At 43.0% G+C, this 112500-nt stretch overlaps 2 protein-coding genes across 10 annotated transcripts in view; one reads left to right on the forward strand and one right to left on the reverse strand.

The window, feature by feature from the left end:
• The first annotated feature begins 11368 nt into the window (after nucleotides 1-11368).
• On the forward strand, nucleotides 11369-95484 carry LOC139376008 (thymocyte selection-associated high mobility group box protein TOX-like). 2 transcript variants are annotated; one of them, XM_071118040.1, is made up of 10 exons: nucleotides 11369-11847; nucleotides 51303-51368; nucleotides 60658-60765; nucleotides 68986-69231; nucleotides 72484-72735; nucleotides 77879-78106; nucleotides 81201-81281; nucleotides 81425-81853; nucleotides 93249-93391; nucleotides 93866-95484. In XM_071118040.1, exons 1-10 carry the CDS (start codon nucleotides 11746-11748, stop codon nucleotides 93900-93902), a joined length of 1692 nt encoding a protein of 563 aa, XP_070974141.1. In that variant the 5' UTR covers nucleotides 11369-11745; the 3' UTR covers nucleotides 93903-95484. The 2 variants fall into 2 exon arrangements, with proteins under 2 accessions (XP_070974141.1, XP_070974142.1); XM_071118041.1 differs by lacking the exons at nucleotides 11369-11847; nucleotides 51303-51368; nucleotides 60658-60765 and adding an exon at nucleotides 65816-65861 and having other exon boundaries at nucleotides 93866-93982.
• A 4779-nt stretch (nucleotides 95485-100263) lies between these two features.
• The window catches only part of LOC139376009 (5'-3' exoribonuclease 1), a 46406-nt gene continuing 34169 nt past the window's right edge, over nucleotides 100264-112500 (reverse strand). The window contains exons 31-41 of one of the 8 annotated variants that reach the window (XM_071118048.1): nucleotides 112231-112320; nucleotides 111950-112039; nucleotides 111702-111809; nucleotides 103591-103671; nucleotides 103395-103496; nucleotides 103135-103249; nucleotides 102711-102877; nucleotides 102456-102569; nucleotides 102201-102306; nucleotides 101908-102068; nucleotides 100264-101802 (exon numbers count right to left, since the gene is read on the reverse strand). In XM_071118048.1, the coding sequence (XP_070974149.1) occupies nucleotides 101479-101802; nucleotides 101908-102068; nucleotides 102201-102306; nucleotides 102456-102569; nucleotides 102711-102877; nucleotides 103135-103249; nucleotides 103395-103496; nucleotides 103591-103671; nucleotides 111702-111809; nucleotides 111950-112039; nucleotides 112231-112320 (1458 nt within the window). In that variant the 3' untranslated portion in view covers nucleotides 100264-101478. Of the gene's footprint in view, nucleotides 101803-101907; nucleotides 102069-102200; nucleotides 102307-102446; nucleotides 102570-102710; nucleotides 102878-103134; nucleotides 103250-103394; nucleotides 103497-103590; nucleotides 103672-111701; nucleotides 111810-111949; nucleotides 112040-112230; nucleotides 112324-112500 lie in introns of all 8 variants that reach the window. The other 7 variants (XM_071118050.1, XM_071118049.1, XM_071118047.1 and 4 more) reach the window with 7 other exon arrangements.

Genomic DNA, 112500 nt, shown 5'->3' on the forward strand with positions numbered 1-112500 from the left:
AACACAGAGTTGCAATTTTCCCATAATGGATGGACCAGGAAACAAACAGGGTCAACAGCCAAGAGGAGGAAGAAGAGGAGCAAGGATGCGTGGTGGAAGGCAAAGCAGAGGAAGAGGCAGAAGAGGACATAGGTGCATATCTGATGACATAAGGGCCACTATTGTAGACCATGTTGTCAATCATGGCCTTACAATGGCTGAGGCGGGTCGAAGGGTGCAGCCGAATATTGGGAGATCAACCGTGTCCTCAATAGTTAAAACGTTTAGAAGAGAGAACAGGTATGTCCACCAATGTACAGTGCACTGTTACTGTATATAAGCAGTATACTGTATACTTCCTTCAATGCTTCATATTACAGTAGTCCACTTGTATTTCACAGCATACAGAAATATACTCTATACAGATACATACTGCACCTTACATGCACCCACCCACCTGCATGTTTTACAGTAAAATGTGTGTTCGCATAGTTTTTGTCTATGTGAAAGTGTGCGATGCATCACTGCATTTTTCCCCACATAGGACTGCAAGATTACCTCAAACCGGTGGCAGAGGACGCCTTTTCACACCTCAACAGGAGGAGGCTATTTGCACCATGGTCCGTGCAAACAATGCCATGAGTCTCAGGGAAATACAAAGGACCATTATAGAAGACAACAATGTCTTTGAAAACATCCATACGGTTAGCATCTCAACCATCAACAGGGTGCTGTATAGAAACCAGATGAGTATCAAACAGCTGTACCGTGTACCATTCCAAAGGAATGAGGACAGAGTTAAGGAGCTACGGTACCAGTATGTACAGGTAAAACATATATCTATGTAACTACTTTACAGCAACATTTTATAGTGATACATAGTACAGTAAGCATAGACTGCACACATTTCCATTGCTGTGGAAGGAACATGCAATATATGTACATTTTATGTCACTCTTCCTTACCAAAACAAATTCAACTGTGTGTTCTGGGATATAGCGTACAATGGAGTTGGAATCAAGTGAACCCTCTCACAACTTTGTATATGTGGATGAGGCTGGCTTCAACCTGACCAAATGCAGAAGGCGGGGTCGGAATATCATTGGTCACAGAGCTACTGTGGATTTGCCAGGCCAACGGGGAAGAAATATCACCATGTGTGCTGCTATTTCGGAGCATGGTGTCCTAACCCATATCCCCCTTATAGGGCCATACAACACCCAGCATCTACTCAACTTTTTAGAGGGCTCTCATCCCTGATGATGAGAGGGGTCTGTTTAGAGAGGATTTGCCAAAGTATGTGGTCATTTGTGATAATGTGAGTTTCCATCGATCAAACATCATAAGGCAATGGTTTGTGACCCACCCGAGGATGCTCATAGAATTCCTCACACCTCACCATTCCTTAACCCAATTGAGGAGTTATTTTCAGCATGGAGGTGGAAGGTGTACGATCGTCAGCCACACACACAGATGACCCTGCTGGCTGCAATTGATGCAGCATGTGAGGACATCACAGTAGACGCCTGCAGAGGATGGATAAGGCATTCCAAAAGATTCTTCCACGTTGCATTGGAAGGGAAAATATCCGGTGTGATGTGGATGAGAATATGTGGGCCGACAGACAGTAACGTCTGGATGTGTAGAGACAGCACAACAGTGCTGCGGGCAAAGTTGTGCCTTAGGGGTGGTTTCCTGTGTTTCTTTCTAATTTAGTTTTTTTCCCTTTGTGCCCCTTGGGCTGTCCAGTCTCTTTCAATCAATAACCCACATACAGTAATATGTAAATATTACTGTTGAAATTGATATATGCCATAGAAGTGCAGCCTCGTGCATTTTCAATACAGTAACTGTCATCCAATCTGTAGCCTAAGTTTACATCAGGTAATACTGTCAAAGTACACAGTTACATTGACAACATGCCTAAACATTTTGACGACCTTGTTCGTGAACAATGACTCATTCTGATGACACTGACATGATCATTGGCATGAATATTTACTTTTGAGAGATGTACTAAGGATTTTTAGTGACTGACTAGCTTTAGAAACATTTCTATTGTATATTGCAGTTTGTACAAATTGTTCTGAGAAATGCACTTATTATTTTGCACATGTTAGGGATGATGTGAAAAATGCACCAAAGCGACTGAGAAAAACTGTAACAAGATAGTGGACCCTAAAGTCAAATAAAGTGTAAGCAATGCTTTTCAGTGTACCAGCCTTGATCAGGGTGCTGAACAGGGGAGCGAGACTTCCCACCCAAAAATGTGATGAAGCCAAAGCGTTTTGGAGGCTTGCTTTGTCATATTGTATTGAGATTAACAGTCATTGAATGAAAAGGTGCTGACAAGACATGAATCGGACAGCTGCTTTGAGCTGGCATTCCACATTGCCTCCACCACAGCAGCCGCATCTAAATGCAGAGGGCATTCACACTATACAGTACAGTGCCTCCACCACAGCAGCCACATCTAAATGCACAGAGGGCATTCACACTATACAGTACAGTGCCTCCACCACAGCAGCCACATCCGAATGCACAGAGGGCATTCACACTATACAGTACAGTGCCTTCGGAATGTATTCAGACGCCTTGACTTTATCCACATTTTGATAGGTTAAGGCCTTATTCTAAAATGGATTAAATAGTTTGGAGCAGGTTTTCATGAAGAACTCTCTGTACTTTGCTCCGTTCATCTTTGCCTCGATCCTGACTAGTCTCCCAGTCCCTGCCGCTGAAAATCACCCCCACAGCATGATGCTGCCACCACTGTGCTTCACCGTAGGGACTGTGCCAGGTTTCCTCCAGACGTGATGCTTGGCATTCCAGCCAAAGAGTTTGGTTTCATCAGACCAGAGAATGTTTTTTCTCATGGTCTGAGAGCCTTTGGGTGCCTTTCGGCAAACTCCAACCAGGCTGTCATGTGCCTTTTACTGGAGATTGGCTTCGGTCTGGCCACTCTACCATAAAGGCCTGATTGGTGGAGTGCTGCAGAGATGGTTGTCCTTTTGGAAGGTTCTCCACAGAACTCTAGAGCTCTGTCAGAGTGACCATCGGGTTCTTGGTCACCTCCCTGACCAAGGCCCCTCTCCCCCGATTGCTAAGTTTGGCCGGGTAGCCAACTCTAGGAAGAGTCTTGGTGGTTCCAAACTTCTTCCATTTAAGAATGATGGAGGCCACTATGTTCTTGGGGACCTTCAATGCAGCAGAAATGTTTTGGTACCCTTCCCCAGATCTGTGCCTCGACACAATCCTGTCTCGGAGCTCTACAGACAATTCCTTCGACCTCATGGCTTGGTGTTTGCTCTTACATGCACTGTCAACTGTGGGACCTTATATAGACAGGTGTGTGCCTTTCCAAATCATGTCCAATCAATTGAATTTACCACAGGTGGACTCTAATCAAGTTGTAGAAACATCTCAAGGATGATCAATGGAAACAGGATGCATTTGAGCTCAATTTCGAGTCTCATAGCAAAGGGTTTGAATTCTTATGTAAATAAGGCATTTCTGTCTTTTTATTTAAAAAAAAATATCAATTAACATAAAATATGCTTTGTCATTATGGGGTGTTGTGTGTAGATTGATGAGGATTTTTTACTTTTAGAATAAAGCTATAATGTGTTGAAATGTGAATAGTAAAAGTCAATACTTGGAAGTGAATACTTTCCGAGGGCACTGTATATACATGTGTTACCACAGATACAGGAGCCTGACATCTGATTCCAGTCATATTTATGTCCTTTTTATCACTATGATGTCACTAAAATTCAACTCCTGTTTTTTGTATCACTTTAGTGCATTTTTCACAGATATGTGGTACATTTTCACAGATATGTGGTACATTTTCACAGGTATGTGGTACATTTTCACAGATATGTGGTACATTTGCACAGGTATGTGGTACATTTTCACAGGTATGTGGCACATTTTCACAGGTATGTGGTACATTTTCACAGGTATGTGGTACATTTTCACAGGTATGTGGTACATTTTCACAGGTATGTGGTACATTTTCACAACTCTTAGTACAAAACTCAAAAGAGATAATAAAAAAAAGCAGTTGTTTCCAAACTCGATACACGTTTTCATTTAACTAAGTACAACACACAAAATCATACAGTCCCTCAATTTTAATCTGTGTTTCATCTAGAAATACATGTTCCACATTGCAATACATATTCATATAAAGTAATTGCCTTTCACAATGCAATACTCACATTACTTTAGATATTATTCTCTTTCTTTTGTTAAAATACATTTGACTATTGCTTAATCTGACTGCTGTTAATTGATGATCATGTAAACGTTTGGTAAACCTATAGATAGATGTAACATGTCAACTGGTTTGTCTACTACAGGTTTTGACCTATGTAATGATGTCTGTGAAGCAGAAACATAAAAAGGGTGATACTGTATGTAGTCGATGCACTACTATGATGACGATTGAATATTGACAAGATGAGAGATGTACTGTATGTAACAAATCAAATTGGGTGCGTACACAGATTAGCAGATGTTACCATGACTCAAGTAAAAGTGAAAATCACACAGTAAAATACTACTTGAGTAAAAGTCTAAAAATGTTTGGTTTTAAATATACTTAAGTATCAAAAGTTAATGGAAAGGCTCAAATGTACTCAACAGTAAAAGTAAAAGTTCCTTATATTAAGCAAACCAGACGGCACAATTGTCTTTTTTTAAATGTTATTGACACATAGCGAATGGCACACTCCAACACTCAGACAGTAATTTACAAACAAAGAATTTGTGTTTAGTGAGTCCGCCAGATCAGAGGCAGTAGGGATGACCAGGGATGTTCTCTTGATATGTGTGAATTGGACCATTTTACGGTCAAAATGTAACAAGTACTTTTGGGTGTCAGGAAAAATGTTTGGAGTAAAAAGTACATTATTTTCTTTAGGAATGTAGTGAAGTAAAAGTTGGCAAAAATATAAAATATAAATAGCAAAGTAAAGTACAGATACCCCCAAAAAACTACTTAAGTAGTACTTTAAAGTATTTTTACTGAAGTACTTTACACTACTGGATGTTACAGCAGGTGCAACGAAATGCTTGTGTTTCTAGCAGTGCAGTAATACAATATCAAATCAAATCAAATCAAATGTATTTGTCACATACAAATGGTTAGCAGATGTTAATGCGAGTGTAGCGAAATGCTTGTGCTTCTAGTTCCGACAATGCAGTAATAACCAATATCAATACAATACCAATACGCAAATAATCCATAAAGTCCAAAACAAGAAAAATGCATCCCCTATACAGTAAACATGTATCCAAAATGAAGTTGCTGGGGTCTTATTGATGGCAGGAGGGTATTACAATACTATAATATCGTAATAGATGCCATTACGCAGCAGACACTTTTATGTGACGACAGTCCACACCTCTTGGTATGTGTCCCCAGTGGGAATCAAAGCAACACCTCTGGTATTGCTAGTGCCATGCTCTTATGAACCGAGCCAAGTACAGGACTACTACAATACATAAGTACAATACAATACTGTAAAATACAATACACTATTACAATAAAGGTGAAAGATGTATTATTCCCATCCCCGTGAGCGTACCATCCTCCTTCAAGCCATGCAATGATTTAAATTCAGACCTATGCCAGGTTTGGATTCGCCATGCCAACAGCCTTTCTCCCCAGGTGCATGAACAATGGGAATATTTACTGTGATTTTGATGAGAACCGATAGCCAAATGCTCAAGACAGGCTTGATGCAAACTAGTGCCTGCTAAACATGATGTTTCATTAAAAAAAATTGTAGTACCGCGTAGCTCAGTTGATAGAGCATGGCACTTGCAACACCGGGGTAGTGGGTTTGATTCCCACAGAGGACCAGTATGAAAAATGTATACCCTCACTACTGAAAGTTGCTCTGGATAACAGCGTTTGCTAAAATATAAGATTATTACATTGTGAAAGATGTCTTCAATGATCACACATGGCATACTGTAGATATCATGGACATTTTATGTTCAGTCAATTTTTATTTTATTTATTTATTTTACCTTTATTTAACCAGGTAGGCAAGTTGAGAACAAGTTCTCATTTACAATTGCGACCTGGCCAAGATAAAGCAAAGCAGTTCGACAGATACAACGACACAGAGTTACACATGGAGTAAAACAAACATACAGTCAATAATACAGTATAAACAAGTCTATATACAATGTGAGCAAATGAGGTGAGAAGGGAGGTAAAGGCAAAAAAGGCCATGATGGCAAGGTAAATACAATATAGCAAGTAAAATACTGGAATGGTAGTTTTGCAATGGAAGAATGTGCAAAGTAGAAATAAAAATAATGGGGTGCAAAGGAGCAAAATAAATAAATTAATTAAATACAGTTGGGAAAGAGGTAGTTGTTTGGGCTAAATTATAGGTGGGCTATGTACAGGTGCAGTAATCTGTGAGCTGCTCTGACAGTTGGTGCTTAAAGCTAGTAAGGGAGATAAGTGTTTCCAGTTTCAGATATTTTTGTAGTTCGTTCCAGTCATTGGCAGCAGAGAACTGTAAAGAGAGGCGGCCAAAGAAAGAATTGGTTTTGGGGGTGACTAGAGAGATATACCTGCTGGAGCGTGTGCTACAGGTGGGAGATGCTATGGTGACCAGCGAGCTGAGATAAGGGGGGACTTTACCTAGCAGGGTCTTGTAGATGACATGGAGCCAGTGGGTTTGGCGACGAGTATGAAGCGAGGGCCAGCCAACGAGAGCGTACAGGTCGCAATGGTGGGTAGTATATGGGGCTTTGGTGACAAAACGGATTGCACTGTGATAGACTGCATCCAATTTGTTGAGTAGGGTATTGGAGGCTATTTTGTAAATGACATCGCCAAAGTCGAGGATTGGTAGGATGGTCAGTTTTACAAGGGTATGTTTGGCAGCATGAGTGAAGGATGCTTTGTTGCGAAATAGGAAGCCAATTCTAGATTTAACTTTGGATTGGAGATGTTTGATATGGGTCTGGAAGGAGAGTTTACAGTCTAACCAGACACCTAAGTATTTGTAGTTGTCCACGTATTCTAAGTCAGAGCCGTCCAGAGTAGTGATGTTGGACAGGCGGGTAGGTGCAGGTAGCGATCGGTTGAAGAGCATGCATTTAGTTTTACTTGTATTTAAGAGCAATTGGAGGCCACGGAAGGAGAGTTGTATGGCATTGAAGCTTGCCTGGAGGGTTGTTAACACAGTGTCCAAAGAAGGGCCGGAAGTATACAGAATGGTGTCGTCTGCGTAGAGGTGGATCAGAGACTCACCAGCAGCAAGAGCGACCTCATTGATGTATACAGAGAAGAGAGTCGGTCCAAGAATTGAACCCTGTGGCACCCCCATAGAGACTGCCAGAGGTCCGGACAACAGACCCTCCGATTTGACACACTGAACTCTATCAGAGAAGTAGTTGGTGAACCAGGCGAGGCAATCATTTGAGAAACCAAGGCTGTTGAGTCTGCCGATGAGGATGTGGTGATTGACAGAGTCGAAAGCCTTGGCCAGATTAATGAATACGGCTGCACAGTAATGTTTCTTATCGATGGCGGTTAAGATATCGTTTAGGACCTTGAGCGTGGCTGAGGTGCACCCATGACCAGCTCTGAAACCAGATTGCATAGCAGAGAAGGTATGGTGAGATTTGAAATGGTCGGTAATCTGTTTGTTGACTTGGCTTTCGAAGACATTAGAAAGGCATGGTAGGATAGATATAGGTCTGTAGCAGTTTGGGTCAAGAGTGTCCCCCCCTTTGAAGAGGGGGATGACCGCAGCTGCTTTCCAATCTTTGGGAATCTCAGACGACACGAAAGAGAGGTTGAACAGGCTAGTAATAGGGGTGGCAACAATTTTGGCAGATAATTTTAGAAAGAAAGGGTCCAGATTGTCTAGCCCGGCTGATTTGTAGGGGTCCAGATTTTGCAGCTCTTTCAGAACATCAGCTGAATGGATTTGGGAGAAGGAGAAATGGGGAAGGCTTGGGCGAGTTGCTGTTGGGGGTGCAGTGCTGTTGACAGGGGTAGGAGTAGCCAGGTGTAAAGCATGGCCAGCCGTAGAAAAATGCTTATTGAAATTCTCAATTATGGTGGATTTATCAGTGGTGACAGTGTTTCCTATCTTCAGTGCAGTGGGCAGCTGGGAGGAGGTGTTCTTATTCTCCATGGACTTTACAGTGTCCCAGAACTTTTTTGAGTTAGTGTTGCAAGAAGCAAATTTCTGCTTGAAAAAGCTAGCCTTGGCTTTTCTAACTGCCTGTGTATAATGGTTTCTAGCTTCCCTGAACAGCTGCATATCACGGGGGCTGTTCGATGCTAATGCAGAACGCCATAGGATGTTTTTGTGTTGGTTAAGGGCAGTCAGGTCTGGGGATAACCAAGGGCTATATCTGTTAATGTCCTAATGTGAAAACAGTGCAATGTACTGTAATTTACAGTACTGTAGCATACTACATTCAAAGGCCAATGTTGAAACACGTATTTAAACAATTTTGTGATTGGATTAACTGGTTGTTAAAATAACTACATTCAGGAAGATATTACAATATGTTGTGTTTTGGGGATTAAACCAATGTTCTCATCATATTTCACAGTAAACTCATGTTTTGGATCAATGGTTATGTGGTGAAAGATGTCTACTAACAAAATGAATGCACAGTGAAAGGTCTTGAATGTAAAACTGGCTGTGTTACAAGTGGTACCAGTTTGGAGTTTTGTAAAATTCACCACCAAAGTGATGATTTAAAAAAAAAAGTATGTCAGTCCTGTGTTGTGTAGTAATGCTGTTGGAAATGTTAGAAGATCCTATCTGACAGTCATTGACCAATATCATAATCTTTATCTATCTACTCATATGTCACTCAGTGGTCCCTCTGCCTCGACCACTACCTAAGTGTTTTATGTAGTATGAATTTGTATCTTCAGATGAGTATAATGACCTAAATGACCTAAATGGGTCAATTACACAGTACAATATATAAACCAATGCATTATGGGTAAGATCTAAGAGGAAGTCTACACTAAGGAGTTAAGCTGGTGCTTACTGTACAAAGGTCATTTGGACCTCTCTGCCTCTTTATACAATCTTTACAATGAGCAGAAGACAGATCTATCTTATTACTTTTCTCTCTCTCTCACACACAATTCAATTTCTCTTTCTCACACAATTTCTCTCTCTCTGTCTCTCTCTCTCTCTTGCTCTGTCTCTCTCTCTCTCTCTCTGTCTCTCTCTCTCTCTCTCTCTCTCTGTCTCTCTCTCTCTCTCTCTCTCTCTGTCTCTCTCTCTCTCTCTCTCTCTCTCTCTCTCTCTGTCTCTCTCTCTCTCTCTCTCTGTCTCTCTCTCTCTCTCTCTCTCTCTCTCTCTCTCTCTCTCTCTCTCTCTCTCTCTCTCTCTCTCTCTCTCTCTCTCTCTCTCTCTCTCTCTCTCTCTGTCTCTCTCTCTCTCTCTCTCTCTCTCTCTCTCTCTCTCTCTCTCTCTCTCTGTCTCTCTCTCTCTCTCTCTCTCTCTCTGTCTCTCTCTCTCTCTCTCTCTGTCTCTCTCTCTCTTGCTCTGTCTCTCTCTCTCTCTCTCTCTGTCTCTCTCTGTCTCTCTCTCTCTCTCTCTCTCTCTCTCTCTCTCTCTCTCTCTCTGTCTCTCTCTCTCTCTTGCTCTGTCTCTCTCTCTCTCTCTCTCTCTCTGTCTCTCTCTCTCTCTCTCTGTCTCTCTCTGTCTCTCTCTCTCTCTCTCTCTCTCTCTGTCTCTCTCTCTCTCTCTCTCTCTCTGTCTCTCTCTCTGTCTCTCTCTGTCTCTCTCTGTCTCTCTCTCTCTTGCTCTGTCTCTCTCTCTCTCTGTCTCTCTCTGTCTCTCTCTCTCTCTCTCTCTGTCTCTCTCTCTCTCTGTCTCTCTCTCTCTCTCTCTCTGTCTCTCTCTCTGTCTCTCTCTCTCTTGCTCTGTCTCTCTCTCTCTCTCTCTCTCTCTGTCTCTCTCCCTCTCTCTCTCTGTCTCTCTCTCTCTCTCTCTCTGTCTCTCTCTCTCTTGCTCTGTCTCTCTCTCTCTCTCTCTCTCTCTGTCTCTCTCTCTCTTGCTCTGTCTCTCGCTCTTTTTCTGTTTCTTTAAAGCCTGTATATACACTGAGTATACCAAACATCAGGAACACCTTCCTAATACTGAGTTACACCCCCTTTGCCCTTAGAACAGCCTCAATTCGTCGGGGCATGGACTCTACAAGGTGTCAAAAACGTTCCACAGGGATGCTGGCCCATGTTGACTCTAACGCTTCCCACAGTTGTTTCAAGTTGGCTGGATGTCCTTTGTCAACCTGACTCAAGAATTAGTGATTAGTGATTAGTGATTTGGGACATCAGTGACTTTGCTACAAGTCATTTTAGCTCTGTAAGTCATGCAAGTCAGCTACAGTAGGTTTTGTATGAGTGAGAAAGATAACAGGCCTATTCATGTTTTTTGTGCAAGTTTTTTTTAACAAAAAAAGACAAAAAATAAACAATATTGGAGCCTCCCGAGTGGCGCAGCCGTCTACGGCACTGCATCGCAGTGTTTGAGGCATCACTACAGACCTGGGTTTGATCCCAGGCTGTGTCGCAGCCAACCGCGACTGGGAAACTCATGAGGCGGCTCACAATTGGCCCAGCGTCATCTGGGTTAGGGGAGAGTTTGGACTGCCGGGATGTCCTTGTCCCATCGTGCACTTGCGACTCCTTGTGGCGGGCTGGGCGCATGCACGCTGACTTCGGTCGCCAGTTGTATGGTGTTTCCTCCGACTCATTGGTGTGGCTGGCTTCCGGGTTAAGCGAGAAGTGTGTCAAGAAGCAGTGCGGCCTGGCAGGGTTGTGCTTCAGAGGTCGCATGGCTCTCGACCTTCGCCTCTCCCGAGTCAGTACCGGAGATGAAGTGATGGGACACGACTGTAACAACCAATTGGATATCACGAAAAAGGGGTGAAAAGTAAACAAGATCACATTTTTTAATGTAACTGAAGGTTTTTCTGTAAACACCATGTTCAGCTGACTGCACTTTTAAGACGCTCCCTTGGCAGCAGCCACATACTATTCTCCCCTTGAAACCAACTGAAAGTCACTTTTTGAAAACAGAATAGGAAAAAAGGCACAAAAAAAGTTGTACCTGTCTCTCTATCGTCATCTGTTTTTAGATATGTCACCCACATCATGATAGGACCTTCCATCGAAGAGGTATTGAGGAGCAAACCAATAGCCTATCCAAACTGAAAACAAATTTACTGCGGCATGCAACCGACGCAGGCGCTGCATTCCCCATTGCGCCCCCTAGGTGGAGCACGTCGTCATAGCCGCACTCTTGCCCCTGCCCCGTCTGTAAAGTCCTTTGTATGAATCACAAGTGAACAGGCAATCCTACCATGCCCCATTCGCTTGCAGATGACGGTAGCCGCTGGATAGAAACAACTACTGTCGCTGCAAATGCATCTGTCAGAAAGAGAAAGACGCGCAATAACTTCTTCAACAATAGAGTGATAGCTTACATATTTTGAAAGTTACAACATTTTAACTGCGTTTACCCGTTTACCAAGTCCGTCGTTCATAGTGCGTTGATAATATAAGTTTTTCTTTCTCCTGAAAAACCGCGAACGCATGTGAGAGCATAATAGTTTGCCATTTTTAGATTCAAACCCTACACTTTTTCCGACTTCGTCCATCAGTCTTTAGAGAGCCTTCAACTTTTGAGGAATCGAAAGTAGAAGCCTGAGTGGAAAAGCTTGTGTGGAGATTGATGTTTTACTGAAATGGACGTGAGAGTATATCCACCTCCACCACAGTCTTTATCAGCAACAGATTCTTCCCGATTGGGACCCTTGCAGTATCCTGATTCCCCGTACTGCAATAAGGTGAGTCGCATCTGGACAAGGTTATAGAAACCTAGGTTATTGGTTTCATTGTTCACAATGTTATGGAGATGCGTAAAAACGCTGTTCAGAAAGTGAACACTGTTTATAGCCGTTACGCATTGCCCTGAAATAAAACTACTTTCTGTCCATTCATTTGAAAGCAGTGATAACAGTAACAAATACTCGTGCACAACATGTATAGTTATTTAATGTCATATGTTATATAAAAAAAAATATTTATTGTTTTATCCTTTGTCAGTACGTATAAACTGGTGATGAACGCAGCGCATCACTGTCAGTGAAGTTGCTTTCAAAGTGCTCAACTTAGTTTTTATCTCAGTTGATGACAACATGGGCTGTTGTTTCTATGTGATTGCATCACTTACAGGGTTTAGGATATTTTAACCATTACAAAAATGCCTTATGTTCAATGCAATCCTATACCTCTGGTTATATGAAGTAGCTGTGCCTCTATTACGCACTGTAACTGAACCCTTGTCTTGTTTATACACATCATCTCACTATAATAAAACCTTTGTTATTTACAGTCTGCTTTCAAACACACAGTTTAAATTGACTTTCACATTAAGATTGTCTGAAGAAGTCCTGCATAATAATACTATTATCTGTGTGTGTGTGTGTGTGTGTGTGTGTGTGTGTGTGTGTGTGTGTATATGTCTGTGTGTGTGTATATGTGTGTGTGCGTGTGCGCGTGTGTGTGCGTGTGTGTGTGTGCGCGCGCGTGTATGTGTGTGTGTGTGTATGTGTGTGTGTGTGTGTGTGAGGGAGAGAGAGAGAGCGAAAGAGAGAGACCGTATGGGGGTAGGGATGTTGAAGGGAGGGAGGGTTAGAGCAGAGTGGGGGTTGTACTATTTCTCCTATGCCTTTTGATTCACTGCTCTGTCTTTTTTATAGAAGATCTCATAAGTATCTGCAATGAAAATGTAAGAGAGGGAGATAAAGAGAGAAAGAGAGATGGAGGAAGTCCTATAGATATAATCCGAAATATTGAATTGTACTGGTGGAGAAAGTCCATGTAGTGTAAACACTATCCAAGATTTTCCATTTTAGCATTCAGAGTAATGAAATGGGGGGTAGGGAGGTTCATAGAGGTAGAGAGAGAGAGAGAGAGAGAGAGAGGGGGGGAGGGAGGGAGGGAGAGAGAGGGAGAGAGAGAGAGGAAAGTGAGAGAATCAGAGGGAATGAGAGAGAGGGTGTGGTAGAGAGAGGGAGAGAGTGAGGGTGTAGAGCAAGAGAAATACAGACAGAGGGAATGAAAGAGAGTGAGATATAAATCTGTGTGGTAGAGAGAGAGAGAGAGAGAGGGGGGGGGGGGGGGGTTAAAGAGAGATGTGATTGTGAGAGGGGAGTGAGGTATGTCCAGTGCAAACAGACAGAGATGGCCTGTGTGCTGCTGTTTGAGGTATCTGTATGTGTGAATACCCAGAGATAGAGGCAGTCCTATACTGACTGCACTGTTATCTGCAACAATTAATCTAATACTTCAAAATATTCAAATATTTCTGTCCGGGGATCACTGTTGTGACTGCTGCTATGTCTAAGCAGAGGTTTTATTCACCTCTAGTTTAATTCAGAATCGTGGTTTGATTCAGGCCCATTTCTCTTGACAGTAGATTGGCTGTTTGATTAGCTATTCTGTCCGACTCCCTTGTCTAAAATATTATTCATGAACATCAGTTAACGATCACTTGCCATTTAGTTGATGCAAAGTAATTGAGGAAAGAGAGAGTGGTCCATAATTTGATGTCTTGTTATGATTATGATACTGTAATGTAATAACATCATCAAATCGTAGTTGCTATGGGAGATGGGGTTGTTTGCTCTTATTTTCTAGAATTGCAGAAAGACTGAATGACACTTCAGAGCTTTTATTGATGACTGGGTAACTTTTGTTTTTGTGACAGTTTTCATTGATTCCGAGATGGTTGAAGAAATATGGCTTCGTAACACTCTACAACATGCCCTGGGTGCAGCCATTTTGCTTCCTGGTTCTCATCTAAGATGATAAATCTGATATGTCAGTTCTGCATTCTTGTCATGGACTTTACTCAGTTGTACTGACACTGTGGTGTCTTTGTCTGTCTGTGTGTTTGTGTCCATGTGTGTGTCATCGTTCTGTATGAGTGTGAGTGTTTTTATCATTGCTCTGTGTGTGTGCATGTGTGTCATCTCTCTACGTGTGTGTCTGTGCTGTTTGTCTTAGCCTGAGGCATTTTAAATTAAGTCCAAATTACTGAGCTCTTTGGTGGTCCTGGAACTCTGAGGGGCTCTGGGAAGTCGACCCCGACATTAATACTCTGTCCTTTGTGTTTACTAACCAAGCACACACAGCGCCACAGACCTGGGTTCAAATACTGTTTGATATCTTTGAGCGTTTACTCTAGCTTTCTAGGAGTGCCAGAAGAGCAGTGTTTACAGTTTTGGGACTATTCTATTGGTCCATTAAGCCAGGCAAGTTCAGTCGAGCAGCAGATAAAGTATTTGACATGATTTCAAATTGTATTTGAACCCAGGTCTGCACAGCACAGGCCTAGAACAGGCAGGGAGCACAAAAGCACAGCAGTTAGGCTCATTGTCAGCCTCATCCACAGAGAGCTGGCTCACGTTTTGAATATTATCTGCATCTATATTTACATTTCTGGTCCATTTATGGCATTGACATTTCTCATCCTACCTACAGAGAGAATGTTGAGCTCCTAGTAGCTGTCAAGCATAGTAATCTTTGTAAGGCAACTTACTGATGTAGGACAATAGTTCCAGACCTCCTTGTTTAACTTGCTATGAAAAAGTATTTCTACTTCTTTTGGTTTTTTTTGCATATTTTTGACAATGATCCAAAACACACAATCAAATCTACATGAAAATGGTTAAAAAGCAACACATTTAAAGTTTTAGATTGGCCTAGTCAAAGTCCAGACCTAATCCCAATTGAGATGTTGTGGCAGGACTTGAAACGAACAGTTCATGCTTGAAAACCCACAAATGTTGCTGAGTTAAAGCAGTTCTGCATGGAGGAGTGGTCCAAAATTCCTCCACAGCGACGTGAGAGACTGATCAACAACTACAGGAAGCATTTGGTTGCAGTCATTGCAGCTGAAGGTGCCACAACAACCAGTTATTGAGTGTAAGAGGGCAATTACTTTTTCACACGGGGGAACTGGTTGTTGCATAACTTTGTTAATTAAATAAATAAAATAAGTATATATATTTTTGTTATTTGTAAACTCAGGTATGTAATATTAGGTTTTGGTTGAAGATCTTCAGTAACAAAAATATCAGGAAGAGGATATTTTCTTTCACGGCAATGTACATCGCTGTGGCAGCAGTAGTCTCTGATTCAATTCAGTTATACTACAGTAACATTCCAGGGTTTGTCCTGACTCAAAAAATGGCTTAGGTGGTGCCTCAGTTTCCTATGCAGGAGAAACCTTACATTCCATTTACACTTACCTGGAGGCAATGCCTAAGTTGTGTGTACTGCACTGTTCTAAATGTGTTGAGAGGAAGATGAATGTAAACCCGACTACATACCTAGATATCAATCTGGTTTGTTCTTTTCACTACTTCAAAGCAATGCTGTAAATCTGCCAATCACAGAATCCAGATCCCAACTAAGATATATTTACTGTACAACATGGACACATTCACAAGATAACCCTGTCGTCTTTTGTGAACAGTAAATTGCTGTATGAATGTTACTTTGTGATTCATAAGCATGTTATAAAGCTTCAGAAGCCTATTATAAACATTTTTTAAGGCTTCATAAGCTGTGACATTACACTGAGGGATATCTACCTGGTTATGGCTAGAGTCAACAGCTTCTGTCAACAACAAACTCAAGTGTGTGGATCAACAGACTATAGACTGATTCTAATCCACACATTGTGGAAATGTGCCTTTGTCTTTAGGCAATGACATTGACAGAGATTAGAAACATCAACAACATTTCATACGTCAGAATGCTTGACTACTGACTCCAACTGTAGATGTAGACCAGTTAGTCTGCTTTATGTTGGAAGGGATTGAATGATCTTCACCAACCCGTAAACTAAAAACTCTGCCCAGGGATGCACAGTGGTTTTAAAGGAGGCATTGTAGGCACACATGTAAAGTAAGACAGCAGTTGTCTTTGAGGGAATCCTCCTCAGTCCCAGGGCCAGATTCATGAAGCATATCAGGGTAGAAGTGCTGATCTAGGATCAGTGTTGCATTTTAGATCATAATGAATGAGATTATATGGACTGGGGGAACCTGATCCTAGATCAGCACTCTTACTTTGAGACGCCTCATGAACACGGGTCATGGAGTAGCCTATCCCTCTCGGTTGATACATTCTCCTTCCAGAGAGACATCAGGGACTGTGACATACTCTGTTTCACGGTATCATGGCTCTCTCCGGATATACTGTCCCTGTCCATACAGCAAGCTGGGTTCTCAGTACATCGCGCAAACAGGAATAAAGAACTCTCCGGGAAGAAGAAAGGCGGGGTTATGTTTCATGATTAACTACTCATGGTGTGAGATAACGTACAGAAACTCAAGTCCTTTTGTTCACCCAACCTAGAATATCTCACAATCAAATGTCGACTGTATTACCTCCCAAGATAATTATCTTCGGTTATAGTCACAGCCGTGTTTATTCCTCCTCAAGCCGATAACCTCAAGGAGCTACACTGAACTTTGTGCAAACTGGAAACCACATATCCTGAGGCCGCGTTTATTATAGCTGGGGATTTTAACAAAGCAAATTTGAGGAAAACGCCACCGAAGTTCTATCAACACATTGACTATAGTACTCACACTGCTAAAACACTTGATCACTGCTACTCCCCCTTCCGGGATGCCTACAAGGCTCTCCACAGCCCTCCCTCAGGGCAAATCAGTTCACAACTCCATTTTGCTCCTCCCTTCCTGTAGGTAGAAACTCTAACAGGAAGTACTCGTGCTAAGGTCTATGCAACACTGGTCTGACCAATCGGAATCCATGCTTCAAGATTGTTTTGATGTATACACGGACACGGTGACTGAGTTCATCAGGAAATGCATAAGCAATGTTGTTCCACTGTGACTATTAAAACCTACCCAAACCAGAAACCTTGGCTAGACGGCAGCATTCGCTGCGAACCCCCGTATTTAACCATGGCAAGGTGACTGGGAATATGATCGAATACAAACAGTGTAGTTATCAAACAGGCATAACGTCAGTACAGAGACAAAGTGGAGTTGCAATTCAACGGCTCAGACACGAGACGTATGTGGCAGGGTCTACAGACTATCACGGATTACAAAGGGGAAACCAGCAACGTCGAGGACACAACGATCTTGCTCCAGGACAAGCTAAACACCTTCTTTGCCCGCTCCCAAGGACTGTGGGCCCCCTTTCTCCGTGACTGACGTGTGTAAGACATTTAAGCGTGTTAACCCTCACAAGGCTGCCAGCCCAGACGGGATCCCTAGCCGTGTCCTCAGAGCATGTGCAGACCAGCTGGCTGGAGTGTTTACGGACATATTAAATCTTCCCTATCCCAGTCTGCTGTCCCCACTTGCTTCACGATGTCCACCATTGTTCCTGTAACGAAGAAAGCAAAGGTAACTGACCTCAATGACTATGGCCCCGTAGCACTCACTTCTGTCATCATGAAGTGCTTTGAGAGGCTAGTTAAGGATCATATCACCTCCACCTTACCTGACTCCCTCGACCCACTTCAGTTTGCATACCACCCCAACAGATCCACAGACGATGCAATCGCCATCACACTGCACACTGCTCTATCCTATTTGAACAAAGATGAATACCTATGTATGAATGCTGTTCATTGACTATAGCTCAGCCTTCAAAATAGTACCCTCCAAGCTCATCATTAAGCTTGGGGCCCTGGGTCTAAACCCCGGCCTGTGCATCTGGGTCCTGGACCCTTCCTGACGGGCTGCCCCCCAGGTGGTGAAGGTAGGAAACAACACCTCCACTTCACTGATCCACAAGGATGCGTGCTCAGCCCCCTCCTGTACTGCCTGTTCACCCATGACTGTGTGGCCACCCACGCCTCCAACTCAATCACCACGTTTGCAGATGACACAACAGTAGTAGACAGCCTACAGGGAGGAGGTGATGGCCCAGCCAGAGTGGTACCAGGAAAATAACCTCTCCCTCAACATCAACAAAACAAAGGAGCTGATCGTGGACTTCAGTTAACAGCAGAGGGAGCACGCCCCTATCCATATCGACAGGACTGCAGTGGAGAAGGTGGAATTCTTCAAGTTCCTCGGCGATCACATCACTGACAATCTTAAATGGTCCACCCACACAGACAATGTGGTGAAGAAAGCGCAACAGCTACTCTTCAACCTCAGGAGGCTTAATAAATGTGGCTTGGCCCCTAAGACTCTCCAAAAATTTTACAGACGCACAATTGAGAGCATGCTGTCAGGCTGTATCACCACCTGGTACGGCAACCTCACCACTGCAACCGCAGAGGGTGGTGCGGCCTGCCCAATGCATTACCGGGGGCACACTGCCTGCCCTCCAGGACACCTACAGCACCCGATGTCACAGGAAGGCCAAAAAGATCATCAACGACATCAACTACCTGAGCCACGGCCTGTTCACCCCGCTACCATTCAGAAGGCGAGGTCAGTACAGGTGTATCAAAGCTGGGACCGAGAGATTGAAAAACAGCTTCTATCTCAAGGTCATCAGGCTGTTATATAGCCATCACTAGCCGGCTACCACCCGGTTACTCAAACCTGCACCTTGGAGGCTTCTGCCCTGTATACATAGACATTGAATCACTGGCCAATTTAATAATGGAACACTCGTCACTTTAATAATGGTCACATACTGCTTTACTCATCTCAGATGCAAAGTTGAAGTCGGAAGTTTACGTACACTTAGGTTGGAGTCATTAAAACTAGTTTTTCAACCACTCCACACATTTCTTGCTAACAAACTATAATTTTAGCAAGTTGGTTAGGACATCTATTTTGTGCATGACACAAGTCATTTTTCCAACAATTGTTTACAGACAGATTATTTCACTTATAATTCACTGTATCACAATTCCGGTGGGTCAGAAGTTTACATACACTAAGTTGACTGTGCCTTTAAACAGCTTGGAAAAATCCAGAAAATTATGTCATGGCTTTAGAAGCTTCTGATAGGCTAATTTACATAATTTGAGTCAATTGGAGGTGTACCTGTGGATGTATTTCAAGGCCTACCTTCAAACTCAGTGCCTCCTTGCTTGACATCATGGGATAATCCAAAGAAATCAGCCAAGACCTCAGAAAATTTTTTATTATAGACCTCCACAAGTCTGGTTCATCTTTGGGAGCAATTTCCAAATGCCTGAAGGTACTACATTAATCTGTACAAACAATAGTACGCAAGTATAAACACCATGGGACCACGCAGCTGTCATACCGCTCAGGAAGGACACACGTTCTGTCTCCTAGAGATGAACGTACTTTGGTGTGAAAAGTGCAAGTCAATCCCAGAACAACAGCAAAGGACCTTGTGAAGATGCTGGAGGAAACAGGTACAAAAGTATCTATATCCACAGTAAAACGAGTCCTACATCGACATAACCTGAAAGGCCGCTCAGCAAGGAAGAAGCCACTGCTCCAAAACCGCCATAAAAAAGCCAGACTACGGTTTGCAACTGCACATGGGGACAAAGATTGTACTTTTTTGGGAATTGACCTCTGGTCTGATGAAACAAAAATAGAACTGTTTTGGCCATAATGACCATCGTTATGTTTGGAGGAAAAGGGAAGCACGGGGGTGGCAGCATCATGTTGTGGAGGTGCTTTGCTGCAGCAGGGACAGGTGCACTTCCCAAAATAGATGGCATCATGAGGATGGAAAATCATGTGGATATATTGAAGCAACATCCCAAGACATCAGTCAGGAATTTAAAGCTTGGTCGCAAATGGTCTTCCAAATGGACAATGACCCCAAGCATACTTCCAAAGTTGTGGCAAAATGGCTTAAGGACAACAAAGTCCAGGTATTGGAGTGGCCATCACAAAGCCTTTACCTCAATCCTAACTGAAAAAACTGAACTGAAAAAGCGTGTGCGAGCAAGGAGGCCTACAAACCTAACTCAGTTACACCAGCTCTGTCAGGAGGAATGGGCCAAAATTCACCCAACTTATTGTGGGAAGCTTGTGGAAGGCTACCCAAAACGTTTGACCCAAGTAAAACAATTTAAAGGCAATGCTACCAAATACTAATTGAGTGTATGTAAACTTTTGACCCACTGGGAATGTGATGAAAGAAATAAAAGCTGAAATAAATCATTCTCTCTACTATTATTCTGACATTTCACATTCTTAAAATAAAGTGGTGATCCTAACTGACCTAAGATGGGGAATTTTTACTAGGATTAAACGTCAGGAATTGAAAAACTGAGTTTAAATGTATTTGGCTGAGGTGTATGTAAAGTTCTGACTTTAACTGTACAGTATATACTGTATTCTATTCTACTGTGTTTTAATCAATGCCACTCTGACATTGCTCGTCCTCATATTGATACATTTCTTAATTCCATTATTTTACTTTAGATTTGTGTGTTGTTAGATACTACTACACTGTTGGAGCTAGGAACAAAATACATTTGTATACACCCACAATAACATCTGCTAAATATATGTATGTGACCAATTTGATTTGATTTGATATGTGCAGGGTTTATGCAAGTAACATGTGTTGTATGTTAAAGTCTTTAGTCACACCCTCTAAATCAAACCTGGGTTGTATAGCTCCACATACGTAATCAACATGCATGTTGTGTTGGTTGCTAAGCACTGTAAGTGTAAGTGCAATGCTCTCACTTAACCTACACTGGGTGCTATGCATACTATTCACACTTAAGAAATGGTACAGAATCCACACATGACAAGTAGCCCACTATGGCTGCTCCTTCTGCTTAGATGCTTTTCCTGTCTACTAACATCATGAGTAATGCTTGGTATCAGGTCAACTCTGACACATAATTACTTCACGTTACTTTCCTGAATGTAGTATGCTTCGAAGGTGTTTATTTATGTATTACCATTCAATCCATAGGATATACTAGAATAGAATATAAAATGAGCCTGGTTACACAAGTCTTGTGCCTGGTTATATAGTATTATATTAACTTCTTCTCTCTCGCAATTCAATTTCAATTTAAGGGCTTTATTGGCATTGGAAACATATGTTTACATTTCCAAAGCAAGTGAAATAGATAATAACCAAAAGTCAAATAAACAATCAGAAATGAACAGTAAACATTACACTCACAAGTTTAAAAATATTAGAGACATTTCTCTCTCTATCTCTCTCTCTCTGTCTCATTGTGTATTTGTCTGTCTGTCTGTCTGTCTGTCTGTCTGTCGGTCTCTCTCTCTCTCTTTCACTCTTTCTCAACAAGCTACCACAGAGCAGAGCACGAGGCTCACTATGCTGAGGGCTTCCTAAAAAGCCGGGCCTAATTGCATCTGAATTCGTGCTTGCTGGTAACAATAGCAGGGACGCTGTGTGTCCCTGTGCTGCGGCCAGTGGTCCACGGTTCACTGGGCGCTGTCGAAAGGCATGGGCCCTCTGATTGACAGTTTCAGCCCAACAGCAATGAAGGATTTAATTGCGCATCGTGTGCCTATCGACAGATAGAGAAACTCAGAGGGCTAGCTAGCTATGATGGTACTGTGGTGCTACTGTAAACACACACACACACACACACACACACACACACACACACACACACACACACACACACACACACACACACACACACACACACACACACACACATACACACACACACACACAGGTTGCTATCAGAAGTTGATCTGATTCTGATTAGTAATTAAGATTAAAAAGGACATGATTCATATCAGAGGTTATTGGGTTGTTGATCCATGTCCGTTGGTGGCTTGACGTATTGCTGAGTTTTTCCACTAAGCATTACAATAGGAAGACAGCCTGTTTCTGATTGTTGTTTGACTCATGGAACAACATGACATAGAATGGAACTGAGCTGAATCATCACCTGATGATATCATGCCAGGTTAGATGCGGATTTGGGATGTTATGAATTTCTCATGTTTTGAAGCTAGAATCCCTAGTTGCTACATCCATTTTTGATTCTTGAAGAATATAATTAATCAAATCAAATCAATTATTATTATTATTAATTAATGAATGCAACATCAGTGGTTACATTTCTCCAGGCTCATTTTTCAGATTTTTACTAAAAGAGAGGCGGTGTGACTGCTGTAGCACTCAATTCTGTAATCATGAAGTGGTTGGGAGGCTAGTTAAGGATCATATCACCTCCACCTTACCTGACACCCTAGACCCACTTCAATTTGCCTAACGCCCAATAGATCTACAGACGATACTATCGCAATCGCAGTGCACACTTCCCTATCGCATCTGGACAAGAGGAATACCTACGTCAGAATGCAGTTCATTGACTATTGTTCAGCCTTCATTGGCCCATTCCTGTAACTGAGTCAGGTTTGTAGGCCTCCTTGCTTGCACATGCTTTTTCAGTTCTGCCCACAAATGTTCTATGGGATTGAGGTCAAGCTTTTGTGATGGCCACTCCAATACCTGGACTTTGTTGTCCTTAAGGCATTTTGCCCCTACTTTGGAAGTATGCTTGGGGTCATTGTCCATTTGGAAGACCCATTTGCGACCAAGCTTTAACTTCCTGACTGATGTCTTGAGATGCTGCTTCAATATATCTACATAATTATCCATCCTCATGATGCCACCTATTTTGTGAAGTGCACCAGTCCCTCCTGCAGCAAAGCACCCCTACAACATGATGCTGCCACCCCCGTGCTTCACGGTTGGGATGGTGTTCTTGTGCTTGCCAGCCTCCCCCTTTTTCCTCCAAACATAACGATGGTCATTATGGCCAAAACAATTATATTTTTGTTTCATCAGACCAGAGCATAAAAAGTACAATCTTTTGGAGCAGTGGCTTCTTCCTTGCTGAGCAGCCTTTCAGGTTATGTCGATATAGGACTCGTTTTACTGTGGATATAGATACTTTTGTACCTGTTTCCTCCAGCATCTTCACAAGGTATATTGCTGTTGTTCTGGGATTGATTTGCACTTTTCGCACCAAAGTACGTTCATCTCTAGGAGACAGAACGCGTGTCCTTCCTGAGCGCTATGACGACTGAGTGGTCCCATGGTGTTTATACTTGCGCACTATTGTTTGTACAGATGAACGTGGTGCCTTCAGGCATTTGGAAGTTGCTCCCAAGGATGAACCAGACTTGTGGATGTCAGCAATTTTTTTCTGAGGTCTTGGCTGATTTCTTTTGATTTTCCCATGATGTCAAGCAAAGAGGCACTGAGTTTGAAGATAGGCCTTGAAATACATCCACAGGTACACAAATTGACTCAAATGATGTCAATTAGCAGCTTCTAAAGTCATGACATAATTTTCTGGAATTTTCCAAGCTGTTTAAAAGCACAGTGAATTTAGTGTATGTAAACTTCTGACACACTGGAATTGTGATTTATAAGTGAAATATTCTGTCTATAAACAATAGTTGGAAAGATTCCTTGTGTCATGCATTAAAGTAGATGTCCTAACCAACTTGCCAAAACTATTGTTTTTTTAATAAGAAGTTTGTGGAGTGGTTGAAAAACGAGTTTTAATGACTCCAACCTAGGTGTATGTAAACTTCCGACTTCAGCTGTATATACTGTATTCTATTCTACTGTATTTTTTGTCAATGCCATTTTGATTTGATTTGCTTTGTTATTGTTTCAATTAAGTATTCTAGCTTTAGGTACTACAAATGAAACTGGAACTGACTTTTTGAATGGTCAAAGGAATTTCCTTTTGGCTGAGGTAACTGTGGAATAGTTTTTTTTACTGTGTCTGTGAACTTGAGCACGTTAGCAGTGATCGAGTTAGATCGTTCTGTCAACGAGTGTCAGAACATTTGGAAAATGACAGCAATGATTCTAATATGGTTTTCTCAACCATTCAGGTGTCAGATCTTAATTTGATCCAGTCTCCTACAGCAGGAAAATAAACCTGCAGCAATGGAAAATGTGAATTATTATGTAAATTACAATTATGGACATTTTTCTAGTGGTTGATACATTTTTAGGAAGGGCAAATTAAGTTTGGAAATTACAAACTTTTGAAGACTTTTTAAACCTACAAATAGAATATAAGTTCTCCAGCAACAGGGTGATCAGATTCAGATCTTATGACGCTAACACAAAGACAACTTCCAACTTCTGTAAGATGTGATACAAAACACACTGCCTCAATCCTATATAATTAGCTACTTCTCCCTGGCATTGTGGTGGATGTAGTGTTACATAGACAAAGCCAAAGGATCAGCTAATTAAGTCGCTGAACATAATGATCATAAAATCTGGACGTCTGTTGGTTCCAGTTTGGCGCCGTTATCCGTGTTTCACCCTGTCCGTATCGCACACTTACAATCTCTGGCACTGAATGGCGATTGGGATCCGTCCGACTAAGGCGGACGCACCCGCACACGCGCGGGAACGCACACGCACGATCATGCACGCACACACACACACACACACAGAGCGATGACACACACTCACACACACACTTCCCTGGCTTGAGTGTGCCCAAAGAAATGAAAGTGTGATTAGGCTCCTGGTTTGAGAATACAATCCAAACAGATGGGGCGTGAATAACGGATCCAGAATAGCCTAATTGTTTGGTTTAATCTCCAAGCAAAACATATTGCCATCATTTTCACATGAAGATAATTCTTCCCTCTGTTTATTTAGTGTTTGGATTAAGTGACTTTTGTGGTGGCTGGAGTTTTTGGAGAGAATTTAAGAATAGCTTTATTATAGTATTAACATGATTGACTACTGTGGTTATGTCAGGCATACAGTGCCTAGCGAAAGTATTCGGCCCCCTTGAACTTTGCGACCTTTTGCCACATTTCAGGCTTCAAACATAAAGATATAAAACTGTATTTTTTTGTGAAGAATCAACAACAAGTGGGACACAATCATGAAGTGGAACGACATTTATTGGATATTTCAAACTTTTTTAACAAATCAAAAACTGAAAAATTGGGCGTGCAAAATTATTCAGCCCCTTTACTTTCAGTGCAGCAAACTCTCTCCAGAAGTTCAGTGAGGATCTCTGAATGATCCAATGTTGACCTAAATGACTAATGATGATAAATACAATCCCTCTGTGGGTCATCAAGTCTCCGTATAAATGCACCTGCACTGTGATAGTCTCAGAGGTCCGTTAAAAGCGCAGAGAGCATCATGAAGAACAAGGAACACACCAGGCAGGTCCGAGATACTGTTGTGAAGAAGTTTAAAGCCGGATTTGGATACAAAAATATTTCCCAAGCTTTAAACATCCCAAGGAGCACTGTGCAAGCGATAATATTGAAATGGAAGGAGTATCAGACCACTGCAAATCTACCAAGACCTGGCCGTCCCTCTAAACTTTCAGCTCATACAAGGAGAAGACTGATCAGAGATGCAGCCAAGAGGCCCATGATCACTCTGGATGAACTGCAGAGATCTACAGCTGAGGTGGGAGACTCTGTCCATAGGACAACAATCAGTCGTATATTGCACAAATCTGGCCTTTATGGAAGAGTGGCAAGAAGAAAGCCATTTCTTAAAGATATCCATAAAAAGTGTCGTTTAAAGTTTGCCACAAGCCACCTGGGAGACACACCAAACATGTGGAAGAAGGTGCTCTGGTCAGATGAAACCAAAATTGAACTTTTTGGCAACAATGCAAAACGTTATGTTTGGCGTAAAAGCAACACAGCTGAACACACCATCCCCACTGTCAAACATGGTGGTGGCAGCATCATGGTTTGGGCCTGCTTTTCTTCAGCAGGGACAGGGAAGATGGTTAAAATTGATGGGAAGATGGATGGAGCCAAACACAGGACCATTCTGGAAGAAAACCTGATGGAGTCTGCAAAAGACCTGAGACTGGGACGGAGATTTGTCTTCCAACAAGACAATGATCCAAAACATAAAGCAAAATCTACATTGGAATGGTTCAAAAATAAACATATCCAGGTGTTAGAATGGCCAAGTCAAAGTCCAGACCTGAATCCAATCGAGAATCTGTGGAAAGAACTGAAAACTGCTGTTCACAAATTCTCTCCATCCAACCTCACTGAGCTCGAGCTGTTTTGCAAGGAGGAATGGGAAAAAAATGTCAGTCTCTCGATGTGCAAAACTGATAGAGACATACCCCAAGCGACTTACAGCTGTAATCGCAGCAAAAGGTGGCGCTACAAAGTATTAAGGGGGCTGAATAATTTTGCACGCCCAATTTTTCAGTTTTTGATTTGTTAAAAAAGTTTGAAATATCCAATAAATGTCGTTCCACTTCATGATTGTGTCCTACTTGTTGTTGATTCTTCACAAAAAAATACAGTTTTATATATTTATGTTTGAAGCCTGAAATGTGGCAAAAGGTCGCAAAGTTCAAGGGGGCCGAATACTTTCTCAAGGCACTGTATGTGTATAGGTGGCAGGGAAGTCAGGCGCAGGAGAGTCAAACGGAGTGTAAAATGGAGTCTTTTAATAATGTCATAAAAACATGCTCCATAACACTAAACAGGAAAAGAACATAAACAAATATGGGTACGAAGACCCGTCGCGCACCTATACAACAAAAACACTACACTGACAATAAACAATCTCTGACAAAGACATGAGGGGAAACAGAGGGTTAAATACACAACAGGTAATGAATGGGATTGAAAACAGGTGTGTGGGAAGACAAGACAAAACCAATGGAAAATGAAAAATGGATCAATGATGGCTAGAAGACCGGTGACGTCGAACGCCGAGCACCGCCCGAACAAGGAGATGCAACGACTTCGGCAGAAGTCGTGACAGGTTAACATGATTGACTACTGTGGTTAACATGATTGACTACTGTGGTTAACATGATTGACTACTGTGGTTAACATGGTTGACTACTGTGGTTAACATGATTGACTACTGTGGTTAACATGATTGACTACTGTGGTTAACATGGTTAACTACTGTGGTTAACATGGTTGACTACTGTGGTTAACATGATTGACTACTGTGGTTAACATGATTGACTACTGTGGTTAACATGGTTGACTACTGTGGTTAACATGATTGACTACTGTGGTTAACATGATTGACTACTGTGGTTAACATGATTGACTACTGTGGTTAACATGATTGACTACTGTGGTTAACATGGTTGACTACTGTGGTTAACATGGTTGACTACTGTGGTTAACATGATTGACTACTGTGGTTAACATGATTGACTACTGTGGTTAACATGATTGACTACTGTGGTTAACATGGTTGACTACTGTGGTTAACATGATTGACTACTGTGGTTAACATGGTTGACTACTGTGGTTAACATGATTGACTACTGTGGTTAACATGATTGACTACTGTGGTTAACATGGTTGACTACTGTGGTTAACATGGTTGACTACTGTGGTTAACATGATTGACTACTGTGGTTAACATGATTGACTACTGTGGTTAACATGGTTGACTACTGTGGTTAACATGGTTGACTACTGTGGTTAACATGATTGACTACTGTGGTTAACATGATTGACTACTGTGGTTAACATGATTGACTACTGTGGTTAACATGATTGACTACTGTGGTTAACATGATTGACTACTGTGGTTAACATGATTGACTACTGTGGTTAACATGGTTGACTACTGTGGTTAACATGATTGACTACTGTGGTTAACATGATTGACTACTGTGGTTAACATGGTTGACTACTGTGGTTAACATGGTTGACTACTGTGGTTAACATGATTGACTACTGTGGTTAACATGATTGACTACTGTGGTTAACATGGTTGACTACTGTGGTTAACATGATTGACTACTGTGGTTAACATGATTGACTACTGTGGTTAACATGATTGACTACTGTGGTTAACATGGTTGACTACATTAATATGTGTTGTGTGTTTAGACTGTCTTTACCATAACCGTGATTTATATATTGCATTTCTTCTTAGATATTGTCTTAGCTGGTGTTTCTGTCAAATGACTACCTTGGTATGTGTTCTTTGTGGGCGTGTGTGTGTGTGTCTGCTGTGTGTGTATATATGTTGTCTGCGTTTGTGTGTGTGTGCGTGCGTGCACCTGCCAATCGTTATCATACTATAGTACTATCTACTACTCTCATACTGCATATTATGCTCTCTGTCATATAGTCCTATAGCAACAACACCCAGTTACAGTACATCTTCAGGCTGTGCTCTGTCCATGACAGACTGACCAGGTAAATCCAGGTGAAAGCCCTTATTGATGTCACTTGTTAAATACACTTCAGTCAGTGTAGATGAAGGGAGACAGGTTAAAGAAGGATTTTTAAGCCTTGAGACAATTAAGACATGGATTGTGTATGTGTGCCATTCAGAGGGTGAATGGGCAAGACAAAATATTTAAGTGCCTTTGAACGGGGTATTGTAGTAGGTGCCAGGCTCACCCGTTTGTGTCAAGAACTGCAACGCTGCTGGGTTTTTCACGCTGAACAGTTTCCCGTGTGTATCAAGAACGGTCCACCACACAAAGGACATCCAGCCAACTTGACACATCTGTGGGAAGCATTGGAGTCAACATGGATCTCCCAACATGGGCCAGTCCATGCCCCGACTAGTTGAGGCTGGGGGGGGATTGCAACTCAATATTAGGAAGGTGTTCCTAATGTTTTGTACACTCAGTGTATTGGCTACTGTTACAGAGTATACTGCAGAGCAGAGACGTTCTCTTTTTACTCCATTGTTTGTAAACAAACACTTTAAAGCCTCAAAACATGGCTAAAACTATACATTTGATCTCATGGATGGTCAGTACTTGCGTCTATGTCTATGAATTTGAGAGAGGTTATATTTCCACCTGTGCCAACCCTCAGTCATTGACCAAATTCAGTGGCGGGGTGACCGCTTTGTTCTTGTTTGAACTCCAGATCTTTATTGAAAGATCGATCCATACTTACACATTATATAGGTCAGAAGATGAGTTGGGCCTCTATCCATATATCTGTTTCCCTATCATCCTTCATTCTGAACAGTTATCCATATATCTGTTTCCCTATCATCCTTCATTCTGAACAGTTATCCATATATCTGTTTCCCTATCCTCCTTCATTCTGAACAGTTATCCTTATATCTGTTTCCCTATCATCCTTCATTCTGAACAGTTATTAATATATCTGTTTCCCTATCCTCCTTCATTCTGAACAGTTATCCTTATATCTGTTTCCCTATCCTCCTTCATTCTGAACAGTTATCCTTATATCTGTTTCCCTATCATCCTTCATTCTGAACAGTTATCCTTATATCTGTTTCCCTATCATCCTTCATTCTGAACAGTTATCCTTATATCTGTTTCCCTATCCTCCTTCATTCTGAACAGTTATCCTTATATCTGTTTCCCTATCCACCTTCATTCTGAACACTTGTAATTCTCTGAAGTGTGCTGTCGTTCTGTGTTTTTAGTCTACTATATACAGTATGTGGCCTTTGAACAGCTGTATTTGAACTTAACATCGAGCCAGAATAGCAGTCGTTGAGAGAGTAATTGCATGTTTGACTTTGAGGGAAACTGCAGTAATTCAGAGCTCATGGTGGAGTTCACTGCTCCGAAGCGTCAGGCACCCATGCACTTTCATTTCAAAAGCCAGAGGATCAGTCAATAGGTTTTTTCTTGATATATTGGTAGATATTTATGAATTTACTACAGTACTGTGGCACCACCGTATAACTGGTTGTTTCCGTATTATATACAATAGTTACCTGATAACAACGTATGGTAGTCCTTTTACTGGGGTGCCATGTTGTTCTCTATGCATTATGTAAACGGAACCATCGATATCAAATAACAGCCATAATCAGATAAGCAATGATTTATATGCTGTGACTATGCAATATAGAAAAGGATAGGATTTGATAATAATGTGTGCTATAATAATAATATAATATATAATAATGTTCTATATTATCATGAAAAGAACTGGAAAGGAGAGGAAAACAGGAGGAAACAGAGAGAGAGGACTAACATATAGGGCATTTCACTAGGAAACCAGCTGAGAGTCATATCCCATTTAGTTTTGCATTAGTCAGAGGCTCTCAGTGGTTTAGTATGGAGGGCGAGAGCCGGGCCTGAAAAAGGCTCCCTAACCAGGCTGCTTTAAAAAGGAACCTTGTGGCTTAACCTACACAAGATAATCTTCCACAGGAAAGATACTTATCCATGCATAAGTATAGGGCTCTTGCTCGCTGTTTATGAAATAGCTTTTACTTTTTATATGGGACTGCTTTTAGGATTTTTGGACATTTTAAATGTAGCTAAATGTTGAGGGAAAATTATATTTTGAGGTTTAAATAGAATCACATTTTCTGGTGAAATTTTCCCTGCCTGACCTGAAATGACATGTACCCAGCCATGTCTGTGGCCTGCCCATATCTACTCTTTAGGTTCTAACGAGTGCCTGGAGTTTTTCCTGAAGAGACATCTATCTACACTGACTATTCCAGACATTAGGAACACCTTCCTAATATTGAGTTGCACCCCCATTTGCCCTCAGAACATCCTCAGTTTGTCGGGGCATGGACTCTACGAGGTGTCGAAAGCATTCCACAGGGATGTTGGCCCATGTTGACTCCAATGCTTCCCACAGTTGTGTCAAGTTGGCTGGATGTCTTTTGGGTGGTGGACCATTCTTGATACACACGGGAAACTGTTGAACGTGAAAAACCCAGCAGTGTGTCACCTACTACTATAGCAGTGTATAGCAGTGTGGCACCTACTACTATACCCCATTCAAAGGGACTTTTGTCTTGCCCATTCAACCCCTCAATGGCACACATTCACAATCCATGTCTCAAGGCTTTAAAATCCTTCTTTAACCCGTCTCCTCCCCTTCATCTACACTGACTGAAGTGGATTTAACAGGTGACATCAATAAGGGATCATAGTTTTCACCTGGATTCACCTGGTCAGTCTATGTCATGGAAAGAGCAGGTGTTCTTAATGTTTTGTTTACTCAGTGTATATGGCTGTGGTCAGGGAAAACTCCTGGCCCTATGGTCTCTGGGCTATCTGATGATAACATCTGCCTTTCATCCTTATAACACTGTCCATAACAACAACGCCTGTACCCTGCTCATGTCTGTTCTGTCCCACACTGACACACATCGGTCTGAAGCTGCAGTTCGGCACTGACCTAGTATCAGCTCACCTTCCCCAAATCCTTAAATCAGTGTCTCGGAACAAGAGGGGCTATTTCTCCCTACTCCCACAAAAAAAAACCATTTTTTTAAAGGAACTCAATCCAGCTTTAAACATACTCTTAAAAGTTGTAGTAGTAGAATGCACAAGGTGCAATTTCAACATTGGGTAGTGCATCATCCGTTCCTATTGTCATGTTAGTCATTGTACCTTAGAGAGCTATTTATAACTTGTCAGAAATGTCCAGATCAACTAGACCATGTCAGCTAACATTTTTTAACGTAGGTTTTTTAGCCCCTTAGATTTGTTGTAATTTTTTTGTCACTCAAATATCACATGAATACACATTAGACATGGCACAATCTATAGAATTATTTTCTGCTAAATCTGCTAAATTCTCCCCACCAACAAGAGGGGTGTGAACAGTACTTGTGTCCATAGAAATAGACGTTGTGAGTGTGCAAAGGACGGGGGGGGGGGGGGGGTGTTCCCTAATGCTGGGAGGGGGTGAAAAACTTTTGGAACCCCTGCAGTAGTCTACTGTACAGTAGCCATGGTAACGGGGACTATGGCTGTAGTGGGTAATGGGTTCTGTCCTGTACTCTGTTCTGTATAAACAGCAGGCGCCATGGAGGCAGGGTGACATGACAGATATATTACCTCTTTGTGTAAACCAGCAACAGCTGCACTATTGTAATTAAACACAGGTTAAGAAGAGAGAACCCCGTACAAACAAAGGAGTCTGGTTACTATACTGTAGTGGCAGATCCTGAGGTGTAGGGAGAGATTAGGTCTATTGAAGCTCACGAGTGAATTGACAGGATGTAGTTTCCCAAATAAGACACTGAGCTAAAGTCAGTTTTGCATTATTCAGTTCCTCCAGCATTCCATGATACCACATATTTTTTCTAAATCAACAATTCTCTGCATATTGCACGGGAACTTGCAAATTGTATCAATCACCGCACTATTTCTGCATAAAACTGTCAAATAATAGCAATATTACCATATAAAACTGACCCATCACAGCAGTACAAAAAGAGGGCTCGCTATTTCAACCAATCACCGCACATTTACTGCATAATATGGTTCAATCAAGCCACACGTTAGCAAACCTTTTACCTCGTCAGTGCATTTTTTCAACAAATTGAACAAAATCATCGCAAATTGCCATGCAAAATGTCAGAATTTCCGGGGCAAAATGCTTGATTTGCAAATATTACAAAAAATCTCTGAGAAATCCTGGAGTGACTGATTAGTGCCCCTAATGGTTAAGATTAGGCATGAGTAATATAAAGCTGATTCTAGATCTGTGGCTATGGTGTTCTCTATGCTTTTTCCCTTTTCCTAGTTCTCTTTGTTTAAAGGGATTGGGATCTAAAAAAGACTCAGAATTAGACTAAGTAGTTTGACTGCTATACATCAAAGCAGGGGCGCAACTTTGGTTTTAGAAGTGTGAGGGACAGCTTACCCGACTGCTCGGAGGCATTCGCATGGTCCTAAAGCACACCGTTGCCTCATTTTGTATCACATTCCAATGATGAAACTGGGGGGGGACAAAAATGCCATTTCAGAATTTGTGGGGGGACATGTCCCTCCTGTCCCCAGTGAAAGTTGCGCCCCTGCATTGTCTAGTTATCTTGCTGTAGCCCAGCTCTGTGATTGTAGCCTTGGCTATCCCAGATGCATATGACTCTCTCTGGGTTGTTTTCCTCACAGTCTCACACCCCTACTGAGTCGTATCACATCTGTGTGCGTTCCTGTTTATATTACACCTATCTATATGTTAATCTACATCTACATGTTAATCTATATGTAAATGTAAGCATGAAACACTAGGTGTGATGCAATTCGTATAGCGATAGGGACTAAAGGCACCCGCATACTAGGTTCGGTTTTCTCCCAGCAAATGTCTATGCCTCGCATACTCCCTTAAAAGTTCTTTGCTTGAAAAATTAGAAAGAAGTGACAATATTAACGTTTGTCCCTCTTGAGACACCATAGCAACAACATAGCCAGTGTTCCTCAGAATAGATAGAATGAATCTAAGATTAATGAAGAAATCTGTAATTAATTAACTAAGATGTTTGGTGCAGTATTTCTCAAGTAAAAAAAATTGCATGAAAACTAGTCATCGCTTATTGAATGATAACATGTCTAGCTTCATTGAAGAATCCTGTCCATAGCTCCCAATCCTACCAGGAGTAGTACTGTTGACCAATCACAGACGAAGAGGCATAGACTTCAGCTATCTAACTTTGACTTGCCTCAAACAAAGAAAATTGTGTGTGCGAACAGCCTAAAAAAAAACTTGACAAAAACCAAAACGTCATAACTCTACCGGTGTTCATCGTCTCGTTCTAACCAGGGACTTATTCAGATTGTGGACACCAGGTGAGTACAATTAACTTCCATGTAGAAACAAAAAACAGAAGTGTTTCAGCCTTCCAAGACCGGAATTGAGCAGTATTCACATGTGAAAATCAGATTTGTCGTTTCACATGTGAAAATCTCTTGGGTGAATGAAGCATCTTGCCATAGAGATCCGGCATTTACATAATGACACTGATTGGCCCAAGGGGGGGAGTTATAATAATGAACTGTACATACGTTAATCACAAGCAATATCTCAGACACAACTGGCCCAATTTTTAAGAAACTTGGTTGAATGATGCATCTTGCCATATGCTGGCCCAAGGGGGGCGCTACATCATTTGCGGGAGACTACATGTTTACTGTTGCCTTTATTTAATAATGGTTAGCAGTCATACAAACCTTTTTCACATGTGAAAATCTCATTTGTAGTTTCACATGTAAGAAAACTCCACATTTTCTCCAATGTTTGTAAACAAAGTAAGCACTGTATAGCCTAAAAATATCTCAGTCAGCACTGGCCTGATTTTGACAAAACTTGGGTGAATAATGCGTCTTGCCATAGAGACCAGGCATTTACAAAATGACACTGATAGGCCCATGGGAGGTGCTATAGTAATGAATTGAAATTCCAAACTTTGAACAAGCAAATTTCCTGTCCTGTTTGAGCTTGAATTGTTGTCACTAATTGTGTCTGCATAATTTGTGGGGAACAACATGTTTACTGTTGCCTTGTTAATCTTTCAATGAAGGATTCAAGCGTTCCAGTAATAGTGTTATTATATGATGCAATCCTTTAGTAAGTGACTTACTTTTGTGCCATTAATATCAAGGAAAATGCCTGAAATTGAGAACAAAAAGTATTATTATTAACAACATTTTGCAAGGTAATATTTTTTAAATGTGAGTGCAAATGAATTGTAAATGGACGGTCATTTTTTAAAATTTTTTTATGATTGCGCAATAAAATAAAACTCCTCCCTCTTTCCTGCAATGTTCCCTATCTTTGGTTATGTTACCCTGGCCTTTGCTTTCTCTGCCTTTTTTCCAGTGGCATGTTTTGGCGCATTCATTCCAGCAAAATGACACCCTGCATCCCACTGCTGGTTTACCTCTGAAGCTAAGCAGGGTCGGTCCTGGATGGGAGACCAGGTGTAGCTGACAGTGGTGAAAAATAAACATGTTCATTTGACATTTTTTAAACAATTTGCATGAGGGAAAATCCCATGTAAAAAAAAGGGAGATGTGAAACTATGGTGGTACTAGCGAGCTAAGGCTTCATTGTAGCTAATGTATTACATTTGAGTTCTAGTCATTTAGCTATACCGATGGACTTAAGTCAATTCAACTACAGTAAGTGAGGCTGAACCACATATGAAAATCATCCCAAGTTAAATCGGATTCAAGAATAGCTTTTAGCAGTAACATCAATGACGAGGTCTCATATCCTTCTTGAACGGATCCTTTTGGAATGATGTCACTTCTTGTTAGTAGAGACCCCTTGTTCATTCTATTATTACGTCTTTGTCGAAGTGGCACATATGAGTAGTTAATAATGTACATGTTACAGAACACTCTCCATGTTACACAGGTTCCCTATGACAGATAGTTTCAGATAGGTTCCAACAGACAGATAGTTGATTGTACATATCAGTACCTGTGGCTGGTGTAGCAGTCTAAGTTCCCGACTCCAGACCACATCAAATCAAATCAAATTGTATTGGTCACATACACATGGTTAGCAGATATTAATGCGAGTGTAGCGAAATGCTTGTGCTTCTATTTCCGACAGTGCAGTAATATCTAACAAGTAATCTAACAATTCCCCAACAACTCCCTAATACACACAAATCTAAAGGGGTGAATGAGAATATGTACATATATATGGATGAGCGATGGCCGAGCGACATAGGCAAGGTGCAATAGATGGTATAAAATACAGTATATACATGTGATATGAGTAATGTAAACATTATTAAAGTGGCATTATTTAAAGTAGCATTGTTTAAAGTGAATAGTGATCAATTTATTAAAGTGTCCAGTGATTGGGTCTCAATGTAGGCAGCAGCCTCTCTGAGTTAGTGATTGCTGTTTAGCAGTCTGATGGCCTTGAGATAGAAGCTGTTTTTCAGTCTCTCAGTCCCAGCTTTGATGCACCTGTACTGACCCTGCCTTCTGGATGGTAGCGGTGTGAACAGGGAGTGGCTCGTTTGGCTGTTGTCCTTGATGATCTTTTTGGCCTTCCTGTGACATCGGGTGCTATAGGTGTCATGGAGGGCAGCCCCCGGTGATGCATTGTTCAGACTGCACCACCCTCTGGAGAGCCTTGCGGTTGAGGGCGGTGCAGTTGCTGTACCAGGCGGTGATAAAGAGTTTGTCAGGGTTTTGGGTGACAAGCCAAATTTCTTCAGCCTCCTGAGGTTAAAGAGGCGCTGTTGTGCCTTCTTCACCACACTGTCTGTGTGGTTGGACCATTTCAGTTTGTCTGTGATGTGTACGCCCAGGAACTTAAAACTTCCCCCTTTCTCCATGGCTGTCCCTTCAATGTGGATAGAGAGGTGCTCCCTATGATCCTTGACTAGCCTCTCAAAGCACTTCATGATGACAGAAGTGAGTGCTACGGGACGATAGTCATTTAGTTCAGTTATCTTTGCCTCCTTGGGTACAGGAACAATGGTAGCCATCTTGAATCATGTGGGGACAACAGACTGAGATAGGGAATGGTTGAATATGTCTTTAAACACACCAGCCAGCTGGTCTGCGCTTGCTCTGAGGACCCGGCTAGGGATGCCGTCTGGTCCAGCAGCCTTGCGAGGGTTAACACGTTTAAATGTTTACCTCACGTCGGCCTCGGAGAAGGAGGGCGCAGTCCTTGTTAGCGAGCCGCATCGTTGGCACTGTATTATCCTCAAAGCGGGCAAAGAAGGTGTTTAGTTTGTCTGGAAGCGTGACGCCGGTGTCCGTGACATATACCCCCTGCCAAACCTTTGTCTATGCCCCTACTATTTGTCTCCCGCTGTACTGGAAAATATAATCATAAAGATTATACATATCAGCAACTCTCTGTCAGTATGGTCTCAGGTTAAATGACGTATCAGTTGCTTGATTCTGGTGGAGATGCGTTTATAATTGTCACATGGTGATTTCCTGATTAAAAGCTTAATGACTGAACAAGACTCCCAAAGTCAGTTTTGATCTTCATAACAGATGGTGGAATTATTTTCTATTCAGAATTCAGATTCTGTAAATCAGACTTGAGAAGATGGAAATGTGGGGTCTGTCAGTTTGTTGCATTGGGGATGAAAAAATTGCTTGTTAATGATCTAATAAGCATTTTACCTGTTGCGTTAAGCAGGTGTCACAAGAGGTGAAGAGAGAGAGAGATGTGGAGAGAAAGAGAGGGCATCTAAATTGAAAGGGATGCTGATTCATATTTTAATGAGGCGAGGCGTTTTGCTTAGAGAATGATTCACCCAACATCTGAATTAATTGGGCTGGAAGTTAGATTTTAGATTAATTTAATGGGACATTGACAAAGGGTTATGCTGAGGAAACATAATGGCTGAAATGAGAACTTAGTTACCAGCCTGTTATCATGTCCCTGGGTTAGTATTTGTTAATTGTACCAAGTAGTGATTGTGTGTTTGCGCAGTGTGGTTGGTCGTAGTTGGTATTCTGTATAAATAGTTTTGTAATATCCCGTGTGTGTCATCATACTGTAAGTGATTAAATGTACTTTTTGAGTTATTTCTGATTGTGTGTCTGTGTGTTTGTGTTGTCATGGTATCTCTGGCAGCCCCTACAGATGTTTAACTTGCAGTGGATTTGCATTTTAAAAGGCCTTCTGAAGTTTGTAATTTCCACTTGATTTTCCCTTACATAAAATGTATCAACCCCTACAAAAATGTCCATGAATATGATCCACGTAATAATTCACATGACCTGTTGCTGCAAACTGGCTCAGATGAAGATCTGCCATATAGTATGCAGGTTATCTCTGAGCACAAGGTATATGGTCATATTGCTCCACATCGTGCCTTGGGATAAATCAGCACAGAAACCACCCCCACCACTTCAAAGAAGCATAACAAAAAAGTGCTAGAAATCAACTGGTCTAACTTTCAGCTGTAGCATCCTGAGATAAACTGATCAACTTTACCTTGGTCTAAACACCCTGCACAGTGTGGTTCCTCACACTACAGCAGGTAACAATCACAAAATAGGAAATACACGTACTGTACTTACAAGATCAAACAAGCAAATCAAAAATGTATCTTAGATTATGCAGGGTCTGAGAAACGTTCATGAAATTGAAAGGTGATATCAAACCTAATTTTCTTCACAGATGAAAAGGAAAGTGTCAAATCCTGACTGAGGGCATAACTCAAACACTGGTGTTAAATCATCATAATGTTTTGATTATATGAAACATCGCTATCGTTTTTGCCATTAAAACCCCCTTATCCTCTGTCGTTATAAAGTCACATTTTTACCACTATGAATTACAGCTTACAGCACTCACTCCTGTCTTTACGAGGCAGTGCCAGAGAGAGTGACATGCTACCAGGCTATGATTTATATAGGCCTGAATCCCTACTCACTCCTGTCTTTACGAGGCAGTGCCAGAGAGAGTGACATGCTACCAGGCTATGATTTATATAGGCCTGAATCCCTACTCACTCCTGTCTTTACGAGGCAGTGCCAGAGAGAGTGACATGCTACCAGGCTATGATTTATATAGGCCTGAATCCCTACTCACTCCTGTCTTTACGAGGCAGTGCCAGAGAGAGTGACATGCTACCAGGCTATGATTTATATAGGCCTGAATCCCTACTCACTCCTGTCTTTACGAGGCAGTGCCAGAGAGAGTGGTATGCTACCAGGCTATGATTTATATAGGCCTGAATCCCTACTCACTCCTGTCTTTACGAGGCAGTGCCAGAGAGAGTGACATGCTACCAGGCTATGATTTATATAGGCCTGAATCCCTACTCACTCCTGTCTTCACGAGGCAGTGCCAGAGAGAGTGACATTCTACCAGGCTATGATTTATATAGGCCTGAATCCCTACTCACTCCTGTCTTTACGAGGCAGTGCCAGAGAGAGTGACATGCTACCAGGCTATGATTTATATAGGCCTGAATCCCTACTCCCTCTCTCACCTACTCTCTCCCTCTACCCAGTGATATGAGTCACAGCATAAGTAGTCATGAAAGTGCCTATTATAGTCAGATATGTAGTCATGAAAGTGTCCTGGCTGTTATAGTCAGATAGGTAGTCATGAAAGTGTCCTGGCTGTTATAGTCATCAATTACAGTGCTGGGTTAATAGATAGGTAGTCAGACACACTCAGCCTTAGTCATGAAACCCTCACCAAATTGGCATTTGGGGAGGGGCTGTTATAGTCATCAATTACAGTGCTGGGAGGGACACACTCAGGGGCATTTGGGAGGGAGGGAGGGAGGGAGGGAGGGAGGGAGGGAGGGAGAGAGAGAGAGAGAGAGAGAGAGAGAGAGAGAGAGAGAGAGAGAGAGAGAGAGAGAGAGAGAGAGAGAGAGAGAGAGAGAGAGAGAGAGAGAGAGAGAGAGAGAGAGAGAGAGAGAGAGAGAGAGAGAGAGAGAGAGAGAGAGAATCACTTGGAGATGTAATGTGCCACAGACAGAGGTTGTTCATCAAGGCTGTGATTTGGAGTCCAAGATTAATGCCACACTTGATATTGAATACTGGGGGAGCAGAAACTGAGATCCACACTCCTCCCCCTTCCCCCTCTCTCCCACCCCTCTCTCTCCCATCCCCCTCTCTCCCTTCCCCCTCTCTCCCATCCCTCTCTCTCCCATCCCCCTCTCTCCCATCCCCCTCTCTCCCATCCCTCTCTCTCCCATCCCTCTCTCTCCCATCCCTCTCTCTCCCATCCCCCTCTCTCCCATCCCTCTCTCTCCCATCCCTCTCTCCCATCCCTCTCTCTCCCATCCCCCTCTCTCCCATCCCTCTCTCTCCCATCCCTCTCTCTCCCATCCCCCTCTCTCCCATCCCTCTCTCTCCCATCCCTCTCTCTCCCATCCCTCTCTCTCCCATCCCCCTCTCTCCCATCCCTCTCTCTTTTTCATCCCCCCTTTTGCTCTTTCTCCCCCTTGTTCGCTCACTCTAGCCCATTCCTTCCTCTCTCTTGTTTCTCCTCCTTGTTTGCTCACTCTACCCCATCCCTTCCTCTCTCTTGTTTCTCCCCCTTGTTCGCTCACTCTACCCCATTCCTTCCTCTCTCTTGTTTCTCCCCCTTGTTTGCTCACTCTACCCCATTCCTTCCTCTCTCTTGTTTCTCCCCCTTGTTCGCTCACTCTACCCCATTCCTTCCTCTCTCTTGTTTCTCCCCCTTGTTCGCTCACTCTACCCCATTCCTTCCTCTCTCTTGTTTCTCCCCCTTGTTCGCTCACTCTAGCCCATTCCTTCCTCTCTCTTGTTTCTCCCCCTTGTTCGCTCACTCTATCCCATTCCTTCTTCTCTCTTGTTTCTCCCCCTTGTTCGCTCACTCTACCCCATTCCTTCCTCTCTCTTGTTTCTCCCCCTTGTTTGCTCACTCTACCCCATTCCTTCCTCTCTCTTGTTTCTCCCCCTTGTTCGCTCACTCTACCCCATTCCTTCCTCTCTCTTGTTTCTCCCCCTTGTTCGCTCACTCTACCCCATTCCTTCCTCTCTCTTGTTTCTCCCCCTTGTTCGCTCACTCTACCCCATTCCTTCCTTCCTCTCTTGTTTCTCCCCCTTGTTCGCTCACTCTACCCCATTCCTTCTTCTCTTGTTCTTGTTTCTCCCCCTTGTTCGCTCACTCTACCCCATTCCTTCTTCTCTCTTGTTTCTCCCCCTTGTTCGCTCACTCTAGCCCATTCCTTCCTCTCTCTTGTTTCTCCCCCTTGTTCGCTCACTCTAGCCCATTCCTTCCTCTCTCTTGTTTCTCCCCCTTGTTCGCTCACTCTACCCCATTCCTTCCTCTCTCTTGTTTCTCCCCCTTGTTCGCTCACTCTAGCCCATTCCTTCCTCTCTCTTGTTTCTCCCCTCTCTTCCCTTTCCTCTTTTATTTCTCACTCTACCATTATTCCTCTCTATTCCCCCTCCCTCATCTCTATTCCCCCTCTCCCTCCCTTCCCCCTCTCTCTTCCCTTCCCCCCACTCCCCTCCTCTCTCTCTCTCCTCTTCCCCCCACTCCCCTTCTCTCTCTCTCTCCTCTTCCCCCCACTCCCCTCTCTCTCTCTCTCTCTCTCTCTCTCTCTCTCTCTCTCTCTCCATGGCGACCCTGACCCACTTAGCTAGCTGCTTGTTATTCAGACTAGGGTTTATACACGGAGAGAGTGTGTGTAATTTGGTTTGACAACAAACCCAGTCATGCTCCTCACAGGGTAGGGCTGCCTGATATCAACAGCCCTCCCCACACAGCCACATGTGATGCTGGAAATGAAACACTATCAGATCAGACCCACTGTGATGTTAGAGTGATAGAGAGAAAGACCACAGAGATGTGCAGTGTTGTAGATAGAGAATGAATGGACGGTAATGGTGATGGATAGGATCTTGACGTAGCACTGCACATGGTGTTGGGGGGGGGGGGGGGGGGGGGGGGCTAACATGCTGCAATAGTATGTGAAGACACTAATACTTTATTTATTTTATTTTGCCGTTATTTTAAAAGGTAAGTTGACTGAGCACACATTCTCATTTACAGCAACGACCTGGGAAATAGTTACAGGGGAGAGGAGGGGGATGAATGAGCCAATTGTAAACTGGAGATGATTAGGTGACCGTGATGTATGAGGGCCAGATTAGGAATTTAACCAGGACACCGGGGTTAACACCTCTACTCTTATGACAAGTGACATGGGATCTTTAGTGACCACAGAGAGTCAGGACACCCGTTTAACGTCCCATCCAAAAGACAGCCCAATCAGTGTCCCCAATCACTGCCCTGGGGCATTGGGGTATTTTATTTAGGCCTGAGGAAAGAGTGCCTCCTAATTTCACTCCAAACACCACTTCCAGCAGTATCTGGTCTCCCATCCAGGGACCGACTAGGACCAACCCTGCTTAGCTTCAGAAGCAAGCCAGCAGTGGGATGCAGAGTGGTATGCTGCTGGTATATGTGTAGTGGAATGCAGGGTGGTATGCTGCTGGTATATGTGTAGTGGGATGCAGGGTGGTATGCTGCTGGTATATATGTAGTGGGATGCAGGGTGGTATGCTGCTGGTATATATGTAGTGGGATGCAGGGTGGTATGCTGCTGGTATATATGTAGTGGGATGCAGGGTGGTATGCTGATGGTATATATCTAGTGGGATGCAGGGTGGTATGCTGATGGTATATATGTAGTGGGATGCAGGGTGGTATGCTGCTGGTATATATGTAGTGGGATGCAGGGTGGTATGCTGCTGGTATATATGTAGTGGCATGCAGGGTGGTATGCTGCTGGTATATATGCAGTGGGATGCAGGGCGGTATGCTGTTGGTATATATGCAGTGGGATGCAGGGTGGTATGCTGCTGGTATATATGCAGTGGGATGCAGGGTGGTATGCTGCTGGTATATATGCAGTGGGATGCAGGGTGGTATGCTGCTGGTATATATGCAGTGGGATGCAGGGTGGTATGCTGCTGGTATATATGCAGTGGGATGCAGGGTGGTATGCTGCTGGTATATATGCAGTGGGATGCAGGGTGGTATGCTGCTGGTATATATGCAGTGGGATGCAGGGTGGTATGCTGCTGGTATATATGCAGTGGGATGCAGGGTGGTATGCTGCTGGTATATATGCAGTGGGATGCAGGGTGGTATGCTGCTGGTATATATGTAGTGGGATGATACATTTGAGATATGTTCCTAGGCCGTCATTGAAAATAAGAATTTGTTCTTAAGTGACTTGCCTAGTTAAATAAAGGTTAAATTAAAAAAAAAAAATATATATATATATATATGTGTGCATACAGCAAAATAAAGTGTTATCAAGCAATGTAGTAGTGTTTTAGATGTAGTAGTGTTTTAGATGTAGTAGTGTTTTAGATGTAGTAGTGTTTTAGATGTAGTAGTGTTTTAGATGTAGTAGTGTTTTAGATGTAGTAGTGTTTTAGATGTAGTAGTGTTTTAGATGTAGTAGTGTTTTAGATCTTAAAGCCAACCAACAGGCTAGTAAATACACACTATCTGACCAGTCCACACAAAGTAACCTGTAGTATTATTTGGGCCTCATTTTTCTTTTGGGTTTGTCGGTAGTGAAACTGTTACCCACTGCATATAGAGACATACTTTGTTAAGATAAGCCTTTGGTTGCAACATAAAAAGCTCCCAGGATATAGGAGCCTCTTATGTTCCTCTTCTCCGGCCTCTCAGAGAAAAACCGATGAAGAGTGAAATAGGTTCCGCCGTCTGATTCACATCAGAACGCGTAAGATGGAAAGAAAATGACAAAAATCATCACAATTTCCACTTCTTTTTTTGGACTCTGTCAGACTGATATTCTAGACAGGTATGTCCTCTGCGTCGGTCTGTTTGCAGACACTGAAGAGACTGCACTGAAAACTAGCGTTAGCAAGCTAGCAAGTTAGCATAGCTTCCATGGTACGACACTGTGTGTATGTCACAACATTTAATCATCCTCTACACCACTATGACCAAAAAGACTATAACAATGAAGGAGATTACGGCATGCCCATCTGCGTCATAGGAGCCTATCGAGTACAACCAAGCAATAAAGGAAAGAGCACAGGTGCAGAGGCAGAAAATAGAACTCACTCTATTTCATTACAGTATGTATCAGCGAGCAGGAGATCTGTCAGTTCGGCACATATCATCCCGCGCCAGGAAAAGCAAATGGATAAAGCCAATTTGACAAAGGGGTCAATATACACCATCCAATAAAAAATGGAATCTACAAGACCTGTCAGGGGCTATAAACATCACGGTAATGACCCAACTGTTCAACAGAAATACATTCAGATCAAATGGGGTCTCTCTCATTGGTCTAGTCTATGCTGCTTGGGTTATTCTCTAGTTTTGCCTTTTACAATGTTTACTGTATATTTGATGAGGAAGATGCCACACCCACAGCACAACAGTGTTTAGTATATTGAAAAAAGTCAGCGGGAGAAACTGTTGTCACAACGACCACTTTGACTGACTGACTATTACTGTTGGAGGAAGTCCTGAACAGATCAATGGGATGCTGTCTCGTGCGTTGACACTCTTTATAGTTGACAGCAAAGAGCATCTATTGGTTAATTTGAGTGAATGGGGCGGGGTCAGATGACTCCAATCAGTATAGGGGTCAGAGTTTCTATATGCCCTACTTATTACATGATATAGCTGTTAGCCTTTCTTTAACAAAAGCAGAACACATTTGGGGTTTATCTAACAGTAATATAAGTCACTGAGGCTAACAAAAGCAGAACACATTTGGGTTTTATCTAACAGTAGCATAAGTCACTGAGGCTAACAAAAGCAGAACACATTTGGGGTTTATCTAACAGTAATATAAGTCACTGAGGCTAACAAAAGCAGAACACATTTGGGGTTTATCTAACAGTAGCATAAGTCACTGAGGCTAACAAAAGTAGCACTCCCCCATGTGTTTTTTTTTCTCACAGCATGTCAATGTATTGGTTTATTAGCTTGGGTGTTTATGTTGGCTTTGCTCTACAGTTTACAGTTTACTCCCATCCTTATGTAACTTTATGGAAGAAGAGGGGGGATTGAGTGAGAGAGAGAGAGAGAAATGGTTTGATGAAGAATGATCAAATACAAATATTTGAATCAACTATTAAAGACTACCAGAACCCACTGGATTCTCCAATTACATTGAATGAACTAGAGGACAACATACAAACCCTCCAACCCAAAAAGGCCTGTGGTTTCATAGTATCCTAAGTGAAATGATAAAATATACCGACCACAAATTACAATTGGCTATACTTCAACTCTTTAACATCATCCACAGCTCTGGCATCTTCCCCAATATTTGGAACCAAGGACTGATCACCCCAATCCACAAAAGTTGAGACAAATTTGACCCCAATAACTACTGTGGGATATGTGTCAAAAGCAACCTCTCGAAAATACTCTGCATTATCGTTAACAGCAGACTCGTACATTTCCTCAGTGTAAACAATGCATTGGCAAATGTCAAGTTGTCTTTTTACCAAACTATCGTATGACAGGTGTTGGGGGAAAAACATGATAAAATCCATGTACACAAACAACAAGTGTGCTGTTACAATTGGCAAACAACACACACATTTCTTTCCAAAGGGCCGTGGGGTGAGACAGGGATGCAGTTTGAGCCCCACCCTCTTCAACATATAAACAAATTTGTAAGGGTACTAGAACAGTCTGCAGCACCCGGTCTCACCCTACTAGAATCTGAAGTCGAATGTCCTACTGTTTGCTGATGATTAGGTGCTTCTATCCCCAGCCAAGGAGGTCCTACAGCAGCACCTAGATCTTCTGCACAGATTCTGTCAGACCTGGGCCCTGACAGTAAATCTCAGTAAGACAAAATGAATGGTGTTCCAAAACAGGTCCAGTTGCCAGGACCACATACATATTCCATCTAGACACCGTCGCCCTAGAGCACACAAAAAACTATACATACCTCGCCCTAAACATCAGTGTCACAGGTAACTTCCCCAAAGCTGTGAACGATCTGAGAGACAAGCCAAGAAGAGCCTTTTACCCCATCAAAGGGAACATACAATTGGGCATACCAATTAGGCTCTGGCTAAAATACTTGAATCAGTTATAGAACCCATTGTCCTTTATGTTTGTGAGGTCTGGGGTCTGCTCACCAACCCAAAAATTACAAAATGGGACAAACACCAAATTGAGACTCTGCATGCAGAATTCTGCAAAAATATCCTCTGTGTACAACGTAAAACACCAAATAATGCATGCAGAGCAAAATACAAAAAGAGCTGTTAAATTCTACAACCACTTAAAAAGAAGAGATTCCCAAACTTTACATATCAAAGCCATCACCAACAGAGAGATGAACCTGGAGAAGAGTCCCCTAAGCAAGCTGGTCCTGGGGCTCTGCTCACAAAAACAAACAGAGGCCCAGAACAGCAACACAATTAGACCAACCAAATCATGAGAAAACTTAAAATTATTACTTGACACATTGGAAAGAATCAACAAAAAAACAGAGAGTACTTCTGCCACTGTGACTGACCCAATATTAAGCTTTGACTATGTACAGACCTGGCTCTCAAGAGAAGACAGACTATGTGCACACTGCCCACAAAATGAGGTGGAAGCTGAGCTGCACTTCCTAACCTCCCGCCAAATGTATAACCATATTAGAGACACATATTTCCCTCAGATTACACAGACCCACAAAGAATTTGAAAACAAATCCAATTTTGATAAACTCCCATATCTGTTGAGTGAAATACCACAGTGTGACATCACAGCAGCAAGATTTGTGACCTGTTGCCACAAGAAAAGGTCAACCAGTGAAGAACAAACACCATTGTAAATACAACCCATATTTATGTTTATTTATTTTCGCTTTCCACATCATTACAACACTGTATATATACATATGACATTTGTAATGTCTCTATTTCTTTGGAACTTTTATGAGTGTAATGTTTACTGTTAATTTTTTACTGTTTATTTAACTTTTGTCTATTATTTATTTCACTTACTTTGGCAATGTAAACATATGTTTCCCATGCCAATAAAGCCCTTTGAATTGAATTGAGAGAGAGAGAGAGAAACACTGTTGAGACCACATGTTATACTGTACAAGAGAGTCAGGTGTCATAGAACTTGTATAGATTGTTTGTCCAGTGCTGCTGATGCGAGTCTGTTCCATGTTCCACGGACACATGCGAGTCTGTTCCATGTTCCACGGACACATGCGAGTCTGTTCCATGTTCCACGGACACATGCAGCTGTTCCATGTAATCATTAATAATGCAGAGGTGTCGGTTCATTTGGAGGAATGAGTGTCTGTGTTACAACCCTACAGCCTCCCCTTTCCTTGGACTGCCAGGCAGATGCTCCATTCCAAGCTCTGTGTAGAGAGAGAGAGAGAGAGGAGGGGGGGGGGGATCGTCTTACAAGAGGTCAGCCATGACACCCTGTTTTGGCTTTTTGTTGATTTAGTCATCCGATCGCTCATTTGCATTGGTGTGACAGCTGGCGAATTGTGAGCAGTCGTTTGTCCAGTGTCTACCTGTGTGGCTGGGCTTAGCTTTTTCACCTGGCATGTCCCTTGTAGGACAGAACAGGTGCATGGGATGGTTAGAACACGATGCTACTGCTGAGGTTGAGACAGAGCTCTTTGTCCAATCAGCTCGTACTAAAACTGTCCTAGCACCAATCACAACTCTGTATCTTGTATCCAATGCAGATATGAACAAATCCCTTATGATGATATTTGTTACATTACCCTATGGAAATGTCAGTCTGTTGGAAGCCATTTGTGGTCAGGCTCAGTTTAGTTCTACTCTCACCCTGAGTGAGTGAGGTTACAGCAAGACTGGTGCCATACAGCTGGTTTTGGACAACTCCTTTACCATTGACTCATCTAAAACACACTTTAAAGAAAGGGAGAGAATTCTTTGAACACTCCACAAGTTGGGCTGGGGATTCAAAACAGTTCCCTACTACAGACCCATTTCACTAATACATACTGGCATCAAAAGAAAAGTAGCTTATTTGTTTTGAGACTTATAATGTGTTAGAAGTGGAGCAAGCCACCCTGAACTAAGAGATCACAGATGTAAAGAGGGTAGAGGGGGAAATGGCAATGCATTACATACATTTAAACTGGAACACTGCCAAAACCATGGGGCTCAGTGTTTATTCAAGAACAATTGGCTGAATGAAATCATACGGGACATATGCACTGAATCACAAGAAATGTTGACTTTGAATGTATTGCACTCAAGTATTTTATCACAGATCACTTGGTCTTATTCTAATGTCCCCTTACAACCTGATATAAGGGCTAAGTGTAGTCTGTGTGTAGTCTGTGTAGTGTCTGTGTAGTGTATGTATAGTGTCTGTGTAGTGTATGTGTAGTGTCTGTGTAGTGTATGTGTAGTGTCTGTGTAGTGTCTGTGTAGGGTATGTGTAGTGTATGTGTAGTGTCTGTGTAGTGTATGTGTAGTCTCTGTGTAGTGTCTGTGTAGTGTATGTATGTGTAGTGTATGTGTAGTGTCTGTGTAGTGTCTGTGTAGTGTCTGTGTAGTGTATGTGTAGTGTCTGTGTAGTGTATGTGTAGTGTATGTGTAGTGTCTGTGTAGTGTATGTATAGTGTCTGTGTAGTGTATGTGTAGTGTCTGTGTAGTGTATGTATAGTGTCTGTGTAGTGTATGTGTAGTGTCTGTGTAGTGTATGTATAGTGTCTGTGTAGTGTATGTGTAGTGTATGTGTAGTGTCTGTGTAGTGTATGTGTAGTGTATGTGTAGTGTCTGTGTAGTGTCTGTATAGTGTCTGTGTAGTGTATGTGTAGTGTATGTGTAGTGTCTGTGTAGTGTATGTGTAGTGTATGTGTAGTGTATGTATAGTGTCTGTGTAGTGTATGTGTAGTGTCTGTGTAGTGTATGTGTAGTGTCTGTGTAGTGTCTGTGTAGTGTATGTGTAGTGTCTGTGTAGTGTATGTGTAGTGTATGTGTAGTGTCTGTGTAGTGTCTGTGTAGTGTCTGTGTAGTGTATGTGTAGTGTCTGTGTAGTGTATGTGTAGTGTCTGTGTAGTGTATGTATAGTGTCTGTGTAGTGTCTGTGTAGTGTATGTGTAGTGTATGTGTAGTGTCTGTGTAGTGTCTGTGTAGTGTATGTATAGTGTCTGTGTAGTGTATGTGTAGTGTCTGTGTAGTGTATGTGTAGTGTCTGTGTAGTGCCTGTGTAGTGTATGTATAGTGTCTGTGTAGTGTATGTGTAGTGTCTGTGTAGTGTCTGTGTAGTGTATGTGTATCCATGAATGTCAGATGCCTCACTGTATGGAATGTATATTGACCGGTTGGTTATATAGCATCCTTCACATACAGTCCATTTTCATGTTAAGACTTGAATGTGCATTTTAGCTATACTAGTAAATCTCAATTTCCGTTGCTTCCAACAAGTGTGTGTGTGTGTGTGTGTGTGTGTGTGTGTGTGTGTGTGTGTGTGTGAGGTGAATCACTATAGGCCTAACTCAAAGCAGTAAAGTGTAAGTGGGGATGCAGCATGGGCAGACAGACAGACAGACAGACAGACAGACAGACAGACAGACAGACAGACAGACAGGGGCTTTTCTGTTTTATAACAGATTGCACATGAAAGGATTGCGTCCAAGCCTTTCCTTTGTGGCTTGTAATTACTAGTGTGCTAATTGCTTTAAATTGCTGACATCTCGAGTCGATAAGGATGAGAGCAAGGCCTTCAAAGGGAAGTTGTCCGAAAAGGGAAAGACAAGAACCCTGAACAAAGACAACAACAAAAGGAAAACATCAGTTGACTAATATAATACTCTCTCTCTTCCTCTACCTCTCTCTTTTCTAATGTTCTTCTTTCTTTTCTCTCAATTCAATTCAAAGGAGCTTTATTGGCATGGGAAATGTATGTTTACATCGCCTAAATAAGTGAAATAAACAAAACTGAGAAGAAACTAATTTAACCACATCAACAAAAACGTTTAGAAAATAACAGTAAACATTGCACTCACCTCTATATATCTCTATCTCTGTCTCCCTCTCTCTCCCCTCTCTGTCTTACCCCTCTATCTCTGTCTCCCTCTCTCTCCCCTCTCTGTCTTCCCCCTTTATCTCTATCTCCCTCTCTCTCTCCTCTCTGTCTTCCCCCTCTATCTGTCTCCCTCTCTCTCTCCTTTCTGTCTTCCCCCTCTCTCTCTCCTCTCTGTCTCCCCCCCCCTCTCTCTCTCTCTCTCTCTCTCTCTCTCTCCCCTCTCTGTCTTCCCCCTCTATCTCTGTCTCCCTCTCTCTCTCTGTCTCTCTCTCTCTCCCCTCTCTGTCTTCCCCCTCTATCTCTGTCTCCCTCTCTCTCCCCTCTCTGTCTTCCCCCTTTATCTCTATCTCCCTCTCTCTCTCCTCTCTGTCTTCCCCCTCTATCTGTCTCCCTCTCTCTCTCCTTTCTGTCTTCCCCCTCTCTCTCTCCTCTCTGTCTCCCCCCCCCCCCCTCTCTCTCTCTCTCTCTCTCTCTCTCTCTCTCTCTCTCTCTCTCTCTCTCTCCTCTCTCTCCCCTCTCTGTCTTCCCCCTCTATCTCTGTCTCCCTCTCTCTCTGTCTCTCTCTCTCTCCCCTCTCTGTCTTCCCCCTCTATCTCTGTCTCCCTCTCTCTCTCTCTCCTCTCTGTCTTCCCCCTCTATCTCTGTCTCCCTCTCTCTCTCCTCACTGTCTTCCCCCTCTATCTCTGTCTCCCTCTCTCTCTCATCGCTGTCTTCCCCCTCTATCTCTGTCTCCCTCTCTCTCTCCTCGCTGTCTTCCCCCTCTATCTCTGTCTCCCTCTCTCTCCCCTCTCTGTCTTCCCCCTCTATCTCTATCTCTGTATCTCTCTCTCTCCCCCCTCTGTCTTCCCCCTCTATCTCTGTCTCTGTCTCTCTCTCTCCCCTCTCTGTCTTCCCCCTCTATCTCTGTCTCCCTCTCTCTCCCCTCTCTGTCTTCCCCCTCTATCTCTGTCTCCCTCTCTCTCCCCTCTCTGTCTTCCCCCTCTATCTCTGTCTCCCTCTCTCTCTCCTCTCTGTCTTCCCCCTCTATCTCTCTCTCCCCTCTCTGTCTTCCCCCTCTATCTCTGTCTCCCTCTCTCTCGCCTCTCTGTCTTCCCCCTCTATCTCTGTCTTCCCCCTCTATCTCTGTCTCCCTCTCTCTCTCCCCCCTCTCTGTCTTCCCCCTCTATCTCTGTCTCCCTCTCTCTCGCCTCTCTGTCTTCCCCCTCTATCTCTGTCTCCCTCTCTCTCTCCCCTCTCTGTCTTCCCCCTCTATCTCTGTCTCCCTCTCTCTCCCCTCTCTGTCTTCCCCCTCTATCTCTCTCTCCCCTCTCTGTCTTCCCCCTCTATCTCTGTCTCCCTCTCTCCCCTCTCTGTCTTCCCCCTCTATTTCTGTCTCCCTCTCTCTCCCCTCTCTGTCTTCCCCCTCTATCTCTGTCTCTCTCTCTCTCCCCTCTCTGTCTTCCCCCTCTATCTCTGTCTCCCTCTCTCTCCCCTCTCTGTCTTCCCCCTCTATCTCTGTCTCTCTCTCTCTCCCCTCTCTGTCTTCCCCCTCTATCTCTGTCTCCCTCTCTCTCCCCTCTCTGTCTCCCTCTCTCTCCCCTCTCTGTCTTCCCCCTCTATCTCTGTCTCTCTCTCTCTCCCCTCTCTGTCTTCCCCCTCTATCTCTGTCTCCCTCTCTCTCCCCTCTCTGTCTTCCCCCTCTATCTCTGTCTCCCTCTCTCTCCCCTCTCTGTCTTCCCCCTCTATCTCTGTCTCCCTCTCTCTCCCCTCTCTGTCTTCCCCCTCTATCTCTGTCTCCCTCTCTCTCCCCTCTCTGTCTTCCCCCTCTATCTCTGTCTCCCTCTCTCTCCCCTCTCTGTCTTCCCCCTCTATCTCTGTCTCCCTCTCTCTCCCCTCTCTGTCTTCCCCCTCTATCTCTGTCTCCCTCTCTCTCCCCTCTCTGTCTTCCCCCTCTATCTCTGTCTCCCTCTCTCTCACCTCTCTGTCTTCCCCCCCTATCTCTGTCTCCCTCTCTCTCCCCTCTCTGTCTTCCCCCTCTATCTCTGTCTCCGTCTCATTTTCTTAAGTAAAGTGAACACCATTCTAACTGTGCTCCTGTTGTGTTCTTGTTGTGTTTGCAGTACGACAGTGAGGCCATGTTCCTGGGCATGCCAGAGGCTGGCCTGGACTTTGTGCCAACCAACCAGGTGGGTTAATTACTCTTCCCTGTGCTTTTAGTTTGAAATCCTAATTAGACACATTTAGACACATTAGACACATTTAAATTTAAACAGTGCATTTAAACCTCGTTGCAGCCTAATCAAATAAAGCCACTAACTGCACAGTTGTTTTGTTGTTAGAGAGATTTTATTGTATTTCCAGTTCAACTGGAAATATTGTCTGTGAGGGCCACAGAACTGATGTTACAGGCGAAACCCAGATAAAAATCCAACCAGGAAGTGCCGCATTTTTTGAAACCCGCCTCATGCCAATGATTCCTTATATGGCTGTGAATGAGCTAGGAATGAGCTTACGTTTTCCACGCATTCCCCAAGGTGTCTACAGCATTGTGACGTCTTTTTAGGCATTTCCATTGAAGAATAGCCATAAGGGACCATATATAGCAAGTGGTCACATGGTGTCTCCCGCAGAAAATCTTGCGTAAAATACTGAGGTAGCCATTTTTCCAATCGCTTCTTATGAGAAACCAATTGCCTCAACGGATATATTATCAAATATATATGTTAAAAACACCTTGAGGATGGATCCTAAACAACATTTGCCGTGTTTCTGTCGATATTATGGAGCTCATTTTGAAAAAAGTTTGGCGTTGTATAGGTAGCATTTTCCGGTCGATTTCTCAGCCAAGCATGATGAACAAACAGGAGCTATTTCGCCTACAAAAATAATATTTTTGGAAAAAAGGAACATTTGCTATCTAACTGGGAGTCTCCTGAGTGAAAGCATCCGAAGTTCTTCAAAGGTAAATTATTTAATTTGGTTGCTTTTCTTATTTTCGTGAAAATGTTGCCTGCTGCCAGCAGAGCCTAGCATAGCATTATGCCATGATAAACTTACACAAATGCTTGTTGGCTGTAACGCATATTTTGAAAATCTGAGATGACAGTGTTGTTAACAAAAGGCTAAGCTTGTGTTTGAATATATTTCATTCATTTCATTTGCGATTTTCATGAATAGGAAAAGTTTCTAGGGGTATTTATGTCCACTGCGTTATGCTAATTCGTTTGAGGCTATGATTACGATCCCGGATCCGGGATTGCTAGTTTCAAGATTTTAAGTATATTTGAAACAAAATACTTTACTAGAATTTTACTCAAGTAGAATTTTACTGGGTGACTTTTACTTGAGTAATTTTCTATTAAGGTATCTTTACTTTTACTCAATGATGACAGTTGGGTACTTTTTCAACCACTGGTGGTAGGCCACACAAGCTCACCGAATGGGACCGTCAAGTCCTGAAGCATGTAGTGCGTAAAACTCCTCTGTCCTCGGTTGCAACACTCACTACTGAGTTCCAAACTGCCTCTGGAAGCAACGTCAGCACAAGAACTGTTCTTCGGGAGCTTCATGAAATGGGTCTCCATGGCCGAGCACCTGCACACAAGCCTAAAATCACCATGCGCAATGCCAAGCGTCTGGAGTGGTGTAAAGCTCGCCGCATTGGACTCTGGAGCAGTGGAAATGCATTCTCTGGAGTGATGAATCACGCTTCACCATCTGGCATTCCGATGGACGAATCTGGGTTTTGTTGATGCCAGGTGAAAGCTACCTGCCCCAATGCATAGTGCCAACTGTATAGTTTGGAGGAGGAGGAATAATGGTCTGGAGCTGTTTTTCATGGTTCGAGCCCCTTAGTTCTAGTGAAGGGAAAACTTTACTCTACAGTATACAATGGCATTCTAGACAAACTTTGTGGCAACAGTTTGGGGATGGCCCTTTCCTGTTTCAGCATGACAATGCCCTCGTGCACAAAGCGAGGTCCATACAGAAATGGTTTATCGAGATCGGTGTGGAAGAACTTGACTGGCCTGCACAGAGCCGTGTCCACAATCCCATCTAACATCTTTGGGATGAATTGGAATGCCAACTGCGAGCCAGGCCTAATCGCCAAAAAATCAGTGCCCTACCTCACTAATGCTCTTGTGGCTGAGCAAGAATGTTTCAACATCTAGTGAAAAGCCTTCCCAAAAGAGTGAAGGCTGTTATAGCAGCAAAGGGGGGCCAACTCCATATTAATGCCCATGATTTTGGAATGAGATGTTTGACGAGCAGGTGTCCACATACTTTTGGTCATGTAGTGTGTCTGCCCTAGGAGGATGGTAGATTATTTCAGGATACTGGTGCTGTGTCTCTGTTATTGTTGGGGTGAATCACATTTTGAGCAGGGAGCGTGTAACAGTGGGCTGTGTGATAACTGTAAATACCACTTAGATATGGCCCAGTGCACACGTTAATGGTTAGCAAAGGGATTGGAAGTGTGTGTGTGTGTCAAATAAAATCAAATGTTATTTGTCACATGCTTTGTAGACAACAGGTGTAGACTAACTGTGTTTGTGTGTGCGTGTGCTTGTGCATTTGTGCATGAGCATGCGTGTGCACGTGTGTGTGCACGTGTGTGTGTGTGTGAGGGGGGTTAGTGCTAAGCCCTTAAAGCTAGAATCCTTAGTTGCTACATCAATTTTTGGACTTATAAATGAATTATATAATATAGTATACCCACAGATTCTTGAAGAATATAACTTAAATGGGCAATCAGCAGTTGCTACATTCATTTTTGGACTTCTAAATGAATGTTATGTACCCATTGATTCTTGAAGAATATAACCTATAAATGCCTCTTGAGATTAGTTCAACTGTCGTACTCCATCAGAACCCAAAATATAAGCTTCTTTACTCCAATGTTTGTAAACGATGTAAATGTAAACGAACACTGTATTGCCTCATAATATGGTTAAAGCTATCATGTTGATATCATGGATGGCCAGTCCTTACATTCATTGCTCTGTCTATTAATCTGAGATGGTGACATTTCTCCAGGTTCATCCATCAGCTTGTTTTTTGTAATTTTGAATGATTTTTTTTTTGTGCAGGTTAATTAGCTTTAAAATTGTCATTGTCTGCATCATTTCCAATCACCTATATATTTTTTATTTTTTTTAAACTACTTTCTACATTGTAGAATAATAGTGAAGATATCAATACCATGAAATAAAACATTTGTAATCATGTAATAACCAAAAAAGTGTTTAAACAAATCAAAATATATTTAACATTTGAGGTTCTTCAAACTAGCCACCCTTTGCCTTGATGAAAGCTTTGCACACTCTTGGTATCCTCTCAACCAGCTTCATGCGGTAGTCACCTGGAATGCATTTCAAATAACAGGTGTACCTTGTTAAAAGTTGTGACAAGGTAGGATTGGTATACAGAAGATAGCCCTATTTGGTAAAAGACCAAGTCCATATTTTGGCAAGAACAGCTCAAATGAGCAAAAAGAAATGACAGTCCATCATTACTTTAAGACATGAAGGTCAGTCAATCTGGAAAATGTCAAGAACTTTGAAAGTTTTGTCATAACTCTCCTGTGAAGATCTGAAGGATCAGGATACAGTGGTTCCGCTCTACAGCGCCCTCTCTCTCCCACAGAGGTGGAGGGTTCCGCTCTACAGCGCCCTCTCTCTCCCGCAGAGGTGGAGGGGTCCGCTCTACAGCGCCCTCTCTCTCCCGCAGAGGTGGAGGGTTCCGCTCTACAGCGCCCTCTCTCTCCCGCAGAGGTGGAGGGGTCCGCTCTACAGCGCCCTCTCTCTCCCGCAGAGGTGGAGGGGTCCGCTCTACAGCTCCCTCTCTCTCCCGCAGAGGTGGAGGGGTCCGCTCTACAGCGCCCTCTCTCTCCCGCAGAGGTGGAGGGGTCCGCTCTACAGCGCCCTCTCTCTCCCGCAGAGGTGGAGGGGTCCGCTCTACAGCGCCCTCTCTCTCCAGCGCCCTCTCAGAGGTGGAGGGGTCCGCTTTATGGCGGTTGTAAAATACTCTGCTTCTGGGCTCTGTAGTATCGAGATTAGAAGGTGACTGTGGAACACAGAGAGACACTTCACATCAAAAGGTTGAATAATTGAACAGTATTTCTATATTACAAGCAGTTGGAGTGGTCCGTGGACACTTAAGGAACAGTCATGTCGAGTTTGTTTCATTTGGTGACCTCATGAAGGACAGGAGACACACATTACTGTTTTTTTGTTTGTATACAATTCTCAATAATGGGGTTTGCATCAGAATGTTGTATAAAATAAATGATTAAGCATAAGAATACTTTTGGAAAGATAACAATGTGATCTTAGTCTTCTAAATGAGAGTTGTTTTTCATAGTAACTTATGATCGGTCAGTGGCCACGCCCCTGTGAGCACAGACACTATACCCAAAGGTCATAGAACGCCCCTTTCCACAGAGTTAATAAAAGGACTTGTGACAAAATTTACAAAGAGTAAAAAACGCAGGGACGGGAGTTCCCAAGTCGAAATGGCTAAGAAATCTACAAACTAAAGACAAATTATTCAGACTGCAGCTGTTTAAGTGCTTTACTCAAGGCAAAGAGTGGCTACTTTGAAGAATCTCAACTCTAAAATATATTTGGATTTGTTTAACACTTTTTTGTTTACTACATGATTCCATATATGTTATTTCATAATTTTGATATCTTCACTATTATTCTACAATGTAGACAATAGTAAAAATAAAGAAAAACTCTTGAATGAGTAGGTGTGTCCAAACGTTTGACTGATACTGTATATAAAATCTATTTTCCTTTATTATTTTCCCTTAACCATACCATCCCTCCCCTAATTGGAGTAAACTAATGGACAACAACACTTAGGTTTCTACATCCAGCTTATGCATACTATATAAATTTTATGGACACAATACATTTTACAATAGTTGTCTTTTGATTGTTTTTAGTCCCATCCTTCAGCTCCACTCAACCCCTCCCATCTATCTCTGAACACCATCCAGTCCCATCCTTCAGCTCCACTCAACCCTCCCATCTATCTCTGAACACCATCCAGTCCCATCCTTCAGCTCCACTCAACCCCTCCCATCTATCTCTGAACACCATCCAGTCCCATCCTTCAGCTCCACTCAACCCTCCATCTATCTCTGAACACCATCCAGTCCCATCCTTCAGCTCCACTCAACCCTCCCATCTATCTCTGAACACCATCCAGTCCCATCCTTCAGCTCCACTCAACCCTCCCATCTATCTCTGAACACCATCCAGTCCCATCCTTCAGCTCCACTCAACCCTCCCATCTATCTCTGAACACCATCCAGTCCCATCCTTCAGCTCCACTCAACCCTCCCATCTATCTCTGAACACCATCCAGTCCCATCCTTCAGCTCCACTCAACCCCTCCCATCTATCTCTGAACACCATCCAGTCCCATCCTTCAGCTCCACTCAACCCCTCCCATCTATCTCTGAACACCATCCAGTCCCATCCTTCAGCTCCACTCAACCCTCCCATCTATCTCTGAACACCATCCAGTCCCATCCTTCAGCTTCACTCAACCCCTCCCATCTATCGCTGAACACCATCCAGTCCCATCCTTCAGCTCCACTCAACCCCTCCCATCTATCTCTGAACACCATCCAGTCCCATCCTTCAGCTTCACTCAACCCCTCTCATCTATCTCTGAACACCATCCAGTCCCATCCTTCAGCTCCACTCACCCCCTCCCATCTATCTCTGAACACCATCCAGTCCCATCCTTCAGCTCCACTCAACCCTCCCATCTATCTCTGAACACCATCCAGTCCCATCCTTCAGCTCCACTCAACCCTCCCATCTATCTCTGAACACCATCCAGTCCCATCCTTCAGCTCCACTCAACCCCTCCCATCTATCTCTGAACACCATCCAGTCCCATCCTTCAGCTCCACTCAACCCTCCCATCTATCTCTGAACACCATCCAGTCCCATCCTTCAGCTCCACTCAACCCTCCCATCTATCTCTGAACACCATCCAGTCCCATCCTTCAGCTCCACTCAACCCCTCCCATCTATCTCTGAACACCATCCAGTCCCATCCTTCAGCTCCACTCAACCCCTCCCATCTATCTCTGAACACCATCCAGTCCCATCCTTCAGCTCCACTCAACCCCTCCCATCTATCTCTGAACACCATCCAGTCCCATCCTTCAGCTCCACTCAACCCCTCCCATCTATCGCTGAACACCATCCAGTCCCATTTCAGCTCCACTCAACCCCTCCCATCTATCTCTGAACACCATCCAGTCCCATCCTTCAGCTTCACTCAACCCCTCCCATCTATCTCTGAACACCATCCAGTCCCATACTTCAGCTCCACTCAACCCCTCCCATCTATCTCTGAACACCATCCAGTTTATTTGCCATATATTTTTCAATAGTGCTGTGATGTTTCACAAATGTTCTGGCAAACAATTATTGTGATTCGACCTGTATTGTCCCTAACATCCTTACCCCATATCAACAGATGTGGGACACACACACACACACACACACACACACACACACACACACACACACACACACACACACACACACACACACGCGCGCTCCCCACCTTTCCCGCACAAACAACCACAAGCTCAGATGTTCAACAGCTGTTCCATCCCGAGCCCAACTCAAGAGAAGACTTTTGTAGCTGTTTGAGAAGGCATGGAATATTGAGCAAGATTGGTTAATCAAATCTCCCCAATGTCAAGTCCTAGCTGATGGCGCTCAGATACCCCCCCCCCCCCCAGAAACACACACTGGTCCCCTGTTATGACCATTTTCCCAAGCATCTCTGTGCAGTCAGACCTTTTTATTATTTTGTGCCACCAGGGCCGATTGTCCGAGTCTGATTGTCTGATTGTGACCCCTTCCTCATGGGGTACTGCAGCTAGTTCCATCAGCTTTTTATCAAAACAGAAGGTAGATGCTCTGTTAGTGTTTTTATTTTTATTTATTTAACTAGGCAAGTCAGCTAAGAACAAATTCTTATTTTCAATGACAGCCTAGGAACAGTGGGTTAACTGCCTGTTCAGGGGCAGAATGACAGATTAGTACCGTGTCAGCTCAGGGGTTTGAACTTGCAACCTTCCAGTCCTTGTCCAACACTCTAACCACAAGGCCACCCTGCCGCCCCAGTTAATGACTCTAGCTTTAAGGGACATAACACAATCAAATATTAATAAAGAATTGTATGTTCCTGAGGCAGCCATCATGGCCAGATTAAAATATTATTTCATGTTGTTTTAATTTCACCTTTATTGTGTTTTAGTTCAAACACAGTGTTCCTGTCTGTAGGAAATGGATAATTAACTTACTTTATTAATTAACTAAAGGCTTTGTGTTAATTAGCCGTAGCTTCCCTCCCTTCCCTTAGTCTAGAGGCTGTAGGGCGATGGAGCTAACGAATTGGAGACTGTGGTTTCACAAATAGCTCTTAATAGGATACTGTACCCATGCCTTTTCAAGGGAGGATTGTGCAGTCTAATAACAAGTTGCACTATGCTATATCACTCAATATGAATGTTATTCAAGAACATTACACCAATCATTTATTTACAACAATGACAAATTGTTCCATTAAAGCTCAACTTCTTCAATCCCATATTTACTGTCTGCAGAAGGGTCAATCTCACTGAAAGGAATGGTAATTTAGCTAATAAGCATCATATGTAGCAACACATATTCTATTGCTTACATTGCAGTTAACACCTTTTTCACTCTGTTTCATTTCTTGTCATTATGAAGTAGAAGTGTCATGAATTAGTTAAACAAGGGAAAATTACATTTATCCAAAAAATAAAAATTTCGGTCAGGTTCCTAAAATATTGGGCTGGGGAACGATTGTTTTTGGTTTCTGTTCTGACTCATATAAATGTGTGAAAGTGTCGTTTCAGAGCAATTCACACCCTTTGCACGCATATATGAAACTGTCTTCACCTTCGCTATAGTCAGAAACACATTTGCTGAGGTGTGCACAGCATGCCTGGTACTTAAAAAAAAATAATTATAATGTTTTTCATAGTCATGTAATCAGAGTAATATGCTGAAGTCAATGACCACAATATCTTACAAAACTATCTCAGTCAATGTGAATAATTCATGAAAATGAATGATGGATGTATACATCAGTTATGGCCCACCATTGCTATGCCATTCTACATCAGCAATTTGCATAATTTCTATCAATTGTGATTGGACATCATTTAATCTACTGCATGCCACTCACACAGTCTCCCATATCCATGACAACGGTTTTATTTTATTTACTGAAAATATTGATACTGAATATATATTGAAACTTAGAGGAAAACCCGCTTCATTCAGTCTTCTGAAAACCTAATTATATAATAGTTTTATTTTTCAGCGGGACAATTACACAAACTTGAATGCTAAAAACACCCCAGAATGGCTTTCCAAGAGGTGTTGAGTGTTCCTGAGTGGTCCAGTCGCAGTCCTGACTTAACTTTGCTTGAAAATCAGAGACAATGTTTGAATATTGCTACCCAAATTTACTGAGTTTGAGTAATTTTGACAAAAACAATGGATATATGTTGCCCTAAGAGTTGTGCAAAGTTGGTAGAATCTTTTTTTAAATAATCACAGCTGTAATGGCTGCCGAAGGTGCTTCGGCCATATATTTACCTCTGGGGTGTGAAGACATACAGATGTAGGAACTTCATTTGATTACCCTTTTGGTGGAGAACTTGTATGTAAAATGTAAAATGTAAAATGTTTAGTGGATTTGAGGTTTAAAAAGGCTTCTGAAGTTTGTAATTTCCACTTTGAAATTTCAGATCTGATTTTCCCTTTTAAAAATGTATCAACCCATACAAAAATGTCCATGAATTATAAACCCACACAGTAATTCACATTCCCTGTTGTATGTCTTTTTCATGGGGTGCACGTCATAAAAACTCAATTCAAAAGTTTGCTTTATTAAATTAGGAATTTCAAATGTCCTTGTGTGTAGCAATGTCATCTAGATAATGTAATTTGATTTAAAAAGCCTTTTCATTGTTAAAATGGGCCTATAATTGTATTTTTATTTAAGACTCTCGCAAGTGATCGTGTAAGTCGCTCTGGATAAGAGCATTGCTAAATGACTAAAATGTAATAATGATCAAATAGTAATGTCCATTCGGATACTTGAATATTCGATTAATCGTGCCCATCATCCCTAATTTCTGCAATAGTAAATGTCTTACCATTCATGTTTCTTGAAAAATATCTCAATGAGGTTAACCTGTATATATGATGGTTAGGTAAAGCATTTTTGTCATTGTTCTCTAGAAGCTAATCTAAGGTTAGTTTTACATTCCCACCCAGATGGTTAATGGCCTAGTTTAAGGATGCTGAGCTGATCCAAGATCTGTGCCTAAGGGTTCTTCCTTCCATCCTTCTATGACTCTGTCGTGACCCTTGAACTTTCTGTTCCCTCTGGTAGTTCCGTGTGCCTCCCAACCCCCACCAGACGCATCTCAGCGCCAAACAGACTGGACCCCTGTGGAAACGAGATGGCCCTGCTCACTCCGATGGATCCCGGCTACCCTGGGTAAATACACAACAACAAATTCACCACTAGTGGGTTTCAGGGCTCAGACACAAGGCAGGCACTTGTCAGTTGATGAAAGTTTAAATCCTCACTCGTATAAAAAGAAAGACTACACACTTCGATCTAATCTCTCCAAAGTGCGTTTGTTATGACAACGTTTCGACCCAGGCCTGCATCATACTGCAAATCAGAATCCCTTATTGACTTTGGCATATTGATGATGAAGTTTAAGAATGATTCATTATGAAAGATACTGTAGTTCTCACACACACACACACACACACACACACACACACACACACACACACACACACACACACACACACACACACACACACACACACACACACACACACACACACACACACACACACACACACAGTACCTGCACAATGCTTTTTTTCTATACCCACTCTCTTTCCCCCAATACTCCCCCTTCTCCCAGTCTGTCCATCCATATATCCTTATTTTCTCATCTCTCTTTCCTTTACACCCAGACTCACATCACACACATACTGTTTACACGCACGCATGCATGCACGCACGCACACACACACACACACATACTGTTTACACGCACACACGCACGCACACGCACACACACACACATACTGTTTACACGCACGCACGCACACACACACACACACACACACACACACACACACACACACACACACACACACACACCTCATCCACACCTTTGGGATCAGGTAATCCGTTTTATTGGCAGCAACAGTTCTGTTCACCTTGAACAGCAGACAGGGTTAAGCAGCAGCACAGCGCTGCTCTCAAACAGGCGAGGCAGAAAAACAACACAGAATAGAGTATAAAGCCATAACATCTCCGAGTCTAAAATCAAAGGTGTTATAGAGTTATGACTCAAACACATTTCAATGTAGAATCCAAAATGTTTGAAACCCTGTCCCAGCAATAGGTACAGTATGTTTGATTCTGCATGTCCCCTTCATTGGTTCAGTAGGAAACCTGAACTCGTCTCACATCTTTTAGGTCTGTGCTCGGTAGTATTTGGTGAGAGTATTATAGAAGGAAAAATAGAGAGGCAAAAATAAGTTGTTTCATTATTAATTGCGTTGGCAACATTGCAGCTCGCAGATTGTCATGCCAATAAATCATATTTGAATGTGAATTGAAAGCGAGGGGGACTGTTTCATAGGGAAGCCTTTTATGCTGTTGAGGCAAAATTATCTCATTTTGTTAAAACAATAAATATTGAGTCTATTTAATTTTTATTTATTTGTTGCTTTTTAGTCCATGTTGATTATTTTACTCAGGCTTATCTTAGACAAATCTAAAATAGCTATTTTCATTAGTTTTTTTGTATTTATCTCAACTTTTATCTCAAACAATGAAACAGTTGATCCCTGATAAAAATATATTTCTGTAATAAGAGAGTACCTTTCCAGATTGGGCCAATGGTTTATGGGTAGGTCAAGTGCTGAGTGGAACATTTTTAGGCAAAATAAAACAAGAATTATTCATCATAAAAACTGTATGTGTAGGCGGTGTGGGGGCCTTAACTTGGTTGGAGGGAATTCCCCATCTCCCACCCCTCTACCACACACTACATCTTACAGCATTATTAATGATGTGTTGACTAGATATGAGTGAAATGAAAGGAGAGAAATATCTCAATATGATCAAATTATTTTGAAGATGGCTGCTGGTCTGCACTGCACCCATCAGTTGTTACATATTTTCAAATAGAAAACCATTTCATGATTTGATGTTGGTTGAAGTTGACTTATAAGTCGTTAGTCTTTTTTTTCAACTATGGTGAAAGCTCTGCAACTGTTGCTAATCATTGTCATTCTAGAGGCTAATGTTAGGAGAACATTTTCATTTGAATGGTGCATTTGTAATAAGAATACAATATATTTGAATGGGGTTAATCAAAATAGGCCCACTAGCAGGCATTTGCATAGTTCTGAGCAGAAAGGGACTTACCATTGTTCTCAACTGAAAGGGACAATGGGCGATTGAAGAGAATGACAGAAAGAAGAACATCTCATTTATTCAGGACACGGCTTGATATTAGAAAATATGCTCATGAGGCAATGGGCTTTTTGTTTCTAAAGGACAAATGAATGGCAGCATGAAAAACAACTACTTTGTAATAAGACCTTCAGATAATGTTAGTTTAAAAAGTTTTTTACTTTAGGGTGCTAATTATCACAAGTAGGGTTACAAAGGGTCAGAAACTTTCTGGTAAATTTCCGGAATGTTTCCGGATATTTTCCATGTGAAGTTAAGCCCAGGAATTTTGAGAATTTTGCTTAAATTCATCAAAAAAGTTAGCTTATAACAGTGAACCTTTTTTTGTGGGATACACATAAGGCTATTCTAGGTCTTGTGGCATATTTTGTTTAAATTATCCCAAATTCAATGGAATTGCAACCCTCTGCATGCACAGTGCATTCTTCCATCACCTGTGCAGTGCACTCTTCTATCGCATGTACAGCTGATTCTCAAGATCTTGCACACTAATGAGATGCTATTGAGCCCACACTACTACACTGTCTGAGCCAAGGACTACATGCTTTCTGGTAAGATTTGATTACAGTACTGGGTGGGTTGGATATTTTATATGACATACATTATTTTTTGTTAACTAGTAAATAGTAGCCTACAGAAACGTTTTTTTTAAATAACTTGTGAAAACAGTTTCTGCTAGTTCGTTTTTGCTACCATGTGGGTTTTAGCTTGCTTGAGCCTGCTAACTGAGGAGTGTTAATTCATCTGTTTCCCATACATGTTTAATTTCAAAACATTTATCTTACACAGGATTTGTTTAATCTAACTGCTTAACTATTTATCTGTACATGGAATTGTATTTGTTGTTTTTTTAACATCTTTTTTTCTCAATCTTTACAGGAAAACGCCACGGGCACTATCTAATGTGTGGAGACATTTCACTGCAGCTATATATGAATCATATGTAAAGAATGCAACAAGATGCAGAATCATCTGGCCAAGTGCATCAAGTTCCCTCAGCTCTCACAACAAGCAACCTCTGACAAAAATCCCTCTACTTCTATTTGAGGTGAAAATTATGAATCAGACACCTTATTGATAGCAACAGCTCGTGGTCCTCCTGGAATCAGAAGTTATTTTGGCTCAATGGAGGAACGTAGTCAGAGAAATGCTGATGAATGTTTTGTTCGAACTGTGTATGCAACTGGTTCACATCTGATGCTCACAGGCAATGTGTATTGGACGAGATTTTTGAATGTACTTCACTCAGCATACACCCCTCCAACCAGACATGCTTTATCTACTAATTTGCTGGATGCAGAGTTCAACAGAGTTCAAGTGAAGGTCAAGTAAATCATAGAAAAAGCAGACTGTATTGCAATCATCTCTGATGGGTGGTCGAATGTTCGTGGGCAAGGAATGATTAACTACATAATCTCCACCAATCAACCAGTATTCTACAAGAGCACAGAAACAAGGGACAACAGACACACCGGTCTATACATTGCAGATGAGCTGAAGGCAGTAATCTTGGACCACAGAAGGGATTTGCACTGGTGACAGACAATGCTGCGAACACGAAGGCTGCTTGGTCTAAAGTGGAGGAGTCCTACTCTCCAATCAAACCCATTGTCTGTGCTGCTCATGTATTGAATCTGCTGCCCAAGGACATCATGGCACTGAAACAATGGTTACACTCTACAAGAAAGCCAAGGAAATGGTTAGGTATGTAATGGGTCATCAAGTTATAGCAGCAATCTACCTCACCAAGCAAAGTGAGAAGAATAAGAGCACCACATTGAAGCTGCCCAGCAACACCGATTTGGGTGGTGTTGTCATAATTTTGGTCTCCTGGAGGGGAAGGAGTTGCTCCAAGAAATGGCTATATCACAGTCTGCCGAGGGAGACAGTTCTGAAATACATCAAAAAGCGTGAAGACTTCTGCTTGAAGCCCATACACGCCGCAGGGCCCATGTTGGACCCCAAGTATACTGGCAAGAGCATCCTGTCTGGTGCAGAGATCAACAAGGCCTATGGTGTCATCATTACCGTGTCTCGCCACCTTGGCCTGGTTGAGGGCAAGGTTCTTGGCAGTCTGGTGAAGTACACTTCCAAGCAAGGGCTTTGGGATGGAGATGCAATATGGCAGCCGTGCAAACATATCTCATCAGCCACCTGGTGGAAGGGACTTTGTGGATCTGAGGCTCTTTACCCTGTTGCCTCCATCATCCTCCAGATCCCACCAACATCAGCCGCCTCAGAGCACAACTGGTCCTTGTTTGGGAACACATACACCAAAGCACGCAACAGGCTGACCAATACAAGGGTTCAAAAATTGGTGGCCGTCCAGGCAAATTTGAAGATTTTTTGAACTTGACAACGAGCCATCCTCAACAAGGTTGGAAAGAGAGCGTGAAGATGAGGCCTCAGAGTCTAATGTTCAAGAGGTGGACATTGAGGAGGTCCAGGGAGAAGACATGGAAGCCTGAGAGGAAAACAACCAAAGCTTTAGTTTCAAGACTCATCATTTTACAGATGTATGTTGAAAACATTTTTGGGAGATGCGATGGATCTTTGGGGATCATTCAATATTCCCTTTATTGTGCTGTTCAGTGTAATCATCCCATGTGAAGAGTCAACTCATTTAATTAAAGTTAAATTCTTAACTCGTTTAAAAAAAATTTTATATTGGAAGGATTTAATCGTTTGCAATTATGTCTACTTATGTCACGCCCTGATCTGTTTCACCTGTCCTCCACTCGCCTCCAGGTGTCGCCCATCTTCCCAATTATCCCCTGTGTATTTATACCTGTGTTCTCTGTCTGTTTGTTTCCAGTTCGTCTTGTGCTTGCCAGCATTTTCCTGTCAGCTCCTATCTTTTCCCAGCCTCTCTTTTCTCGTCCTCCTGGTTTTTGACCTTTGCCTGTCCTGACCCTGTACCCACCCTTCTGACCTCTCTGCCTGTCCCTGACCCTGAGTCTGCCTGCTATCCTGTACCTCTGCCTTGACCTGTCTTTGCCTGCCCCTGTTTCTACAATAAACATTGTAACTTCGACAGTCTGCATCTGGGTCTTACCTTGATTCCTGATATGATAAGGTTAAAGGTTTGTGTTTCTGTCTCCATATGATATGGTAAATATATCCAATACAAAAAACATCTACATTTAAATGGTGTTAATATTAATTAGCGTATTTCCATTAGTTCTCATATATTCCCGTTAATTCCCATATATTCCCGTTAATTCACACGGAAAGTTTCCACTTCTGAATATTCCCCAAAATGTGCACCCCTAATCACAAGGCTACTGCTGTGTGGGCATACTGTATCTTTACTGTAGGGTTCTTAACTTAAGTAACACCTTCTTGACCACAAGAAATTCGAAGAGTCTTTTTTGCCGCTTTTGTAACATTTAAAGGTCCAATATGTTACTTATCTTTCTATTTTTATTCACTGCAGATGGTGTAGATGTGTTAGAAAGTGAGGACAACATGAAACAACACATTGTATTTGTCTTCATCATAGTCTCCAAGATCAAACAGACTGAACAGTAACAAGTGTCGCTGTATTGACATCTTACCCCCTGATGCTGATACAGATGATGAAGTCACTAATAGACAGGATGATTTATAACAGGGATGAGCAACTGGTGGCTCGGGCCTCACTTTTGTAGACCCGCCATTTCATTTCCAAATAAAACATTTTCAAATGTTGGAACTCAGTTGGGGTTTCAACTTACTGTTGAGAGTTAGAATAGTAATTTAGTTGGGGGGTGGGCCTCCAACAAAATTTCACTTAGGGCCCCCAAAAGGCTAGGGTCGGCTCTGACCTGATGTGTGGGTATGGATGTGGGTAAAGAGTTCCGATTCTTTGTGGCCCCCACACCCATCAAAGTTGCCCATCCCTGATTTACAGGTTTACAATACAGTACATATTTTTCTCTCTGTCTCTCTCTCTCTCTATCCATTGATGGTTTGTCTCTCTTCTCTCCTCTTGATCACTTGGTAACCATCACTCTCATGTTACACATGTAACATTGCTGTGTGTCTGGCCTCGACTCAAGTTCTTCCATGACTCTCTTCAGTGTGAGTTATTAGAAAACCAGAGTAGATGGGTGCATACTGTATATTGAGTGTTTTTCTTGGAGGGCCACAGAGTTTAAAAACAACAACTACATTAGAACTCTGCACAGGAAGTTAGTTATGTAACTGTCATGTTTGTTGTTGTTATGTAATTATCAATGTTTTATGTCCATACTTTGAAACGCCTTTGCCACAACATTGACTTGGCCTTTTATTAAGTCCCAATGTAAGGTCTGTCTGTAGGCCTATGTATAGAGAAATGATAAGCAAAACAAAATCATTTGTCAAATTTGAAGCAATATCAATATCATCAAGTAACCCCCAGGCAACAACCATTATGACAATCTTTTTGTTTTTATGACAGTAAAATCATTTCGCGTTCCTGAAAACCTTACTGTATGAATTGTGCCAACATATTTCCTACCAACCAACCAACTTCGACATCTGTGAGAGGAAACACAATCAAATATGCAAATGAATGCAAAATGTTGGCTTTTAGCAGAGAGAGAGAGCAAGAGAGAGAGAGAGAGAGAGAGAGAGAGAGAGAGAGAGAGCTGAAGGAAGCTCATTAAAACGATTATTACAGTCTTTTAAAAGAACAGTTGGGCTGGTATTTCAGTAGAGATGGGTTTTGGAACTGATTCTCTGCCTAATTGCCTGGAGTTGGCTGTCTGTCAGCTCCATTTTGTTTTCAGCAAATAAAAGCTGTAAATTAGTGGTAATGAAAATCTTGGAGGGAATCAACGAGGAGGTAGTAGAGGCAGAGTGTAACTCCTGAGCCCTCTGATGAAACTGGGAAAAAGACACTTCTGGGGTAGAGAGAAAAATAAAACATTTTACTTGTATCAGAAGTGTGATTTGTTGTGCTGTCGTCTTTTGGAAAGCTTCACCGAGTAAAACTAAATTGTGTGGGTCTAATTGATCAAGAGCAAGTTGATGTGTTGAATAGTTCTTTCTCTCTTTATGGAATTGGTTCCTATTTCAGAGCTGTATAGACCAGAGGAGGTTGGTGGGAGGAGCTATAGGAGGACAGGCTCATTTTAATGGCTGGAATGGAATGAATGGAACGGTATCTAACACATCAAACATATGGAAACCATGTTTTACTCCGTTCCATTTACTCCATTCCAGCCATTACAATGAACCCATCCTCTTATAGCTCCTCCCACTATCCTCCACTGGTACAGATACCTTAACACACATTTCCTGTTGATTCAAGGTGAGTGCAGTTTTTGGCCGTGTTTATAGAATAATTTATGGTTTGCTTCAGATTTTTACTGCCTCTCATCTACCTTGTCTGCTATACATTTTCTGAGCTAAAAAGGGGTCCAAAGAGATTGAGAGGGAGACAGATCATCCTGCACAGCCAAGTGGAACTGACTGTGGAGACGCATAAAATAAGCCTTTTAATTAGACGTTAATGAGGGACTTTTTTTTACATACATTTACATACCCTCAAACCCCCTTTTATTTAGCCGGAATCATTAAAAAACATGCCTAATGCATTTACACACATTTGGTTACATGTGAAATGAACTTATATGTTTCCTATGTGTAGTTGATCATGTATGCATGAATTAAGTCAAGTAATCGGGATTGCATTAACGATGATGATTAACCCTCATTGTTGGTATTGTTGATCATAAGAATCGTTCAAGGCAGTGTACATCATTAATCCTCATTGTTGGTATTGTTGATCATAAGAATCGTTCAAGGCAGTGTACATCATTAATCCTAATTGCCTTCTAATAATATAACTAATTTAGGAGGTATTTACAGAAGTCCCACTGCAGTCTTAAAAAAGACTCATGGAACTATAGAAGTCTATTAATGACTACTATAATTATCTGAAGCCATCTGCATGTTCTGCATCGCAGTGCTGTAGTTGATCTGTAATATAATACTGTAGTAATAATGAATTGGATTGATTTTCAGACGCTCAAAGAGCTTTACGTTGTACAGGGGAAACTCACCTCATCCACTAGTATCAATGTGTAGCATCCACCTCTACTGTGCTCTTAGCCTAATGTGTTTGAGTGCTCAGTTTGGTTGGACTTGCATCCACTAAAACATTTCTCCTAAATGCTAGTATTGCTATGTTATTATTCTCTAACATATTCTGTTTCTCCCGCTCCTCTTCTTTTACAGTCCTACCCAGTGCCCAGTTTGGGGGATGAAGACTTCAACATTCCCCCCATCACACCTCCCACCATCCCAGAACACATGCTGCACCCCCACCTACCAGAGTCGGAGTCTGGCTCCTACCACCCGCTGGCTCCCGTTCACTCCCAGAGTGGCCTACACCCCTTCCACCTTCAGGGAATGGACATGATGGGCCAGGATGGAGGGCTCTTGAGCCAAAATGGCAGCCTGATGTCCAGCACCCTGTCTGTGGTGAGTCTAGCCTGATGCCACTAGCAAGCAGTGTGCGATTTTCTGCTCTGGAGGGCAGCTGTGGGTGCAGGCATATGTTCCATACCAGCAACAACACACCTGATCCAAGTAATCGAGGGCTTGACGAGCGGTTGGTTGGTTCAATCAGGTGTGTTGGTGCAGGGATAGAACAAAATCCTGGACACCCCATTGGGTCTCCGCTGTACTAATGGATGACCCATTCGTTTTTAGATGGTTGATGGGGAGTTTTCCCCTGATATTTATTCACTAGAAATCGAAAACAATCTAGTGGGGTGACATTCAGAAGAAATACACTCAATGCAAGTCTTGACTTTTGAAAAAGGGATGAAACGAAACTTTAACTTTTAGATTTGTCTTTCCATGCAGAAACCTCACAATGTGATAGGTGACATGACTAACCGTGGTTAACTACTCTGCATAGGTATTGGAGATCATCTCCCATTCTCGTCAAAGTGAAACTTCTCACCTCCCGCTCTCAGACATTATTCTTTCTGCCTTTGGCCATGTTCACCATATTCAATATTATGTGTCATCAGCACCTCCACCACTGAGGAGCTACATGGTTTCACCGTGTGGCGTCTACATGGTCTTTATGATTTTCCCTAGTGCATATTTATTTCCATTAATCAGACCTGTGTAGCTGTGTGTGTTTAGCTCCCGGGTCCTACTAGCCAGGGATATGGAACCTCATAGCCTCATTCTTAAACCATATAACCCAATTTCCCTTTTCAATGTGGGACTTAATGATTTCCAAGGCTGGACATATCAGCTTATTTTCCACTTTAGGCCAAACATCTTGTCTATGACCATATTATGTTTCACATTCACTAAGTAGTTAACATCTTGTCTACGACCATATTATGTTTCACATTCACTAAGTAGTTAACATCTTGTCTATGACCATATTATGTTTCACATTCACTAAGTAGCTAAAACATCTTGTCTACGACCATATTATGTTTCACATTCACTAAGTAGTTAACATCTTGTCTATGACCATATTATGTTTCACATTCACTAAGTAGTTAACATCTTGTCTATGACCATATTATGTTTCACATTCACTAAGTAGTTAACATCTTGTCTATGACCATATTATGTTTCACATTCACTAAGTAGCTAAAACATCTTGGCTACGACCATATTATGTTTCACATTCACTAAGTAGTTAACATCTTGTCTATGACCATATTATGTTTCACATTCACTAAGTAACTTAAACATTAGTGTTTTCTATTGCTCAACATTCGTAAATTGTTGTTGTTGTTTTTTGCAAGAAGGGAAAAGGAGCAGGGGTGGATGACCTGCTGGCTGAAAGACTCCCCAGATTGACAAAGGGTATTTTGTTCCCATTCACCTTAATGTTCTCACAGAACATCCATTTAGAGTGGCTATGAATTATGGTTGCCAGGCAACGAGGCTGAGAGCTTGTTGCCGCGGCAAGGAATGAAAGAGGCTGGACTGATGGAACCATGTCTTCTATACGTTTAGCCTTCATTCTCTCAGTCTCTGGCCATATTGTTACTAACCACCGTTAGGGGAATATAATGAACTCTGTTTGAGTAAGTGTTCGATTAATAGAGAAATTGTCGAAGAGAAATTCAGTTCTGGGATGTGATTTTTTCACAGAACCCGGGGATAAAAGCAGTGTATCTTTACACCTTTTTATTTGAGAAGATATTCAAAAGAATGATGTAGGTCTAGAGATAAGTAGTTTACTTTTTCCTTAATTTAAAATGTACTAAGCAGAGGGGGAGATGGTGGGATGTTGGAAAAAGAATAATTCCTAATATGTCACTTAGCCAGTCATGAGCCAAACTACCCCAATCACTTTTATATTAAAAAAAACTTAACATCTAGCTTTTTACCAGCATTCCACTACCGCCAGTTTCCTGTTCGTAATGCACTAGTTTGCATTTCCCCCCCCCAATGAAATCCACCCACGTTATTGATACCATAAGGTAGGGTTGTTAGTCAGACAAAGATAAAATAATCTTTGGTATCCATTCATATTAGTGTCATAATGATGAAGTGGGCCGTGAATCACCTCTCCGATACTTCGGAAAGTTCCCTCACGTCACCATGGGGATTAGGTTGTTTTCCACGGTAACCGACAATTGCTAAACTTTTACGATGATGTGCTCTATCTGGCGGTACCAACAGTTACACATCTGTATAAGGAGGTACTCAGTGGTTGGGCACAGGAAGTAGCCTGGAGGAAAAAGAGTGTGTTATTCACCTATTCTTCAAAAAGAGGAGAGAAGAGGCAGAAGAGGTCATGGGGTCGTTGGTGATATAAGGGGTGAAGGTGTTAGTTGGCTGGAGGGGATGGAGCTAATCTCTGTAGATTACAGAGTTAACAGGAGTCACCTGTCCTGGTGTTAAGGTGAGCCTCTCCTCCCAAGCCTCACCTGTCCTGGTGTTGAGGTGAGCCTCTCCTCCCAAGCCTCACCTGTCCTGGTGTTGAGGTGAGCCTCTCCTCCCAAGCCTCACCTGTCCTGGTGTTGAGGTGAGCCTCTCCTCCCAAGCCTCACCTGTCCTGGTGTTGAGGTGAGCCTCTCCTCCCAAGCCTCACCTGTCCTGGTGTTGAGGTGAGCCTCTCCTCCCAAGCCTCACCTGTCCTGGTGTTGAGGTGAGCCTCTCCTCCCAAGCCTCACCTGTCCTGGTGTTGAGGTGAGCCTCTCCGCCCAAGCCTCACCTGTCCTGGTGTTGAGGTGAGCCTCTCCTCCCAAGCCTCACCTGTCCTGGTGTTGAGGTGAGCCTCCCCTCCCAAGCCTCACCTGTCTTGGTGTTGAGGTGAGCCTCTCCGCCCAAGCCTCACCTGTCGGGGACATTGTGTATGACATGGTGTCGGGGACAATAGCAGGTGTGAGGCGTCGCCCAGGTCACCTGTCAGTCCCTGTGGTATCAGGTGACCTGGCCACACTCTGGGGTGGGGTGGGTCAGGGGGCCACACTGAAGAGGCTATTCAAGCACAACCTACAACCGTGTTTCCTGTGGAAAGACAAAAATTACATTGTTCTTATGCTGAAGAATGTTAGTTAGGATTTCAGTCATGGTTGAAACAAAGATGTGTGTGAAGAACCATTAGTGAGTGTATATGTGAGTGAGTGTGACTGAGCAGAGCTGTTTCAAGAGCGTTTCTAGGAGTGGGATAAAGAGAGTTAAAAGTAGCATTATTGTATGCTATTTTAATGTCATTTAAAAACAACGCTAAATTTTTTCCCCCAGATGCAACAAATGGTAAACTCCGATTCCCGGTACAGCAGCCATCAGCCAATGGAAGCACTCAGATCCAGGAGCCAATCAGGCATGGGACATCAGAGTCAACTTACCACCATCAACCAATCACAACTCAACACCCAGTTGGGACTGAGCGGAAACAACGTTACCCATAATTCCCCATCTCCCCCTGGGAGCAAGTCGGCCACACCCTCTCCTTCTAGCTCTGTTCATGAGGATGACAATGAAGAGTCAATAAAGGTGAGAAGAGTGATTGGCACACACACTGATGTCGACGCCTCTCTCACACACACACTGATGTCGACGCCTCTCACACACACACACACACACACACACTGATGTCGACGACCTCACACACACACACTGATGTCGACACCTCTCTCACACACACACACACACTGATGTCGACGCCTCACACACACACACACTGATGTCGACGCCCTCACACACACACACTGATGTCGACGCCTCTCTCACACACACACTGATGTCGACGCCTCTCACACACACACATACACACACACACACATACACACACATTGATGTCGACGACCTCACACACACACACTGATGTCGACACCTCTCTCTCACACACACACACACACTGATGTCGACATCCTCACACACACACACTGATGTCGATGCCTCACACACACACACACACACACACACACACACACTGATGTCGACGTCCTCACACACACACACTGATGTTGATGCCTCTCTCTCTCACACACACACACGCACACACACACACACACACACACACACACACTGATGTCGACGCCTCACACACACACGTCGACGACCTCACACACACACACACACACACTGATGTCGACGCCCTCACACACACACACTGATGTCGGCGCCTCTTACACACACACACACACACACACACTGATGTCGACGCCTCTTACACACACACACACACACACTGATGTCGACGGCCTCACACACACACACTGATGTCGATGCCTCACACACACACACACTGATGTCGATGCCTCACACACACACACACACTGATGTTGACGTCCTCACACACACACACAATGATGTCGACGACCTTACACACACACACACACTGATGTCGACACCTCTCTCACACACACACTGATGTTGACGTCCTCACACACACACACTGATGTTGACGCCTCTCTCTCTCACACACAAACACACACACACTGATCTCGACGTCCTCACACACACTGATGTCGACGCCTCACACACTGATGTCGACGTCCTCACACACACACACTGATGTCGAAGCCTTTCTCACACACACACACACACACTGATGTCGACGACCTTACACACACACACACACTGATGTCGACGCCCTCTCACACACACTGATGTCGACGCCCTCACACACAAACACCTATGTTGATGCCATCACACACAAACACCTATGTTGACGCCCTCACTCACACACACACACCGATGTTGACGCCCTCATACACAAATATGCACACATACACAAGCACCAATTTTTTTTTACTTCTTTATAATACAGACACCCACACCTAGGGCTGTTACGGTGACCGTATTACCACCACACCAGCATGACCGCAGTCAAATTCCATGTGACCGTTGAGTCACGGTAACTAAGCTCCTTCAAAACTGCGCTCTGATGCTCATTAGTAGCTTACCAAACTTGCTGACGGCCAGTCACTAATGTACTCTATTGTTCCTCTGTCAGGTCCTAATGGTCTGGTACTCAGCACTGTATTGTCCCTCAAACTACTCTGACATCAATGCAAATGCAATCGTAAATCAAATCAAACACTTCATGACCTGGCATTCAGGTTTTTAGTTATTTTTTTATTTTACCTTTATTTAACTAGGCAAGTCAGTTAAGAACAAATTTTTATTTTCAATGACGGCTTAGTGGGTTAAGTGCCTGTTCAGGGGCAGAACGACAGATTTGTACTTACAACCTTCCGGGTTTGAACGTACAACCTTCCGGGTTACTAGTCCAACGCTCTAACTACCAGGCTACCCTGCCGCCTGCCATCTGTTTGAGTGGAATAGGATCACCTGTTGGGCAGTGAGAGCCAGCTCCTCATACCTGGTTGATGCATGGAATGAAATAAGTGTTATAGGCTATGCCAGTGGTTCCCAACCTTTTTCGGTTAATGTACCACCAACTGAATTTTGCTCTTCCCGGAGTTCCCCTAAAGTAACTCCTCATGTGTATTTTACCAGTAAGACTATGGTCTCATGAGTCTTCTCAAGTACCCCTGTGGATGGGCAGAGTACCCCCAGGGTTAGTACTCCTGGTTGGGAACCACTGGGCTATGGTATACAATTGCGTGAGAAAATAGAGTTTTGGTGGCCTCTATTAAAAAGAGGAGGATCCAATCAGCTTTCAATAAGCTAGGCCTACTATATTTATTTCTCACCTTTCCTAATATTAAACACATTGCTTTCGCTTTCCAACCAGAGTAGCCTACCTGGCTGGCATGAAAAGGAACCGTGGGAAAATCGTCCTCCATTCTCTTTTTTTAATTTGTTTATTTTTTAAATCTTTTTTTACCTTGCTCCTGTTCTGACAGGTGTATGATAATGGCCTATTCTAAGTCAAAACTAATTTCACATATATTATTTAGTTTATGTAAAGACAAGATGAAGTTGAGAGAATAGTATCAATTGTGAATGAAGCCCAGCATGTGCAGTCTAAGGCAGGAAACATTGCTTTCATTTTTTTGTTACTTTTTCAAATCATAGTTTCTTGTATCAAGTAGCTTGGCCCATAGGCCTTTATGTTTTGATAAGGTTTGTATCACAACTAAAGTGGCCAAATATCTCTAAGCCTAGCCTATAGGCCTAGGAGCACGGTTGGAGAGCCCATAGCGTACAGACCCTAGTGAAACGTGTTCTTATAAGGCCAGTCATTGCGCAGTCACGTGTGAAAACAGAGTTTTGACTGGCCACTATTTAAAAGAGGATCCCATCTTTCTCGTCTGCTATATTTATGGCTCAATTCTTAAAATTAAGCACTTTAATCCGCTTTACTACCTGGCGTATTAAAAATCTCACCGCGGGAAGCTCTTCCTCCATTTGCGATTAGAGTGCAGGCTACGGATGACGTTTTTTTTGTGGGCCATTCTAAATAGAAAATAATTCCACACATATATTAGTAGGCTATATGTAAAGACCAGATTAAATTGAGAATAGTCTGAGAATATTTTCAAGTGCTTGTCAAATTGTGAATTAGAGACTGATGAAGTGTGTGCAGCCTGCGCATGAAACAGAGCAGAGTGTCATCATGCCTGTCGTCATTAGAGTCATTCATGCAGTCTTAGGCTATATTATTTAATTTCTAATACTTTCTAAGGTTTGTATCCCAACTAAAGTTGCATAAATAACTCTAAACTAAGCATATAGAAGAACCTGTTTCAAACTATCACTTGGTTAAACGTTCAACACAGAATAGCCGTATGTGCACACTCCCTTTGAAATCTTCTTACTATAAAATAATATTAAATAATGCCACGGGAATTATTAGCAAATCTTGTCCGCTAAATGGACTAATGTAGCCCATAGCCATACGGCCTAGCCAGATCAAGGCCTTAACATAAGGACGACTCAGAATATTCAACATTTTCTTCATAATGTTCATAATGTTTCTTTAGACGTGCCTAAAATAAATAATGGATTTATTGTGATGGCGTAGGCTATATTAAATGGATTTATTCTACTTTTTAAAAAGTAGATGTCCGCATCAGTGGCTTGTAGGCTATGCGTGGAAGTCGGAGATGCTAAACGTGTTTATGTTAATTAAAGGTCAATTAATGTGAGACCAACAGTTATTTGGATGACAGTTATCGGCTGACAAAATTTCATGACTGCCACAGCCCTACACACACACACACTATTCTATACAAACACACGCACACACACACACGCACGCACACACACGCACGCACACACACACACACACACACACACACACAAACGCACGCACACACGCACGCACACACACACACACACACACACACACACATTTGTATAAGGGTGAGTCATCTGTAACCTTTGCGCCATTGCATTTGTTTACCCTTTTCCCTGGAGAAAAACGTCACCGTGGAGAGATGCTATCTTAATGCTTATGTGATTGCTAATATAATGGTGCCATTTTCCATGCGTATGCAATACTATGTAAATCAATCCAAAGGGTACTTTTCCCAAACACCTTTGCCATATTTTCACCGTATGTTTTAACTGCAAATAACAATCCTTTAGAAAATGAAACAATCTGGAAAAATGATCATGTTTAATTTAGTGGACTATAAAATCGAATGCAGTCAACATTTCAGAAATGTGCAGAGCGCTATTCAGCTGGAGGGCTATTTTTGTGTTATCAGTATAAAACAAACATATTCAACACAGTGATGGAAAGGAACGTCTGGCATAATTGAAACTACCGGTACGACCATCTGTCAAGGTCCTTTCATACAGACACTGTTTTCTTTATCTGTTTCCAAACTCTCACTCTCAGGTTCATGTTCACTATCTCACAATAAAAGCAAATTGTTTCAAACGGTACATTCCTATTGACCAAGATCATGTAAATTGAGAGAAATGTTTCAGAATGTTCAGCAATATTTTTGGTATATACACAGTAAAACCATGAAATATGTCACACGTTTATAACCAAAACATCAGTGTTTAAACATAAGGCATTTAGACTTGCCATTAAGTCTTCTCATCTTAAGCACAGGCGTTTAGAATCCAAGATTAAACATGATAGTCAACTTTTTCCGGTCAGTTTCCAACCAGGAAAACACCTGTATCTCCTAAGTGTTCAGATTTTAAACACTAGTGTTTACCTTCCCATGGTCCTGTTTAGAGTGCATTTAGTCATTACAAATTGATGTGACTTTACATGCCTTTTAATCAGATCAGTGTTGTCTGTCACCTTACCTAAATTTCAGCTGAACAGGAAAAAAATATATATTTTCAATCGCAGGGCTCTACGCTGACCTTTTTTACAAGGAGCACAAGTGCGCAGACAAAGAAATTTAGGAGCACAATGAAAAATATTTGAAATATTAAAGCTAGAATACTTAATTTTTTCGTTGAAGTACTAAATGCCTTGCCGCGTTTAAAAATGGTTCCAGAAAAGTGTCTAGTTATGTGTTCAGATCCAAAACACTTGGTTTTACAGTGTACGTTAGGAAGCATACAGTATGTGTTTTACATTTCCCTGCTCAGCTCCTATTGTCAGGGAAAGTCTGGGCCCTACACTATGTTTAGCATATTCACCCTTCATTTCCATCCTGTTCCATCATCTAATCAATCAATTACACCGATTCCACACTAATTCCTCTCTCTCCAGAAACCCATTTAGTCTGACCATTTCTATCTCTCCTCCCAGCAGGCAGAGAAGCGACCGGCAGCGGTCGAGACGCCCAAAAAGCCCAAGACCCCCAAGAAGAAGAAGAAGAAGGATCCCAACGAACCCTCGAAGCCAGTCTCTGCCTACGCTCTGTTCTTCAGAGACACCCAGGCAGCCATCAAGGGATCCAACCCCAATGCTACTTTTGGAGAGGTATCCAAGATAGTGGCCTCCATGTGGGACGGCCTTGGAGAGGAACAGAAACAGGTATAACACCTATAGTTAGGGTGACCACATTTAAAATACCTAAATGTGGAGCAAAAGGAGGATTTAGCGGGACATTTGCAGGACAGTGTAGCCTACATGAATAAAAACATTTAAAACAGGCTTGATTGAAGTAGCAGAAAATGTTGAATGAGCAACTAATGAGCACGGAGATCCTCACAAATTTGACAAAATGACCATCTATCTTTCAGTGTAATACTGCTATTTCATTTTGTAGCTCTTCGTCAAAAGCACACTTTTTTTAAGTAGGTGGCTCATTGTTCTAGCTGGAATTTAGCCTGGAAGGATTTGAGAAATATGATTGGTTGACCATAGGCCTATGACATTGGCCTACGTCTCGTCTTGGCTGTGCAAAATATCAAATCTCAGCAACTATTGGAGAAGTGTTTACATCACCAGTAGGCTACTACATCCTTATGACATACAAAAGTATTCATACCTCTTGACTTATTCCACATTTTGTTGTGTTACAGCCTGAATTATAAAAGGATTAAATTGATTGTTTTTCTCACCCATCTACACACAATTCCGCATATTGACAAAGTGATTACAGTGGAGTGTTTCTGGGTAAGTCTCTAAGAGATGTCCACACCTGGATTATGCAACATTTGCCCATTATTCTTTTCAAAATTCTTCAAGCTCTGTCAAATTGGTTGTTGATGATTACAAGACAACCATTTTCAGGTCTTGCAATAGATTTTCAAGTAGACGAGTCAAAACAGGAACATTCAATGTCTTCTTGGTAATTAACTCCAGTGTAGATTTGGCCTTGTGTTTTAGGTTATTGTCCTGCTGAAAGGTGAATTCATCTCCCAGTGTCTGTTGGAAAGCAGACTGAACCAGGTTTTCCTCTAGGATTTTGCCTGTACTTAGCACTATTCCATTTATTTTAGTTACTGAAAAACTCTGCAGTCCTGATGCAGCCACCGCGATGCTTGAATATATGGAGAGTGCTACTCCGTAAAGAGTTGTATTGGATTTGCCCCAAACATAACACTGTATTCAGAACTAAAAGTGAATTGCTTTGCCACATTTTTTGCAAAATAACTGCAGTGCCTTGTTGTACAGGCTTCCTTCTTTTCACTCTGTCTGTCACGACTTCCGCTGAAGTCGGCTCCTCTCCTTGTTCGGGCGGCGTTCTCCTCTCCTTGTTCGGGCGGCGTTCTCCTCTCCTTGTTTGGGCGGCGTTCTCCTCTCCTTGTTCGGGCAGCGTTCTCCTCTCCTTGTTCGGGCGGCGATCGGCGTCACCGGTTTTCTAGCCATCGCCGCTCCATTTCTCATATGTCCATTTGTTTTGTCTTGTTCCCTACACACCTGGTTTTCATTCCATAACCACACTGCATGTATTTAGTCCTCTGTCCCCCTCCATGTCTTTGTGTGTAATTGTTTATTGTTATGTGGATATTGTCAGGCACCATACTTTTGTTATGTTCCGTGTTTTTGGCACGTTTATGTTTTTATGTGCTGTCGTTTTTGGACCGGAATTAAAGTGTGCCTGTTTACTGCACTCTGCTCTTCTGCACCTGACTTTGCCTCCCGTACACACTCCTAACACTGTCAATGATGTTAGTATTGTGGAGTAAGCACAATGTTGCTGATCCATCCTCAGCCATTAAACTCTGTAACTGTTTTAAAGTCACCGTTGGCCCCATGGTGAAATCCCTGAGTGGTTTCCTTCCTCTCCGGCAACTGAGTTAGGAAGGACGCCTCTATCTTTGTTGTGACTGGGTGTATTGATCAAAGTGTAATTAATAACTTCACCATGCTCAAAGGGATATTCAATGTCTGCTTTTTTTACCCATCTACCAATAGGTGCTGTTCTTTGCGAGGCATTGGAAAACCTCCCTGGTCTTTGTGGTTGAATCTGTGTTTGAAATTCACTGCTCGACTGAGAGACCTTACAGATAATTGTATGTGTGGGGGTACAGAGATGAGGTAGTCGTTCAAAAATCATGTTAAACACTTATTGCACACAGAGTCCGTGCAATTTATTATGTGACTTGTTGTGTTTACTCCTGAACTTATGTAGGCTTGATATAAAAGGGATTGAATACTTGTTGACTCAAGACATTTCAGCCCTTCATTTTTTAAGAATTTGAAAAAATCATTCCACTTTGACATTATGGTGTATTGGGTGTAGGCCAGTGACAAAATATCTCAATTGAATCCATTTTAAAGTCAGGCTGTAACACAACAAAATGTAAGAATGTCGTGTTTGTAAATACTTTCTGAAGGCACTGTATATCTTTTCATTAGCGCAACGTGACTGGTTGTAATGTCTGACTGAAATACAGGACAATTCAACCCTTTTTTCTAAATTAGTGGGGTTTGAAGTTGTAAAGTGCAGGACATGATTGTTTGGTTGCAGAACAAAGGGCCAAAGTGCGCGACTGTACTGTACACTTCCTTGTTCGACTTCATTAAACAGGAACAGCCCCACTGATGCTATAGAATAGATTAGAATACATTAATTAGATTAGAAAAAACCGTTATTGTCCTCACAAAAATGCTATTTGTTTTAATTAGGAATTTCAAACCTTTTCACAGTTTCACAGTAGAAGTCATTGGCTCTCCCTGGTCCTGTGGCTCTGCTACTGTGAATCATGCTACTGTGTGTTTCGACTAACAAATGGCCTCTTGACATAAGCAAATAGAAGAGCAAGCTTTTCCATATTTATTATATTGTAGTAAGCGCTGTGCTATTGTCCTATTACACACACATACACAGAAACACATTCTTATGCAAACACGCACACACCTCCAGAGGGTGTGTGAGGGTGGAGGAATGAGGGTGGATGTCTGTCTGAGGACAGGACAATGTACTTCCTGGAGAGAGACCAGATTTATTATCGGTAAATAATGACACCCAGACAGACAGGCAAAGACAGTCAGATGGATGGATAGTGAAGAGGAACAATCTAGTCCTATATAAATTGGAAACCTTTTGAGTATTATCCAGATGCCCCAACTACAGCTATTATGCTTTATGAAGCATTATAACACATTCATATAAAAAAGAGAAAGAATTGGCAACCAAAGTGCAAATGTTTACTGTTCTTTCTTGGTGTTTTTATAGGTGTACAAAAAGAAGACAGAGACGGCCAAGAAGGAGTACCTGAAACAGCTGGCTGCGTACAGAGCGAGCCTGCTCTCACAGGTAGGGACCCAGACATAAACATGTCTTCATGAGAGCTGTGGTCAGTTGATTCTCTATGACTGTATGACTCTGATAAGGTAACACTGTTACATTCTTTACCCTCTTCCATCTCTGTCTTTCATGTTCTCTCTCCCCTCCTTCAGAATTACATTGATCCAGGTGAAGTCAAGGTGTCCCAGGCCACCTCTATGCTGGGCCCCAAGCCCCCCGTGTTCCCCGGATCAGGCCAGCAGCACCCCCACCCCCATCACTCCCACCCCAGCCTCTACATGAGCCACCCCTACCACCACCAGAGCCACCACCCCCACCCCCACCACCAGCAACAGCAGTCCCAGCAGCACCAGGCCGGCCTCAGCCCCCACCTGTCCCCCCTCCAGGGTCTCTCCAGGGGGGTGGCCCCCCGGGCCAGTGGACCCCATCCAGGAGGAGTGTCTCTGGGCAGCATGGCGGCGGCGACAACCCCTCCCCTCCAGATCAGCCCGCCCCTCCACTCCCACTCTCACCTAGGAATGCACCACCAGCAACAGCTCAGCGGACACCCGCGGTCTCTGCACTCGCCCTCTATGGCCCAGGTGAGTTCAACACACAAACACACACTCATGGCCCAGGTGAGTTCAACACACAAACACACACTCATGGCCCAGGTGAGTTCAACACACAAACACACACTCATGGCCCAGGTGAGTTCAACACACAAACACACACTCATGGCCCAGGTGAGTTCCACACTGTACATATTATGCATATTGTGGTAATACACTTAAACATGGTCACCTACAATGTACAGCTACACACACTCACATAAACATGCATACGTGATGCAACCACATCAAATGGAGAGTGTAAGGTGTGTGTGTGTGTGTGTGTGTGTGTGTGTGTGTGTGTGTGTGTGTGTTATGGGTTGATGATGATGTTATACTGTCTATGATTCATGTTATTTACAATCACATCCGGTCCCTTCAAGTTCCCTCAGGGCCAGAGACTGAGGGCAAGCCAGGATGTATTCATATCTGCCAGCCTGATACTGTACACACACACACACACACACACACTAGGGCTGTGACTGTCATGGAATTGTGGATGGCGGTAATTGGCCAGCCAAATGACTGTGGACTACGTAATAACCTTTAGAATAGCAATTATTTTCTTCTTCACATTTTCCCCTTTCCTCCGCTTCTGACCACATGTGCTGCCATAGAAATAGAATGAATAGAATGGGAATCCCATTCAAGTCAATGATGGCATAATGGGTGGACTGGCGGCCATTGCGAGTGTACCCATAGGAGCAAAGCAGGAAGTAAAAGCAGGAAGTGTACCCATCAATATGTGCTGTGATTTGTTGATTCAACTCAACTGACATGACAAAAAATGCATTCCATTGCATGAGCCACATCAGTTAACATCATTTGAATGAAAATTCTACATTACCAAGGAAATTATTCCATCACAATATCAGGCAGCCGTTGCAAGTGTACCCATGAGTTTATTCCATTCTATTCATCGCTTGCTTCAACACCTTGCATGTTTCAGCAAGGGGCAACAAAGTATCATCATGTTGTTAAGAGTCCATGTTATACCAGAAATGGACTAAATCACTCAGATGCCCAGCTGTCTCATCTTCAGTCAGCTGTTCCTCCCCCTCACAAAATGTTGTTGAATATATTTTTAAGTGGTTATGAAGGTTATTTTATTTTCATGGCGGTCTTTATCCATAACCGTAGGTTATATGGTAATCGTGCCATCCCTAACACACACACACACACACACACACACACACACACACACACACACACACACAATCCCCCATGTTCCATTTTCTCCCAGTAATAAACAAATGCATTAGGCTGATGATGTGATATAAGGATGCCAACAGCAGCACATTGAGATTGATGAATGCATCAGTGGTGGAGACAAAACACCAGGCAGGCAGGGCTATCTGATGAAACCAGTCTAGCAGACAGGACAGGACACACACACACAGGAAATGAGATGAGTTCTCTGTAGAGGCTAGTCAACAACACAGATTGGAAGAGCATCTCTCTCTCATATATAGAGAGAATACATACAAGAATACAAAATGGAGCTCAATGGGCTAATTTCCTCACTAATGCAACAGAGAAGTTGTGCATTGTCCTGGAAATAAAATACAAACGCACCAACAAACAAAGAAAATAATGAATAAACCAATCAACCACAGAACAGTTGTGTTAGAGAGAGGTGTAACGGTCTGAGTGTAGTGGGTGAGGAGTCAGGCGCAGGAAGCAGAGAGTTCAGGGGAGTGCTATTTTAATGCACTGAATAAACGCTGAACATAAGCCAACCCTCACAAAAACACAGGGCGTACTGAACAAACAAATGCCCCAAACAGGGGGACTTAAACTGTCCAGGGAAAAACCCACAAAATGGGAAAACACAAAACCCAATAGACGTGCACACAAGTACACCAAACAGACGATCACAATAATTAATCCCGCACAAGGAACCCTGCGGGCCGGCTGACTAATAAAGCCTACTACCTAACTCAAAACAGGTGCACACAATCAACACATAAGGAGGGGGAGGAAATAATCAGTAGCAGCTAGTAGGCCGGCGACGACGACCGCCGAGCGCCACCCGAACGGGAAGGGGAGTGTCCTTCGGTCGGAGTCGTGACAAGAGGACTGTGGGAGGGACACATCTAACATGCCCCACTGTCTATACTTTCCAGGTCCATACCCAAACAGTTCGAACTACTAATTAAAAAAATTACTCTCTCCAGAAATAAGTCTCTCACTGTTGCCGCCTGCTACCGACCCCCCTCAGCTCCCAGCTGTGCCCTGGACACCATTTGTGAATTGATCGCCCCCCATCTAGCTTCAGTGTTTGTTCTGTTAGGTGACCTAAACTGGGATATGCTTAACACCCTGGCAGTCCTACAATCTAAGCTAGATGCCCTCAATCTCACACAAATCATCAAGGAACCCACCAGGTAAATCTGTAAACAAGGGCACCCTCATAAACGTTATCCTGACCAACTGGCCCTGCAAATACACCTCCGCTGTCTTCAATCAGGATCTCAGCGATCACTGCCTCATTGCCTGTATCCGCTACGGGTCTGCAGTGAAACGACCACCCCTCATCACTGTCAAACGCTCCCTAAAACACTTCTGCGAGCAGGCCTTTCTAATCGACCTGGCCCGGGTATCCTGGAAGGATATTGACCTCATCCCGTCAGTTGAGGATGCCTGGTCATTCTTTAAAAGTAACTACCTCACCATCTTAGATAAGCATGCTCCGTTCAAAAAATGCAGAACTAAGAACAGATATAGCCCTTGGTTCACTCTAGACCTGACTGCCCTCGACCAGCACAAAAACATCCTGTGGCGGACTGCAATAGCATCGAATAGTCCCCGCGATATGCAACTGTTCAGGGAAGTCAGGAACCAATACACGCAGTCAGTCAGGAAAGCAAAGGCCAGCTTTTTCAAGCAGAAATTTGCATCCTGTAGCTCTAACTCCAAAAAGTTCTGGGACACTGTAAATTCCATGGAGAACAAGAGCACCTCCTCCCAGCTGCCCACTGCACTGAGGCTAGGTAACACGGTCACCACTGATAAATCCATGATAATCGAAAACTTCAACAAGCATTTCTCAACGGCTGGCCATGCCTTCCTCCTGGCTACTCCAACCTCGGCCAACAGCTCCGCCCCCCCCCCCCACAGCTACTCGCCCAAGCTTCTCCTGTACAAATCAGCTGGTCTTGACAATCTGGACCCTCTATTTCTGAAACTATCCGCCGCCATTGTTGCAACCCCTATTACCAGCCTGTTCAACCTCTCTTTCATATCATCTGAGATCCCCAAGGATTGGAAAGCTGCCGCAGTCATCCCCCTCTTCAAAGGGGGAGACACCCTGGAACCAAACTGTTACAGACCTAGATCCATCCTGCCCTGCCTATCTATGGTCTTCGAAAGCCTAGTCAACAATCCCACCGTACCTTCTTCGCTGTGCAATCTGGTTTCCGAGCCGGTCACGGGTGCACCTCAGCCACGCTCAAGGGACTAAACGATATCATAACCGCCATCGATAAAAGACAGTACTGTGCAGTCATCTTCATCGACCTGGCCAAGGCTTTCGACTCTGTCAATCACCATATTCTTATCGGCAGACTCAGTAGCCTCGGTTTTTCTGATGACTGCCTTGCCTGGTTCACCAACTACTTTGCAGACAGAGTTCAGTGTGTCAAATCGGAGGGCATGTTGTCCGGTCCTCTGGCAGTCTCTATGGGGGTGCCACAGGGTTCAATTCTCGGGCCGACTATTTTCTCTGTATATATCAATGATGTTGCTCTTGCTGCGGGCGATTCCCTGATCCACCTCTACGCAGACAACACCATTCTGTATACTTCTGGCCCTTCCTTGGACACTGTGCTATCTAACCTCCAAACGAGCTTCAATGCCATACAACACTCCTTCCGTGGCCTCCAACTGTTCTTAAACACTAGTTTAACCAAATGCATGCTTTTCAACCGTTCGCTGCCTGCACCCGCACGCCCGACTAGCATCACCACCCTGGACGGTTCCGACCTAGAATATGTGGACATCTATAAGTACCTAGGTGTCTGGCTAGCCTGTAAACTCTCCTTCCAGACTCATATCAAACATCTCCAATCTCAAATCAGATCTAGAGTTGGCTTTCTATTCCGCAACAAAGCCTCCTTCACTCACGCCGCCAAACTTACCCTAGTAAAACTGACTATCCTACCGATCCTCGACTTCGGCGATGTCATCTACAAAATAGCTTCCAATACTCTACTCAGCAAACTGGATGCAGTTTATCACAGTGCCATCCGTTTTGTTACTAAAGCACCTTATACCACCCACCACTGCGACCTGTATGCTCTAGTCGGCTGGTCCTCGCTACATATTCGTCGCCAGACCCACTGGCTCCAGGTCATCTACAAGTCCATGCTAGGTAAAGCTCCGCCTTATCTCAGTTCACTGGTCACGATGGCAACACCCACCCGTAGCACGCGCTCCAGCAGGTGTATCTCACTGATCATCCCTAAAGCCAACACCTCATTTGGCCGCCTTTCCTTTCCTTCCAGTTCTCTGCTACCTGTGACTGGAACGAATTGCAAAAATCACTGAAGTTGGCGACTTTTATCTCCCTCACCAACTTTAAACATCTGCTATCTGAGCAGCTAACCGATCGCTGCAGCTGTACATAGTCCATCGGTAAATAGCCCACCCAATTTACCTACCTCATCCCCATACTGTTTTTACTTATTTACTTTTCTGCTCTTGTGCATACCTGCACATGACCATCTGATAATTTATCACTCCAGTGTTAATCTGCTAAATTGTAATTATTTGCCTACCTCCTCATGCCTTTTGCACACAATGTATATAGACTCTTTTTTTTTCTTTTTTTCTACTGTGTTATTGACTTGTTTGTTGTTTACTCCATGTGTAACTTTGTGTTGTTATCTGTTCACACTGCTTTGCTTTATCTTGGCCAGGTCGCAGTTGTAAATGAGAACTTGTTCTCAACTAGCCTACCTAGTTAAATAAAGGGGAAATAAAATAAAAAATAAAAATTCCCTATAGTGTACTACTTTTGGCCAGAGTTCCATAGATTGGTGTTATTTGAGACGGACATTAGTTTGATAAGGGGACCAGGTCGTTATGGAAACAGCTATGCAGGGGAACAGGTGACAGACCTCTTCAGTGAGAAATAAACATACCTTCTGATTTTGTGTCCGTGTTACCTAGAATGAACAACAAAACAACATTTACGTTTGAGTTATTTAGCAGATGCTCTTATCCAGAGCAACTTTCAGTAGTGAGCGCAGACCTTTTCATACTGGTCCCCCGTGGGAATCGAACCCAAAACCCTGCCGTTGCAAGCGCGGTGCTCAACTGAGCAACACAGGACCCGTGGGAGGGTTTGTGGGAGATTCTAGGTAAAGACGATGTGGTGAATTATCATTTTTTACTGTGATGTGGCTTTCAAGCCTAACTCTCTATGCCACTCACGTCCTAGACGAGTTATATCAATATAGAAAAGGCTACTCAACCTATCCTAGTAGTTTGACTGTGTCTAATCTCGGTTAACCCAGAACTAAAAGCTCACGGAATTTGGTTATGTTTACGTAGTCTGTCCAGTGTCCACGAGAGATTAGACTGTGTCCTACCACTCTCACCTGTCCAATGTGTTAGATGACTTAACCTTCTTAGAAGAACATAACAGAAAGATAGTGTCTTTATGCTGTAGCTTTGAGATTGTAGACTAGGTATTCAGTAAGCATTGTGGGAATCGTTGTTGTTTTCTTTAAAGAGAGGAACTGCCATTTGTCTCTTTATCTCTGCTCAGCAGAGAACTGTTGCTGTGGCTGATCAAACATTTATTTGAGGAGAGGGGGAGGAGGTTGTGGAGGGGTGCCTAGTCTTCATACGGATTAGAATATGAATTTGTCTGAAGTCCAATTTGAGATGAGCTGCCTGTATGGGGCTGCCTGTATGGGGCTGCCTGTATGGCTGTGTCAGTCCGTGGAGAAAATAGGGGAAGAATGGTTAAACGGAGGTTTGGGTTTGGTTGCCACTAAGCCCCCAGCGCTCAGATCCCTCTTTTATTGGGGACTTTTAAATCCCGCGGGGAGTAATAATCCTTCCTCGCTCAATTTTGCATATTTTGTTAGAGAGAGAGCGCAAACAAAAAAAACATCAGGGCTCAAACTTTTCCCCTGAGCTAAGCGAGTAGGGGAAGGGGGAGTATGAGGAGGTGGGGGAAAGGGGGAGAGGGAGGGAAAGAGAGAGATACAAAAGGGGCAGATGGGGCCTTTGTGATGGAGTGAAGGAGAAGAATTTGTGGAACAATGCCTGAATAGGTGAGAGTCTGAGGAGGGGGAAGAGAACTCAGCCACCTGCTGTCCCCTCTCTGTCCCCTCTCTTTTAGAGAAGGGTTTGTAGCGTAGCGCCCAGATTAACTTCCCTTTCATACGCTCTGTCTCTCTCTCTCTCTCTCTCCTCTATCTGTCCCACTTCTCCCCCCCCCCCCCCCCCCCCCCCCCCACAAAAAAAATAAAAACTCTTCAAGAAACCCCAACATTAAAATGTCTGCTCCCATAATTAAAATAACTACTCCTTTCTTACTTCCCACCTTCTGTCTCTCCCCCTACCCCAGCTAGCTAGGGTCCACCTCCTCAGAGTACACTCACTTCTACCATGGACTCTCTACAGGGCAGCTCCGTCCAAAAACCAACTCATACATTGAGGATACTACAATACTTGCTTTATTTGCATGGATATTCTTAATTTTTTGCAGTCGCAGTATCCAACCTGACACACATAGGCTGGGTGCAGCGCTGGGACTACGGCAGAACAGCACCCCAGGAGCACTTAGGATGCACTCATGTCTATCAGAGCCTATTTGTGTCATACTATAACTTAACATGGGTGGTGATTATATAATTCACAGATTCTTATATAGTGTATCTGTGTACAGTACTGCTATAGAGAATTCTACAATACTTTCCCATCCATAGTATCCACGGATCAGTTATCCAAGTTATATCAATCAATGAAATGTATTTATAAAGCCCTTCTTACATCAGCTGATGTCACAAAGTGCTGTACAGAAACCCAGCCTAAAACCCCAAACAGCAAGCAATGCAGGTGTAGAAGCACGGTGGCTAGGAGAAACTCCCTAGAAAGGCCAGAACCTAGGAAGAAACCTAGAGAGGAACCAGGCTATGAGGGGTGGTCAGTCCTCTTCTGGCTGTGCTGAATGGAGATTATAACAGAACATGGCCAAGATGTTCAAATGTTCATAGATGACCAGCAGTGTCAAATAATAATAATCACAGTGGTTGTCGAGGGTGCAACAGGTCAGCACCTCAGGAGTATAATGTCAGTTGGCTTTGCATAGCCGATCATTCAGAGTATCTCTACCGCTCCTGCTGTCTCTAGAGAGTTGAAAACAGCAGGTCTGGGACAGGTAGCACGTCTGGTGAACAGGTCAGGGTTCCATAGCCGCAGGCAGAACAGTTGAAACTGGAGCAGCAGCACGGCCAGGTGGACTGGGGACAGCAAGGAGTCATCAGGCCAAGTAGTCCTGAGGCATGGTCCTAGGGCTCAGGTCCTCCTCCTCCTCCTCCGAGAGAGAGAGAGAGAGAGAGAACTAGAGAGAGCATACTTAAATTCACACAGAACACTGGATAAGACAGGAGAAATACTCCAGATATAACAGACTGACCCTAGCCCCCGACACATAAACTACTGCAGCATAAATACTGGAGGCTGAGACAGGAGGTTGTCGGGAGATACCGTGGCCCCATCTGACGATACACCCGGACAGGGCCAAACAGGCAGGATATAACTTCACCCACTTTGCTAAAGCACAGCCCCCACACCACTAGAGGGATATCTTCAACCACCAACTTACCATCCTGAGTTGGTCTGATGTTCTTACACATTCCTGCACGTGACTTGATTTGGCTGTTATAGGTTTTGTAAGAGACATCAGTGTCATGGGAATTGCGTGATGTGGACTCGGACTCCATAACAACTTGTGAGATTCTAACCATCTGTATGTACAGTGAATTCAGAAAAGTATTTACACTTTCCGAATGGTGTTGACCCCATTACTTTTTCCACATTTTGTTACGTTACAGCCTCATTATAAAATGGATGAAATAAAAAATTTTCCTCATCAATCTACACACAATACCCCATAATGACAAAGCAAAAACATTATTATATATTTTTTTTAATGTATTAAAAATAAAAACCAAGATGATGGAGGTCACTGTGTTCTTGGGGACCTACAATGCTGCATGTTTTGGTACCCATCCCCAGATCTGTGCCTCGACACAATCCTGCCTTGGAGCTCTATGGACAATTCCTTCAACCTCATGGCTTGGTTTTTGCTCTGACATGCAGTGTCAACTGTGGGTCTTTATATAGAGAGTTGTGCCTTTCCAAATCATGTCCAATCAATTGAATTTACCACAGGTGGACTCCAATCAAGTTGTAGAAACATCTCAAGGATGATCATTGGAAATAGGATGCACCTGAGCTCAATTTCGAGTTTCATAGCAAAGGGTCAGAATACTTGTGTAAATGTGATATTTCCAGGGTTTTTTATTTATAAATTTGCAAAAAAAAAAAAAAAAATGTTTTTGCTTTGTCATTATGGGTGGATTGATGAGGGGAAAAAGCGATTTAATACGTTTTAGAATAAGGCTGTAATGTAACAAAATGTGGAAAAAGTCAAGGGGTCTGAATACTTTCTGAATGCACTGCAAGGCGCTCATCTTCTTCTGAGGGATAAGTGTCTAACTAGGTCTGGCTTATTTCACATGATATGTGCACATACAGTAAGTATACAGTCGTGGCCAAAAGTTTTGAGAATGACACAAATATTAATTTTCACAAAGTCTGCTGCCTCAGTTTGTATGATGGCAATTTTCATATACTCCAGAATGTTATGAAGAGTGATCAGATGAATTGCAATTAATTGCAAAGTCCCTCGTTGTCATGCAAATGAACTGAATCCCCCCCCAAAAAAATCCACTGCATTTCAGCCCTGCCACAAAAGGACCAGCTGGCATCATGCAGTGATTCTCTCATTAACACAGGTGTGAGTGTTGACGAGGACAAGGCTGGAGATCACTCTGTCATGCTGATTGAGTTCGAATAACAGACTGGAAGCTTCAAAAGGAGGGTGGTGCTTGGAATCATTGTTCTTCCTCTGTCAACCATGGTTACCTGCAAGGAAACACGTGCCGTCATCATTGCTTTGCACAAAAAGGGCTTCACAGGCAAGGATATTGCTGCCAGTAAGATTGCACCTAAATCAACCATTTATCGGATCATCAACAACTTCAAGGAGAGCGGTTCAATTGTTGTGAAGAAGGCTTCAGGGCGCGCAAGAAAGTCCAGCAAGCGCCAGGACCATCTCCTAAAGTTGATTCAGCTGCGGGATCGGGGCACCACCAGTACAGAGCTTGCTCAGGAATGGCAGCAGGCAGGTGTGAGTGCATCTGCACGCACAGTGAAGACTTTTGGAGGATCGCCTGGTGTCAAGAAGGGCAGCAAAGAAGCCACTTCTCTCCAGGAAAAACATCAGGGACAGACTGATATTCTGCAAAAGATACAGGGATTGGACTGCTGAGGACTGGGGTTAAGTCATTTTCTCTGATGAATCCCCTTTCCGATTGTTTGGGGCATCCGGGAAAAGTATATCCGGAGAAGAAGGTGAGCGCTAGCATCAGTCCTGTGTCATGCCAACAGTAAATCATCCTGAGACCATTCATGTGTGGGGTTGCTTCTCAGCCAAGGGAGTGGGCTCACTCACAATTTTGCCTAAGAACACAGACATGAATAAAGAATGGTACCAACACATCCTCCGAGAGTAACTTCTCCCAACCATTCAGGACCGGTTTGGTGGCGAACAATGCCTTTTCCAGCATGATGGAGCACCTTGCCATAAGGCAAAAGTGATAACTAAGTGGCTCGGGGAAAAAACATCGATATTTTGGGTCCATGGCAGGGAAACTCCCCAGACCTTAATCCCATTGATAACTTGTGGTCATTCCTCAAGAGGCGGTTGGACAAACAAAAACCCACAAATTCTGACAACCTCCAAGCATTGATTATGCAAGAATGGGCTGCCATCAGTCAGGATGTGGCCCAGAAATTAACTGACAGCATGCCAGGGCAGATTGCAGAGGTCTTGAAAAAGAAGGGTCAACACTGCAAATATTGACTCTTTGCATCAACTTCATGTAATTGTCAATAAAAGCCTTTGACACTTATGAAATTATTAAGGGTCGATGTGAAGCAGGTGGGACGGAGTCAGGCGCAGGACACAGAGGATGAGTAATAACGGACTTTACTCAATACGACAACAAAATCATTTCCACGCAGGGAAAACAATCCAGGTCACAAAATGTAGCGACAACACAGAACAAACACAAAACCATGGGGGGAACCAGAGGGTTAAATAAGGAACATAGTTATGGGAATGGAAACCTGGTGTGTACAATGAAGACAAAACAAATGGAAAATGAAAAGTGGATCGGTGGCGGCTAGAAAACCGGTGACGTCGACCGCCCGAACAAGGAGAGGGACCAACTTCGGCGGAAGTCATGATAGAAATGCTTGTAATTATACTTCAGTATTCCATAGTAACATCTGACAAAAATATCAAAAGACACTGAAGCAGCAAACCTTGTGGAAATTAATATTTGTGTCATTCTCAAAACCCGACTGTACACTGAGTGTACAAAACACCTTCCTAAACTGAGTTGCACCCCTTCTTGCCCTCAGAACAGCCTCAATTCGTCGGCGCATGGACTCTACAAGGTGTCGAAAGCGTTCCACAGGGAAGCTGGCCATGTTGACTCCAATGCATTCTTGATACACACAGGAAACTGTTGAGCGTGAAAAACGTATCAGCGTTGCAGTTCTTGACACACTCAAACTGGGGCGCCTGGCACCTACTACCATACCCCATTCAAAGTCACGTCTTGTCCATTCACCCTCTAAATGACACACATACACAATGCATGTCTCAGTTGTCTCAAGTCTTAAAAATCCTTCTTTAACCTGTCTCCTCCCCTTCATTTACACTGATTGAAGTGGATTTAACAAGTAACATCAATAAGGGATCATAGCTTTCACCTTGATTCACCTGGTCAGTTAATGTCATGGAAAGAACCTATGTACATATGTACATGCTACTAAGATGCACTTTGGCACTGCAATACATGCTCCTAAGTTTGGATGCAACTCCTGTGCCTCTTCTGCCATTCATTCTAATTAGAGTGAATTGAAATGTATCCATGAACAAGATGGCTGCAATTATCGGCACATTCTAGAATCTTTGACCTAGGCCACTCTAGTAACTGAATGTATCTCAGAGTAGATTAACACGGATAACACTGGAAAACATGGACTCTAATGCTAGACTTCTCTTTTCCAGGGATTCCCTCTCCAGTCAGAATTCCAGAACATGCTCAACTCGTCCGGTGGGCAGGGACTGTCCCCATCCATGGACTACAGACAGGTGTGTCGGAATGGGCCCAGCCAGCACCTCGACTGGACCAGCGAATACTGTGGCAACGGGTAGGAATTCACTCTCACTCACTCGGGCAGTTATTTGCATGACAGTTACTGGCTGACAACATTTCATGACCACCACAGCTCTACATACACCCATTATTCTATTCACACACTCAGAATACTCATCATTATTATATAGGATGACAATAGAGAAACACAGCAGATATGAGAGTATGAACGGAGTTTATACTCTGAATGACCTTTAGGGCAGGTTTCCCAGAAATAGATGAGGTCCAATTATGAACTAAGAAGTACTTAGAATGGAGATTCTCCATTGAGCTTTGTATTCCAGGAGTAGGTGATTTTGTTTCACTCTTCCAGTCTGAACCCAAGTTGCAATCAATCAATCAAACTCTATTTTAATTATATTTCAAGGGTCAAGGGTCTCAACACATGTTAAGAGATTGATTATTATTGATTGATTGATTATTATGTGATTATTATTCCTCATTGTTCCTCCATCTCGTCTTCTTTCAGAGCTCTTCAGAGAGACAAGCCTCTGTTCCTGACCTGATCTGACCTCTAACCTCCACAAAACCAGCCCCGGAACAGACTGCAACACAACCCGGTCCACATTCGGTCCCACTCTGCGTTGCCCTCAACCCCAGAAGAAACTCCTTGACCACCACCCCCCACTCTGGCTAAACCATCTGACCGTCACTCAAACAAGAAAGGCAGAAGCACATTTTCCAAAACATCCATATTTTGATATGTTTTGATTCTTTGTGATCTACTTTGAAAATAATCATACTGATGTCATGAGTGGGTTTTGGATTCTTTGTGACCCACACTCTACCCTCACCTGATATTAGATACAAATGTCAAGTTAATGTTTTTGGACTTTGCAATGCATGCCCATAAAGGCACAAATAAATGTGTTCAGAGATGTGAAAGAATAGGCAGTACTGTCCTCTCTACTGACGTGTCATTGGATCGTTACTGGTATGTCACTGGGTTGTGTTTTGAGGAAGACAAGCTGGTGACGTAGAAGCGTTATGGTAGACCAGTGTTTAAATCCCAGAAGTTCATTTAGCACTTAGGGGCTCTTAGGTCTTTTTTTCCACACATCGCAAGATGTAAACCAAAACCCCAAATTGACTTTTATTTTGAAAGGAAAAGCAAGATCATCTTTATCATTTGAAAAAATAAATAAAGAACACCTATTATATTTCTATACCTCTTTCCTCTTTATCTCTCACTCTCGCTCTCTGCTACTGGACTGCCTTAGAGACTGTTGTGTGTCTTTGAGCAGTGTTGTGTTGCTCTTTCTAAACTGATGCTGATCATGTTCATAGGATCCTCTGTGGACTATGCCGAGGCTGGTTAGTATAGACATCACCTCAAGCTGTACATAGAATTTTGTGTTACTCTTGCTCCTAGGGTATAACAACAAAAGCTTTTTTCAAGTGCAGTGTGATTGTGAATTGGATCACACTGGTTTTAATTTAACTATCAAAGAAGGGAAATTGATTAAACGGCTGTTATAGTTGTTTGGATTTTATTGGGGCGTAAACATTTTCAAAATCATGATATTTGTAAGATAAAACTTGCTAAATCAGTAGTTTCCATTCTCTGAAATAAAGTCGTAAACTTTGGCTGCCCTTTACCTGGAGTTTTGTGAAATTAGGCAAATAAAAAGTTCTATTTGGTACAAGGAAAACATCTTTTTTGGTACGACTTCTGGGCATATTGATTACATGGATTCTCATCCCACTCCTGTGTCTGAGGTGGTTTCTCTTTATCAGTAGAAAGCGTCAGAATGAGAGTGGTAGAGACAGATTGGTAGAGTGGCAATATATATAACCCTGACATCTGGCTCGTCGTCACTCTTCTGATCACTCCCATCTCTCTTTCTCCAAGTCTGTTCATCATGCTGCGCCTATTTATGAAACAATAACTGTAGGTGTTTTTTTAAAGTCCTTATGTTTAATAGCGTTGACGATGGCTGTCTTCTCTGTTCCATCTGGGTTCCTTTCTCTTTGGCAGAAAAACGTCTCCAGGCAACAACAATGTGAAAAATTGTGTTCTTATTTTTAGTTTCTAATGTGTTTGAAAAAAATAAAGTCAAACCTGCATTTTTGTGCAGTAATCACTCACTTTTGGATTCCCTGTGTTTTTATTTCAACCTAAATTGCCTGATGGATTGGGAGAACAGACAACTGAGTCCTAATTCTGTAAGAAGTCCTTGAGAATGTGTTGACTGCAAGTAACAATTTCAGCTTTATCTTGAAGATAATAATATTCCTACAAAGATGTTTTGGTACTGTAAACTAGACGTCAGGGAAGAAAAATACTTCTAAATTCAGTGTCTCTACCAGTGGAGGCACCTCAGAGGAGGAAGGAGAGGACCATCCTCCTCAGTGAATTTCATAAAAATAAAAATAGTGAAACATTAAAAAGTTATCATTTTTTTATTAAACTATACTAAATATATTCAAATGTCACCAAATAATTAAAACACTGTTTTGCAATGAAGTTCTACAGTAGCCTCAACAGTGCTCTCTGGGGTAGCACCATGGTGTAGCCAGAGGACAGCTATCTTCCGTCCTCCTCTGGGTACATTGATTTCAATACAATACCTTGGAGGCTCATGGTTCTCATCCCCTTCCATAGACTTGCACAGTTATTATGACAACTTCCGAAGGATGTCCTCCAACCAATCAGAGCTCTTGCAGCATGAACTGACATGTTGTCCACCCAATCAAAGAATCAGAGAATTGATCTAGTACTGTTACTGATCTAGTACTGCTACAGTTAGCTAGCACTGCAGTGCATAAAATGTGTTGAGTAATTGTGAAGGGAAAAGATGAGAGGAGGAAAGCGTGTAGATGCGAGAAGAAATTATACAACGAGCAAAGTGATCATGCTGTTTGTATGTGGCTGCTATGAACGTGAACTGTGTTTGCGAGTGATCAGGGGTGTCCCTTGCTGCGTCCTCAAAGCATGCGCAAAGCAGCTGGCTGGTACGTTTACAGACATATTCAATCACTCCCTATCCCAGTCTGCTGTTCCCACATGCTTCAAGACGGCCACCATTGTTCTTGTACCCAAGAAGGCAAAGGTAACTGAACTAAATGACTATCGCCACGTGGCACTCACTTCTGTCATCATGAAGTGCTTTGAGTGACAAGTCATGGATCATATCACCTCCACCCCATACCGCCCCAACAGGTTGACAGACGATGCAATCGCCATCACACTGCACACGGCCCTATCCCATCTGGACAAGAGGAATACCTATGTAAGAATGCTGTTCATCGACGACAGCTCAGCATTCAACACCATAGTACCCTCCAAGCTCATCATTAAGCTGGAGGTCCTGGGTCTCAACCCCGGCCTGTGCAATTGGGTCCTGGACTTTCTGACGGGCCGCCCCCAGGTGGTGAAGGTAGGAAATAACATCTCCACTTTGCTGACCCTTAACACTGGGGCCCCACAAGGGTGCGTGCTCAGCCCCCTCCTGTACTCCCTGTTCACCCATGTCTGCGTGGCCATGCACGCCTCCAACTCAATCATCAAGTTTGCAGACGACACAACAGTAGTGGGCTTGATCACCAACAACAACTAGACAGCCTACAGGGAGGAGGTGAGGGCACTCAGAGTGTGGTGTCAGGAAAACAACCTCTCACTCAACATCAACAAAACAAAGGAGATGATCATGGACTTCAGGAAACAGCAGAGTGTGCACCTCCCTATCCACATCAAAGGGACAGCAGTGGAGAAGGTGGAAAGTTTTAAGTTCCTGAGCGTACACATCACAGACAAACTGAAATGGTCCACCCACACAGACAGTGTGGTGAAGAAGGCACAAGAGCGCCTCTTCAACCTCAGGAGGCTATAGAAATTTGGCTTGTCACCCAAAACCCTGACAAACCTTTGCAGATGCACAATTGAAAGCATCGGGCTGTATCACCGCCTGGTATGGCAACTACACCGCCCTCATCCGCAAGGCTCTCCAAAGGGTGGTGCGGTCTGCACAACGCATCACCGGGGGCACACTGCCTGCCTTCCAGGACACCTACAGCACCCGATTTCACATGAAGACCAAAAAGATCATCAAGGACAACAACCACTCGAGCCACTGCCTGTTCACCTCGCTATCATCCAGAAGACAAGGTCAGTACAGGTGCCTCAAAGCTGGGACCGAGAGACTGAGAAACAGCTTCTATCTCAAGGCCATCAGACTGCTGAACAGCAATCACGAACTCAGAGAGGCTGCTGCCTACATAAAGACTCAAATCATTGGCCACTTTAGTCACTTTAAACAATGCCACTTTAATAATGTTTACATATCTTACAATACTCATATGTATATACTGTATCTTATACCATCTATTGCATCTTGCCTAAGCTCCTCGGCCATCGCTCATCCATATATCTATATGCACATATTCTTATTCCATCCCTTAGATGTGTGTATTAGGTAGTTGGGGAAATGTTAGATATTAATGCATTGTCGGAAGCATTTCGCTACACTCGCATTAACATCTGCTAATCATGTGTATGTGACCAATAAAATTTGATTTGATTTGTATTCATTCTGCCGATTCTGTTGAAAACATTTCTTAAGCTGTTAAACTCTGACCCCCTCTGGTAGCATTTTCTAAACAAGAGATACTAGTGTATGCTACCCTCATAAAGTAAATTGGACTGTTAGAAATGTAAGAACTATGGAATTCAGAGAACGGTGTCAGAAACAATGTGACTACTACAGAACCCGAAATACAGCTGACCAGATCTTTCACCTAATGGTGGCGCTCTAAACATGCGCAAATTCCCATTGGAACACAGACATCTTAAAAGAGCAGGGCTTGTGCAACCTTTTCTGTCTCACGGGAATGATATACATATGAGGAGAAAGCTGAAGTCTATCCACTGATGTACATACTGTACATCCTCTGTCTTATTCCCAGTTCGTCCACTAGATAGTAGTAGGAGATCACATGTCGCTTGGCCACTTGAAACCAGTTGCGTCTGGTTTTGGTAGTGAGTCACTGTGTAAAAATGGCTGAATGGATTTTCAAGCCTGACATCTTAAAATGACCTTAGCAATCAGGACACAGACAGAAGAAGAAAGTTTTCCAATTGTAAATGAGCTAGCTAAACGGCGCATGCGGAGGATGCATATAAGGTCATGTGGATGGAGAAGGAAATGCATTGCTTTACAATGACCATGAGGGTGTACCCTTTCCATGCGTACTAAATGTTTGCACTTTGGTGACTATGAATATGACCATAGCGCATGATTTATGGCCTTTATGGGAGGGAAGGGAGATTCTTATGACATTACCAGCAGTAAGATTTTAGTTTGATTTCAAAAAAGTCAAGGCCTGTAGCTTTCAAAGGGTATGTCCATTTTTATATTTTCTGATGACAATATTTGGGGAGGGGTACCCACCAAACTCACCGGGCCCTGTACAGGGTCCAAAACAACCTCTCAGACTTAGCAAACAACCGCTCAGAATTAGCAAACAGAATGAAACGGGGATAAACATACCTGAATTTGTCCAATAGGAACTCTCGTTGGCAAAGATTGGACCAATGATTACACCTTAGATCAGCTAGATGCAGGCAAGAGTGTGCAAGGCGGTATTGAATGTGTCACTGTCACCGTGATAACAAAAAAAATTATCTCAACCTGTAAACGTTCATTCACAAGCTAGGTTGTAGCAACCTCATGATGGGTATAGGGAAAATTAAAGTATCATGTATACTGAACAAAAATGCAAACGCAACATAAAACAATTTCAAAGATTTTACTGAGTTACAGTACATATGAGGAAATCAGTCAGTTGAAATAAATTAATTAGGCCCTAATCCATGGGTTTCACATGACTGGGAATACAGATATACATCTGTTGGTCACAGACAGATAGCTTTAAAAAAAAATGGGCCTCAGTATCTCGTCACGGTATTTTTGTGCATTCTAATTGCCATTGATAAAATGCAATTGTGTTCATTGTCATAGCTTATGCCTGCCCATACCATAACCCACTGTTCACAATGTTGACTTCAGAAAACCGCTCACCCACACGACGCCATACAAATGGTATGTGTATATGTGGCCGGTTGGATGTACTTCCAAATTCTCTAAAATTACATTGGAGGCGGCTTATGGTAGATAAATGAACATTCAATTCTCTGGAAAAAACACAGGACCAACACTTTACATAGTGTTTATATTTTTGGTGTTGCATGGAGTTGGGTAAATGGAATTTGAATGAGTTATCCAATATGCTGGAATAGAAAGATATTATCATCCTCCCTGATCTTAAATGACACCAACCGCCACTGGTCCTTATTACATACAGTGTTGTGTCCTGTACAATTGCAATACTGTCCGGGAGGCTGTCTTGTGATTCTATTACATCCACCTTTAACAAGTTACTCTAAATAAATATAGAAATTGTTCCGTCTGACCTGTGCCTATAAATTAATGTACTATGCCATAGTCATGTCTCAACAGACTATGCAGGCTTTAAGTCCAACCCCATTTTAACATACCTGATGAAGCTCGATGAGCCGCTGATTAAGTAGGATCATGCTGTGCATTCAGCAGGGTTGGAGTGAAGGTCTGCAGGGTTGGAGTGAAGGTCTGCACGCCCAGTTAGAGCTCCAGGCCACCCCTGCCATAGACTGGCCTGAACTCTGCATGAGGAAGACATCCATAGCCATGCACTGCCCACTGGTGGCCAACATACATGACCAATCTATACTTAATTATGTACTGGTGCGATGAGTGGTTTGTAAAAACGGTCATAAATGTATACATACAGGATATTTAATGTACCCGTTTTACAATGTTCACACAGACATCACTTGAGTTATGCATGCCTTTACCATTCAAACCACTGACAAAATAAACTGACAAACACATTTATCGACGCCATGGTAACAAAAGATTTCTTTATTCAGTGGATATGTACAGCATGTCCCAGCATGAAAAGAGCCAGTTCCATAACCTACTTTAAGATGGGGGGGTTTCTTATACAAGCGCTCAAATTAATTATGAGAGAAAACAATATGACGTACAACAGGTGTGCTTCGGTACAGATGTCTAAAACCCACGGGGAGCCAGAACTCAGTAGATCGGCTCACTGTTTAAAGTGGTGGGGGGGGGGGGGGGTACAAATCCAAAAACAAAGAGCCCCAAAAATATGCTGGTAAAACTCAAGCAGCTGTACATGTGGGTTACAAGGTAATGATTCAGCCTTGGTACTCTCTGCAACAACAACAAATGATAGTTTCCAAATAAATCTTCAAAAGGGTGCCTAGAGGCAGAAAATCCATACATTGAAATGTGGAGGCAAAAATATTTTAAAAACAAACTAACAGCAGCATATCAGTTTGAAATGAAATTAAAATGGTCTGCTTTGGGACATTACCAGGACCTGTTAGCTGATTGATCCAAGTCTTAATGGAGGGAAGAAATGTGGTGTTTGTGTGTTACAATGTAGAGAAGAAATGTCAATCATTTTGTCATAGTGATGTTTGTGTTGTCTAAATGCGTGTCCGAATACATTTGTGATCCTAAACTTAGCTTGACACAAGTGAGAATGTCAAATTGCTATTTGTTGCGTAAGCGATTAGAAAACATAAAATAGACCTTAAAATACATAGTGACAAATCTAATGACCTTAATAAAAGACCCTAACATTTGGCTTAAGATGGAGAATACAAACAGAGGGAAAATAATCAAAAGAGATTAACCCCTTGATTACAAGCTCCAATCATAAACGGACCAACTAGAAGGACACCATGTACCACAGGGTGTGGAGAGACTGAGGACAACAGTGATCCATCTTACAAACATGATACAAACACAAGAAAACAGACGTCATTGCGACTTATCAGTCCTTATTGCCTTGGGTGGGGGGCCCTCCTCCTCCCTCCCTCTCGTTACTGTGGCTGCATCTCAAACGGAACCCTAATGACACCGTATTCCTCTTCTAACGCACTACTTTTGAGAACAGCCCCATAGGGGAACTACATAGGGCTCTGGTCAAAAGTAGGGCAGCACACAGAGAATAGGGTTCCATTTGAGACCAGGACGATGATAATACCATCTTAAAAACCAACACCTAAGAAGATCATTCTTGGACTTTGGCCACTTCAAAGTTGACCGCCAGTTTCCTGTGTTTCCTCTTGGAGGCAGAGCTGGGGGTGTGGCCATGGCCTGGGGTGGGGTTCTGGCGTGGCGTCTGTGGCGTGGAGGGGGTCCCAGCCATCTCAGGGGGGTCCTGGGCGGTCTTTAGGGGTGTGATGGGGGCTGCAGGGGGTGCTGAGGGTGCTGGGGATTGGGAGGGTTGGGAGTCAGACTGGGCTTTGTTACATGGGGCTTGGTTCCTCGCCGTGTGAGCCGCATTGTAGAACTCTTGTGGCTTCTTGCCTGATGACACGCGCTTCTTAGTCACCTGACAGAGGTTAGAATTTAGAGGTTAGAATTGTGTGGGAACACACACACACAGTTAATAATCAAAAACTGTGTTAACCGTAGAAACAGGTTCTGGTGCTCCTACCTGCAGGGGGACAAACTGGTTGTGTGAGCCGATGGGGACGGAGGGTGCCTGAGGCCGGGCGCCAGGGAAGGTGCCCCCGTAGAAGGGCTGTCCCTGGTGGGGAGGGAGGGGCATGCCCCAGTGGAGAGGACCATACCCCCGAGGAGGGATTAACAGACCACCTGGAGGGAGAGGGAGAAAGGGTTAGGTTCACATCCAGTATTCCTAAGTATTATAACTGCACCCAGAGAGGTCGTACTGTTACAGTCTACTTTAGTATCAATATAGACGCCACACATGACGGCAGGTCTCACCCGATTGGCCGAATACGTTAGGCATGGGTCCCATGGACGGTCCTCTTATCTGGCTGACCCCGGAGAACAGAGGCGGAGGCATGGGAAACCCAGAACCCACCGAATTCTACAGGAGACAGAGAGGATAAAACACAGAAGTATAGGAGACATTAGTAAAATACATACACACAATAAAATAAGAAACAGACAGTTTGGCATGCAAACACACACACACAGATCGTGCAGAAGTACAGTAGGGACACACACCACACTCACAAGGCGCTGCAGGGCGAAGAGAGCTGCCTTCTCTTTGGCTTCGTTCTCAGAGTGACTCTGAGGACCGTGGACAAGCAGACCACTGGAGAGCTTCACCTGGCACACCATCAAACCCTGAGAGAGACAGGAAGACAGATAATGGAGGTGGACTTAGACAGAAAACAACTGGGAAACAGAGAGATACTGTAGGGACGTTGCTAAAGGATGTGCCCACAATCTGTGTGTTCCTGCTTCATGCATGTGTGTGTGCCTCACCTGTCTGCTGCGTATGAAGGTGAAGTCGGGGGGGGCCATGCCCAGACCTACACAGATCCTAGCCAGCTCTGAGGCCACACTGGGACCCATGGAGGAGGGCTGGTGGGCCTGCAGGGGAGGGACTGCTGCTGTGGATACAGGTGACACTAAGTCTCCCATCCTCGCAGCTGAGACAGGCAGAGGGCGGAGATGGAGAGGATGAGGGTAGAAGGAGAGAGAGGGGGTGAAAAGAGAGGAGGGTGTGCGATATGGGGAGAGGTAGAAGGAGGGAGAAACGACAGTTGAAAGGAAAGATGGGTAAGGACGAGAAGGGGAATGATGAAAAAGTGGTTTAATATTTGTATTATCTCCACTAAATCCCACAATAGCTCCACAACTACATGTTTACACCTAAACATGTAGTTAACCCTGTATTTCCACTCACCCAGTTTCTTGGTGGCTCTTCTCCTGTTCTGCTGCTGTGTGTTGGAGGAGGAGAGACTAGTGGAGTCCGGGGCAGAGCCAATGTTCAGCATCTCCTTCAGGGCCAGAGTTCCCTTCTACACACAGGAGAACAACCAATCACAATTAGTCTACAACAAACCACAAGGAATGAGCAGATAAATGTAATTGAAGAGTTTGATGTGGGCCCTGAGTGCACTATAACAGAACACCAACCAGTGACTGTACTAGTCTAGTACCCACCATAGCGAATGACTGCGGAGACAGCGGCTCCTCCGATTGACTCGTTGGCTCGTTGCCCTTAGTGATCTTCAGGTTGGCGATCAACTCCTCAAACTCTGTCTGCTGGAGACAGGTGGGTAAGACTGTGTGTGTGTGTGTGTGTGTGTGTGTGTGTGTGTGTGTGTGTGTGTGTGTGTGTGTGTGTGTGTGTGTGTACCTTCTTTGTGGCGTTCTGAGCGGGAAACAGAGTGTTGACATCTTCATTTCTCTTCAGCAGTCTGATACTTCCTGCTGGACCCTATAAAACAACATGAAGTTTTACACACACACACACACACACACACACACACACACGTTGTATCACTCTCTCTTTCCCAGACACACATATCTCTTACACACCTCATTTCCCTTCACAGAACTCACACACTGACATCTTTCAACAATAAAAAATAAGAAAAATCTCAACTCCCTCCATCTCCCGACAAAATCAAAATGTTATTTCATCTTCACTCATCTGGATTTGTTTGACTAAACTAACAACTTAGTCTACACACAGCCTTGTAATAAACCCTACACACAGCCCTGTAATAAACCCTACACACAGGCCTGTAATAAACCCTACACACAGCCTTGTAATAAACCGTACACACAGCCTTGTAATAAACCCTACACACAGCCTTGTAATAAACCCTACACACAGCCTTGTAATAAACCCTACACACAGCCTTGTAATAAACCCTACACACAGCCTTGTAATAAACCCTACACACAGCCCTGTAATAAACCCTACACACAGCCCTGTAATAAAACCCTACACACAGCCCTGTAATAAAACCCTACACACAGCCCTGTAATAAAACCCTACACACAGCCCTGTAATAAAACCCTACACACAGCCCTGTAATAAACCCTACACACAGCCCTGTAATAAAACCCTACACACAGCCTTGTAATAAACCCTACACACAGCCTTGTAATAAACCCTACACACAGCCTTGTAATAAAACCCTACACACAGCCCTGTAATAAAACCCTACACACAGCCCTGTAATAAACTCTACACACAGCCTTGTAATAAACCCTACACACAGCCCTGTAATAAACCCTACACACAACCCTGTAATAAAACCCTACACACAGCCTTGTAATAAACCCTACACACAGCCTTGTAATAAACCCTACACACAGCCTTGTAATAAACCCTACACACAGCCTTGTAATAAACCCTACACACAGCCTTGTAATAAACCCTACACACAGCCTTGTAATAAACCCTACAAACAGCCTTGTAATAAACCCTACACACAGCCTTGTAATAAAACCCTACACACAGCCTTGTAATAAACCCTACACACAGCCTTGTAATAAACCCTACACACAGCCTTGTAATAAACCCTACACACAGCCTTGTAATAAACCCTACACACAGCCTTGTAATAAACCCTACACACAGCCTTGTAATAAACCCTACACACAGCCTTGTAATAAACCCTACACACAGCCTTGTAATAAACCCTACACACAGCCTTGTAATAAAACCCTACACACAGCCCTGTAATAAAACCCTACACACAGCCTTGTAATAAAACCTGACACACAGCCCTGTAATAAAACCTGACACACAGCCCTGTAATTAACCCTACACACAGCCTTGTAATAAACCCTACACACAGCCCTGTAATAAAACCCTACACACAGCCCTGTAATAAAACCCTACACACAGCCCTGTAATAAAACCCTACACACAGCCCTGTAATAAAACCCTACACACAGCCCTGTAATAAACCCTACACACAGCCCTGTAATTAACCCTACACACAGCCTTGTAATAAACCCTAAACACAGCCCTGTAATAAACCCTACACACAGCCCTGTAATAAAACCCTACACACAGCCCTGTAATAAAACCCTACACACAGCCCTGTAATAAAACCCTGCACACAGCCCTGTAATAAACCCTACACACAGCCCTGTAATAAAACCCTACACACAGCCTTGTAATAAAACCCTACACACAGCCTTGTAATAAACCCTACACACAGCCTTGTAATAAACCCTACACACAGCCCTGTAATAAAATCCTACACACAGCCTTGTAATAAAACCCTACACACAGCCTTGTAATAAAACCCTACACACAGCCTTGTAATAAACCCTACACACAGCCTTGTAATAAACCCTACACACAGCCTTGTAATAAACCCTACACACAGCCTTGTAATAAACCCTACACACAGCCTTGTAATAAACCCTATACACAGCCTTGTAATAAAACCCTACACACAGCCCTGTAATAAAACCCTACACACAGCCTTGTAATAAACCCTACACACAGCCCTGTAATAAAACCTGACACACAGCCCTGTAATTAACCCTACACACAGCCTTGTAATAAACCCTATACACAGCCCTGTAATAAAACCCTACACACAGCCCTGTAATAAAACCCTACACACAGCCCTGTAATAAAACCCTACACACAGCCCTGTAATAAAACCCTGCACACAGCCCTGTAATAAACCCTACACACAGCCTTGTAATAAACCCTACACACAGCCCTGTAATAAACCCTACACACAGCCCTGTAATAAAACCCTACACACAGCCCTGTAATAAAACCCTACACACAGCCCTGTAATAAAACCCTGCACACAGCCCTGTAATAAAACCCTACACACAGCCCTGTAATAAAACCCTGCACACAGCCCTGTAATAAACCCTACACACAGCCCTGTAATAAAACCCTACACACAGCCCTGTAATAAAACCCTGCACACAGCCCTGTAATAAACCCTACACACAGCCCTGTAATAAAACCCTACACACAGCCTTGTAATAAACCCTACACACAGCCTTGTAATAAACCCTACACACAGCCTTGTAATAAACCCTACACACAGCCTTGTAATAAACCCTACACACAGCCTTGTAATAAACCCTACACACAGCCTTGTAATAAACCCTACACACAGCCCTGTAATAAACCCTACACACAGCCTTGTAATAAACCCTACACACAGCCCTGTAATAAACCCTACACACAGCCTTGTAATAAACCCTACACACAGCCCTGTAATAAAACCCTACACACAGCCCTGTAATAAAACCCTACACACAGCCTTGTAATAAACCCTACACACAGCATTGTAATAAAACCCTACACACAGCCTTGTAATAAACCCTACACACAGCCTTGTAATAAACCCTACACACAGCCTTGTAATAAACCCTACACACAGCCTTGTAATAAACCCTACACACAGCCTTGTAATAAAACCCTACACACAGCCTTGTAATAAAACCCTACACACAGCCTTGTAATAAACCCTACACACAGCCTTGTAATAAACCCTACACACAGCCTTGTAATAAACCCTACACACAGCCTTGTAATAAACCCTACACACAGCCTTGTAATAAACCCTACACACAGCCTTGTAATAAAACCCTACACACAGCCCTGTAATAAAACCCTACACACAGCCTTGTAATAAACCCTACACACAGCCCTGTAATAAAACCTGACACACAGCCCTGTAATTAACCCTACACACAGCCTTGTAATAAACCCTATACACAGCCCTGTAATAAAACCCTACACACAGCCCTGTAATAAAACCCTACACACAGCCCTGTAATAAAACCCTACACACAGCCCTGTAATAAAACCCTGCACACAGCCCTGTAATAAACCCTACACACAGCCCTGTAATTAACCCTACACACAGCCTTGTAATAAAACCCTACACACAGCCCTGTAATAAAACCCTACACACAGCCCTGTAATAAAACCCTGCACACAGCCCTGTAATAAACCCTACACACAGCCCTGTAATAAAACCCTACACACAGCCCTGTAATAAAACCCTGCACACAGCCCTGTAATAAACCCTACACACAGCCCTGTAATAAAACCCTACACACAGCCTTGTAATAAAACCCTACACACAGCCTTGTAATAAAACCCTACACACAGCCTTGTAATAAACCCTACACACAGCCTTGTAATAAACCCTACACACAGCCTTGTAATAAACCCTACACACAGCCCTGTAATAAACCCTACACACAGCCTTCTAATAAACCCTACACACAGCCCTGTAATAAACCCTACACACAGCCTTGTAATAAACCCTACACACAGCCCTGTAATAAAACCCTACACACAGCCCTGTAATAAAACCCTACACACAGCCCTGTAATAAACCCTACACACAGCATTGTAATAAAACCCTACACACAGCCTTGTAATAAACCCTACACACAGCCTTGTAATAAACCCTACACACAGCCTTGTAATAAACCCTACACACAGCCTTGTAATAAACCCTACACACAGCCTTGTAATAAACCCTACACACAGCCTTGTAATAAAACCCTACACACAGCCTTGTAATAAAACCCTACACACGGCCTTGTAATAAACCCTACACACGGCCTTGTAATAAAACCCTACACACGGCCTTGTAATAAAACCCTACACACGGCCTTGTAATAAAACCCTACACACGGCCTTGTAATAAAACCCTACACACGGCCTTGTAATAAACCCTACACACGGCCTTGTAATAAAACCCTACACACGGCCTTGTAATAAAACCCTACACACGGCCTTGTAATAAAACCCTACACACGGCCTTGTAATAAAACCCTACACACAGCCTTGTAATAAACCCTACACACGGCCTTGTAATAAACCCTACACACGGCCTTGTAATAAAACCCTACACACAGCCTTGTAATAAAACCCTACCCACAGCCTTGTAATAAACCCTACACAAAGCCTTGTAATAAAACCCTACACACAGCCTTGTAATAAAACCCTACACACAGCCTTGTAATAAACCCTACACAAAACCTTGTAATAAAACCCTACACACAGCCTTGTAATAAAACCCTACACACAGCCTTGTAATAAACCCTACACACAGCCTTGTAACAAAACCCTACACACAGCCTTGTAATAAACCCTACACACAGCCCTGTAATAAACCCTACACACAGCCTTGTAATAAACCCTACACACAGCCTTGTAATAAAACCCTACACACAGCCCTGTAATAAAATCCTACACACAGCCCTGTAATAAAATCCTACACACAGCCCTGTAATAAAATCCTACACACAGCCTTGTAATAAACCCTACACACAGCCTTGTAATAAACCCTACACACAGCCTTGTAATAAAACCCTACACACAGCCTTGTAATAAAACCCTACACACAGCCTTGTAATAAAACCCTACACACAGCCTTGTAATAAACCCTACACACAGCCCTGTAATAAAACCCTACACACAGCCCTGTAATAAACCCTACACACAGCCTTGTAATAAACCCTACACACAGCCCTGTAATAAACCCTACACACAGCCCTGTAATAAAACCCTACACACAGCCCTGTAATAAAACCCTACACACAGCCCTGTAATAAACCCTACACACAGCCTTGTAATAAACCCTACACACAGCCCTGTAATAAACCCTACACACAGCCTTGTAATAAAACCCTACACACAGCCCTGTAATAAAACCCTACACACAGCCCTGTAATAAACTCTACACACAGCCTTGTAATAAACCCTACACACAGCCCTGTAATAAACCCTACACACAACCCTGTAATAAAACCCTACACACAGCCTTGTAATAAACCCTACACACAGCCTTGTAATAAACCCTACACACAGCCTTGTAATAAACCCTACACACAGCCTTGTAATAAACCCTACAAACAGCCTTGTAATAAACCCTACACACAGCCTTGTAATAAAACCCTACACACAGCCTTGTAATAAACCCTACACACAGCCTTGTAATAAACCCTACACACAGCCTTGTAATAAACCCTACACACAGCCTTGTAATAAACCCTACACACAGCCTTGTAATAAACCCTACACACAGCCTTGTAATAAACCCTACACACAGCCTTGTAATAAACCCTACACACAGCCCTGTAATAAACCCTGCACACAGCCCTGTAATAAACCCTACACACAGCCCTGTAATTAACCCTACACAGAGCCTTGTAATAAACCCTACACACAGCCCTGTAATAAACCCTACACACAGCCCTGTAATAAAACCCTACACACAGCCCTGTATTAAAACCCTACACACAGCCCTGTAATAAAACCGTGCAGACAGCCCTGTAATAAACCCTACACACAGCCTTGTAATAAAACCCTACACACAGCCTTGTAATAAAACCCTACACACAGCCTTGTAATAAACCCTACACACAGCCTTGTAATAAACCCTACACACAGCCTTGTAATAAACCCTACACACAGCCTTGTAATAAACCCTACACACAGCCTTGTAATGAACCCTACAAACAGCCTTGTAATAAACCCTACACACAGCCTTGTAATAAAACCCTACACACAGCCTTGTAATAAACCCTACACACAGCCTTGTAATAAACCCTACACACAGCCTTGTAATAAACCCTACACACAGCCCTGTAATAAACCCTACACACAGCCCTGTAATAAAACCCTACACACTGCCCTGTAATAAAACCCTACACACAGCCCTGTAATAAAACCCTGCACACAGCCCTGTAATAAACCCTACACACAGCCCTGTAATAAAACCCTACACACAGCCTTGTAATAAAACCCTACACACAGCCTTGTAATAAACCCTACACACAGCCTTGTAATAAACCCTACACACAGCCCTGTAATAAACCCTACACACAGCCCTGTAATAAACCCTACACACAGCCTTGTAATAAACCCTACACACAGCCCTGTAATAAACCCTACACACAGCCTTGTAATAAACCCTACACACAGCCCTGTAATAAAACCCTACACACAGCCCTGTAATAAAACCCTACACACAGCCTTGTAATAGACCCTACACACAGCCTTGTAATAAACCCTACACACAGCCTTGTAATAAACCCTACACACAGCCTTGTAACAAAACCCTACACACAGCCTTGTAATAAACCCTACACACAGCCCTGTAATAAACCCTACACACAGCCCTGTAATAAACCCTACACACAGCCTTGTAATAAAACCCTACACACAGCCCTGTAATAAACCCTACACACAGCCCTGTAATAAAATCCTACACACAGCCCTGTAATAAAATCCTACACACAGCCTTGTAATAAACCCTACACACAGCCTTGTAATAAACCCTACACACAGCCTTGTAATAAAACCCTACACACAGCCTTGTAATAAAACCCTATACACAGCCTTGTAATAAAACCCTACACACAGCCTTGTAATAAACCCTACACACAGCCTTGTAATAAACCCTACACACAGCCTTGTAATAAAACCCTACACACAGCCCTGTAATAAACCCTACACACAGCCTTGTAATAAACCCTACACACAGCCCTGTAATAAACCCTACACACAGCCCTGTAATAAAATCCTACACACAGCCTTGTAATAAACCCTACACACAGCCTTGTAATAAACCCTACACACAGCCTTGTAATAAAACCCTACACACAGCCTTGTAATAAAACCCTACACACAGCCTTGTAATAAAACCCTACACACAGCCTTGTAATAAACCCTACACACAGCCCTGTAATAAAACCCTACACACAGCCCTGTAATAAACCCTACACACAGCCCTGTAATAAACCCTACACACAGCCTTGTAATAAACCCTACACACAGCCCTGTAATAAAACCTACACACAGCCCTGTAATAAAACCCTACACACAGCCCTGTAATAAAACCCTACACACAGCCCTGTAATAAAACCCTACACACAGCCCTGTAATAAAACCCTACACACAGCCCTGTAATAAAACCCTACACACAGCCTTGTAATAAACCCCTACACACAGCCTTGTAATAAACCCTACACACAGCCTTGTAATAAAACCCTACACACAGCCCTGTAATAAAACCCTACACACAGCCCTGTAATAAACCCTACACACAGCCCTGTAATAAACCCTACACACAGCCCTGTAATAAACCCTACACACAGCCCTGTAATAAACCCTACACACAGCCTTGTAATAAACCCTACACACAGCCCTGTAATAAACCCTACACACAGCCCTGTAATAAACCCTACGCACAGCAATCAGCTTTCACAAAGTACATTTTATTGACTAGTTTCATTTCATTTGTAGTCCTGACTCCACTGGCTAAGCTGCCTGCTGAGGATGAGAACCCTGGTCACTGTCTGCTATTGGTCTACAGCTGGAGGTGATGATGGGAGCTAAAGTAAGGACCAAAGAGACGTGGTTCAATGTTTAGGAATGTGTATGGTTCAAAGGTTATGGATGTAGGTGCATAAGGGTTCAAAGGTTAGAATGAAATGGTGATTTACAGGTTTGGGGGGTTGTTGTTGTTGACTCTGGGGTTGGTTCCTGCCCTGTTGCCTCTGGAACTGCCCTTCCTGTCCGGGAGACCCTGGACCCCAGGCAGAATTACACGCCTGGGGACAGACACACACAGAGATGTACAATAGCTTTAGTCACACACAAACAAAAACAACAAACACTGCTACACTCACAATGTGAGTATGGTAACACTTCACATTGACACTGGTACAGACACACTTATGAATGGACTCACATTGTTTTGTTGCCAGTGGGCTGGTGGTTTCTGGGGCATTCCAGAACTCTGCAGAGACTGCCACACATTACTGAACTCCTCATCTTTACCCTGCACTCACAGGGAGATTGATGTTACACACTCTACTACAGAGAAATGTGGCATTGTAGAGAAAAACTCAAACACAGAGAGAGCGAGCCAGAGAGGAGAGAGAACAAACACAGAGAGAGCTAGCCAGAGAGGAGAGAGAACAAACACAGAGAGAGAGAGCCAGAGAGGAGAGAGAACAAACACAGGCTTACCTTCGGCTGGTGTTTCTGGCTGAGGGCATTGTGGTGCACATTTTTGTTCCCCTGAGTGTCTGCCCTGAGAATGTTTTGTCTGCCGTTCTGCTGCTGAGAGAAACAGAGACAGAGACGGAGGGAGGGAGAGAGAGAGGGAGAGAGACAGACAGAGGGTGGGGAGGGAGAGACATAGGGAGGGAGGGAGAGAGAGACAGACACAGAGGGAGACAGAGGGCGGGAGAGACGGAGGGAGGGAGGGAGAGAGAAGGGGAGAGACATATGGAGGGA

This window comes from Oncorhynchus clarkii, chromosome 20 (assembly GCF_045791955.1).
Source record: "Oncorhynchus clarkii lewisi isolate Uvic-CL-2024 chromosome 20, UVic_Ocla_1.0, whole genome shotgun sequence".
NCBI classification, from domain to species: domain Eukaryota; kingdom Metazoa; phylum Chordata; class Actinopteri; order Salmoniformes; family Salmonidae; genus Oncorhynchus; species Oncorhynchus clarkii.

Coding starts and splice junctions, on each gene's coding strand:
- LOC139376008 (XM_071118040.1), top strand. CDS start 11,746: ATGGACGTGAGAGTATATCCACCTCCACCACAGTCTTTATCAGCAACA. Junction 81,282..81,424: donor GAGCGAGCCTGCTCTCACAG/GTAGGGACCCAG, acceptor CCCCTCCTTCAG/AATTACATTGATCCAGGTGA. Junction 93,392..93,865: donor AGCGAATACTGTGGCAACGG/GTAGGAATTCAC, acceptor GTCTTCTTTCAG/AGCTCTTCAGAGAGACAAGC.